Genomic DNA, 144179 nt, shown 5'->3' on the forward strand with positions numbered 1-144179 from the left:
CATAGTTTTGGTCGAGATGGGACTTCAGGCTTCCAACTTTATTTGTGTGTGTGTGTGTGTGTGTGTGTGTGTGTGTGTGTGTGCGTGATAATGAGAAACCTCTTATGAAATATGAAAGAGCATACATCATTCTAGAGGAATTCAAAGTTTATTAATGATGTAAATTGATTTTGAAATGGCTGAGATGTCCAGAAACAAGTTTCTTTTTGGATAGCTCAGCCATTTCAAAGCCGTTTTTCACCAAATTAACTTTGACTACGTCATAGAATATTGTATGCTCTGTAATATTTCATGAGTGGTGTCTAATTATCTCTCAAAATGTTCAAAACTGAATCCCGCTTCTCAACCAAAGCTTAAAGGCCTACCATCTCTTGAACAAAATCATATGAAATAGGCCTACAGTGAAAACTGCTTTCCTCTTCGGTGGTAAGTATGTGAAAAGTTTGATGGCAAAATCATATCTGTTAACCCTACACTCATTAAGTCAACATAAACTGCTCAAAAACCTAAAGAAAATAACAAAAACAAACATGGGATTTCTTCTATCCATAACATCAAGAATATTAATTATGATATTACAAGTGTATCACTAAAAAGGTTTTATTGTGCTCTGTCTGATAATGAACTTACTTTAAAATGTTTAAAAATGGCGCTTAGCCCACTCTTTGGGCTCGAACTCTTCTAGTGACTCTAAATTTTCTGTTTTACTTCTTCATTTTTGCTACCAACCACATCGACCTCGCTGTATGCGTAGAGGTAGTTTATGTTTTCGTTTTGAATATAACGCCGCCAAGTAGCTCTTCATAACTCAAGGTTGCAGTTGCTGTTTTCGCTATCTTTTCCTTTAAGAGCTGATGATGAGCCAATTTAATATACTATGTATACAGTAGTAGCAAGTTAGTTAATCTTGAAAACTAAATGATTCCTCAACGTGTGTCCTTGCCGGACATTTGGCAAGGTTTGGATTTGGATTTATTCATGGCAGATAGGTGCCTGCAACCTGCTTTTAGAATTATGTATGATAAATATACAGGCTACTTACCTATTTATCCTTTTATACAGCTGAAAAACACGCAAACACCAACACATTATCAGACACAGACACACAGACACACGCACATGCACACGCACACACACACACACACACACACACACACACACACACACAAACGTGATAACGATATATAAAAAGACACGTTATTAGCTCGTCGGGTAATATCATGATAATGCATAAATTAGAATACCAATTGCAAATTGGCCTCGTATGTGGGGGGAGGGGGAGTACTTGCATTCCTGTATAACGTGAAGATTTTGACAGGGTAATCTATAACGATTCTACTTTGCTTCTGCCATCTGAATTCATCATCATGCGTTTGTACAATGATGTCATTACCGACACCGAGTCAAACGCTTCAAGTAAAGCTATTTAGTTACTTTTTATTTTCCGGTGGTTTCCGCCTTGCGCGTTCCCCCCTCCCTAGTTTGTTAGTTTGTTTGCTTTTTAAATGCTACTCCTTGTCCTTCTTTGGATGTCTTTGGGTATGTACATGACCGTCATTTTTCTTTCTGTATCTGCTTATATAATGGTATAATAATTGCGTGATGATTTTATTTAAGCCTCTTTGAATTGTTTTACAAAGTTTGTTTTTCTTTACGTGGATCTGATGCATTGGTATTTTTGAATTCTGACCTAGAATGATTTGATAGTGACCCGTGAGATCACACATCCTCAGAAATTCAACCGTGTAGGGTTTTTTTTTTCAGCCTTTCCTCTTTTGTTTGTCAGATGTAGTTGAAGATTAATTTTCATGAATTTCATTACGAAAATGCTGTTAAAATGAATAAAGAACAAATAAAGCCAACGATTCCCCTTCCTTGCTCAGGCAGTTCTTTATCTTCTGTGTTTGATTAAGAAGAAAAGAAAGGGGGCGCATTGACTCGATTTGTTTGAGAAGTTTTGTTGTGACGCTATCTCCCCATGCGCATCGGGTCAAAACTTAGCGAAGATACGCCAAAGAGATACCGATTAGAGAGCTCATAGGAACTGTCGGGTTATGGGTGCGCGCGCCTTTTCAAAGCCGGATATTTTGCTCCAAAGATCATCTATAAAGGCATTGATTTAATGGCGACAACATTTTAGACCAACTGTCATGTCGGGAAAATAGATATTTTTTCTTTCTTTCTCCCCCACCCTCCATTTTCGTCTCCTTCTATGTCTTTCCCCTCTTTCTCTTCAAGTTCATATTCCCACTATACTGGCGTATACACAGTCTGTCTTCTAGCCATGCGATTATGAATCAATGAAGTTGAATCACACCCGCCATTGATTTACCGGCAGTACACTGGATTTGGAAGGTGTGCCCCCCCCCCCCCCCCCCCCCCTGGTTTATACAGTCTTTGTTCATTTCATGAAATCTTCATGGTGCTTGTATTTCATAAGGGCAATTATCGGTGACCTGGCAAGGGCATCGTATAGAAATGACAAACGGTATGAGTCCATCCCGTGCATGTCTACCGACAGTACTCCTTTGTTTTGCGTCCCCAGGTTCACATGCATAATTTGACGATCCATTTGACGCTACAAGCTAAGCGGGAAACGTGTGATGTACATCGCTGCTATTGAAGAGAACAGGAACATAATAAAATTTTAAAGTTTCCTCAAGTATTTCCAATACAATCAGATCTGCTGCAAACGCATTACACAAACTGAAAAAGATAATGATCACATGGTTTCACTCGGCTTACACACTAGACAATGAGAAATCATGTTTGTCTACTTTTACAAAAGGAATATTGAGTGGGATTACACTTAACTGACGGTTCCAGACCTTTTTGTTTAGTCTGTGCTAGGGAAGTCAGTTTGAAGTCAATATGATGTCAATTTGTCGGTCTGCCTTCTTTGAAAGAGCTGACGCGGATTTGTCTCCCGTAATTTGCCAAACGTTTACTAAATCACCTCTGTAGATGTGGTCAGAGGAATGGCTATCGTTTTCGTTGATGGAATTTGACAGATATCCGGGTCATTTGCATTATTGCGGGGAAATGATGGGTGAATGATGATGATAGTAATAAAAGAAGATAGTCCCAGGGTTGGCTGCAAACCCGACGTCAGTTGGTAGTGAACCCAAGCCTATCAAGGACAGGACTCTCGGCCTGTGACTAGAGGAACGGGTCACGTGACACTAATATGATACACGCCCACTCTGGTTTCCCGTGTGTGTACTATGGAGAACCCTAACTTTGATAGGCTCCACCTCATTCCATATACCCACACACAGACAGACACGGATGTGGACACTCACAAAATACATAAAAGCAATAGAAATATAATATTGTATATACGTACATCATGACACGCACACACACAAAACCACACACCCATCATTTCCCTAAAGCGCTGGATCACAACCCCTTTCTCAAGCCACAAGCAAGTACATTAATTTCATTGAATTTTGTACTTCGAGGGTACATGGTGCCGACGCTTGCTTGCTCTTCAACACACGGGGAACCGCTGGCGTGGATATGAAAGGAATGCCTTCTTGGTCACCGTGATGCAAACCCGAGTCGGACCAGGGAGGCGTCTCACCCCCCTGATCGGACCCAATCTGATGAGGTACTAGGCGAGCTCGCCTATTAGAATAACTGCTTGGTCGGCTGTGGGATACCTCCTTGGTAGGACCAGCCCCTTCCACCATCGAGCGGAGATGCTTCCGAATTCCATTGTTTTTATTATTATCATTATTATTATCATTCTTCTTCTTCTTCTTCTTCTTCTTCTTCTTATTATTATTATTATTATTATTATTTTCACTATTATTATTATTATTATTATTATTATTATTACTATTATCATCATCATCATCATCATCACCATCATTATTATCGTTATCGCTATTATTATTATTTTGCTCACGTAGTTTCAAAGTTTTATGCAGATTTCATTGATTGTTGCCTTATTTGCTCGATCTTTCATTTCCTCTTTCTTTGCTGTCTGTTTCCCTCTATGCATCATTTATCTCCTTTTATAATTTCATAGCTACAAGACGTATAAACTCCGACCTAAATCTGCATGAAACACAATCTCTTGACAAGCTGCCTAAGATCCGTGACAAGGAATAATATTCGATTTTAACTTTTAATTGATCGTCGGCTTTCACTTTATTCATTTATTCATTCAGTTTTATTTCAACAGGGTAGCCTCATCAGCAGGCAAGTGCTGTTATTCGGGGGGGGGGGAGGGCTGTACATACAATCATAACAGTTAACAAAACAATGCCATTTACACAAAGTACAGCACACGTTGACAGGTACAGTTCTTCCACTGAGCCTGACTACATACAACCTCACAATAATTATATAATGACACATATAGACATATTTATCGAACAAACGGTAATACCATGGTGGGCCTACGTTTCTAACTAAAAACATTAAAGAATGGTAACTTTTGAACAAATAACATTTTGTAAATCTTGGCGGGATAATCAGGGTGTCTTTTTTACCTTCTATTTAGAACTAACATCATTCCTGGCAACTGCTTTACTAATGAAGATGTACACGGTGTTCAGACCTTGCGGACCTTAGAAAAGTTAATCGAAATGCAATCGATGATTTTGTAAATGTGCCTCACGGAAATCCGCCACCAATACATATAATTATCATGCCTTATCTCTAGGCCTTGCTTACTGCATACTATGTCTAGGGCAAATGATTTAACTATTAAAGTATGTAATTAAACACTAATTGAATATGTGTATAATTGGACCTCTAATGGAATGAACCTGTTATAGATTCCCATAAAGGCGCATTAGAATGCGGAAATGGTTGGGGAGTGGGGATGAAGTCTGCAAAACCGCTGCAAAGTATAGACTGTGGTTGACTATATACGGACACTTTACTACGAATGTAAGTTTAGACTTGTATTGCATGACAGGTTTGCTTTTTTTCCGTTTAAACTGTTACCTCCTGATGTATGACTTTCTTAATAAATTTGTTTATCGAATGATAAATAATCATTTTGTCACGAGGGTAAAGATATGTTCGTAATCACCTAATATCATTCATGATAGGTGTACTGAAGAAAAGCTATTATGTCAAATCCTTGCCTAATCAACAAGGATAGCAATGATGATAACATCGATTGATGATAACTGTGACGAGAATGTGCATTTCAAACACTGTATACTTGTCTTTGATTTGAAATAATTATCAATTACGTTCACACAGAATTAAAATAATCTGAGAGAGGACATAGTCGAGACACTCTTTTGCAGCTATAGTCATTAAAATCCTAGATCGCAAATCAAAGCAAATACTAGGTCTTAGACGTCAACGCCATGATTACTTTAGGATGACAAATTTGGACAGAAAGGCTGGCTGTATTTTAGAATATATGGGCGCAGAATGAATTCATTATATTTTGAATTCAAAATATGAGGCGCCACCCACTATAGTTTGAATAAGACATACTCGAGTACATGATGTGAATGACTCAAGATTTTGATCTCGTGTCGATACGGATGGAATGAGGTCGCAGTTTCCTTATTAAAGGTAATCAACTTTTCTCTGCTGGTGTTACAGACTTGCGAAAATTGTGTCAAACGAGTAAAGACTAAGTTAAAAAACTTTAAGCAATAACATCCATAGACATGTCGGAAAATATTCAGTATTCATCTGGTCAGTAAATTGTACTTTTTTTTTCTGAGAGCTGTATAAGTCAATATTCTAAGTTAATTTGTTAAATGCCCGAGGGTATTATATGACATACTAGTTCTGTCGGCTCATATATTGTCTGATAGTGTCTTTTTATTGGTTTGCTCCGTTATCTATTCTGCCTTGCTAAATCTAGCCCCCTTTAAGTCGTCCACAAACACTCTGGACAGCTCAAACAATCTAAGAGAAGATTGGTAATGAACCTAACCTAATTCTGCTTGATCTGACCTTCTTTAAACAGAATACAGAGGAAACTTATAAATAAATTAACCCAAAGTAAACGATGGTGGAAAACTGCAGGCCGAATTGATGTATTCACATGGACGGGCCAACACCACGGTGTATAAAGACGTATATTTTTTTCTTGTTTTTTTTTTAAAGATAGTTTTGAAGTATGGTTGTCATCTTTCTCGCCAGTCTCTTAACATACACTGTAAAAAACATCGGTGTTAGATTTAACACCATGGGTGTTAAATCCAACACCGATCAAGTTTCAATAGAGGACCACACCTACAGGTGTAGAAAATGTATTGTGATGGTGTTAAAAAGTGTTCACCTTGCACTTCATGGTGTTAATTTGACACTGTGGCTGGTGATATTTTTGACACTGCGCTAGAGTTAATTCAATAATGACACCGCATGGTGTTGATTTAATATTGGTGGTCTTAATTTCAATGGTATAACACCCGTCCAGCTTCAATAGGAGACCACACCAACTGGCGTTACTGTGGTGTAAATGTGTTTCCACATTTTTTCAAAAATCAAGTACTTTATTAGAAAATTCTTTATCGTCTTGTTGAAGTTCAAAATTAACAAGAAGTGCACTAACTAAGAAACTATTCAAAAAACAATTTTATATTTTGAAATGACACCCGGAGGTGTTAATCTAACACCATGAATGAGCACCGGAAATATAACACCAGCTCGGTGTTTCATATTTAACACCGGACTTTTTGCAGTGTAGACTCTTCGTTTGTCCATTTTGTTGTTGTTGTTGCAGATTTACATTGCATAACTATGATATAGTAGATTTAAACCAAATAACAAATTGCAGTATATCGACATGAATAAACACCAATTATTCAGTGTTTGAGTAAAGAAACAGGGTCACTTGCGATGAAAACAACTGGATGTACGACGCCAAAATTTAAATGCTTGAATAACCCTTGATTAACTTTGACAATCAATCTTATTTAAGGTAATCGAAATAATTGTTTTCACCCAGTGGGAAATCAGAAAATAATGATATCAATGTCAACATCGATAATAATCACAACAATAATGGGGATGACGACGATGATGATGATAATGAGAATGATATTAGCCAATTCTAATTTAATACATGTCGCAATGGCAGGAATAGAACACTCAACAAAGTAATTATTGAATACTCTTAGATGATAAGACCACTCTGCCGACCAAAATGAATGTAAATAGATGAACACTATATAGACTATTGAATAAAAGGCTTTAGATAAACCAAAGAAGATCCGACAAACTCCTAACATCTTAAACTTTTATGGAGATGTTGACCATCAAGCAGAGAGTAAAGTTTGGCGGTTTTTGTTGGCCCCTCCTCCATTACATCCCATAGGCAGCATATAGGGGAGGTTCGAGAGTAGATGTTACCCAACACTACCAGACTAGGAAAGATACACATTCGTCCTGCTGCAATTCCTTAATTCGATATATTCCTCTCTATCTCCCTCCCTTCCCCCTCTCTCTAATATATATATATATATATATATATATATATATATATATATATATATCACATCGTTTCCAAATGCCATCCAAAGAAACGGTCAGTAGACAGCCAATCAATTTTGACAAAATAGTCTTGGAAATTCAAATCAGAGCACCCTGATGCTTACTGAGCGAGCTTACGGTTTCGAATATAAGAACCAGTCTTAGACTATGGCGTTAGTTAAAGCCATAAACTTTCGAGTTTTGAAGGAGTATCGCATTTCATATATTCCAGACAAATCCCCTCCGTTTTGCACTTTTTAGGGTTTAGACGTCTGAGACTTTATCATCAGAATAAAACACTATTTAAAACGACTGTCGAAACACAACAACACCGAGACAGCATAGTGAAAAAAAGGCGACAGTTACGATAACATAACCTTCTTAACCATCGTCATAAAAGAAATCATGAAAAAGTATTTGATAGAATTAAAAGAAGTACTATACTTGTTTTGATTTGCAAAGAAAGTTTTGATAAGCAGAAGTAATCAAAAGACAATGAGATCAAATGTAGATCCTAATAGATTTTGGAGAAAAAAAAAAATGCCGAGAGACTTGAACATGTAGAGGGGAAGAACGCCAAGCGATGGTTAGAATTGGCAGGATCACAAACAAAATGGGAGATAATCCAAAACAAATTCTGGGACAAAACGAAGAAGAAGAAGAAGAAGAAGAAGAAGAAGAAGCAGAAAACCAGTCACCTTGTTTTTAAATGCTTATCATTGGAATCGCAGTCAGCAAAGTTCATGCCAAAATGCTACCTTGAAGAAAGGTAGAAAAAAAAACACGTTTAAAATGTGGCAGGACGCCCACTCACTTTACTACCACTTTACGCTTAGCATCCGCATGAACAGTAGAACTCCAAGGTTATGCGGCCTAACGTGGTAGGTCTGGTGTATGTTTATTTTGTGCCCCTGGTATTTTTTTTTTCTTCAATTTGTTGATGCTCTTAATTCGTGTATTTGCTTTTATCAGAGCTTTGTGACCCTCTGGTCGAATTATTACAAAGTCTGTGTATCATATTCTAACAGGATAAAGGCACTTGAATTGAAAGGATGTTGTCGTACATTGTTTTGGAGATATTCGTTTCTTTTGGAGGTATTATTTCTTTCTCTTTCCCCAAGTTCATTTGTTCTTTTCTTTGAGTGCATACGTCCTGTGTTTACAAGCTGGCGCGAACCACAGACCGTATTGTGAAGTTGCCAATTTGTGAAGTTGGCACTGATTACGTTGTTTTATATACCACCATTACGACTTACTCGTTTGTCCCTGGAATGTTTCTTTTCCGCGTTGATCTTTAGGCCTTGATGAAGTGTCTGTTTAGAACAAACACGGATCTTCCTTCTTTCGATTAATTATCCCATAAAAGATTATGTGTTTATAAAGTTTATCTGATTTTCTATCCCTTTCCACTCACCGACACATGGCACACAAACAGACCATCACACACCGATTTTCTTTCTATAGTATTATCATTCATTTCCATTCAAAAAAATAATTCAAGGACAGTAATCTACACCAGTGTTAATGTAGGCCTACAATCGCATAATTTGGACACAATTGAAATAAAAAAGGATACATTCTTGTGTTTTGTTTTTCCCCACATAATAGAATTGGAATTGTTCTCTCTTTCAACTTTCTTCCAGTATTTGTCATGAAATCTTCAACATTGGATCCCAGACAGTCAGTTCACAGATTGTTTGTGTTATTACTTTGTTGTGTTATTGTGTGTATTCATCATTCTATTATCACTATCGTTGATAGTTGTTGGAAATGAAATAAACGAAATGAATGAATGAATTGAACGTTGATAGTAAAAAACAAGCAAACAAACAAACACCTATAGGCAGCATTTCATTTGTTTGATTGATAACGACTGAAAAAAAAGTACGCACACAACGCACACACACAAGGACACACACCCCCTCTCTCCCCCTTCATCTCTCTTACTTTTACTCTTTCCTCCTCATTTGTTTTTAAAGTGAACATTGAGAAACAAAATTGAATGATAGCTATCTCACCTGTCTCTTCGAAACCCAAGCTATTCAACCCAAATCAAAATAAGATGAAACGCGAAAATATTAACTGAGGATATCAACTCCATTTCAGAAAAAAAAAAGAACTATAACATAACAATTTTCATGCTTCAGGGCATTACGAAGCGCTGACATAATTAAAGCAGAAGTAAAAAATGAAACGTGTGATCCGTATGACTTCGAAGTAGAAATAATATTTATTCAAGGAAGCTGACGTCTCTTCTTGCACTTTCTTCAGACCACATTTCTAATAAATGTTCATCCTACAGTTGCAATACATATGGGAATGTGCGTGGAAAAACTGCAGCTACCGATGCTGTTTGATCATCGTTGGTAGGAAGTTCTGTGCTGCCAAACACCAGGCTTTCATCGTTCGTTATGCGACTCTTTCACGCTGTTTTGAGCGATTCTTCCCGCGGAAGCTAGAAAAAGACCTTTAAGGTCATACGCCATGTATGCCATTTTCCGGAGGAATATGATCCAGCTGTTTATTATATATGGATGTATGATTATTGCCATTTTCAATATGTTACCCTTTCCTTTTCTCACTCTTTACTTCTTCTCTCTCATCTATTTCCCATTTTTTTTGGTTTTATTCTGAAGCAGTATGCTATTAGTTTAGAATGTTTAACTAACACTATTTTCTTTAATGAGTACTTTTGTTTAATCAGATTTGAATAAATACAATATGTATAAGTTCGCAATATAATATCATACTATATCTATAAATGTTCATAAATCAATACATATACACCCCATGCCATTTTTTTTATGTTTCATTAGCTCAAGTTCGGTAAAGATGACATAGAATTGCATAATTTGATTTATTGTGCGATTGAAGTTTTTATAGTTTAGTATAGCGCGAGATGGAACGTATTATTCATACTAGTAATATTGGTCCCCCATGCACGGAATTATCTTGCACGACAGCACATCAACAATAACAACAATTTTGACGTTGTGCTTACCCAACTATGAAACCGATTTAGATATGTTATGGATATTATATACCACAAAAAGAGTCTAAGACACACACACACAAACAAACATGGTATGCAAGTTACTTGCATGCGAAATATTGTAATGTAAACGTTAAAAATATACATATCATGTTCACGATTATCTTGTCCTGTGCCAAGTTAGCGTCAGCACCTTCATTAAAATGCATGGGCACACTCACATTCATGCAATGTGCAAAACTTGTTGAACCGTTCGGTCAGTCACATTTTACAAACAATAATGTTCCTCAAGTTCACACTATGTAACTGGTTATTCGTTCCGAGGTCTAGCACCGCAAGCTGGCGCTATTTCGAAATATATTGTTACAGCGCAACGAACAAGTTGCTTGAGTATCGCAAATACAATTTTTCATGGTGATACACTCTGTGTATAACCCTCTCTGTGCCACCGACTTCTAACACTGTGTACAATGCTATAGGATTTTTCTGTCCCAATCAGCACTCCAAGCATGCAAAAACAATTAACGGCCATTCCTTCTCTTTTGTTTTCCTGTTTGAGAAAATGCTTCACTGATTTTATTTCCAATTCTGTCTCACTGACAGTTTACCTTGTAGGCCTACCTACAATATTGTCCAGTCGTGCATGTCTAACACATACATCTATGGTAATGATTCCCGCAGCAGTATTGATACTTTCCCTTTGTACATTTTCATTAATGCTTAGTGTGCTTTAATCTTTGCTCCAGATTTATAACAATTGCTATTAACTGGTGAGGAAAAGTAATTTCAGTGAGAAAATGAGAACATTATTGTGACAAGTGAAGAGTTTGTTTGCAAAAACCTATAAGTCCATATTTGCCAAATGGAGATATTTGCGATTAAATATCAAGAAAAACAAAGAGAATAATAAGAAAATTTTCGCTTCTTTTGACCATAACTTCAAAACTGTACCTTTATATGTAGTGACCAGTATATCATTTATAAGGTAATCATTTTGTTCTTTATGATAGAGATCATACTTCAAAATCTTCAAAAATGGACTTATCGGTTTTTGCAAACAAAGTCTTCAAGTATTGTTATTGTAACACAGAAAAGCGAATGGTCATTCAGAAGAACATTCAATGTACAGTCTAGAATGACTACCACAAAAGAAAACATGCTGTTGGTGGCCTTTCTAGAAACAAAGGAAAAGGAAGGAGAAACATTTTTTTTTTCTTGACGCAATGTTTGTTTGTCTTTCTTTTCCTCTTTTCTTTTTTCCGCACGAGATACATTTTATGCTATCAACGGTGATGGCGCTATCATGGCATCTTTTACGAATCGATGTCTTAATTGTTTTGCAATCTAGAGTCATTTTATTGGCGCTATTTTCTTTCGTATATTGTGCCTTTAACACTGTTGAAATTTTAACCAATGAACTTGAATAATGTAAAAGAATAACTTTTAACGGGCAAATACATTGAAAACTTATTATCGACAAAATATCCATGTGATTTTAAACAAAACATATATGTTTTCCTATTTGACTTGGAGGAAGAGGGAGGCCAATGTATAACGAGCTGCATAGATAAAAGGAAAGGATTCGTTGAACTTATTTTTCTTAAAAGTGCATTTCCACGATATATGACCATATTTCTTCCATACAATAATATTGCGATGTTAGAATCTTTTTAATGTAATGCAGACACGAGGTTTTCCGATTTATATCTTGGTATTATTTATTTCCATATGTTTCCGGAACATATAGGTCATGAAAAGAACTTCCCCTGTTAAATACCCTGTTAAAGGTCCTGTTTACCTTTTAGAGCAGTGATTTAAAAAAAAAAATGTTCAAGACATCACATTTGATGCAAACTGTGTAGGTTTGTTGCATCACAAAACATCCTACCATATAAAATTTTTCCAATAAAGCCTAAAATATAAGGGGATATCAGTATTGTTCTCATTAAACCGTAACTGTAGACGGTTTAGTCAGGAAACACTTTAAAAAAATATATAACTATTGTTCACATTCTGTGCATCTAACAATACTTAACATCGATCATATGGATTCAATTTTTACAGTGGTTGCGTCTATCCCTAACTCCCATTTTAGAACTATATTAAAGCACTAATGCTGGGTTTTTGTTTCATCTGCAAATGGTACATATGCCTTTAAGGTTTCGGACCAGGTTGCTAGGTAACACATCAAGCAACAGGTCTGTCATTTGATTCTAAACCTCAAACTTCGTGTATGCGGAAGTTATGATCGTTTGGTTTCCGGCGTGTTACCATGACTACCATAAGTACAATTTCTCGGTACCAGACAGTAAGGTTTCCCTACCGCCTATACAGCACTCGTATTATTCTGGTTTTAACGGATTCATTATTTTGACAAGGGAAACAGAAGAAGAGCAAGAAGGAAACAAATTGTAATACTTTTTTTCCCAACCAGATCTGGTTTGTATAACTCGTCATACACTGTCATACAAGAATGAACTCCTAAGAGACAAAAACAAAGCCCCACAAAACAAACAACCAGATAAACTTAAAAACTTTCGTAAGCAACAGTCACGAAGATTAGCTCGTTGGAAGATGTGTATACTCTTTTGTTTAAATAAATGCAATAACAAGTAAATATTCACTCTTTAACTGCTTGTGAAAAAGTCCCCTGCATGGTCTTACAATAGACTGAGCGAACAGTTTATAATATAGTGCTGTCCACTGAAATATGGTGCTATTAGACAATTAGAAGAAAACTGAATTTGAAATTAATAAGAGTTGGTAGGTTTGTTTACAATAGGGAGTAGTGTAAGACTAATCCATTGATTAAACGATAGATTGTACTCAGCATAGTGATCTAGAAGGTGATAAATATCTTGATGTTGACGTCGTATCTTAAAAAAAACAAACATTTAATAAATGAGGTGAACATCGTTTACAGCTCTCTTTTAGCAAAGTTTTACATGATCGCTCTCAATCAGGCCACAAAACATCTGAACTGTTTGAACTCAATCCAACTGTCATCAAAGACAGATGTTTTTGTTGTTGTTTTTTCCTACACAGTTCAGCCACGTCAGTATCGGGTACTCATCGCTTTTCAGAGGATAATCTTCGGTCAGTCACTTGTCAGTGGAATCCGGCTTTTGTCAGAGTTATGACTTTCTCCAACATTTTATGTCCGAGAGCTGCGTTCTCGGGGACTCAATTATCGCACGTGGCCGGTAGAGGTCGATCTTTCGACTACACGTCATAGTATGTCTCAAACAGGTCAGGAAAGAAAAGGTGAATGAAGAATATGAAATTATCATATAATGTAATGTTTTTCTTGCATGATAATCTTAAGGGCTTTTTACACTTGTGTTTCTTAACCCCGGACTTTCTCTGACCCAGGACTATCGTTAGTCCCGTACCAATTTTTTCAGCTTTTTACACTCACCAATTAGTCCCGTACTATCTCTTGTCCGGGGCTAAGGAGAAAATTGACCTTTTTACACTCGTATTTCTTAGCCCCGGACTTTCCAAACCACATGAATATTCATAATTACGCTGTGTACTGTACACGTACACGCACGCACCGGCAGCACTTGATCACCTCGTTTCTGATTGGTCAGTGAGGGTCGGACTTCGTCTCCGTCGCTTAGCCCAGGATTATTTTTTCGTTCTGTTTACACTCACTTGCTTGGCACCGCAATTGCGGTGCTAGCACCGCAATTGCGGTGCTAACCCCTGCTATTTTGCAGGGCCAGATAGTACCGTACTATCGGTGGGGCTAGCCCACTTTGGCAAAAACGAGTGTAAACAGAAAGTGGGCTAAGGATAGTCCCGTACCAACGGTGGGGCTAAGGCCCCCCCTTAGCCCCACCGTTGGTCCGGGGCTAAGCAAAATTTTACAAGTGTAAAAAGCCCTTAAGGTGTTTCTTCTATATTCTGAAATTCCACTCCTTTACCTCTTATTTCATTTTTTAAAATTAATTCAATTTCCCGTCAAAGGTCATTAAACACAGACCACTGCTTCATCACTCACAACTTTCACGTAATTCAAATTATGTAATTGGAAACGTAATGCCATTTTTCTCAATTTGAAGGGAAATATGTCTTGCCCAGGATGCAGGGAATATTTTTGACGCGGATTCAACTAACTCAATTTTAGTCTAGTTCTTTTCAACTTCGCGTATGTTAACTTATGGTTTATAGCAACCTATTGTCTTTGACTTTTCGTTATATTCAACGCGATAAAGTTACCGGGCCAGGGAAAGATTATTTTATTCAATTAAAGGTGTAGGACCTCAAGAGCTCTGTTTTGTTTCCCCTTCCAACTCCCCCAACAAAGCCCTCTGCAAACGCCTCCTCGCCGTCACATTCCGTCCAAGGGACGAATTGCTAGTTAGCTTCCTCATTTTCGCGATCGACGTCGTTATCGAAGTCCCCCTCGCTTTCCTCGTCAACCTTGTGTCTCTGCAGGACACGACGGCGGGCTTCCTCATCAGCCGTGTCCTCGTCGTCGCTTTCGTTTCTCATGACTACGTGATAGAATGATTCAGTCGCGGCTCCACTTTCCTCATCGTTCAAGCACCTCGACTCGCTACTACTCCCGCTGTTACTGTCTCTTCTGGTACATAGGTGCAGAGTGTCTTTATTAGGAGTAACTTTGTTACCGTGCTTGTCGTAATCGAACGGCTTGTAATGTTCATTATCGATCATTATGATACTATCGGTATCGCTATCGCGGTTATCGCAGTACGATTCAGGGCGACCCAGAGAAACATCGCATGACGTCAGCTGCTGTCTGGTGAGACGTGTGATCAGAGGAATACGATTCTTTACTTGATTTTCACGGACAGGATCTTGCGCATCGAAGGCAATCTCTTGGTACACGTTATCCTTGACCTGTGTATCATCGGAATTCGATGAGTTAATGGGGTTTGAGTGGTCGGGACTGCTTGGATTACCCATCATTTTGTGATCTGGTCGATCGGATCTGTTCTTCTTTCTTCATCGGAAAGACAGGGGATATGATTTTGACAATCAATTAAAGATAATAATTCAGTTATAAAAGATGTAAAGTGTGGTGTTCCACAGGGAAGTCTTTTAGGGCCGCTGTTATTTATAATATATATCAATGATTTTTCCTCTGTCTCAGAGGTACTTTCCTCTATACGCTATAATGCTGATGACACCAGTGTTTTTCTTGCCCATAACGATATCGATGTTCTTGTTCAACAAGTTAATACAGAATTGAAAAAAGTGACCAACTGGGTCAGAGCTAAAAGTTGTCATTGAATGTTCAAAAAACAAAATATATGCTTTTCAGCAATACTGTTGATTCTTTGAATTCAGAAATAGTTCTGGATGATTGTAATTTAGAAAGTGTGTCATATTTCAAATTTCTTGGTATTTTTGTTGATAATAAACTTTCTTGGAAAATACATATTGATCATATTTGCAAAATCATTTCTCGTAATATAAGTGTTATGAACAGACTAAAATCTTATATTCCTGAAAAGACATTACTTGTGTTATACTCCTCTTTGATACTCTCTTACCTTCATTATAGAATTTTAGCTTGGGGCAATACACATCAGACGCTGCTAAATAGAGTGTTATTGCTGCAAAAGAAAGCCCTCCTTATCATTTCCAATTCTCCAACTCGTTCACATACAAATGTATTGTTTAACTGTAATAAGCTACTAAAAATTAACGAATTATTTTTGTACAACTTAGGTCAATTTATTTATATGTATGATAACAGTTTACTGCCACCTATTTTTTGGTTCTATGTTCCAAAAAAAAAAAAAAAATCAATCATTCCATAATTACCCCACCCGACGCTCTAACGAGTTTCATTTACCACTTCTTCGAACGATTCTAGCAAAGAATACACTTATTTACACTGGACCTAATTATTGGAATTCCCTGAACCACGATATAAAATCTGCTCCTTCTATATACTCATTTAAAAGGAGATTGAAGTTTTTTTCTTTTGCAATCCTATAATGACGACCCCCTGAATCAGATTAGTTCATAGGCTTATTTTGTTACCCGTCCGCAAAATCTTTATTGCCGTTCTTTTTATCATTGTTACTTTTGCCTTAGCTTTGATTATGATAAGATCTTCTTTAACTTATACCTCGCAGTTGAAGGGTTTGTTGTATATTCTTCTTTTCCTCTTCTTCTCTTTCTTCCTGAAACCTCCGAGGATCGTTGTCTCTGTTGCATATTCCTGTCTATTTTGTTACCTCTTAGTCGCGCTAGTCTTGTTTCCTGTCGTGTCGTCAAGTCAGTTTTCTTCCCTATAAGCAGTCTTGTTGCTGTCCCAGTCTTGTATCATGCTCATCATTTTGTTTGTTTTTGTTTTGTGTGTAATTGTTTGTCCGTCTGTCTCTTAGTGGGCTGCTAAACTTTTTATGCCAAACTTTTCGTGCTGCTTTGTTGCTATATTCAGTCAAATTTTGCATCGAGTTTTTAATACAAGAGGGGCCCACACTCTACAAGCATTGTCTTTTTAGTGGGTCCCTCCGTTTTTTCACACATTGCATATTGACAATTCTTTCATTTTCGTTACCTCTGCAACAATTGCAATGTATTGATACTGTTAGTTTTTCCCATTATTGTTGTTTTCTATGTACGAATTTACATGCATTGTTTCTGTCACTCAAGAAAGTGAGATTTATGTTTATATTACTTTATTGTGGAAAAACGAATAAATTCGAACTTGAACTTGAACTTGAATCGCTTGAAGATGTTACTTGTCTGAGACATGTATCTTGTACTTAATATCAAATAACGTCATAATAATCTTTTAAGTTTATAAAATGATTCCTCACTAGTAGAGAGTTTAGGTGCCACGGGAAAAGATTTCCACATGAATTCGGACCTCAGTATCCCTAATGGTGTAATGTACCACCTTACAAGTGTATTGTTATGATAATAATGATAATGATAATAATAATGATAATAATAATTATTATTACTATTATCATTATTATTAGAATTAGTAGTAGAAGTAGTAGTAGTAGTAATAGTAGAAGTAGTTGTTAAAGTTGTAGTGGCAGTACACTGCAGGGCCGGTGTAGCGGCAGATAGCGTTCCGCGGCGTTTTTTGTTCTAAAACAGTATCCGCCGGCAGATCGTGTCCTAACACTGGCGGATACTGTTCTGAAGCGCAGGTATCGTTAATATCGTTGCTTCTCACTGTGGTTTCTTCTTTTCGCTGCTTCTGCCAATGCGCCCCTGCTTGTTCGCTGCTTCCATTTCGAGTTTCACGTACAATACCTCTATATTTGCTGCTTCCGCCCCTCGCTGCTGCTGTTTCGCTGCCTCCACTTACACTCCAGACCGGTATTCCGTGGTTGATGTGGAGCAGCTATGCGAGAAATTATCTTATAAATATTCATTACGCAAGCAGGAAAAGCCTCGATTTTCGTCGAATACGTCTAGTTCTGCGCCGTATCCCTGTGTGTATGTGTGTGTGTGTGTGTACGCGTGTACAAATCATTTGGCACTGTAGCTGTCTGCACCAACCGCGATCTGTTTTCTGGAAGTAAGAGTTCTCTTCCGCGGTTTGGGCAATGATGATTGTACCTCCATGGTAGAGCGATGGAGCTTCAATTCTCGACAGGTGTCAATGTCAACTTTGGATGGCCGTAACTTTCTTGTTATTTTAGCAATATCTACGAAATTTTCATATTTCATTACATACATATTTGGTATAATTTTGAAGAATGTTCAAACAAATTGAATTTGTTTTGGTATGATTTAGAGATAGATTAGTATTATGGTAAAAATGCATTTTTGCTAGAAAAATATGAAAAAAAAAATGAATTGTGGCCTCAGAATTAATATGAAGATTAGTATATCCCCCTACATAATTGGTATTATCATATAGATAATTTCCTTTTCTTTAATTTGAGACCAAAGCCATGATAATTGAACAATTTCATCAAAGGTTACATGTATTTTTATGAGATACTGACATTTTCACCATGCGTTGCCATGAAAACGGATTGTTGACCACTATGGGACACGCTTTGACCTGTTAACATAGCATTTTTGAAATCTACGCACAAAATTGGTCTAGATGAAGTAGATTTAAAAAGTATATGTATAGGGTGCATGGTAACCCCCCTTTCCGACTCAACTAAGTCCATTGGCCATTATCCCACATGATGACACGTCTTACAGATGAAAAGACTATAACTTCTTGCGAAATTAGAGTACACTTGCCACTGAATTGAAAATTGATGCTCTAAAAGGTTTCCTCCATTAATTACAATCTTGGTATGACAAACAATGTATATATAATGGACCTACTGTTGAAAAGATTATGAGTTCTAAATCATCTTTGACTTGCACAAATCTCAAATGAGTAGTGGATTTCAATTTATCATTGAATCTGTTTTTTTTTAATTGCCCATCTGCTTTTATTAAAGAAAAAAAGATGGCCCTGAAACATCAACCTTTTTCTATTTGTCTATTAAATGAAGATGAAATCGTTCAGTGTGTATGAGATTGCCAAATATTAATTTCGACATCAAAAGAGAAGTTTTAGAAAAAGAAAAGACAGATTCTAAATAAAAGGTGTGGATTGGACACTCATGGCTATCCCAGATTTTTATCTGCTCTTCTTACTGTTATCCTAACACAAAGTGGTCACAAAATGTTGATTTAGAAAGCCACTTGTAAAGTGAAGAATTCAAGTTTTACATATGGGGGAACTATATTCAGCAATTTAGATCAATATTTCTATGTATTAGCTAACTGAACATTTGCATAGATATAATAAAAGATAGGAAGCGGCCATGCATGAGAAAAGATCTCCTCGTTTGGAGATTTTTGGGCAGTGAAAATGTGAGGAGCAAACTCTAAGTCAAATACCAAGGAGAGTTTGTGCAAAGTCACATAAAGCTTCCAAATTTCTTCACATATTATTGAAAAATAGTAATTTGGGGGCTGTCCACAATTGTGCATTAGATATCTCGATTGATATAACTTTGGGACAATTTCACATGGCTGAAGAGCAAGTCTCAGATTCATTGAAACCTAAAGGGTGCCTTGTACAAAATTGTGATGAGATCTGTAGGGAGAGAGAAAAATACAAATGGGATAAGAACGCTTTTATGAACACAGGTGTATTTCTTTTATATAGCTTTATAACTGTAAAGATTACAAATGAAAAAATAAAGAGCAATCTTTAATTCTATTCCATAAGGAGGCAGAAATGCTGCTTTTGAATAGCATTATGATCCCTCCCCCTCCCTCCCCCCCCTCCCCTCGGCTCCCCCTCAAACGAGAAAATGAAAGGGAGACAGAATTCACTCCAGTGCACATGGTGCAGGTATCATGCCTCGGTGAAAGCAGCACTTTGCCTACTAAAATGTCCGCAGATTATAAAAATGTCAACAGATTATAAAAATGTCAACCGTGAGTCCCTGTAGCGTATTCAAAGAGAGGCATAAGTCCCTGTTGTGTATTCATAGGGAGGCAGAATTCACTCCATCTCGTGACGATTCATGCAGCATTTTGCTTACTAAAATGGCTGCCGTAAAGCTCGCGCAACTATTGGTAGCAATACAGTAGCCACTTGGAACCTAATCCGCGCAGCGCGGAACTCTTTTGACAGTCCCTGACGAAGATCACGTGCACGCGGCAGGTTAAGCAACGCTATTACAACGTAGTAGCCTGTACGTACAAAATCCGCCGCTGTACAGTATCTGCCGTAACTAATCGCGGCAGATTTCAGCCCATGTCGGAACGATAACTGCCGATTGAAACGATAACTGCCGGCGGATACTGTTTTAGAACAAAAAACGCCGCGGAACGCTATCTGCCGCTACACCGGCGCACTGTTTTCAAAAGTGTGGGGGCCCACTTCTGGGTTTCATGAGCTAACAAGCAAAATAAAATAAATAAAAAAAGTCCTCAGCTCATCTCTCCCCGTCCCCGTCCACTTCCGGTTTTCTTCAGCTGACAAGCAAAAAAAAAAAAAAAAAAAAAAAGTCGTCAGCTCATCTCTCCCCGTCCACTTCCGGGTTTCTCCAGCTTTTTAGTGCCTCTTACGTACTTCCGGGTTGAAAAAAAGTGTGGGGGCCCAAAGTGATGACACCTTATGTATTCCTTATATGGTGCACAAAAAGTGTGGGGGCCCGAGCCCCCACGGCCCCCACGGCTGAGCCGCCCCTGCACTGTACTAATATCATTACTACATTGTACTTTAAACACTGCGTGTATCTTACTACTCTTACAACTATAGTATTACAACTCTTATCATAATCGTCGCCGCCAACATTGTGTACAATAGTATTCTTGGTAGGAAGTAGCTGGGAAATGACAGGGAAATGTGTCTTACCTCAAACGATGAATGACACACAGGAGCACAATGATGATAAGACTCAGAAAGGCTACTGTGCCAATCGAGGTGGGGATGACGACACGACGAATGACTGGAAAGGAAATAGAGGGCGTACTTCAAATTGCTGAAACACCGTGAACAATCGTGCGCTATTAATTACTATGATCGCTATTAGAACGATGTGGTATTACAACAATCTATCCCAGCCAAGCATGACCCTTGACAAACATTCCTGATTCCTGATTTGTGGTGCTCCAGAGGTAGGCCCGGTTCGTGCTACGGATGATTAGTGATGGTAGATCGGCACGAGGTTTGGAGATTGCGGTCTGCACAAGACCCTATGCCATACCAAGGGGGCGTGGTAAGAGATCGCAATCAATTGCAAATCCTTAAAATCAATCGCAAGTCTTGCAATTAATTGCAATCTATGATTGATTCTGTTGCAGGAAAAAGTTGCGATTGATATCAATCGCAAATATCAACTTCAAAATTTGCAATCAGTATTCGTAATCGACTGAAACTCGACTTTCTTGTAACGTCCCCATTAAGAGTGCGATTTTGCGCAATGCCCATCGTTGCTAGAGTAAACAGAGTAAGATCGGACGGTAGGAATGGTAGAGCTTTCATCAAAATCTGACCTAAATCAAGAAAGCTACGAAATGTCAAATATTCGCAAGGTTTCGCCAGGCAATGATAGGGCTACAGAAGGAGCAGCCATGAAATGGCAACCAAGAATAGGTGATAGTGTATTCACCTTACAAGTGTCCCTCAGCTGCAAAGAAACTAAAAATATAAAATGTGATTATGGTTACAAAGGTCACAATAAGAGTTATTATTTTTTTTTTTACAATCGTCTTAAACAAAGTACAAAGAAATTGAACGTATATGAAAACAAAGCTTTAATAAAACAAAATTAAAACAACCAGAAAGAAAAAACAAACCCGAATGAAATGAAAAGAAAAGAACACCTGCAACCTAACCTTTTTCTGAACCACCCAAAATGGGACAATCTGTGCGTCGCAGTCTGTCTGTTGTGTCCTGAGCAGCTGGTGGCGCTGTGGTAAAACTCTGTGCGCTCGATCTTGTCTTGTGACCTGACGGAGAGGGCCAGTTTTATTTGTCAAAGCTCGAGGAGACATAATGTTAGCATGTATAGTACATTAAGACAGCTCATCCATTTTTTGTCCACTGTGGTTGTTAATGTCACTGTCTTGACTATCATACTATCGTCTAAGGGTCACGGTCTCATACCCTGTCAATCTTATTGTACAGATTTTCAGAGAAAAAACAACAGCAACGACTAAACATTACATTGTAGTCAAAGACCGTTGGTGAAATTTGAAATTGATTATCATGAATAAGCTCGAAATACGGACACGTTCACTTGAAAACACTGCAACAGTGCTTAATTTACAACAAATCTCTCTTAAAGGTACCGTTTACCATAATTGGGAGCAGTGATTTTAAAAATGTTCGAAATATCACATTTGATTCATATGTGTAGGTCAGTTGTATCACAAAACATCCTACCATATTTGCAATAAAGCCTAAAATAAAGGAGATATCACTATTTTCTCACTAAACCATAACTGTAGACGGTTTAGTCTGGAAACAATCATTTATTATAACTATTGTTCGCATTTTGTATACTTAATGATATTTAACATTGATTATAGTGATTATTATTAATATTTTTTTTTTACGCTGGTTTCTATCCCTAACTCACGTTTTAAAAGTATTTTAAAGCATTAAAACTGGGATTTTGTTTCATCTGCAAATGCCTTCAATACGTCATAATTTCCACCTGATGTTGAATGCCATATCATTGTCCAGTTGGCCAACAAAATGAATCAAAAAATAATTGGAATAGCAAAAAAGAAAAGAAAAAGAAAAATCATCATAGAAATATCAAAACTTAACATCCTGCGCATTCTAATTCAGTAAAACATGCCATTCTACTGGTGTGATTTTCCCTTGTTTGGCCGTTAGTCTAGAGTATCAAAACTTGAATACAATGAGAAATGGTACATTTTACCGAGGCTTCAATCGTAAGCATAGATGCTTCAAATAAAATGCCTCGACTAACCAAGCATTTCCATGGACACTAGTCTGATCCAGAATCCCCGATAATTCAATAACCCGTCACTGACGAACCGAATCCAAATAAATCGGCCAGTCGACACAGTGGATTCCGGAAGAGAGGTCCCCCCGAACTCGCCGAGTATTTCCGAAGAGATCGATGATGCCCGACCAGAGCCGATGGTAACGAAATCATACTGAAATCGCTCTAGCTCGAATATGCGGAAATCAATGGAAATGACGTGGTTCAATGGAGCAGAAACTTCCCAAATGACATCGGCGTTGTATGGGTAATCGGAGGGAAAGTTGGGGGAGAAAATGTCGATCCATCCCCGGGAATCCAGGGTGATATTTTTCTTTCCATTAGTATCTAAGCAAAAAAGAAAATACAACACAAAATATGTTTTAGCATCTCATTTCATATAAAGTAAAGGGTAAAGATCGGCTACAGAACAAATAGGTAAAAGTGTTGTAAAACTACTGATCAATGCAGGGTGATTAGTCAATACAAAGACAAATCGTGGCCAAGTCTCAACTTATGTATACAAGATTTAATCAAGAATCACTTTTGTTTTACTCATTTGTTTTCGTGGCCTAGCTTTCTGGTGATTACTGTATGTCAGGATGAATACGTTTTTGCTGAAAAAGCTCTAAAATAAATGAAACTAAATTTTGAAGGGGAAGACATTTTTAATCACAATGCAACTTGAAGAACATTGAATTTTCAACTCGTCGTAAACATGACTGCTGCCCTCTAGTGAAAACTAACTTCCAACTAAAGTTGATTTGTATCATTCTTAGTTAGGCTTTTCAAATTGTTGTTCAGACGACGTCATGCATTGGGCGCATGCAAGAAGTGCAGGGATGAGGATTAAAATTTTCCTGCTCAGAGCAATACGAAGTCATGACGTTGGTAGTTTCTTTGTGAGGCATTCTCAACTTGTCTACTGGATCGTTCATCTCACCATTCGACACAGGATAGATGGTGAGAGAGAAACCGACGTAATTCCAGAAACCGTCACGGTGGTCGCTGACGAAACGCAGCCACATTGTTGACGATAGGAAAAAGGCGCCATCAGGCGGTGAACTAATGCCACTGTATTCGACAATCCGACTGTTCTCGTTTGCGGGGTCAAGAGAATTGCCGAGTATCAATACGTCGTGGGTGTTCTCTAGTTCAAATTCTTCAAATAGTATCAATAACCGTGGTGCGTCATCACTAGTCAGTACCCATGTAATATCCGCGTTGGATGGATATTCGGATATCGGATAGTTCGGGGAATGAAAGGTGAAATTTTGTTCCCGGGAAAGTACATTGACGACTGAAGGTGCTGGAGAAGAAAGATAATGGGTTGGTAATGTGAAGAAATCAAGCACGATCAACAGTAGCATCAGCTACAACAGGGCAAAAAAAAAAAGCAGTTTGAAAACAACAATAACACCATCAAATTTATAAAGCAAAGACTGGAAAACTGCCTAAAAGGTAAACAGGTCAGATAAGATATTATGAAGTATAATGAAGATCAAAAACTCAAATTATACGGACATACATGTATATGACTGAACGCTAGAGAGACAATATTTGAATGGTATAATTGTATTCATCATCATAACGAATACATCCTCTGTTATGGTATTCTGCGAGCAGAGACAAAACGGAAGTGAAAGGGTTCATATCTTTATCACAAGAAGAAAAAAACCCCTTGATATCATCATTCATTTTACCTAATGTCGTCGATAGTACATGCAACCGAAACCCATTATGATTTATTCCTTCGTCCGTGGTCATTGATATCCAGATATCTCCAGTGGGTGTGACGACGACGTCGGGAAGGAATTCTCCCGAAAAACGGACCAGAACAGTTCCGAGAGCCGTCGGGTCCTGACCCGTTCCAATAGTGAGGAAGTCGGTTTTGTGCTCCAAATCAAAGTTCAAGAATTTGACTTTAACCCGTTGTCCCTCAGGCGGGGAGACGAACCACAGGTCCCGGTACTCGTTGGGGTAATCTGATGGATAATTCATTGAAGTGATTTCCACCTTTTCGTTGCCTACCGCGATGTGTACAGTCTCTGTAAACCGGCATTTAAAACAACAATAAGCATTTAGGAATATAGTAAGTCATTGAACGTTCCTCTATGTGATAGCAATCATGTCAAAGATAAAAAAGTTTTGGTACCTCAAAAGTTTCCCTGAATTTCCTTGTCTTAGTTTGTGTTTCAGGTTAAAGTACCTTTCATAATAAAACTAACACTGTGAGACTTACTCGCCCCAAAGTGCTCTCATGTCTTAGTAATCATGCAATTGACTGCGACCAGCAGCCCAATACGCAAAGCGACCAGCAGCCCCATACGCATAGCGTAATGGGGCTGCGCATTGTAGCATTCAGGATCACGACAGACGTAGTATCGCGGGTAAATATCAACTTAAAATCCAAAAATTTCTTCAATTTGAAGACTCACCATTTAAGTTGAAGTATTGAAAACAGGCTTCGGGCAACGTTTGGTTCTGCCAATAGTCCCTTTCTGTTCGAATTGATGACTGAATGTGACTCGGTCGAGAGGACCTTGGGAGAGCTACACTGAATCGACGGTCAGCGCAAATTTCAAATCCATGCTCATGGGGCTGCTGGTCGCAGTTAGCTATGCGTATGGGGCTGCTGGTCGCTGTTATCATGCATGCAGTAATGGTTTCGTACAATACGTGTACTGTATATTGATTCTCGCGGTACCGCGGTACCGCGACGGCTCTGGTACGAAACCATTATTGCATGATTACTAAGACATGAGCGCACTTTGGGGCGAGTAAGTCTCACAGTGTTAGTTATATGAAAGGCACTTTAACCTGAAACACAAACTAAGACAAGGAAATTCAGGGGAACTTTTGAGGTACCAAAACTTTATATTATCTTTAAAGAGTATCTTCAGAACGAATCTGGATTCGGAAGCCTGAAAAATGGAAACAAAGCCTCTCAAGTTAGTGTTTTACGCATCTCTGAGATATGTCTTACTCGGTATTTATGGTATGTTGCATAATGTTCTATAACACATGATTGGCAGAATTTTGACCTTCAAAATAACTGAAACATAAACTACACACAGAATAAGGAATATATTATTCTGTATGACTTTATTATGTCGATTCATGCAATGTCAGATTTACTACAGGGCTTTTGAATATCAAACAGAATTACGTAACACAGAACATGATCTATTTAAGTAATAACATAATGAAATCAATATTTAATAACAAGCACCTCCTTGCAGAAGTTTAAAATATAATTCGATTTCAATGAAATGGATCGGGAAAGTTTATTGTTGCATAATTTACAAACAATTATTTAAAGACGTACATTTTAGGATAGCTCATTTACCTTTAATTTGAATCCTGAAATGCTGTTGTGAACCAGACTCCCGAATTGAACCGGAAGTAAACCAGATCCAGACACGATTGCCCGGCGACACGAGAGAGGCATTGGGAAGATCGCTGCGAGTTAGATTCAGGAGTACAGTCGTTTCATTGATGACATCGCCAGAGCCAACCAGTATTGAATCCTGCCCTTCGCGCAGGTGTATCTCTGATACACGTAGAAAAATGTTTCGATCACAGCGCGCAGTTGTGATGATCCATACGATGTCTAAGTTTGCGGGATAAACATCCGGGTAACTCGGAGAGACAATCTCCCTTTCTTCCGTTGCGGCGAGAACTATAGTGTTCACCATTCCTATTATCATTTTGTTTTGAGAGAGATGAGGTTCATAGAGGGAGAAAGGGGAGAGAGAGGAAGAAAATGAAGCTTGTATTTACAATGTAGGCCCTATGCTGTATTTTTTTTTAAAAAAATGCTGCGCTCTGTAATGCACTGCTCTAGACGATCCTCATTACAGTCAGTTTGACGTCGAAGTGTAACTCCATTTCAAACTCACCTTGCAATGCTACAGCAGACAGTCTTATCCAAAACCCCTTATAAGTTCTCGAGCTGTCACTCATGAAGCGAATCCAAACAAGCGGGCTCAGCGGAAAAATAGCTTGCGGCTTCAAAGGCCCTCCGAACTCTCCGAGTACTGTCGAATTGCCGTCCGAATGATTCCGACCGGTTCCGACGGTTACGAAGTCGAACTGCACGTCCTCCAGTTCAAACGTCCGAAACTCGATGAGTATACCGTAGCCTGAGGGAGCAGTCACGGTCCACAGCTCGTTCGCCTCATTCGGATAATTATACGGATATCCGGGTGAAAAAATGTTTTGGCACAGTTCACCTGTATCCAGAACAATATCTCTGGCGCTCTCTGCACCTGCGTTTGAGAGAGAGAGGGAGAGAGAGAGAGAGAGAGAGAGGGAGAGAGAGAGAGGCATTTCTCCAGTGAAGTTGTTGTTTTGGCTACTGTAATGTTGTTGTCATATGATTGTGAAGTTGTTGCTTTATGTGTAATGTTGTTGCCTTTTTGGCAAAGTTGTTACTCCCATGGTGGGCGGGTTTTAGAAAGCAACAACTTCACACATTTTTTGGTGAAGTTGTTGCCTTTGCTAATAAATATTCATTAAAAGAGTTGTGAAGCTCACAATCTCATCATCACATGCACATACCGCCCCACGCCTGGCCCTTGACATGGATTGGATTTTGGAGATACTACCAAGACAGTCTGATTCAGTTCTAAAAAACGGTAATTATTGACTTCATTGTATTATGAATCAAGTAGATTGTATGGCATCGCCTTATAATGAGTTAAACTCACATAGAAAGATTCTATACAATAGTTGGCATGACCTGCATAAGTTGTAGCCAATTATCAGTGATACCATCAGTCCCACTGTCTGGATTAAGCGTTAGTACATTGCAAGCTGGTCACATCATAATCATACAGTGGGTAGGCCTATTAATTTCACGCATGTAGGCTGGTCATACCACTACAAACATAATCATACTTTTACAAGCTAAGTATTAATATTCTAATCTAAGACATGATATAGCTAAGCTAAGCTTTATTATCTAAACTAACTAGATTCTGTTCTAGCATAAACACAATAGTAAATTAGACCTACCCCCTAATTGACCTATTTATAATAGCATTAGTACTTTTCAGTAGTAGCAATACCAATAACCATGTTAGCAGGTAACGTACAAGTAACATTATTTCTAGTCTAGCACTCACTAGAATTACTAGCAGTCATAATCATTGGTTCATTCATCAGTAAACATCCTCTACTACTAGACCTAGGTGAAGCTCAGTAAAGTTTGCAATATAAAAGTAAATCCCTAAAGGAAATTGGAACTAGGTCTACTGAGACTGATTTGTGTCATTATCAATTTATCATCAATTTAAGGCTACTTTTGATCCCCTAAGCTGTCATAAATCCATGTGTGTGTGTAGGTGGGTTCGACACATAGTACGGTTGCTGTCTAATTCAATGCCATTACAATAATGAAACCTGCAATGAAACCTGCAAGGCAACCTGATTTCCAAAAATGTCATTCATAGATTTTAAAATAATGGGATGAAAGTTTTAACAAAATGAAAGCACAGTCATTCTTGTATAGGGTCTAGTAAAAAAAAAAATCCTTGTAATGTAATCTCTGTTTAGAATCATGGCCTTTTCTCTTGGAAACTATGCAACTGCAAATTTAACTACCACAATTTTTGCCATGAGTCATTCTGTAACGTTCTGAGTACAAATATGGGTTAACTCTGTTATTGAGGCTGCAAGCACAAGGGAATTCCTCCACTCGCATATAATTTACTGCAAGGAGTGGCTAGAAAATTTAGACTAGTATATTCAGAGTAGAAAGGTGTGTGTGTGTGTGTTGGGGGGGGGGGGGGGTCCTAAATCAGCATACTATTTTAGCTGCCAAAGGTATACCTATCACATTTCACAGGTGTCTTGGTCATGGTTACAATCTATTACAATTTTACTTTGCTGCAGACTCATTCTTCCAAATTCTCACAATTCCAAAATATTAATACATAGGCATATTAAATTCTCTAAATTACATTGTAGCAATGTGTTTGGTCAAGTTTTAGTGGGTTTATTCATGTTCATTAAATACTTCTTTGACATTGAAGGAGTATGTTTCCAGTATCTGACTTACTGATTTAACAGGGAACCAGTACATTTCAGTGGTGAAATTGTGATTTGTGTAGGCCCACACTGAAATTAATGAGTGGCCCATATTATGTTGTGCAACTAGTTTCTAGCCTACACTTTGCTTTGCCACAGTGCAAAGGGCTTGGAATATGTTAGGATGAAGACGGTTACTATCAGAAAGGGAGATTTTGCCGTTTGTCACTTTGAATGTTCAATGGTTCAATCTGGTACACCCTTGATAGGAATTTGGGGTGAAGAAATACACCAGTATTGAATTAGAACTTCTCAAAAGTACCCAAATGCTTAGAACTCTGAATACTTCTCTCATTTTGACATTAATTTATCTATAGTGCCTATCTATTTTGTATGCTCCCAATCGGGGCTGGATCAGGAGTGTATGGCTGGAGATGTACCCGTTGCCTGGTGGCAAGAGGTCTGGCAGCACCAGTGTTAAGGCAGAAAAAAAAAGTCCCCAAGAACACATGTTCACAGAGGCAAAGTCTTATGAATATATTATACTTGATACTTTACATAAAATGAAAGGAGGGATTATTATTACCTAATACATATGATGGATATTTATAAGGGGGACAGTCCGAATTTGGGAGAAGGAAAGTTCTGAAACCATATATGGTCACGCGACTTCATGAATGAACTTTCTGCTCTGCTGTGGTGGTTGTCAGCACAAAGGAATGTGCTGGTCAAGTGTTTAGCCAGTAGCCTAAAACAAAGGGGTACATAGTCCTAGGTTGAATTGGTCAGTGGGGACTGACCACTTTCCAAATAAACCAGTGCGTCATAATTCTAGGCACTGCAAGGGTGTGTAAGGAGGGAAGTGAGGAGTGGGGAAAAATGCACAATTTGGGGTCTGACACTACCGGAAAGCAGTCCAGTCATATTCTTGCTCCTGTTTCTTTATATTCTTAATACATCTGCATTTAGTCTACATATTCTCCTGCAATGGTAAGTTTATATTTCATCTAAACTGTCAACACTTGGTCTTATCGACTCTTGCAGATACTGTATATAAAAAATAATACAATCATTACAAGTGTACTAGCTAGAATTTCATAAACTGCAACTTATAAAGCTTACAACATACATTATTCACAGAACTTTGTATAATTGAAACTGTGATTACAGCGCGCTATCTCTTATTTTCTTATAATATTGTTTTCTAGATGCTAAAATGGCTGTTTGGTTATTGTTAACTATTTTAAGTACCGTAAATTACCTTGATTTAACCCTTGATTTTTTTATAGAATCATTTTGATTTGATCATTTTTCTTATTTCAAATGTGTTATTAACTCTTTATGTGCCATGGTGGAAACCCCCTGTGTGCCACGTTATTCTGAGACACGAAGGTATAGTCATGCTTTGAGAAAGAATTCTGTTTTTCCAATTTGTATAACTTCTACAAATTTCTATTAAGCTGGTCATTATAGTGAGCAAAGTTAAAGAGGAATGTTAAACTTTGCTTCCATATACAATGTATGACAAATTTTCTATTTCAATATTTCTTTTGCATTACCAGTTGCTATATTACTGTAAAGGCATGACTTTCGCACATAAAATAGTGACAGAAACTTAGAATGTACACGCAAATCTTGTTGGGAATACCACTTGATAGTCAATCACCAAATAGAATGCAAGCCGTATGTGAGAGGAACAAAAGGGTGAGAAACGCTTTGATTGTACCGCGGGATTAGCGATTTATCGATCGGTTTTGTCGACTTTGTTTGTTGAGCAGAATATGCGAAGTTGGCACTCCGTCGACTGAGTCGAACGTGCGAACGTGGCACATGAAGAGTTAACAATAAATGTAACTAATTGATTTCATAAACCTTGTGTTTATAGCCTAAAGGTTATCAGGATCATCCTTGTTTAAAATTGAAAAAGTACATTTCCACAAATTTAACTTGAATTTCTCCTCATGACACTATCAATGTGTAAAATGCTCATCTTATTGTGTTCTTGGTCAATCTGTTTTCCTTATGTCCCATAAATTCCCCATATATCCCATCCACATCCCATATGGAGAATACATTGTAGATGCTACATGTAGGCCCTACCTTCTGATTTCAGGGATCTATTTTGCAATTAGGGGGCTAAACTGCCCCTAGCCCCCATATAAACTACCATCTATAATTGAAAGAATATAGATATTCTCTAGTCTTCAGTATTCAAACGTAACAGATACTGCAGACATGCTTTGTGTGCAGATGTAAATCACATCTAGAAGTGGTAGGACTAAAAATGTGAATGATCATTAGAAATTGACTGGGATTATGTAGACCTAAAAATCAATATCACTGGTATCCAGTGAGATGGACTGTGTGAATAGTGTTATTTTTGACCTTGCGTCACAAAACAAACAGAAAGTCGCCAGACATGAAATTTTAGTTAAGAGCATATTCTGAAAGATCAGACTTTAAGCTTTAAAATGATAACTCAAATCATATGGACTCTCCTAACCTATCTAAAGTTTGGAAAGAAACTCAACTCTGTTAAAGTGTGAACTAAGAAAAGAGGCTCTGAAGTGCAGTGTCTATTCAAGTGCTTATCTTTACCAAGCCGTGCTGGCTGTGTGGTGAATGGGACAAAAAGCAGGATGTAGACCAGCGGAGTAACAACCATGAAGGGATTGTCAGATTAAACTGAAATTGAGCATGCCGTATTAACACATTCTGTCCATAATTAACGCCAACTTTCAAAGCAGTAGCATCTTCCTTTGCAAAAGTTACTAGATTGAAAGTGAAGAGTACGTACAAGGTTTTTAACTCTTTATGTGCTACGTTCGCACGTCCGACTCAGTCGACGGCATGCCAACTTCGCATATTCTGCTCAACAAACAAAGCCGCCAAGACCAATCGATAAACCGCTAATTACTGCTAATCCCGCGGCACAATGAAAGCGTTTCTCGTGCTTTTGTTCCTCTCATATACGGCTTGCATTCTATGTGGTGGTCGGCTATCAAGCGATGTTCCCAACTAGATTTGCTCATATATTTTTAGTTTCTGTCACGGTTTTATGTGCAAAAGACATGCCTTTACAGTAATAGCAACTGGTCATTCAAAAGAAAAATTGAACATAGATTCGTCATGAATTTGTATTATTATATTATATTATGAATTTATATCGAAACGAAGCTTGGCATTCCTCTTTAACTTTGCCTCCTATTATGACCACCTTAACAGAAATTTGTAGAAGTTATACAAATTGGAAAAACAGAATTCTTTCTCAAAGCATGACTACCTTCGTGTCTCAGAATAACGTGGCACACAGGGGGTTTCCACCATGGCACATAAAGAGTTAAGAAATGAAAAGGGGACTCTTAAGACATATCTATATCACAATATTCTACCAAAAACAATGTTCGAGATAAACTGCTTAAAACACACTTCCCTGCCCGTTTTATGGTAACAAATTTAGCATAATGTAGAAGACTTGCTCTTTCAGAAAATATGACAAAGTCAAGATCGGCTAGGTTGACCCATTTCACCTATTTTCAGTCCTCACACAAAATCAATGTGTGCGACTTTTTGTTTGTTTTGTGATGCACGGTCACATTTATTCATGTACCAATGATACAAAAGTAATGTTTGATTATGGGAAAGAAAACAATATTTCAATGAGTCACTTGATGTGGTAATTATTCTGTATTTGCTGAAATTACTTGGCCATGATACACATTCCTGAAAGTGTGATTTATACTGTTTTATTTCTAACAGGAGGGGCAGAGCCTGATACACCACCTCTTAGGCAAGGAGAAGTCAGTTTCAGGTATGTGCACTTGCAGCAATCTGTATAAAATGTCTTGAAACAATTTTCTAGCTTTCCTTTAATAGCTGCAATTAGCTCCAAAATCATGTGTAATGCAGGTAGTGTAAAAAAAATGACTGATATTACACCTTTTATCGACAATAGATTTATAAGAAGATTATTGCAATAGATCCATACATAAACTTGCACACATTCATACAGATCTTTACTAGTGCATGGCCACTGGTCTGCACATGTAGTACCAAACCTGTCTCACCAACAATCTACAATTGTATCTTGACAAAATTGCACATCAAATGTGGTGTTATAGAATGGAACTTATTTGTTGGGGTCACTTGTCTATAGTATAGTCCTGCTGTGAACGTAATCATGTTCCGTTAAGGTTTGAGTACACATGCAGTCAAACCTGTCATAGTGGCTACTATATGTTTTCATTTTCCCTTTTTCCTTGGATGCTTGATAGTGGTCAGTAAGGTAGTCCAAAATGACACATTCATAGTGCGTGCACAGTTGTAAACAATTCCTTGCACACGATTGTTCTTTCTGTTGTAAAAGCAAGGTATGAATTACACAATGATTAAAAAAAAGCAGAATGCCTTCATGTGTAATACAAATTATTCCGGTACTCAGTGTAGGTAATACCATACAAAAATATGGACTACTGTAGCAGTGATCCATTTTGAAAAAAACAACAACAACTTGTAGGCATTATTCATATTGAAGTTAAAGCTGGTAAATAGCTGAAGAGTATATTTTCTTAGGTGTTTTCAAGTTGCACAATTTACATTAATGTTCATGTAATCATCGTTAAAAAGTACATTGTAAAAAAAAAGGGGAAAAACCCAACAGTACAAAATCAGAAGTAATAGTCCCAATCTCACATTATATGCTGTCAGTGACTTGCACAATACATACAACCAATGCCTTCAAAGTGGATTTTTGTGCAATATGCAGTGTGTGTGATGCAATGATGAAAGTAGCTCATCAACACAGCAGAGCTCATTAATCTGAGGTGGCCCTACACCCTGTCAACACTTTCCTGTTACAGTATTTTTGAAATGTCTAGATATACAATAACCTGATAGTGCTTTCCAGCTGTATGCAGTAAAACAATATTTGGAGCACAATGATGCTATATAGCAGAGCTTCCTGTTGCAAGATACAGGTTTGGTTTTGTTAATCAATCATAGAGTTACATATCATTACATGCAACATCATTCATTTTTGAATGATTGTGCTACGTACATGTGTGCATGCGGTACAGGAAAACTCTTATACTGAATGCATTTCAAAAGCATACATTGTATAAATGAATTTCCCAAAACTTAGGACTTAATTTAAGCAAAAACACTTAAAGAATGAATGCAGGTATTTTACTGAGTCATTTGCCATTTTGTATTACTTTCGACCATGGTGGAGTTATGCATTATTACACATTTATATTCAGTTTTCGCTACATCCTCCTTACGTCAACTCTACATTACGTAAAACTTCATGACCTGCTTCCTCCAATATTACTGCACTGTACACGTTTCATGGCAAGTCCACTTTGCCTAATTTCGAGTTTCTGGCCTAAAACTATAGGCCTTGGCATTTCCAAAAGAACTATTCACTTCAGGGCTGCACCCCTCAGTGAATAGTTCCTTTGGATTCACCTCTGCCTGTAGTTTCACCTGAAGTTCGTAAGGCAAAGGCAAATTTGTATCCTATTACTCTGGTTTGATTCTCAAGTAATGACAACTTTAGAATATAAAGTAAAAATGATCAAAAAACCATAACACTTTCAAAGATCACTATGACAACAGTATCATGATTACAAAGTACTAAATAACCAGTAGCAATACTATCTTTGTTCTTGAAAATCAACATCCTAGACGTTTTTTGTGTACTGAATTTCAAGGACGTGGTGGGAACTTCCTCTCGTGAGAAGGGGGCATTAGACTGAGACCAAATTTGCTATTCTAAAATAAAGATGATATTTGACAGTTGTGGAGGACAGCAGCTTGGGCATGCCTTTTGTAAGATATTTTCAGAATGTGAATATCATCATTGTTGCTTTGTTCTATGTACTTTTCACAGAATGGGTAGCAAATCTGCAGGAATATCCTGAGGAGGAGTATGAAGAGGTTGAAGGCAAAGAGGAAAATGAAGAGGGAGATGACGAAGAAGATTCAGGTGATGAAAAAGATGCAAGTGATGATGGAGATATAGATGACAATGAAGGTGATGATGAAGATGATGAAGAAGATGATGATGAAGTTAATGATGAATATGACGATGAAGATGACGATGAAGATGATAAAGATTATGAAGATGAAGATGAAGATGATGGAGACAAGACTGAGGATGAGAAAGACCAGGATGATGGCAGTGAGGAGTCTCACAGGGAGGAGAAAGATCAGGGTCACATGACAGTCACAGAAGGAAATGTCAAAGCCAAGAAGAATCCAGTAAGAAATTATATGTTTAATAATATGTGATAAACTCAAATACTTTAGTTTGTATATAAATCTTGTCAGAATTAGAGAATGATGGTCAATATAGAGCCTACAGTTTGGATCCCAGCGGAATGTTCTTCAGAAGCTGGCTGATGGGGAAACATATGATATTATACACTAAATATCACAACAGGATAATAAATTGATATTTTTCTGTACATCGGAGAAAAATGAAGAGTTCTCTGAAATTCATTTGAAAATTGTACCATGTGCGGAATAACAGATAATGGATAATTGGAATTCCATTTAGTCCATTTTACTTGAATTAAATGTATTAAATCAAATTGCTATATGAGATGGTTTTCTAGATTTGTTTCTGTTTGGCCTAGATTTGTTATACCATACATGTTAGCCAGTAAAGTACTTTGCTCATTAGAGGTCATTGAATTATGCTCAGTGAAATGAAAAACTTATCCTGTGGAATGTTTTATGCCATTTTACCGTAAAATCTATACATTTCCTTTAACTTATTGAACTCAAACTGTACCAAGATTGAAATAAAATTTAAAGAAGACAATAACAAAGCTTAATCATACTTATAAGCAATTTATTTGGCACAAAATGTGAAAATGCATAATTTTCAACCAGTTAAGAATATTTTCTTGGGAACATGGACAGCATTGCATGCATCCCTGAACATGCCTCCCAAGATGGGGGGGGGGGGGGGGGGGGGGGGCCCAACCCTGATAAAGGTATGTACAGCTGTATTTATATGCATCATCGAATACAATGTTCTTATTTTTTCACTTTCAAATAGGGAGTCCGAGTATCAAGAGCCTGCCCCATATGTGGGAAGGATCAGCGTTACTTGTCCACTCATCTTACAAGGGTGCATCACCTGAAAGATTCGAGAGCTAGACACAAATTCCTACAACATGCACGCCAGAGGTAAGTATTCTATGCACCAAGATCACCATTTTTGATGCTCAGTTGTTCCCTGTACACATGTATGTGCATGGCCCTATAATGATTTCTTAATAGGACATGTTACTTTGAACTCTGCATTGTTGGATGACATCAGGGTTTTTTTGCCATTCTGTCATTTACAACAACACCAAAATGACCACCAAATATGTTATTTTAACTCTTTATGTGCCATGTTCGCACGTCCGACTCAAGCGACGGCGTGCCAGCTTCGCATATTCTGCTCAACAAACAAAGCCGCCAAAACGGATCGATAAATCGCTAATCCCGCGGTACAATCAAAGCGTTTCTCGCGCTTTTGTTCCTCTCACATACCGCTAGCATTCTATGTGGTGATTGACTATCAAGCGGGGTTCCCAACTAGATTTGCGTTTACATTCTAAGTTTCTGTCACTATTTTATGTGCAAAAGTCACGCCGTTACAGTAATGTAGCAACTGGTAATTCAAAAGAAAAACTGAAAATAGAATTGTTATATATTGAATATGGAAGCAAAATTTGACATTCCTCTCTAACTTTGCTCACTATTATGTCCAGCTTAACAGAAATTTGTAGAAGTTATACATATTGGAAAAACAGAACTCTTTCTCAAAGCATGACTACCTTCATGTCTCAGAATAATGTGGCACACAGGAGGTTTCCACCATGGCACATAAAGAGTTAAATAACAACTACAGGCTGCATCTAGTGATGCATTGCCATCATTTTAATGTCGGATTTTCACAGAAATCATACCTAAATGTTGTGGATCAAACTACTTTCTCAGTTTTCAAGAAATTCAGCCAAAATTTGGCACATGTGATCACTGTAATATGTAGTTGTGCATGACACCGTTTTCATGAGTGTCAAGAAAGCTGTAGCTACGGCAACAGCCGCTTTTATGAACAGAAATGTACAAAATTTTATTTATCAAATTGTTCCCTCCATTATTGAGCATTTGAGTTCAGATTTGGTTATTAAAGGTTGCTATAATGTACTATACAGCGTGTCCCAGAAAAAATGAAACCGGGTTTTCATGCATTTTTTTACTATCGAAATCATACATTTTCTTTATTAGATATACATCAATGGAAAGATAGACTTTTCTTCTTTCATTTGATGTACGACTTAATGTTCATTGTTTATGCATGACTGAGTTAGAACAATGAACAGTGGTGCTACCAAATTTTCATTTGCACGCGCAAATGGTGACTTCAAGTGAATTTTTCAGACTTTTCACGTTACGTTTTCGAAAAACAAAGTTCATAATAGCCAAATATTCATATTTTCTTCTTTCATATGAGAGGGGTGGGGGGGGGGGGGTGGTATTTACAGAGAATGCTGCATGAGACGGAAAGCCCTTTGTTGTCATTTATTTAGAATAAGCTATGAGACATACCGTAACCAAAATTATTGAAGACTGATATCATGAGTATGCTCAGGCTGCATGCAGTCCAATGGCTATGGGAAATCAACATTATTTTGATGATTTTGTACCTTAAACTTATTTCACTGTTTTCATTCCTCTCTACAATTCCCTCAAGCGTGGTTAGTCCTTCATCACTGACAGGGTTTTGACGTTTTTGAAGTTTTTGAAGGGGGAGGTGAAGTAGAAAGAGAGGGTACATCACTTTATTTAGCACTGAACTTGCGCTTCTAACATTTCAAAGGTGCAAGTGCAGGGCAGAAAATGGTCTTTTTTTTTAGGGGGGGGGAAGGGTTTTTTTTTTTCGGTCCGTTTCTCCCACCCCACCTTCCCAAACATTCCACTGATGAACGCCCTTTGCTCTGTAGTTAGCTGCCTGGTCAGGCAAGCTCATGATCATGTGCTAATTTACGACCCTATTCACAACCGAACTGTTAGTAACAATCTCTTTTACACCCTCCCTTCATGTCTGTTGTATTCATTGAAGCAAGAAGGCCATTGTTATCTGCCAAGTTGGGCATGTCGGGAAAGCTAACTGGCTCCTTATTTACTATCTATCTATCTGGGTAAAATGGAAGTATATTTTCAAATGAAGTTTTCTCGAGCAGGCGTCGATTATTTTTTATGCATGGGATATCATATTAAAGGAAAAAGAATATATATTTTGGCTGTGATTTTATTTTTTTGCAAAAGATTGCTGAAAAAATCTGAAAAACTCATTCAAAGCCAACGTTTGCTCATGCAAATGAAAATTTAGTAGCACTACTGTCTATTGTTCGAACTCAGTCATGCACAAATTTTGAACAATGAGTTGTGCATCAAATGAAAGAAGAGAAGTGTATCTTTCAATCCATGTACATCTCATAAAGCAAACATGTGATTATGATCGTAAAGAATTGTAATGAAACTCGGGTTTCATTTTTTCCGGGACACGTTTTACAAGATAGCTTTTTTGTAAGTGTCAAAATATGTGTTGCCAGGGCAAAAGCATTTTCTTACTACTCAATTTTTTTTTTGCATTTGACTTGAATTTGGCACATGACCGATTCAGAATGTAGATTTGTTAATGTCAGACAGTGTATGGCCAGGGTAAACAGCTTTTTAAAAGAAAATCATACAAAAATATAGAGGATTTTGTAAATGATTTTTGATCCTTTGATTTGAGATTTGGCACATTTGACCCATATGCTTTTTTGTTATGCAAAACACATTGTTAGTTACTCTTAAACAATACATTCCCATGGTAACAACATATTTTGTATCAAAAACATGCCAAAATAGTGTGGACTTTGCTAACTACATCAGTCTTTGCACTATTGACTTGATATTCAGTACATATGGCCACCATATGTATGTAGTACCGATGCGTACTAATGTGTTGGCTCAGTGAGTGGAGCGGCTGCCCTCACAATTGGGAGGTCGTGGGTTCAAACCCCGGCCGCGTCATACCAAAAGATGTTAAAAGATGGGAGTTGCTGCTACCTTGTTTTCCGTTCAACAGTTGAAAAGGTTATGGCAACGTCGATCTGGCGCTGCTCAGTGGCTGCCTGGCCCACGATCAATTGGGCAAAAAGAATTTCCATTCTCGGACAATAACATTTGGAGTTTATATCCAAAACAATTATTATTATTCTATTATATAAATTTGATTTTTACCTCTGCCAAGGGAGGAGGTTATGATTGTTTGTTTGTCCCTGTGCAAAATACAGGTGTAACTCAAAAAGTGATCAGTGAATTTGAATGAAACCTTCAGGAAAGGTTGAGAATGACACAAGTAACAGTTGATTAATTTGTGGTAGTGATTTGAGAAGTTTTGGGGAATTTATGAAGGATTTTTGATATTTTGGCAGGTAGGGTCAATGAACTTGGAAGTTAAAGCTGCGCATTTTTTAGGTTTTCATACATGCACTTAAAGTGCGTGCTCCACTTTCTGCTAGGACGAGGCGTGCTGTGCAGCTGAGGGTTTATGATGTAACAAAGGCTTTATATTGGGAAATCGGGCATGGGTGGAAATCACTGATCTCTATGAAAAGCTTTTTCCCCGATAGTGGAGAGGAGAAAAAAATATCTTTGGGAAGAGCAAGATCATCGGTGGAAAGTAGCTGCTTGGCGGAGGTCTGCGCTCTCAGAGTGCTTTTCTAGTTTGTAAATGTTGTTCAATGCATTGCCATGGCAGCAACATTTCATGAATGAAAATCAAACAAAGGTACAGTGGAATTTGCTAACTTCTTCAGTTTTTGAGCATTTGACTTGGGATTTGCCATAAAGCACTGGTGTGACATGAAATGTGCAAAACATATCTTAGTTACTGTTGCACATTTGATGCCATGGTAAGAGCATATTTCGTCGGCTGAGAATGATAAGGGCGTTAAGTTGCCACAAAAGCCATAGTGTCCAAGACCACTTAATGCCCTTCTCATTCTCAACAGACGATTTGTAATAAAATAAAATGTACAAAAATACTGTGGATTGAGATATTCCATCAGTCATTGAGCTTTTAACTTGACATTTGACACCTAGCTGTGACTGATATTGGTTTCAGATATATGCAAAAAAAACATTATTGTCAATGTTGAACAAAGCATTGTCATACTAACAATATTTTTCAAGAAAAGCCTGTCAAAATATTGTGGATAGAGCTAACTACCTCAGCGTTTTAGCATTTTACTTGATATTCAGCACAAAAGACCACTGTAATATGTGGGTGTGCAAAACTTCATCTTCTTTCAATGTCAAATAATGCATTGCCATGGTAACAGCATGTTTCAATGAACACCATTCAAAAATATTATGGATTTACATGTAACTAAATGCTTTAGCTTTTGAGCATTTGACTTGAAATTCAGTGCATGTGACTGGTATCATGTTTTAATGTGCAAAATACACTTTTTGTCAATGTTGAAGTATGCATTGCCATGGTAACAGCCTGCTTTTCATAAAAAAGCATACAAAAATATCATGGATTTAGCTATTCAGTTGTAAACTCCATTATTTCTGGAGCATTTGACCAGAAATCTTGCACTTATGACCATTGTAGAATGTAGATGGAAATGTTTCATCTTCATTGGTCAACATTGATCAATGTGTTGAAATGGAAATTGTAACTGCATTTTTTTTTCTATAAAGCTTGGGGAAACTATTGTAAATTGAGCAGTTCCTTCTGATCTTGAGCCTCAGACCTGTGATTAGGCACATGTGACCAACATACTACCTATATGAGCAAAGCACATCTTTCATCAATTTTGAAGTATGCTTGTCATGGTAGCATTTTTATTTTATGTAAAGGCATTATGGAATGTGGATTTAGATGAGGGCTTAAATCACATTTAGTGTTAGTTCTGGTTTAGCTTGTGTTCAGTGTTTAATAATCTTTATGAAATGTTGTATTAATGCAGGACCCCAATAACATGGAATAAGCCTGCTCAGCATCAGAGGAAAAGGCATGACTGCACACTATGCGGGGCTAAAAGTTTGGCCCGACTGGATACACATCTGAATGTGGTTCATGGGCAGGAGAGGGGTGACCAAATGTGTCAGCTGATACGTGAAATGAAAGGAGGATCAACCTCAAAAGGTAATTATAAGTGTGTGCTGTTTGTGATTTTTGACTACACTTTTTAACTGTCATGATGAAGCTTTTGAATGCACAAAGCATAGGTATGTTTTAAGTTTAATTACAAATGCCAGGTGTTGCTATATCTAGTCTCATGTAGTTGTCTCAGTTTTTGTGGGCATAGCAAAATGGACTGTATAAGTGTGTTCAGGAGGTGGTATCAAATGAATTTTTGCCTGGGTAGCTCCCAGAAGATTTTTTATTTGTACATTAGAAAGAGGTAGCAATGTCCCAACATTTTAGTGTTATATTCATATTTCTTATCTCATTTTTTTTTTGAGCGGGAGAGAGGAATAATGGTACAGGCCATCTACCACACCTACTTGATAACATAAAACAAGTATATACATATATATATATATATATATATATATATATTTTTTTTTTTTTTTTTTGGGAGGGGGGGGGGGGGGGGGGATGGGAGGGACATATCCTCCAACTGTGATCAATAGCTCTACTGTATACTATCGGATACCAGAGAAATTCTCGTCAAGCACTCTTTTCAATCCACTTTCATTGCAATAGTACTATCAAATGTGCATGAGGTGTGCTGAAGAACAATGTCAATGTGTAAAATGTAAAACACTGATTGCTGGAACAGGAAGCCTGTAATGGATAAAGGAGAAATCTGGATTCACTATTTTTCCATCATCTGAACAAGAGCATGACTTTAAGATTTTTGAGCTTTATTATACATTATGGATCAACATTTATTTCCAATCATGACATCAACTTGCCCGCATCTATGTGCCTACTTGTGAATTATGTACAGTGTCACTTGCTCACATGGGCAAGATGAAAACAGACTGATTCTTGTTTGCCATCTGGCAGTTTTCACTTGTCCTGGGCAAGTGAGTTTGTAGAGCCTTGTTGTAGATTTTTCTATTGATTTAATGTTTGTTCAGTGAGTTCATCTAAGTATCAAAGTGAAAATTGATTTTTATTTGGGATAGAAATACAGAGTAATAGAATAATGTTTTAACTGCAATGTGAAAAATAACAATCATAGCGCTAGTTAAACTAAACTACTACTCTATTTTATTTGACTATACACTGATTTAATCAAGTACTTTAAAGGGGATGGCTAGTAACTGATCAGTGGGAATCAGTGGGAATGCTGAGGGATGATTGTTCCAATCCTTGTGGGATTCATTTAAGAGTACATTATGTATCTATTCTTGTGTGAAAATTATTTGCTTCAGAATGGTCTCATATTCAAGTAATGTGCAGTTTAATGTTTCCAGGTAAGCGTCCCTGGTCAGTGACGGGGCATTAATCTGCACATTATTTGAATATGAGACCGTTCTGAAGCAAATAATTTTCACACAACAGTAGATATATAATGTACTCTTAAATGAATCCCACAAGGATTGGAACAATCATCCCTCAGCATTCCCACTGATTCCCACTGATCGGTTACTAGCCATCCCCTTTAAGATATACAAATGCTGCAAATTATATGATTTACATAGAACTTCAAAATGTTACTGATTTGATTACAGTAACTGAGTGGAATGTGCAGAATGATGATTTTAGAACCATGTAGGGAGAACAGGTTAAGTCTGAAGTATTTCTTTACAAATTGAACCATGTGGTGTTCAACATTGGCCTGTTAATGATAGCTCCTGCTGGGGCAGATTGACTGTGTTAACTTTCTTTTTGATTTTGATTGAACAGAATGAAATACAGTGTTTATTATTAAAAAAAGGTCTAGCAGGAAGAGTAGATGACAATACATCCTCTCAGAAGTTACACACCAATGGTAGCAAACACATTCACAGATAATAACATAAAATATTATTTCAAACTATTGTGCTAAACATTATTCATCACAAGCTCTTATTGATTTTACACTGTTCAAGTACATTTGCTTTTTGCAATGTGAACTAAAAACAGCAACAACCAAACATTGTTTGTTTTAATGCAGGACGTCCTGTGAGTGCCACAGAGGAGGAGATCTTCCGAGATTTTGAAGCCCATTTATCTTGCCTTGGAAAAGCAGAATCTACAGCGGCCCAATACAATGCACAGCTTCAAAAACTGTGTGATTGGGCTAATGGTCTGCAGGCATTATTCCAGTCAACCAAACCACTCACTTTGTAAGTTGGTTTAATCTTTTCTTCCTGTTTTCTTTACAACTTCTGTATACATGTTTGTTTTATCAAAAAGAATGTTTATCATTCATGTGCAAAATAGAGGTACCCTTTAATCCATGGTTGAGCAAGAACAAAATCAAACCAAACCTAATCAAAATCTGCCTAGTATCATTGCAGTTAATTTACTGCCTATTGAGGAATATCATGCAAGTGTTGTACCATTTCAGTGACAGAGACGTCAAATCATATTCAATGTATTAAAAGTCATGTGCCAATTCCAAACAACTTACAAGCATATGTACAAACTCTTGTGAAGTTCAAAATCGGGTTATGTCATTCATCCAAAAAGTTATGAATTTAGAAGTAGCTTGGTAAAATGACATTTGTGATGGGCTATGGAGTTATCAGATGTTGTTTGAGGGTTATTCACTTTTTTTGTGTTTGTCAAATGACAAAGGGTTGATGAAATGGGTATACTTGTATTCGTTTTCATATTCATGATTGATGTGTGTGTTTTTTCCTTTTTATGTGCAAAAATAATCAAGCAGAATGTAGAAACTTTGTGCTACCCCTACCCCCCAAAAAAATTGTTATTATAGTTAGATTGGAAAATTACAGTATGCTAAATTGTTGAATTCTGACCTGAGAATAAGAATACGTAATATCTGTAAGTTGTTTAATAAGTTGCTAGAGAAGGGGAAAGAACATGTTACCTCAAATATACTGTATGCTAATATTCTTTTTCTCCAGGGTGATAGAGCGGGCCCGTCAAGAATTTCAGCCCAAGACAACCCACAAGTATTTGACGACAGTCAAAAAATTCTGTGACTGGGCCTTGGTTGAGGACTATGTCCTCAAAGCTCTACAAACATCCCGCAAAACTGTCAAGCAGGTTGCAAAGAAGGCATCTTTGTATGCTGAATCTATGGGCCCACAGATTCAGGAGCGACAAGCTGAGATAGCTGATGCGATTGATGGTAAGAAAAAACATTAATTGTACTGCTATCATTTTGTCTAATTCATTCAAATGGTACCTAACTATTGTCTTGCATGCATTCCTTGATCTAATATAGATTATGATTCCAAACATTGCTAGGGTGGTCAAGTGGTCCAGCAAATCTTGCGTAGCAAACTTCTACAGTTTTGAAGCACTTTTAATGAAACTTGAAGTACATAATAACATTGAGGTGTAGATAAGCAAAACATGTTTTTTGTGTGTATGTTTCATGGAGAAAGCATTGCCATGGTTACCAAAATTTTCACGAAACGTGGAGTGAACTACTTCCTCAGTGTTTAAACAATTGATTTCAAATTTGGTATGTATAATGATGTATACAAATGTAGGTGTAATTATGGGAGACACACTATGTGTTTGTACCTGACAAGGCATTACCCTTGTAATAGCATACTTGAAAATCTTTGGAGTGAGATACTTTCACAATTTTGAAGCAATTGGACTCAAATCTCGTGTATATGATGGCATTGCAGCGTTACAGTGTGGATGTGCGAGACATGGTTTTTTTATGTTTGTCGGAGAAAGTGATGGTGGTTGCCATGATAACCACACTTTTTCCAAAACCTTGTGGAGTGAACAACTCCCAAAATAGTGAAGCAGTCAAAATTAGAAGGTACTCACATATGCCGTTTCACCTTGCATAATGAAAATAAATCAATTTACATGTATGAATATCTGCTGAATGATCAACACTACCGCAAGTCATATATGGACTATAATGCAGTTAGGTACCGGGTGTCTTAATAATTCCTGTGCATCTTAGCCACTGCTTTGATTTCAAGTTATGTAAAGACAATATTTTGTGGTCATAGCTATTTTCAAGGGACGTAATGACATTACCCAAATCCTCACAATCCAGTTGGAAATTTAGTGGTTCTCTCATACTCTATCATGTTCGTATTATCAAGGAAATCGTGGGACAGGCTTGGGTTTTTCAAATTTCCTTTCGTTTAACTCTTTATGTGCCATGGTGGAAACCCCCTGTGTGCCACGTTATTCTGAGACACGAAAGTAGTCATGCTTTGAGAAGGAATTCTGTGTTTCCAATTTGTATAACTTCTTCAAATTTCTGTTAAGCTGTACATAATAGTGAGCATAGTGTTAGAGGAATGCCAAACTTTGCTTCGATATACATTGTATGACAAATCTATTTTCAATATTTCTTTTAACTGACCAGTTGCTACATTACTGTAAAGGCATTACTTTTGCACATAAAACCATGACAGAAACTTAGAATGTAAAGGCAAATCTAGTTAGGAACACCGCTTGATAGTTAATCACCACATAGACTGCAAGTCGTATTAAAGTGAGAGGAACAAAAGCGCGAGAAACGCTTTCATTGTACCGGGGGATTAGCGATTTATCAATCGGTTTCGGCGGCTTTGTTTGTTGAGCAGAATATGCGAAGTTGGCACACCGTCGACTGAGTCGGACGTGCGAACGTGGCACACAAAGAGTTAAAGTATATTTACGATTGAAGAGTTCAGATGCTAGAAGATCCACCAGATTGCAAGAAAAACATGTAAACCCTACAAAGTGAGTGCTTTGAGTTTGTGAATATTACACTGCTTTTTTGCTCATTACTCAGCCATAAAACGTCCATTTGACTTGACATTTTCACACAATACCATCATGTGGACATCAAGTATTAGCAATATTCATCATATCAATCACATATTACTTTTTTTTTTTGCACATGACAACCATGTTTCATAGTTTCCATCTCTTTTATTCAGTGTGCACTGATCCCAGTACAGGACATCATCTTCAGCTGGCTCTGATATCCAAATTCAAGTCAAATACAGGCCAATGTGTAAATAAATGTCAAGAGACATTTGAATGTGGTCTTTATAAATTTAGGGTGGTCCTGATAAGATGAAACCCGTCAACTTTTTTTTTTTTTTTGGATTAAGTTGCATGTCTTCTTGTGTTTTGTTTTGTTTTGTTTTGTTTTTATTCACATTTATTTTTCACATTTATTTTCACAGAGGTGCTTCTAACAGAAGGGGAATGTGTGTTGATCTACAACTACATTGAAAAGGAGTCCAGAGAAGCACTGAGTAAGTTGCTATTGCTGAACTTTTAACAGAGCACATGTAGCATATTAAACATGGAATTGGATTCATGAGAGAAGTGTTGAAACTCTCTAACTCTTACCTTCCATGCTGAAAAACCTAATAAACAGTGTTTTTGTATTGTTTTACAAACACAATAAAACATCTATCTATTAACACATTCAGAGTGATTACAATGAATGCTAATAATGTTTATTTAGATTTAACATTATTCTATAGGGTAATTATACAATTTGAAAATAAGAGGATTCAGTACAATACAGTACAAATGTATAATAAAAAGTCAGCTTATAGTATTTTGTGTGACAACATGTAGCTTAAAAACTGTATAATTCATGGAATAAGTAATTCAATTGCCTGGTGATAGTGAAAAATTATAACCTAAAACTTTCCTAATGTGTTGGAGGTCAAATGAAAATCATTAATTTGACATGTTTTACAATCCAGATGTCAGAAACCAAATTGTTTACCAACAATTTCCTCTGTTGGTTAGCTTTTGAATGTTATGTATCAATGCTGCATTGCTCCTATCACTCCCTTTGCCTGAAGACATTATCATCATCATTTTCTCCTTCCCCTTCATGTCCAACTCTCCAAACTTTCAACCATGGATATCACAGTTGACATACTAAGATACATCAAAATCATTCTCTTCAGGTTTGATGTGAAGGTCTGGCTTTCCTTTTTGGCCTCAGCGATTGTATGTGTCTGTGTATGAGTGTGGTTGGTTCAGATTGTGACATCACAATAAAAATGGTTCTGTCATTCTCCCTTTCTTATATTTTAGCAGATGATCAATGCAAGGGTGTTCAGATTTGCTCATTTTTATATTCCCATTCCAGAGTTAGGTTGGAAAGTTATATTCTTGTGATATCTAGATTATCAGTTTTATTATAATTTACCATATTTAGCATTTCTAAATGAAATTCCTCTTTGATATGCACTATAGAACCATCAATTTGATAAGTACAAATGTCCAATCTTGTGCATAGATTAGAATATTCTTCACTTGAACAACCATTTCAGCTTTTAGACAAAATATAGGCTTGAAGGAGTCCAGTGGGGACAAATGTGTGCCAACTAAGAAATGGAGTTGATGGAGGCTGACTGTAAATAAAGTTAATATTAAATACCCCAGCCAATAAAAGTTTGATGCCTTAAATGGAACATGTTTTCAAAATGACAGTTTGAATAACTGTCCTTAACTTAAAGGGAATGGCTAGTAGCTGATTAGTGGGAATCAGTGGGAATTCTGGGGGATGATTGTTCCAATCCTTGTGGGATTCATTTATGAGTACATTATATGTCTATTGTAGTGTGAAAATAATTTGCTTCAGAATGGTCTCATATTCAAGTAATGTGCAATTTAATGTTTCTAGGTTCATGCCTGTACAGTGACGGGGCATAAAACTGCACATTACTTGAATATGAGACCATTCTGAAGCAAAATGATGTTCGCACAACAATAGATATATAATGTACTCTTTATGAATGAATCCCACAAGGATTGGAACAATCATCCCCCTGCATTCCCGCTGATTCCCACTGATCAGTTACTAGCCATCCCCTTTAAGAACTAGCAAAACAACAAAACTATTTGATGATTAAAATTTAGTATTTTGGAAATTATAGCCATCTCACAATGCATTTTCATCATAATCTTGATTGCAGGGAAACTCGCCAAAGGCAAGAAAATCAAGACCACTCGCCTCACGAAAGTGAGGAACTTTCTCATGCTCCAGATTTTGATGATGAATGCCCATCGTCCTGCCCCAATTTATAATTTGACCATGAAAAGCTTTGAAGATGCGTTATCAAGCGGGCCAGACGAAGAGGGGTCATACACATTGAAGGTAATTGCATGATATATTCATACTTCAATTCTTCCAGAAAGAAAGTGGTTATTACACAAGCTGATTAGGAAGACATGATTACTCACCCAGGAGCTTTGGTTCGTAGTGAGTTGTGATCCTTTAAACTTCATATTCGATCATGATAATTGTTTTTATTTATGCCTTTGTTAATGAAATGGCTGGAAGCATTATATGTTTGTTTTTCTGTTTTTTGTTTTGTTTTGCTATCCCTCTGTCTGTTCTTGCATCCCATATTCATTCTTGCAATATCTCAGGAACTGTTTGACACTTTATTTTTAAATTTGGCTTGTGTTATCATCTTTGATGGCAAATATATCATTTAATTTGGGGTCAAGGGTTCAAATTCAAAAGACAATATATATATATATATATATATATATATATATATATATATGTATGTATATGTATACACATATGTAACCAATACATTTTGTATTCAGTAGGTCAAATGTCAAGCTCAAGGATGCAATTATTTGAGATCAAGTTGTTAACATAGTATTCATTTTTAAGCTTTTACTTGGTGCCAGTGAATTCTTAAGAATTGAGTTGAGTTGAAAGGTCAATGCCATGGCTCGATATGAATGCAGAAATAGCATATAATGATTGGTTTATCTTGACATCTGGTCTAGAGGTCACAATTTCTTTTATTTACATAATTAATTAAGGGCGTATTATTTGGGTTTGATACAAAAAAAAATCTAGTAATCACAAAGGCATCATTTTTCTGCATGCAGTCGAAGATCCATTAAGTTCGTAATGAATTGAAGATCAAAGAGCATAAAATTACATGAGGCAAAACATTAATTTGTGTACCTTTTAAGTAGTTCAGGACAGTTTGATTTTGCTACAGCATGCATTTCCCATAGACACTCTCCCGAGTATACTCGGGACTCATCCTCAATGCCTCTTTTCATTTTATTGACGTGTAACTGTTAGGTTTTCATGGTACATGATTGGAGTTTGAAAATTAAAATTAAGTTTGACCAATTCTCAATAACCTCTCAAGAATATGATCTACATTTCTTTTCCATCTTAGGTGAAAAATAAACAATTCAGGAAATCCTCAATTTGTTTGGCATTAAGATTGGTAGGTGTTATGCAAACTGGTTCAGAGTATGATAATTCTGGCACTGCTGGATAATTAATACTCCTTTGCAGTAATAAACATTTATATCTTTTTAGAACTAAATTTTTGTCAACTCTTTCAACATCTTTGAAATAGCCATGTTGCTATTTGCGTGCTGTTATCTAAATTTCTATACAACATGGTGATTTGCCTCATAAAAAAGGTAATGATTCATGTATTCTACATGTATATTGTCATTTCAGGTGCAGAAGCATAAAACCAAACGGAAGTTTGGTTATGCCTCCCTTGTCCTGACAAGGGAGCTGTGGGAGATGCTCTGCATCTACCGGAGGAGTGGCCGCCCCACGACTAGTGGATACAGGCGGTCAATCCACGAGGCCCCAAGCAGCCCCTTCTTCCTCACTCGAGGAGGAAGCGGGGTGCAGAAGGTGGGGCAAGAGATCCTTCGAAGCGCGGGAGGTCTAAGTCTGGGGAAGAAATGCTTACCGACTAATGTCCGGAAAACAGTAGTTACAAATGTAAGTAATTCAACCCACTGGAAAGCTCCATGAGCATTACAAAATGCAAAAATGCAAAATCTTATATCAATATTTCAATGTGGCCAAGTATATATCTGTTAAATTTTACCAAAAAATGTCAAATGTCCATTAAAACTGTTGGGTTTAGTCTGTGTGTAAGTTAAGTATGATACCTGAATGTAGTTGTCAATACAGTGCACTCCCGTTACAACGAACACGGTTACATCGAAATTTCGTTATAACGAAGTAAATCTTCTGGTCCCAAAATTATTACCATTAAAGTCTATGGTACAAAATTCGCTTATAACGAACACGGTTATAGCGAAATTTCCGTTATAACGAAGTCTTTTCAGAGCGCCACAGACAAAGAAAAACAAAAGAAATGTGCTCCATTATAACAAAATGCGAATTGCTTTCGAAAATACGTAGCGGAACATGCATTCATAGCGTCTCTGCATGGGTGAACGCTTCACACCACTGTGTGTTCGCTCCTTGTGTCACGCACAGTTTCTGAGGGGAACTTGCGTTTATTATTGTAATGCAGTTATCCCATCACATTTCACATAGCTTTCCAGTGTTTGATGAGTATTAAGCAAACATAATATGATATATATATGTGGTTCCTTGTTTTCGTTATATATTGTATTTGTTCGGTTATAACAAAATTTCGTTATAACGAAAGAAAACTGCCGGTCCCGAGCATTTCGTTATAACGGGAGTGCACTGTACAGTGCAAACATACGGTATAATAATGATAATATTCTTGATTAGTGTAGTGCCTATCACAATTGACAATCATCACTGAGCACTTTATCATTATATTGTTTCCCCATCATCTGATACATTTCGGAATCAATCCGGCACACCATGTATTTTTCCACTCTCTGGGAAGCATTCCAGCCATGCAAGCTTGTGAGTTTGTGAGCAAACACGCGAGGAAATTATGTTCCATCCTTCCCTGTACATATACACCTGGATAAAGATCAGCAAATGTATATATTTCGTAATGAAGGAAAAAATGTAATAGACATACTCATGGGTTCAAAGTTGTGGCCGCACATGCAGAAGGCATGTGTAAAATCAATCTGTATGATAGTACTGACCAACAACAAAGACAGCTATGGGATTGTAGTGTCAAATACAATATCCATTAAATGGATTCAAGGATCGACCTTAGCTACCATCGTGGTTGCAAATGTACCCATCAACTCAAGAAAATGCTATCAGACAAGTGTGCCCCATCATGCACGCTGATTAAAGGGTGTGTACAGTTCTGGTCAAGGTGAGGATTTAGCTTTTAACATTTTGCGAGATATTCAGAAACCACTCTATGAGATGTCAAAGAGCATGCAATTCTAAAGGGTATCAAAAGTTTATTTGATGAAAATCGGTTTTGAAATGGCTGAGATATCCAAAAATAATGCGAAACAAAGAAATCCTAATAAAGTTGTGGCATGTCGCCTTTTATTATTATCACTTTTTTGGATATCTTAGCCATTTCAAAACCGATTTTCATCAAATAAATGTTGAATCCTTCTTAAAATTACATGCTCTTTCATATTTCATAAGAGGTTTCTCATTATCTCACTTAGAAATGTTCAAAACATGAATCCCTTTCCTCAACCAGTACTTTACACTCCCTTTAAGCAAGGGCTTGTATTAATTTATATTGACAGTTGTAAGGCTACACTGTTGGTGGAGGGAGGAGATATGCTGGGATCATTATTTCAATTATATCAAATTATTTTAATACCCCCCCCCCCCTCCCCAGTCATCCAGCTTTTTTACACTGGTATGTGATATATTGAATATATTTGATTGATCATGGTGGAGAACTTGAGTATTTCTGTGAACGTATGTCCACTGATAGTGAAATGCTATGGGGCTGGGGAGCTGGAATGCTAATTTATATTTACTATTCACTTATGAATTATCTGTGAATTTGTTCTTATTATATTTTCCTTACAATACACGCAAACGACTTACAAAAAAATATCACTAACACTTTCCTTTTGATTTATACAAGGCCCATGAAAAACTCAATGAAGGTGAGAGATCAAGACTTGCTAGGTTCATGTGCCATTCGGAGGGAACCCAGAGGAAATATTATCTAGCAAAGCAGAAGGACTCAAATAATGCTGCTGCGGCAAGAGATATCGCAAGGATCATGGGAGCTTCAGTAAGTAATATATGTTTCATAATGGATGTGAAAGCGTCCACTCATTGCAAATACCACAGCAACAGCTGTAATGCGTAACTTTGCACAATGGTACATGTAGATTGGAATGTAATCTGCAAGGTTGTGTACATTAATGTATTTGGTTTTTCCCAAATAAATTGTCCTTTATTTCACTCATTTGTGGAAGAAATCAGTCTTTGTGCTGTAAATCAGTAAAATAAAAAGCTAGAAAAATGCTAACTTTTACTCCTTGTGGCTTTTTTAGCAATCATACTAAAAAATGGCAGGATCAAAATGGATGTCTTACTCATTTTATTCTTTTTGAATTTTACATGCACTTCTTTGGGTTTTTTCAGTGAAATTTGTGGTGGATACTTTTCAAAGCACTTGAGCACTAAAACAAATGAATTTTTAGCCATTTATTAAAAATAAAAACTAGCATATTTATGTGAACTTTGTGAAAGGGGTTTTGAACTTTTTGGGAAAAAAATCCCAATAAATTTGCATTGATTTTTTACACAAGAACTGTACCTCCAGGCATCACACATTGGTGTCCAAATGTGCAAGAAACTTAGAATAAAAAAGTCAAAGTGTTGCAGCAAGGGCTTTGGATGTTGCAGAGTAATCATGTGAAATGTCAAAGGGGAGGCTTTTAGGCACCTCCTCCCAGTCTTTTTTGCTAGGATTGAGGCAAGTATTTCAATCTTCTTGCCAAATAAGGCATTTAAAAAGACTTTTGTTATTTTTGTTTTGTTACAGTCAAACCTGTCTATAGGGACCACCCAAACGAGACAAAAGAGTGGCTGTTATAGACAGGTGGCCACTAAAGACAGGTTATCTGACTTATGAAATCACGATTGATTTTAAGAAAATTACAAAAGTAACCTCTTACACTAATGAATCACCTTAATAATGGAGAAGAATTGGGCAAAGAACATTGGTTGGCGTGTGAGTAATTCCACAAATAATAAGGGGGCCACATTGTGACATTTTTGTTGTTCTGTTTACATATGAAACTTACATTTTTTTAATGTCTCCCTGGTGACGATGCAATAGTGGAATGAGATTGTCGGCTAATCCAAGCATGATATATTGCATCTTCATGCTTAGTATTACTTTAAAATCTCTCTTCACTATTTGCATCTTCATCAGGACCTGTGAAAAGATGTGGGTTTCTATATCTAAACAGGACACAAAAAATGTCAAAAAGTGACCCCCTCCCCCCTAACCCCTCCCAGCATTAATGGAATTACCCATGTACATGAGTTATGAAGACCATAACTTATTTTTGTGCCTACTTAATTTTTGCATCTGCATGGGTCACACCATTCCTAGTCTAGAGATACGTACTCTGTTCATTTATGACAATTTTTCAACCCCAAACCATTCTGTTCTGATAAATCTGAGAATCAGTGCAAATATTTTTGATCACCTTGTACAGAAGTATTTGAGCAGTCAAAATGATTGGCAGGCATAACATTTTCCCCCCTGCTGATCATGCAATAGCACAGGCCGAGCAGTATAGCACAGGCCTGGCAGGTACATGCACAAATTTGTTTGGACATTCGTTTTTGTTTTTGTTTTTGTTTTCTTTTTGCAAACATTTTCAAAGCATGAAGGGTAATTGCACAGCATGACCACTGTCATCACCTTTGGCCGGCATGAAAACAAATGATAATCAGCGTATGTTAACAGAAGGATTTCTTGTGAAATGCCATTACAGCTGTGTACTAAATTTCATGTCTTTTTACTCTTTACACGAGAAAGGGGCCAGAGGATGTAGCCCAAGTCCTATTGTCTTTTGATGTAATCAATTTTCATCAGTCATAATGATTCAAATCATTTAAATAATATAAAATCTGATTCTAACTAAAATTCTATGAATGTGCACGTGCCCATCGGCCTAATACCTCACTTGATGTTTTATTTGATACACTATGATTATTTGACAATTAGATATCCGATCAACATAATATGATAAAAGAATCAACACTTTTCGTCTTTTAAGGCTAGTGGTACTGCAAACATTATGGCCGAGGAATCATCAAGTGGATCATCATGCATGATACCGGTAAGTATATTAAAACTTTTTACAAACTGACTTTTGCCTGTGTAGATCAGGTTGTTCATGTTCTACATTGGTAGGGGTTGTTATGGAACACTTCTAATATAAAGGAAAAATATCAAGAAAAGCTTACTTTGTCTTAGTTCTGCATGCATGTTAACCCGTAAGTTAAAGTGGTAGTATTACATTACTTTTAACAGTTTATCAACTCAATCTTATTGATTTTCTGAACAGAATAAGATATGAATGTTATATCCACTGGATATTGTCTACAGAAGACATGTCATTCCCAATAATGACAACACATTTTTACATTCTCTTTCATTCCAATTAAGGCCTAAGTTGCCCCACCCCCTGAAAAACTAACAAAACAAACAAAATAGGAGAATGGTGTACTTGTACTTGCCATATAATATGACATATGGCATATTACTAGGTTCATTGAATAGGGCATCTTATACAAAGAAAATAATACCAAGACCAAGTCTGTGCCCATACTGCCCATTATCACATTAAGCACAATAGATACGTGTGCCACTGTTGGTACCCCTTCACCGTGGCATGCCCATGAACAATTTTTGCATGCATTCACCTTTTTTCGATACTTTGACAGGCAGTGAGAGCAATTCATCAGGCACTGACTGTGTAAAAATTGACAAAAACCCTGCACCATAAAACAAACAAAAAGTCGCCAGACATGGATTTGTAGTTAAGAACATATTCTGAAAGAGCAGACTTTAAGCTTTAAAATATTGTATAACTCATATCAAATGGACTCTCCAATATCTAAATATTGGAAAGAAAGTGTGAACAGAAAAGTGTGAACTAAGAAAAGAGGCTCTAAAGCACAGGGTGTATTTAAGTTTTAAACCTTCACTAAGCCATGCTATCTGTGCAATGAGTGGGACAATACCATTTAACCACAATGAAGAGATTATCAAATTGATCTGAAATTGAGCATGACCTATGAACACATTCTGTTCATGATAAATGCCAACTTTCAAAGCAGTAGCATCATCCTACCTAAAGTTATTAGAGTTGAAAATGAAGAGTGTGTACAGGGTTTTTAAAGAAATGAGAGGGAGACTCTAAAGACACACCTAATTGCACCATTCTAAAAAAAAAAGTGTTCGTGATAAACTGCTAGAAAACATAGTTACCTGTTCATTTTATGATACCAAATTTTAGCACAATGTAGAAGAAGACTAATTGCTCTTTCAGAAAATATGAAAAATTCAAGATTGACCAAGTTCACCCTTTTCACCTATTTTCAGTCCTCACACAAAATCAAATGCGACTCTTTGTTTTGTGATGCATGGTGTGTATGTATATATGTGACCGTGCACCTCAAAACGAACATAAAGTCGCACACACTGATTTTGCATGAGGACTGAAAATAAGTGAAATGGGTCAGCCTAGCCGAACTTGACTTTCTCATATTTTCTGAAAGAGCGGGTCTTCTTTTACATTATGCTAAAATTTGGTATCATAAAACGGCAGGAAATTGTGTTTTTTTAGCAGTTTATCTCGAACATTTTTGGTAGAAAAGCGTGATTAGCTGTGTCTTTAGAATCCCTTTTTCATTTCTGACAAACCTTGTCCACACTCTTCACTTTCAACTCTAATAACTTTTGAAAAGATAGGGCTACTGCTTTGAAAGTTGGCATTGATTATGGACAGAATGTGTTAATGAGGCATGCTTAATTTCAGTTTAAGTTGATAATCCCTTCATTGTTGTTACTCTGGTGGTTTACTTCCGGTTTTTTGTCCCATTCATCGCACAGCCAGCACGGTTTAGTAAAGATTAAGCGCTTGAATAGACAATGTACTTCAGAGCCTCTTTTCTCAGTTCACACTTTTCCTGAGTTTGTTCTTTCTTTCCAATTTTTAGATAGGTTAGGAGAGTCCATTTGATTTGAGTTAAATACATCATTTTAAAGCTTAAAGTCTGCTCTTTCAGAATATGGTCTTCACTAAAAATTCATGTCTGGCGATTTTTTTTTTGTTTGTTTTGAGGTGCAGGGTCACATATATTATATATAATATTTATTTATTTACAAGACTCCTGGAGAAGGCGTAGGACACTAAAAATTCGAGTCGAATAAACTCATTCTTTATTGGCCAGAAATACATTACCAGCTTTGTTCGTTTTATATATATATATATATATATATTGTAGTTGTTTCGCGTATTGGCAGTACTAGAAATAGCAATAATAAAGTCACAACAGAGGAATGCAGGGAATGCATTAATAGCCAATCTTGATTTAATGAATAATCCATTATTCATTAAATCAAGATTGGCTATTAATGCATTCCCTGCATTCCTCTGTTGTGACTTTATTATTGTTATATATATACATATATATATATATATATATATATATATATATATATATATATATAATTTTCTTTGTAAAAGATGCCCTTTCCCTGACCTAATCATCATACTTATCTGATGTTGCAAAAATGTATTCCATGGGGAGGGGGCAACCCTGTGTAAGCTTTGGCACTCAACTTCAATAGAATAAATCTCATTTAGAGTTGGTTAGTCATATTATTTTGTGTAAAGACGATATGCAAGCTCAGTTATGAATAGTCAATATGTGCTGCAAGCTTTCTTTTATTCAATGTTTTTTTAATGAATGTGTTCCATCAACTTATTCTATTCTAGCCATCTGCTGGAGAGGACAAATCCCAAGATTCACCAATTGATGTAAGTTTCCCTAGTTGTCCATTGATTTGTTCACAGACAGGAACGAGGATTTCTCAATTCCAAACTAAAACTATCACTTAATATGATTAATACCCCACCTAACACCGAGGGAGTTAGTTCAATAAGTGATGATTACAACAAACTGTGCATGCTTTTCATTGAAAAAGAAAAAAAATTGCCACGACAATGTATTGTTCAACATTTAATAAATGTTTATTTTACTCACTGATTTTATAGTCACATGTGCTTTATCTCTACTTAGGTGCTCAAAACTTGAGTGAGTGAAGTAAATAAATCAGCAATTTCTATGATTTTCATTAGAAAATACTGTTACCATGGCAACACAATTTCTGACATTAAGAAAAAAAAATAAAGCTTGCACAACTACTCAGCTGTCACATGTGCCAAATTTTAAGGCAAATGCTCAAAATCTGAGAGAGTTAGGTGAATTCACAATATTATTGTATGATTTTTATTCAAAATATGCTGCTACCATGGCAACACATTTTCCAATGGTGGTAATATGTGCCAACTTTGAAGCCAAATACTAAAAAAAAAAAATGATTTAGCTGAATTCCAAATTATTATGATTTCCAATAAAAATATACTGTTACCATGGTAACGCAATGTTCAGCAGTGACGAAAGATGAAATTTGCACTTCTTTGTACTATAGCCATCAAATGTGCCAAATTTCAATCCAAATGCCAAAAGACTCAGGGAGTCTGCTAAATCCACAGTATTTTTGTATGGTTTTTCATTCAAGATATGCTGTTACCATGGCAACACATCCGCCAACAGTGACAAAAGATACATTTGGCATATCTTTGTATTATAGCAGTCACATGTGCAAAATTTCAAGCGAAATGCTCAAAGACTGAGGGAGCTATCTGAACCCACGATATTTTTCTAATGATTTATATTCAAAACATGCTGTTACCATGGCAATCCATTATTCAACAATGACAAAAGAATAAGTTTGCACATCTACATACCGTTGTCAAATTTCAAGCTAAATGCTCAAAGACTGAGGGAGTGACGTTAATCCACAATATTTTTGTATGCTTTTTAGTGAAAAATGCTGTTACCATGGCAATACATTGTACAGCAATGACGAAAGAATAGGTTTGCACATCAATGTGGCATAGTGGTCACATGCGCCAAAATTCAAGCTAGATACTCAAAAGACTCTGGGTGGGGTGCAAGCTTAGTCTACAATGTTTCTGCATGCTTTTTAGTTTAAACAATGTTGTTACCATGGCAACGCATTGTTCAACAATGACAAAAGATTAAGTTTGCACATCTACATATTATTGCAGTCGCATGTGCCAAATTTCAAGTCAAATGCTCAAGGACAGAGGGAGATATCTGAATCCATGATATTTTTGTATGATTTTCATTCAGAATATGCTGTTACCATGGCAGTGCGTTGTTGAAAGATTAAGTTTGCACATCTATGTACCATAGCAGTTGCATGTGCCAGATTTCAATCCATATGCTCAAAGATATGAGGGAGTTAGCTGAATCTACAATATTTTTGTTTTTGTATTCTGTTCTAATAGAGAAAAATTGTTGTTACCATGGCAGTGCATTGTTCAACACCAACGGAAGATGCGTTTTGCACATGTACATGCTGTAGTAGTCATACAGTACTTTACCCAAATCAGATCATCCTATACAGGTTAAATGACTTGTTTTTAATGGAGTATGTGCATCATTTGAAGTCTGGTTTATTTTTTAATACAAATGACCGGGTTAACCAGTGCAATATTTGTGTGATCTTTTGTTTAAAAAATAATTTCTGCTCCAAATCACTCAATCTTGTGATTTTCATGCATATTATGTTTTTCCTACCATTTATAAAACTTAAGATTCTTTTTCTACTTTCATTTGAATGACCACAATAAGTTGTTTAGTAGCCAAAATCTGGTGTCAAAGGTCAGTTATTAATTCCATCCAATAAACATCAAACAATACATATTTCCTTGTTCATTCTGAGAATCTGAAATCTCCATAGACTTTTGTACATAGCCCCCCTGGTTCCAATAAACAATGAGCTGAAAAAAAATATGTTTCGTAGAAATTTCCAAAACATAGCAAAACATATTGAAAGTTTAGGCCATTTATCTGCAATATTCATATTTGTATTTAAGTGGTAATTAATAATTCTAGGGTCATGAGACTGATGATATAATTAGTTAGTATCCCCCCCCCTGTATACTTGTGCAGTCTTGTTTGTTGTTGCATTTTCATTTTTTTTTTTTTTTGACTGGCGTACATGCATTGGATAAGATCTTACTAGGAGGCAGATTCCTCCATCCCCCCCCCACATAACAAAATGGTTATTCATCTCTGTAATTATACCCCCGCCAAACGAAGTTTGAAGGGGGTATATAGGAATCAGCGGACGGTCGGGCGGTCGGTCCGTTGCAAATCTTGCGTCGCGAACTACTTCCTCAGTTTTCAACCGATTCCCATAAAACTTGGCACAGATGTGTGCCTTTGGTTGTAGATGTGCAAGACGTATTTTTTGACAGTACCCAAAAGTATGTTGCCATGGTAACAGCATATTATGGGCATAAATGGGTACAAATCTTGCGTCGCGAACTCCTCCCACATTTTTTGATCAATTTTTATGAAATTAGGTACAGATGTTCATCTGAATATGTTAATGTGCAAGACACATATTTCCGCAGTGGCAAAAAGTGCGTTGCCTTGCATGGTAACGGCATGTTATTGGTAAAATATAGGGCAAAATGCTTCATGGCAAAACTGCTTCATCAGTGTTCTTCCAATTCTCATGGAATTCATATTGAATGTTTGTCTTAGGATATAGGTCAGCATGACACATTTCTTGACAGTGACAAAAAGTATGTTGCCATGGTAACAGCTCACATATTATGAGCCAAAATGATGGAAAATTTTGTGTTGCAAACTACTTCCTCAGTTTTTGCCCAATTTCCATGAAACTTGGTACAGATGTGTGCCTTTGGTTGTAGATGTGCAAGACGCATTTTTCGACAGTACCCGAAAGTATGTTGCCATGGTAACGGCATATTAATGGCAGAAGATCAAGGAAAGATCTTGCAGATTTAACTACTTCCTCAGTTTTTTGACCAAAGCTTATGAAATGTGGCACACACCTTGATCTTGGTGGGAAGATGTGGAAGACATATTTTTCGGACGTGTCGGAAGCTGCGTTGCCATGGTAACGGCATATAAATGGCAGAAGATCAAGGAAAGATCTTGCGGATTTAACTACTTCCTCTGTATTCGACTGAAGCTCATGAAATGTGGCACACACATTGGTCTTGGTGGGAATACTGTCTTCAATGCATGTTTTCACCAAGTGCTGTAATTTCCTTGGGTAAGACTGTCGTCACGGGGCGGGGGTATTAATTACCTTCAGTGATATTTCTAGTTTGTATGGTCTTGTAGTTGGTTACTAATTATTACACTTTGGTCCTTTTATCATTCAAGTTGAATTCTGCCTTTCTGCTCTCTACACTTAACTCATGGATCATTGTCTGTACAATGTAGTTCCTGAGGATCATGACTGGCATAATGACATAATTTGCCTGATTCATTTTTATTGTCAATTTCCCACGGAACCAATTTTATATATTTTGGATTACATTCCTCTGACAGCCAAACTTTGTTGATCCAGGGACTGAAAGTGCATCAGAAGAAAGCTATGAGTCTGCAAAGGTTCGTCTATTTAGTCTTTTTTGTTGTTGTTTGTTTTGTTTTTTTTACTTTGTTAGTGTACATGATAAGAAAACCTGGGAATTAATTCCTTCTATGTGAAAATGAGGAAAACTTTTTCTACTTTATATAAAATATGTCACAAGTTCAAGCTTTGAACTTTCTCTCATTTTTCTGTGTTCGTATGCATTACACGTGCACTGCTCTTTTGGGATTCATACATAAATTGCATATTTATTGTGAAAATCTATCAAATGAGGCTATGCAAATATTGATAAAATGAAAAAAAAATCAATAATTAGTGCAACACTCTTAACACAGGTAACACCTCTTTTCATGACATCAAATGCTGTTATTAAATTTCCTGGTTACATGGTAGTGTTGTCTTTTGTTCAGCAATTGCTACAATATGAGACAGCTAGTGGTCACCATGATCACAATGAAGCGACGTCACGCAAAGGAAGTCTAAATCAGCCTTTATATCATTTGTTGATTGGATGTAGAGGCACCATGTATACAGGAGGTGTACCTCAGGTATTGATGTACATGTATGAATTGATAACTTGGCACTTCCTGACATGCTCCCAATTGGGGCTGGAGTGGATGAGTAAAGATACCATCTGCGAGGTGGTAAGAGGTCTGGCAGAGCAAGAACCCAGAACACATCTTGACCGGGACATTTATACTTAACTTGTGAACATATGGTTCATGGTACTTTACGTAAGATAAAAGGGGAGGTGATTATTACCTAATACATAATGATGAATATCTTTAACGGGGATTGTCCAAATTTGGGAAGGGGAAGTTCTAAGGCCTTCAAAATATGGTATTATTTTAAACAAAATGTTTATGAATGACTGCTCTGCAATGTTCTGGTGGTTATCAGTAAATTGGAATGTGGTGGTCAAGTGTTTATCAGGTAGCCTAAAACAAAGGGGCACATAGAGGTAGGTGGTGCACTGTCAGTTGGGATTATCCACTTTCCAAATAAACCAGTGAGTCAGTAAGTGGTTCATAGGCAATAAATGAGGGATGTGGAAAATGAAGAAAAGTATATACATGTGCACAATTCATATCTTCCAGTATGGTACTTGAATCATGAACAATGTATGATTGAATTTCATATTACTGTTTGTGTACGTGTTTTTACATGATTTTTTTTTTTTATCAACAAAGTTTTGGGGTAGATTTCTTCATGATTGCATTATCTTTTATGAAAATAACATTGATTTGTTTAAAATCACACTTCTGAGAGAACCACTTGAAACTATTTGTAAATCTAGGACTTTTACTTTACAAATAAATATGTACAATATTTCAGGCAATCATTATTTCATTTCTCAAAGGAACCTTCCAAGAAGCAGAGGAGACTGATGAATGAGGATGATGAGGAAAGGATGAAGAGACTTGTGCAGGATCTTGTGGCTGACAATGCTCAGAGGAAGAAGAAAGTTTCATTCAGAGTGCTGGTGAGTGTTTCCGTCAGATACACATGTAAACTTCTTCTGGACTCCCTCCTTCCCCACCCCCACCCCCATCAACAAAATTAACACATGATTTGGTCTGATCAGGGAGGTGGGCATCTCCCTAGTCTCATGTTGTTTCAAATCTCCCTGTTTTTACATATTTTGCTATGACCCTGGGCCTGGCTTGGGCGGCAGGCGACCTAGCCCCAAGAGTGTAAAGATAACTGGCCACAAGGCTGGACCTAAGTACTTCCTCTTTAACCTAATTAGCTTAGGGCAAACTGAGGACACCAACTTACTGGAAGGGCAGATCAGGTCAAAGGAGTAAGCAAGAACAGGATTGCCAAAGCAAGAGCTGGGAAGACTGGAGGGCTTTGGAAGAGAGAGAGGGATCTGTGAGGGACAGAGTAAATAGAATAACAGATGGGGGGAAGGGATATAGCATGGAGCTAAGCTCCATGGATATAGCAAGATGACCCAGGCCTTTACCTTCCAAAGTATTACATAATCATGATGACAGACTCGTTGACCGAGATAGCCCAACTCACAAGACCTTAGTTATTTGTGAATACTTTCGTCAAACTCTAACAGTATTTAAATGGTAAAAAACAATGGGCTTTTAGGGAGTACCCTAGGAAAGGCTCTATTAGAATGCTATACCAGGCTTTTTACTCCATGTTTGTAATTGTTTTACCTCTCAGGCATGGTGGAGTTACAACTATCAGTTCGTAATGTAATCGCGCAGGTATCAGTTACTAAAATTCAGTGTGACCAAAACTGTACTGTCTTTATCAACACTATTCTTTTAACCCAAGCTTTTAAGATACATATTGTTTAACTGCTGTTTTGTAGTCATTGAAAGAATGAACAATATCATTTTATTCTTTTTCTTACAGACTAATCAGGCATTCAAGAGGATGAGCAGAGATTCCGTCATGACTATCGACAGCAAGCAGTTTTATGACAAAGCTCGTCATATGAAGCTGAACAAGCAACAGAAATGAAGCAAGATGTTTTTCCACTAAACTGCCAGTTTGCAAACAGCATGCAAACTGCAGCGTAGCCAGGTTTTGATCGAGGGGAGGGAGGGCCGCTAATATACATGGGAGCGAAGCGGCTGAGCCCAAGTGAGTGGAGCGAGCAAGGGGGAGGGGGGGGGGGGGTGGTGAGAACTTTTTGCTTTTTGATGTTGTAGGCCTAAATGGTGCAACTCGTTGCATGTTTTTGCGTGTTTTATTGACTTGAAACAGTCCCACTTGTTCGAGTAAGGTATCAGTATTTTGATGTAGATTATTATTTAATAATTTGCCTTTAAGATGGTATCAAACATCTTGTGTCAATTCTTACAATGAATATCATGAATGCCTTCTGTTAAGCCATTAAACAGAAAAAGCATGAACACAAGGGTGTAGGAGAGGGGTATTTCTCTTCCCACACAAGGGTGATTTTGCATTTTCTGACCTGAAATTCAGTGATCTGGTGCAAACTTTTGGAATAATAATAAAAATGATCTTTTCAGCAAAATAACATTAAAAAAATGGAAAAGAGTTATGCTTTTTTTTCTTCAGGAAAGTGTCATGGCTAAATCATGGAATGTAGCTCCTATTCAGCATGTGCATCATCACTGTGTATGTACAAGATTTAAATAGAATAGAGACGGAGGGTGCCGGAGATGCCTCCATGGAGCTTTTGCATTTTTCGAATTGAAATAAAGCGATCTAAACGCACTTTTCATCGAAAATTCGGACCAAGCAAAGAGAAGGTTGCAATTCGAGGAAGCCTTTTCATTTTTAGAACTGAAATTCAATGAACTGGTTAGCACTTTGCTTGAATATTTGGAAATTTGTCAATCAGAGAAGCGCAGCAAGTCTGTGGTAGGAGACAAAGCATGAGGATATTGAAGGGGATAAGCCCTATTTTCCCTCCTACACGGTGGAGATTCTGAATTATACGATTGCAATTAAACGTTTTGGTGCACACATTTTGTGGTATATTTGGAAACTGTTCATGCACAAAGTACAGCCATAGTCTAGTACACATGGGGGGGAGGGGGGAGGCGAGCATGGAGAAGGCTTGGGAGCATGCTATTCCCACCCTTCCAGTACAAGGGAGTTTTCGTCTTTTTAAAGTTGAAATTGATATATCTTGTATCCGCTTATGATGGAATATTTGGGAAAAAGTCTAAAACTGTACTTAATCTGATATGGGGGAACTGAGCCACAAGAAGGGGTTGCTTTAAAGGGAATCTACCCCTTGTAAATGAGGGAACTTTTTGAGTTTTCAGTATTTAAGTGGTAAGTCTTGGGCACCTAGAATTATTCAGAATTTTTTTTTTTTTGGGGGGGGGGGGTCAATCTGAATAGTGTATGAAGGTTAGGAAAAGGGGCATAGAGAGGGAGGGTTCGGAAGGGGTATCTCCCTCCCAAATAAAAGAGATTTTGCAATTTTAGAATTGAAATTGAACGATCTGGTGCACACTTTGAGTGAAATAGTGAAAAATTATGGTCTTACTTGAAAAAAAGGTTAAATGAGAAACCCACTTCCTGCACATGCTTACAGTACGCATACAATTTTTCATTTTTTCCACCTTCCAAATCATAGGAGGGGTGACTGCCCCCACTGTCCCCCCCCCCTTTGCTATGCCAGTGCATGCAAACCAGTACAAAGTTTATTCAAAAGACTAAACATTGTAATGTGATAGATGTTCAGTTCATAATATGTTCATCATTTTTTTGTAAAACAAATGCAATGTATGCAATTTTCTATGACGTAGACGAGGGCTGTTGACCTGTCATCCCAGGGAGGTACAAGTTGACTAGGCACACTTACTGCTGTTCCTTTTCGACTTGGCACAGCGTTGTGCGGTAAAGCAGGGAGGTCACCTCCCTGGGTAAAGTCTCTGGACAGTTAGGCATGCAGTGCTTGTGGAGCAATTTGCAGAGATAGTTTCATAATAAACATTTTACGATCTAATGTAGTCAAACCTGCCTATCGTACGGTCCACTAAATGGAAACAATGAAAGTGACCATATAAATAGATGACCTTAAAGGGGTATGAAATTTAGGCATTAGTATGCTCTTTAACTAGTGAGTGAAGAAGAACATGAAAGACTGAACAGTGAAAGTTTGAGCAGAATCGGACAGTCGTTCAAGAGTTAAGAGCTTTCAAATTATTTGTAAATCTTTGTCATGGCTATCTATGTGTTGGCAGCTTCGCCAGCATCTGTGATGTAAGCATTGAATATTCTACATTTTTAGATTTCATTTTTCAAGAATTTTCAAATTATGAATAAACATAATTCTTACAGAAATTTGTGTAGTTTTTATTCAGTCATATCATACTCAAAACAGAAAGTATAATTTCCATTTTTCATGAAAGTTGAAAAAAGTTAAATTCTATGTTCACAACCAATAGAAAGTTCTCCACACTAACATTACAAATGCTGGTGGAGTTGCTAATCTGAAGATCCCCATAATAACGATTAACTTAAACTTTGAAAATTCAAACTCTTGAGCTGCTTGTCCAATTTTGCTCAAACTTTCACTATTCACTAGGCCGTTGATCGCCATGAAAATTGACACATGCATTACCTGTTGCATAATCTATTAAAGAAACTATTCAAAAAGAAAAGGAAATTTTCATCAAAATAATTAATTATGCTAATATATGCATAACATCATACATTTTGCTCTAAATCAGAAAGCAAAGCCCCTAGAATCCTTATTTCTGGTGGTAACGTTCTTTGCAGCATCTTTGTAGCGGTCTGACAGGCATATATGAAAGGTCGGGCAGTGTCATAACGATATACGCAATTTTTCACAAAAATGGTGTCAATAGATGTGCGAGACTCAAAAGTAAAAAGTCAGCGAACAGCGTGGTCAAAAAATTTCGCGCGGCGGAGTAGTCGCAAAAAATGTCAAGGGGGTTGATTCAACCCCCCCCCCCCCCCCCGGCCTTTTTAGGGTTAAAGGTAGTGGCTCTCATTTGCAGCCTAAAATATAGACTGAATGAATAACAATGGTATGTTAAAGGAAAGGTGATTTAAGAGGTGCCCAAGAGGTTCCAACACAAAAAAAAAATCTCACAAATGAGATCCACTAACTGACTGGTTCTGTACAGTGTTATGAGGTCCATCTTCTGTATTGTTATCACTCGGTTAAAACAAAAATGGTTTCACTTCTGGTAATGAGTTGATGTGTACACTTTTACTTTATGACTATATTTTGCAATGTATAAGTAGTCCAGTGTCACAAAAATATTTGGATTTTTAGAGATACACATTGAAGTAAAGTTACAATTTGAAGCATGCCATACAATTTTGTCTTCTAACACATGACACATGTGAGCAAAATCATTGTAACAGTCTTGACAATGTTGTATTTGTTATAACCTCCACCACGGGAAGAGGTTATGTTTTCTTCAGCATTTGTTGGCTTGTCCGTGTGCAAAATAACTCTGGAGGATGTAAACAGGTTAACAGATTTGAATGAAACTTACAGGAAAGGTTTATAACGACACAAGTAACATATGATGAAATTTTTGATATTGATCTGGCCATTTTTCAGATTTTATGAAGGATTTTTTATACTTTGGCAGGTAGGGTCAATGAACTTGGGAGTTCAAGCTGCACATTTTTTAAGGTTTTCATACGTGCACTAAGTGCATGCTTTAGTTTCTGCTAGGGCGAGGTACTGCGCAGCTGAAAGTTGATGATGTGACAAAAGGCATATTTTATTGGGAGAATGGGCTATTGTCAGCATCCATGTATGAGTGGAAATCACTGATAACTGAGAACAAGATCAGTGGTAGAATATAAATAGGCTGGTTGATGGAGGTTTGCGCTGTCAGAGTGCTTTTCTAGTTTTGTTTATATTGTCAGATCTTGCCATACTATATTGTCAAATAATGTCCTGATTAGAAGTTACAAATTGTACCTGCAAAAGTCTGTAGTATAGAATCAAAGATATGTTCAATTAAATTGTGTAATCTCTGCAGTTCAATGATTCTGGGATCTTTGTAAACACTACAGAATTGCTCCTTCCCCTTTTTTAAGGGAGAAGAATTTGCCTGTAATTCGTAGAAGAGGCAACCAGTGTTTAGTATTGAGAAATTTGAGGATTTTGTCGAGAGCATGCTCAGAAATTAACACCTTTGAATGTAGTAAGGCAAAAGTGTAACAGTTCTTTTAAAAACCCGAAACAGGTAAACTAGATCCCTGCAGTCACTTTGTCTTTACCTGGACCCATTTATTCGTTTGCTTGTATTTGTGTGTATTGTTTCTTTTATAAGATCAAAGAAATAATACCAAAATGATGTCATGCAAAACTCCACAACACAAACATGTTCATCACAGCTCACATTCAAGTTTAGAATAAAAAACTTATTGAATGTATGAAAACATATCATGTGCTACAAATGCATTCATGCCCTATGTCTGTATGACCCTGTGGATCCTTAGTTATGATCTGTATATGTACATAGCAAGAAAAGTAATGTGAACCAGTGAATGTGATAGAAACACTTATCTACATAAAATGACTTTTACTAGCTAGTAAGTTTACTGCACAGGAAATCAAAATAGCTACACATTTCATAGAGCAATTTTGCCAAAATGTGGCAAGGTTTTAACAGCATGAATTTTGGACTAGAAGTATATTGTTCAAAATCACTTGTATACTGGTAAACTGCATGTATTGTCAGTTTTGACAGGTACACCGTATTGAACTGGTGTATTTTATGAACATCATTATATGTAAATACTTATATCAATGTTTTACAACACATCCATGAATATGAACTCAAAGTGTTTTATTCAACTTGTTTGACCTATATATATGTATGTATCCAAGTACAGAATGTATGTGTGTATGTATGCATGTATGCATGTAGGTATGTATGTTTATGTGCATGAGCTGTCTTGTGGCTCAGTAGAAGACTCTTAAGCCATGAGGTCCCCTGTTCACATCCTCTGGCAGCACTGCAGTTTGTGCCCTTAAGCAAGGCACTCATTGCCTAGTCCTTCGGAGGGGACTTGAATCTGATGGTACCCTGGTAACAGTACTTGCTATCAAGCACCTTGCTTGGCCACAAGTAAAAGAAATCAATCTAATCAAATCAATATGTGTGCATGTATATGTGGGGTGTGTATGTGTGTATGTGTGTGTATGTGTGTGTATGTATATGTGTGTATTATGATCATAAAAAGAAATATTGAATAGAAACAATTTGCAGATGTATATTTGATGTGAATGATTTTGTTTACAGTAGAAACTGGATATGAATAGACCTGATATAACAAAATGTCTCATAATAAACCTATTTCTCAACTCATAATATATAATTGTAATTACATTGTTTTCTAGTGTTCTTTAATGCTAATATTGAATGAAATGTGGCTGGAGAGGTACCAGTGTTTGTTTGTGTGTGTGCTATTTAATTAACACAATGGACCATACTGTGTAAAGGCTCTATTTGTGTTCACATTGTGACACACTGTTTTGTCCCCCCTCCCCCATAAGCTCAAGCTTAAGGGGGGGGGGGGGGGATATCAAAAAAGGAACCAGATCGCTGTCTGAGATGAGATAGGAAGGGGGTAGGATGGTGTATATCGTAGATTGCTAGACCCAAAAGTGAACCAAGATTCTGACAGGGGGGGGGGGGGGGGGTGCATACGCACTGAAACCCCTCGAAACACTCGAAACCCCCTAAGGGCATGTATTGTATAGTAATTATAAAAGGACATTAAGCATTGGTCCCCATCCAGTAGAAATTGAATAGGCCTATATACACACCATTTTCTATTTCTAGCAAAGGGGTAGCCCTGGAATGTAATTCCGTTAATCAAATTCAATCTAATAGGCCATCACATTGTTCAGATGAACATGTACACCCGTATATCAAAATCAAAAGATTCACAAAATTCTTCCCCTCCGTTATAGTCACTGTCACTGTTCTCAAACTTTCTCAATAAAACAATCATCTACCCAAAATGTGAAGTTGTTGTTTTTTTAACTTCTTCATGTCCATACACAGATAAATGTATATGTCCATGGGAGTCCACGAGTTAATTACACTATTTACTTTTCATATCCTGCCATAGAGGGAGACATATTATTTAGGTGTGACATTTCAAACTCGTGATTTTCAAACCGGAAATTTGACTTCTTTGTGTAAATAAATTGTGTTATGTTTCATACAGTTGGGAATGTATATATTGAAATACATAAATTAAGTCACATTTCTGGAAAATAAGTTCACAAAATATGTAAAAAGTCATTTACACTCGGGCAACAACTTAACCAAAACAGTGAATAAAGCAAAGAAACACATAAGAGATATGTTGAGATTTTAACAAGATTTCCTGTCAAATTATTATTTGAATTCCTCCCTTTCCTTCGGTATTCCATTATCAATAGCCAGATGTAGCCAAATATGGTGCAATATGCTTTGCCAACTATGTAAAAATTAGGAAACAAAGAAAACTGTCATCCATGAAAGCAACAACTTCGCCATTTTCTTCATGTTCTTAAACTCACAACATTGCTCCGAAAAACGAGTCTAAAAAATAAAATTTCACATGAATACCTCTGAAACATAGTGGAAATGACTGCCAGAATGTTACTGCTGATGATACAAAAGGATTGGTTACAATATATCAGATAAACAATAAATCACAAAGAAATTTTGCTTCTTGACTATGAATGCAGTTTTCAAGACCTGAACATAGGGTCAAACCATAATAGTCCCAGGAAGACACTTTCAGGGCATTTTTGCGTAGTGAACTAAAGTGAATCTTATATCTATTATTATTAATCTAAAGGAGTTAAGAAATCCGTTCTTGTGATATATTTCTCATTGTGACTTTTTAAAATATTTTTTGAGATATTTTATAAGAGAGAACTTTACATGTGTGAAGTTGTTGCTTTTTCTCTGCAAAAAGTCTATACAGAGATTATTGGCTGAAAAAGGCTGAAGTGGGTGGAGCCTAATGTGTGTAAAACAACAACTTCACTCGTGTAAGAGAGAGAGAGAGAGAGAGAGAGTATTAAAGAAAGAACAAGAAAGAAGGAAAGAAAAGGACTTCACCATATTGATCCGTTGATTAGATCGGCTTACTAATGTATCATTCATAGGTATTTTCCTCAGAGGATTTGATAACATGCCATTTATCAACCTTTACATTCTCACTGCACATTCAATCCTTAGAAACCACATCAGACTTGGACATTCAGCGTAAAACAAAAACAATAGTTACGTTCAGACGAAATGTCTGATTTCGTAACGAAATCAACCGTGCGATACTTGGCGCCTCATAGAACTTATCCTAGAAGTTAGCTTATCCTCAGGATCACTGTCTGAATGTAACTATTATGTCGTCTATGACAACGAAAGGCTCGCCCGAGGATTTCTTGACACAACAACAGTTTAATACGCTGTATAGGGGCTTACACATCATGCAATGAAAGCAATGCATGAAGAAGAAAACATCTCTTTTGGATTAAAACTTCTTATAACTGGGTTACAATTTCTCTGTGACATGAATGTACTCATACAAACATGTATGAAATGACACATAAACAAATACGCACCATTAATAAAGTAAAATAGACTAAAAAGGAAACTAAAATAGACATTGCAGCCTTCATTTATCATGACTATGGGAACTATTACCAAATTAACAACTTATTTACTGAAAACGCGTGACGCTTTGAAACTGCAGATTAGAATATTACCAGAAGAAACCGGATAGACGGTGAGTTCAAATCCAGCATTCGTTATACTGTAGTCAGAAACAAAACTTATCCACATGGTTGACGAGTGCGAAAAGTATTCTCCCGGGGAAGAGCTCCCAGAAAAGGCGACGGTTCTACTTGGATTATCATTCCTCTGGTGACCTTGCCCAATGGAGAGAATATCATGGTTGAACTGTGTCCGGAAATGTTCGAAGAGGACAAGTAATTCGCAGGAATCCAGGCAGGTGATTGGCCAGAAGATATCGACGTCATTTGGATACTCAGATCCCGGATGGCCTGGAGAACGCAGTGTCAATTTTTGGTGGAAGCCCAATGTATTTTGCACGGTTTCGTCTGTACAAGAAAGTAGCAGTAACATTAAAGGTACTGTTTACTGTTGGGAGCAATGATTTGATGCATATGTGTAGGTTAGTTGTATCACAAAACATCCTACCATGTAAAAAGTTTGCAATAAAGCCTAAAATATAAGGAGATATCACTATTTTCTCAATAAACCATAACTGTAGACGGTTTAGTCTAGAAACATTCTTTATTATAACTATTGTTCACATTTTGCATATTGAACTATACTTAACATTAATTGTACTGACTCAAATTTTCACATTGGTAGTTTCTATCCCTAGCTCATAGTCTTAGAACTATTTTGAAGCACTAAACTGGGTTTCGTCTGCAAATGGTAAATTATGCCTTTAATTCATTTTGTTGGTATCTATGACGAAACGACCCAAACTTATGCTATCTACTTTACAGTGACAGTCTCTCGGCGACATATCAACAATATTGGAGTATAATAATATGAACATTCTTTGTTTTCTAGGTTCCGTGGAGAAGAAGGTTAAACAGCATCAGATACTCAAAACACTAAGTTTCTCGTAAGACAGAATGATACTTTGAGGGATGGTATAGTATTGGTTGAGATGAGGATTCAGCTTTAACACTTTGCAAGATACTTAGAAACCATTTTATAAAATGTTACAGAGCATACAATTCTAATAGGAATTCAAAGTTTATTTGATAAATATCGGTTTTGAAATGGCTGAGGTATCCAAAAACAAAATAAAACAAAGCGACTCTGATAAAAGGTGGGTCCCACCATTTTTTAGGATCGCTTTGTTTGGGATACTAGTATCTCAGCTATTTCAAAACTGATTTTCATCAAATAAACTGTCAATTACTCTTAGAATTCAATGGTCTTTCATCATGTTCATATTTTATAAGAAGTTTCTTATTATCTAAAAAAAAAAAATCATCATAAAAAAGTTGGAAACCAAAAACCGTATGTCAACCGAAACTGTATATCATCCCTTTAAGATGTCTCATACGTGATGCATATTATAGAGCTGTATGGTTACATTAGCTGAACCCTTAATTTTCTGTACTTCATTCCATTTCTCATGCTTCCCACTATGGTTCTTCCCCGAGTAATCATTACCAGTGTTTGGCATTTTAATTACACTTGGATTTATTTCATGAGCCATGTCTTTTGAATGGAATGGGATCATTAATTCAGGTTGTAAAAATTCAAAGCAAAGCCAGATAGTTTACCTAGCGTCGTTACTTCCAATTCGAGATGAAAGCCAGCAGTCTCCTGATCGAGACTTGAGTCCATTGCCAGCCAGATTTTGTCTGTTGGCGTGACGATGTCATCGGGGAGGAAGTCCCCAGACAGCCGAACGAGTACCGTCTCGATATTGGTCGGGTCTCGACCGGTCCCGATGGTCAGAAAGTCCACCCCGTGCTCCAGAGAGAAAGCGGTGAAAGAGATTCGAATCCTACACCCACTTGAGGCCGATACCAGCCACAGCAGCTGCTCGTGATAATCACTGTGGTAGTTGGAAGGGTAGTTCTTGGACTGTAACGTGACGATTCCATTCGGTGGCAGAACGATCTCTATTGTGTCTGCTATAAAAGTCACAAACAGTTCATGGAAAACACATCTGCAACTTAGAATCATAAACAATATGTATTTACTTTCTGCTTACCATCATATTCTGCATAAATACATAAACAAAGTAAAGAGATCACTGCATTCATGACTGTTCCATGTTGTTTTCTGGTCTACCTTTCTAACTGGTCTTTAGAGATAGTCATTTGCACTTCATGGACTCACAACATAAAATTTGCTGTGTTTGAAAGGGACATTTTATTGTATTGCGTGTAATATAATTGTACATTTTGTATAAGTTACTGATGCAAAGACGATATCGAGGAGTAAATTTATGAGTACATGATGGGAGTATATTGATTATAAAACCATGAACGCACAATCGTTATTATGAAACGAATACTCAGGATATAATTTATCATCAGTGGATTAATTTGTTTTGAGAAGCAGATGTGTACATTTACAGACTACATTATGTCTTGTAATCTTTCTCCAGCGGAGACACGATAATTATACCTCCGAGACACGAGAAGAATAATGAGGAAGAAATGAAAAACAAAGAGATATTGGTATTATATTTAAAGAGATGTAAGACATATATTCTCATTCTCACGTTCGCTTGTCTGTGCTAAGCATCTCGATGAAGTGATGCCAAGGCTAATGGTCACAATAAGCCAAGTCACTGTTTTCATGCTGGTCATCGGGCATTGGTAGACCTAGGTCTCTACAAATATTTGCTTTTCCTAACTTTGGTCCTATAAAGAAGACAAATAAAACATCTAGTCATAATCGACACATTTACAATGTCAAAGCAATACTGTTTCGTCACAGCGAGGATTTCTCATCCACCAGTATTTTAGTGTATGATATACATATATATATATATATATACACACACACACACACACACACATATATATATATATATATATATATATATATATATATAATATACATACATAATATGCACATACATAAAAGGTGTTAATGTCCTTCCCCTTTGTCATTACTTCCGTTTTTTCTTCTTCTTATTTTGTCTTAAATATTCGTTTGTTTATTTTTTTTCATCAGAGAAGATGGATAATTAGCCCATATTTGGTATGGTATGGTATCTATTTCGGTATAAAAACAATAAAAAACGGGTGGATTGCCCATATTCAGCGTTGCCGACATGGCAACGCTGTTCTTCCATGGGGGCACATACAATGAATACAATATACAATTTAAAATGGACCCGTACAAAATGAAACCAACGTTTATACAAACATGCAGGTGGAAACACATACAGTAAATGAGAGAAAAAAAAAAACCAACGGATAATGGAAAGGTCTTGAAGGCAATTACTGTAAATATAACAATGAACAAATCAAAATATGTTTAAATATAAAAATGAAGTGTTTGGAATAAAATCCTCAATCATATTTATGCAGTGAAAGGAAAAACAGATTGTAGTAAAATAGTTACTTTGATCAATTTAGATAGAAATACGTAATAAACGAATGAAAAAGAAACTGGAGACTTGTACAAAATGCTTAGATGGATCTACGACAACTTAAGAAAACTAAAATTCGTGGCAAGTGATATGTCAAGGAGAACTAAAGGTGAGGCATATAATAATTGCATCGAAATCAAAGGATAATAATTCAATGGATAAGACAGGTAAAATTTGTAAACAGATTTTAAGAAATATTTTGAAATATGGAATGGGTGGAAAAACTGATTCGGAATTTCAAATGTCATGAGTTGTGAGAATAAAAGAATAGAATAGTATTAACTGGAACGGATTGCATAAATACTCGTTTACATAGGGTTAAAAACATAAGCAAATGACAGAAATTCAAGAGCAAATTCAAAGAATAAATACAACAATTGAAAATTAATACTAGGCATGCAATAACAATATTGAAATAGAAAAAAATAAGAAAAAACTGCTTCACCAAAACAGATTATACCACGATATATTTAACTTCAAGAAAAACAATTGAGGGAGATTTGAATAACAAGTACGAAATAAATCTAAAAACAGTAAAAACGCATTGAAAGAGCTTGATTCCAAAAGGCGTTAAATGCATCATTTTCAATGGATTTAGCGCCTTTTGGAAGCAAACTCTTCATTCAATTATCCTCACATGCTGGTCAGTTTCAGTTTAGTTTATTTTGCACCAAGCATTAAAAATATACACAGCATACAATAAGACATGAAAGTATAAAATGAGATACAAATTCAGAAAAATTCATAGGACATACAACATACAATTAGAAATAATGTGGCGGTATGACTACATACAAAGACAATGCCATTGGTGGGGGAAGCAGCAAGAAAGGAAAAAGCCCTTGTGAGTAGCTAACCCATTTTACTGTAACATACATACCTTTGACAGATTAAAAAAAAGTCAATTAAGTTCACAAAACAAAACAAGCCAAAACAATGCAATCATTACAAAACAAAACTACGGAGGTATGGACGATAACAACAGAGAAGACAGCAACAACAAAAACACCTTCGATTAACTGTGTGTATAATCTTCCAATAAAAATTGCTTGCATTTGATTTTGAAATTATTTATTGATTTTGATGCTTTAATTTCTCTAGGGATAGAATACCATGTATGAGGATCCTGATATAACTGAATATTTAAAAATGAGGTGCGCATGTGATGTAGATGACAAGTGACAGAATTTCTTGTTTCGTAATTATGGATAGTGCTGTTCAGCGAAAAATAATATAAAAGGGATTCTGGAAGTATCTTTTTATAACATAAGGACATTTAAATACCCAACTGTTAAAGATAAATATCATAAAATTGCAGCATTCTATACAAATAAAAAATTGGTTTTGAATGGGCAAGATATGAAGCATGGTGTACGATACGTATTGCACGTTTTTGTAAGACACAAACTCTGTTAAACTGGGTTTTTGATGCATTGCCCCAAACAATAATCCCGTATAACAAATGTGGTAAAACAATTGAGTTATAAATATTTTCAAAAACGCTTTAGACATTGACTTTAACTTATACATAACACCAATATTCTTAGCCAACACATTACAGTTGTTTACATGAACATTCCAGGCCACATTCTCATCAAGTATTAATCCTAAAAACTTCAAAGCTGACACACGTTTTACCTGAGAGGCACAGATATTGACAGAAAATTTTTCAATGTTGCATTTTTTCTTGGTCCTTCATGAAGTCAAGTAGGTGTCAGGAGGCGGCCACTTTACCGGTTTGGCACCTTTCTCTTTGTGATGGATGAATGAATGAATGAATGAAACGGGATCTTTTACGTGAGTTGACTCTCACTGACACACGGGGTGATCTATCACTTGGTCTACTCGCACTTCGTCTAGTAGTTAGTCTCAACCCTCAACCCACATGGTCTCATCCTATCATCGTCTCATCGTCTGCAATCATCTCGTCTGATGACCATTTAGTGCAATTGCCACTTAGCCTCATTACCAATTAGCCTACTTCCAGAATGGCTAGACCCACTTCGTCTAATACCCACAGTGTATTAGACAAAATGGGGGAAAAAGGCGAAGGAGACAAAACTGCAATTAGACCATCTGGTCATTAGACTAAACAATAAGTAACCAAACTGGGCATTAGACCAAGTGAGAAGAAGACCAAAGGGCACTAGACGAAATTGATAGTAGACCAATTAAATGAGTTTAGCCGTAGTGGTGTTGGACGAACTGGGAAAAAGACCATCTAAATAAAATGGAATATCCCTGACCGCTTCACAAAATCGTACCAAAGATACTAAACTAAATGAATAAAATGAAAAAAAAATTAAAATTCAGATATGCAGTTTGGCAATAAACTGGATAGCTGCAGATATTGAATAGGAATTAATTCCTCTACAAACTGCATTTTAGTTGGAAGATAAAAAGCTTTTCTCATGGAATATGAAGGGACATTATGTCATTAGGTGCATGTAAAGAAAATACACTTTAGGTGATTTTTTTTTCAGTAAAAAGAACTCGTAATCTGGTTTTGCTAACCCTTCGCCAGAGTTTAAGCTGAAGAACCCACATTGCAAATTGGATGGATGAAAGGGTTTATGTCTGAATTCTACGTTAATGTGTCTTTGCCTACTCGCTGTACTATCCCCGAACCCGGAATTGTTAGTGCTTCATTTACGTCCACATATTATTTCAATCTTTTGAAATTTCGCCAATTTACTATGCCTTTATTGTGTTTATACGACTGTCTGCTGCTCTGCTGAAGTCGTTAGCGGCTATACTTGTATCATCTCACATTTCCATTACGTAATCACCCTTTCGGTCATCCTTAATTCTGCGGTCTCTTTGTTCCGATTTCCGACATTCCTTTCTCTCCATCTCTCCATCCAAACTCTGGAAAAGTCATTACCGGTCATCCCATTTCCTCTACCACCTACCCCGCTCATCTCATACCAACAACGTTGATGTAATGATTGTACAACGTATATAAAGAATTCCGAGACGTGAAAATAAACACTTGCCATCCGGACATCAAGCGTGCAAGTCGTGTCAAAGCTGACTGTCATGTGTATGTAGTGTATGTACAGAACTACATAAAAGCCTTCACATATTTTATGTTCTGCGTTATGGCTAATCGACTCAACGCAACATTTGACTCACTTAATGACGATGAACTTTGATTTGTTTAGACGCTCCCCTACGAATTAAGTCGGATCAATTCACACTCTTCTGCACTTTTTGAAAAATAGGAGTATTATCAAGCATTTTGATGAATTACAGATATTGTTAGATAATCAATATAAGCAACAAATGTTTTATTTGATAGTTTTAACAGAAACATGATTATCATTTGATATTAATTTACCGTATGCTTTGAATGGTTATGATTTGATTGTAAATAATACATGTAGAGTGAATAGGACCGGTGGTGGGGTTGCGATTTATTTATCTAATTAACTTGTGATGTGATGTGATGATTTTTTGTGATGATTTAAATATAATGAATCATACTGTAGAGTTTTTGTTTGTTTAAATTTCCATCCCTCAAAGTAAAAATATTATAGTTGGTGTTGTTTATAGACCCCCAAATTCCAGTTCTAAATATTTTTCAGACAGTATCACAAATTCATTGCAAAGCCCTCTGTTTGTTAATAAATATGTTTATATAATTGGTGACTTTAATATTGATTTTATTAAGAGTGATGATAATACGTCACAAGAATGTCTTGAATTATTTTTGTCAACGTCTTTTTTTCCATTAATTTCCAAACCTACACGTGCTACAAATCATTCCGCCACCCTCCTTGATAATATTTTTACTATTTCTTTGCAAGTTTTGAATTCTTCTATAATTTTATCCGATATGACCGTTCACTTTCCAGTTATATCATGTTGTTATCTCAAGCATCCGGTTAATAAGTCTTATTTTCCTTCAATTAAACGTAGAGCCACACCGGAAAATTAAGCTAGTCTTGGCGCTAGCTTTAATAGATAGGGTTGATTGGTCAAGTATTTGTGATAATGATGATGTTAATGCATTGTTTAATAATTTTATGGAGATAATTAATAAACATTTAGATGATTGTATTCCCAAATTAAAAGATAGGTCAGTTAATTATAAAACATCCCCTAAACTTCCATGGATTTCGAAATCTCTCCTCCGTTCAATTAATAGGAAGACTAGGTTATATTATAAATTCAAATTGAAAAAAAAAACTGAGGAGTCAAAGAATAAATATCTATCATATAAGAATATTATGACTAAGGTTATACGATCGGAAAAGCGGAAATATTATATGATTCAGATATGAAAATATAAACATGATGAGAATAATACATGGAAGATGTTAAAGCAGGAAATGAATATATCAAAAAAGAAATAGAATATTACAAAAATAAGATTTAATAATAAAATTTTTGAAGATTCCGGTGATACAGCGAATATCTTTAATTCCTATTTTACAATGATTGGAGAGAATCTGGCAAAAGAAGTATCACAGTCTGATACGCATTTTGCAAAATTTTTAGGTCAATCCAATCCCAGTTCTATTTTCTTTGCTCCAATTACGAAATATGAAATAATAGACATTGTTACTGCAATGAATAATAAACGAAGTGCCGGTTATGATGATATAAGTAATTCTATTATATTAAAAGGCAATTATATTTTCTATTGTTGATCCACTTTCTCATATTCCTAATAAATCCATATTACATGGTGTTTTTCCTGATTGTATGAAAATTGCTAAGGTTGTTCCTTTATTTAGAAAAGGAGACAGTTTTGATATAAGTAATTATAGACCTACTTCTTTACTTTCATCCCTATCTAAAGTTTTGGAAAAATTGATATTTACAAGAACGATTAAATTTCTTATATTATCATAATGTTTTTACGAATTCCCAGTTTGGGTTTCGTAAGAAACACAGCACTATTCATGCTCTTTTGAAGTTTATTGATAACGCCGCACACACTATTGATAACCATTCTCATCTTCTTGGTATCTTCCTGGACTTCTCCAAGGCCTTCGATACCATTAATCACGAAATTTTACTTCATAAATTGTCTCATTATGGTATACGAGGGAGGGCCTCGGAGTGGTTCAGGAGTTTCCTGCAGTACCGAAAACAATATGTATCTTTGAACGAGCACAGCTCTAGTCTTGAAGCCATTAAATGTGGCGTCCCTCAGGGTAGTTTATTCGGAGGGGGTATCCCACGAGACCGACACCCACGAGTCATACGGTCCACGAGACCGACATCAATAATAGGTCCATGAGTCATACAGCCCACGAGTTATACGGCTCAGGAGTCATACAGCCCATGAGTTCGACACTACGCATAAAAGGCTCATGAGACCGACACTAAGCAAACATAGCCCACGAGACTGACACTAAGCAATAAAGGCTCATGAGACCGACACTAAGCAAAGAAAGCCCACGAGACCGACAGTAGGCAAAAAAGGCCCACGAGACCGACAATAAGCTAAAAAGGCTCACGAGACCGACACTAAGCAAAGAAAGCCCACGAGACCGACAGTAGGCAAAGAAGGCCCACGAGACCGACAGGATAAACAGCGCCATCTACATGTCAATCACCTGCACAGGGTGTTCCATGAACGGAAAAATAACATACTGGCGGGTGTAATTTCGTAACGAAATCAATTGAAAGATGGTGACCATCTACATAATTATGAACGTCATCAAATATGTACTTCTACATACTTCTGGGGAGGGGGGGGGGGGCAAGTGTGTCAGGGAGCGACATTATAATCAAGTAGAAAAAATTGAATTGTATTCTTCATGCCCCCGCCCCCCCCCCCAAAAAAAAAAAAAAAAATAGAAGAATTAGTATTCTTCATCCCCCCTCCAAAAAAGAGACAAAAAACACAAATGAATTTAACAGAGGACAATAACGATGTATGAATTAATTTTAGGGCATTGATAATTCCATCACCATCGTGCTATTTCTAATAGGCTTTCCCAGTTTTTAGCTAGAATATGGACAAGATATTAGTTTTACCTCTTCTCTTTCCCGATTCACTAGTTACTTATTCTATTTCAGATATTCTACCCTCCTGCTTTGACGTTTTGCAGTAAGATCTATTTGTAATTTTCTCTGTAACTATGATGTAATTCTACTGATTAAAACGCTTTATATCGCAGGGATTCACCTCAATTTTGTGGCTTGTGTTATTCTCCTCCGAACAGTACATTTTATCGTGAAATACAATTGCTGTTTTCATGGATGCATCTGGTTTTTTTCCGAATCCCTAACGCTCCCTTAATAGACGATTACGTTATTTTTTATTTTTTATTGATACTAAATTAACACCCTCGCAGGTTTATTGTAGAAAGATCTGTTACACACTTTTACTGTACTTTGTTCACTTTTTTTTTTTTCACAAACACACACCCATGCAAACACAATTAAAGATCCTGATCATTTCGGGGGGGGGGGGGGGGGGGCAACTGATGGGGTAACACCCTGCTGGAGATGGCAACTCTTCTTTTCCATCTCTCATATCTTCCTATGCTATTATCAGGACACCCTATACAATCTATTGGTCTATAGGTGGCGCTGTTCATCCTGTCGGTCTCGTGGGCTTTCTTTGCTTAGTGTCGGTCTCGTGAACCTCTTCTGCGTAATGTCGGTCTCGTGAGCCTTGTATGCGTAGCGTCGGTCTCGTGGACCTTTTAAGTGTAGTGTCGGTCTCGTGGGCTTTGTTTGCTTACTGTCGGTCTCATGAGCCTTTTGTGCGTAGTGTCGGTCTCGTGTGCCGTATAACTCCTGGGCTTATTTTACTTGATGTCGAATTCGTGGGCTTTATTTACTCAGTGTCGAACTCGTGGGCTGTATAACTGGTGGGCTGTATGACTTGTGAGCTGTATGACTCGTGGGCTGTATGACTTGTGAGCTGTATAACTTGTGGGCTGTATGACTCGTGGGTGTCGGTCTCGTGACGTGCACCCTATTAGGACCTTTACTTTTCATCATTTACATTAATGATTTTTGCAGATCATCCGACATACTTGTTTTTATACTTTTTGCCGATGATTCAAATATTTTTTTCTCCCACCAAAATCCATTTACCCATGTCCATACTGTCAATTCTAAATTAAAAGTGTGACTCAATAGTGTGAGCCAATAAATTATCACTAAATCTTCAGAAAACCAAGTATATGTTATTTAGTAAGTCTATAGAAGTTTTACGCACAGATATCATTTTTGATGACGTTCATTTAGAACGTGAATCTCACATAAAGTTTCTCGGTATTACAGTGGACGATAAACTTTCGTGGAAGCTTCATATTATTAATATTAGTAAAAATATTTTGCGTAATATTGGTATTAGCAATAGACTTAAATCTCATATCCCGTTGTCTTCTTTGTTGACTTTGTATTACTTATCTTAATTATGGAATTTTCGCATGGGGTAGTGCCCATCAAACTTTATTAGATAAACTATTGTTATTACAAAAAAGGGCACTTCGTATTATTTGTAGCGTTTCACCACGTTCCCATGCAGATCCATTATTCGTGAAGTATAAGATTTTAAAAATTAAAGATTTGTTTTTCTTTCAGCTGGGTCAGTTTATGTTTAATTGTAACACAAATGCACTTCCCAGCATCTTTAATTCAATGTTTCCAAGAAATCATTTTTTTTTTTTATTTAGAATTATCCCACTAGGCGATCTAATGAGTTTCATTTACCCCTTCTGAAAACCTTATTTTCGCAAAATCCATTTATTTACACTGGCCCTAGATTCTGGAATTCTTTAAGCTGTGATGTAAAAAACTCTTTATCTTTGAATTCGTTTAAGCGTAAGTTGAAACTTTTTTGTTGAATTCACGCTAAGATAATATACTATTCATTACTTAGCTGGTCTCTACGACCTAAGGGTTCATCGTCAATCATTTAATTCGTCAATCTTTTCATTCATCATCGTGTCACAAATGTACACACTAGTAGTTATGTACATAATATTATGTATGATGTACTGTATGCATGGCTGTTTTAATGTGTATGTACACAGGTTGACCAGATTCATGGAGAACATTCTATATGGTATAGATATAGTACATACAGGCTGACCAGATCAGAGGAGAATTTTCTAGGTGGTATACAATGTAGCTATACAGTACATGCATGTAACAGAAAATACATTATAGCTCACTCAATCTAGAATGATTTCACCCATTCCAGAATGTTCTGGGAAGTGCTTACATGTTTGGCTGAGGGAGGCACTGTCCCTGTAGCCCAATGTGATTGGTAGTTGATTTTGGCAATGTTATAATGCAATGAGTCATCCAGGATTCCTGGAACTTGGACTAGCTAGAATGTGTGGCCCCAGGTTGGAGAGAGTTACAGAATGTGCTAGAAGGGGGTGAATGGATAGTATATAAGCCAGAGAAATTCTGCAGTAGGCAGAGTACCTAACACCACTGCTCTGAGAGCTACGTCACTTTTGGCTCTGAAGCGATTTGTTATAGTCAGCCCTGTGTTACCTGCTGACCTGTTATGTTTGTCTAGATAAGGCCTGGGAGACATTTTGCCTGCAGATAATTAATTTGCCTACATTGGAGAGAGACTCCATTTTTATGTCAATGGACATTGCTACGGCAAAGCTGTGGTGGGCTGGATTCTTAGCTGAACATTATTAAGTGAATCATCATTCAACGCATCAACTGGACGTGGTCGTCACAACGTTAGGACTCTGCACGTTTCGCCGTGGACATTATATCGTGGATTTTACCCCGGATCTATACCGTGGACTATCGTAACCTGCGCCTCTGGAGTTACGTTGGTGGAATTATTCATCGGTGCGTCAAAGATCATTCGTCTGTGCATTGAACATCGTATCTGGACACTTTCAAAGGATTACTTAATACGTGTAAGTGATTCCACTACCGATTTATAACTGTTTCTATTGATCATTGTTGTACTGATGTGACGCCGATTACCAGTCTGTACCCACAATATCACTGTTAATAAACCGCCTGAACATCAGTTGATTGTTTCTTTTGTGCGATCATTCTCGGAGTGATTTTGGTCGTAACAATCGTGTATTTTTTACATTATCTTATTTGTACGGTACAAACTTTGCTCAGCTGCTCGAGCTCTGAAGCACCTCACTTCCCTCTTTCGATTCCGATGTTCAGCGTGTTGGCTTTCCTTTCATGTTTCTTTTTCTCTCTTTCCTTTTTTCCATTATTCTTTTGTGCTTTATAACTTTCAATGGTATACCCTTCTGTCAAGTCATGTAATGTCGTGTGTTTCTCCTTTCTTGTTCTGTCCTGTTTTGTTCTATCCTGTCTTTATGAACAAATATGTTCACATGAAGAATCCTTTGAGTGGTCTACAATTTACAAGCATGCTTTTCAGTGGACCTCTCAATTCTTTCTTTTTTTCCCCTCCAGACATAACTTTGTATCTTGCCGGTATCTATATATATAAAAGTCTCGAACTACTGCTGCTCGCACTTGCTCGGTGCACTCAGGCGGAACGCCAAGGGCATTCATAGGTCATTGAAAAACTGCCTGTGTCATTCCCACTAGGCAGGAGGGATGATGCGTATACACTCGTGCGAATGTGCACTTAGTTAACTCAGTAGTTTATGTCATAAATCCTCTTCATTTCAACCTATCTGTTATCACATCTTACCCACTTGCAAATCGACGTGTCCATAACGTCCTCGAGCTCCTCCCCCCCCCCCCCCCCCCCCCCCCCCCGAAAGCTCTGGAACATGGCAACAATTTAGAGGTGAGTTTTTGTGCGAGTGTTTGTTGAGTTTTTTGATTGAACATGATGTAGATTATCTACGTGTACGTGTGTGCGAGCAGGCGCGCCGGAAGCAGTTTTGGATTGGGGGGGCAAACATTGGAGGGGGCTCAAGATTAGACCATGCATATGTTACACAATATACACATACACACACACACACACACACGCACACACATCTATTATATATATATATATATATGTAAAGTGGCGTACGGTGGGTCGAAACATGGGGGGGGGGGACCATAAAGTAATTTTGACGGTCTGTATGCTTGTGCGTGTGTGCGTAAGCAATAATGGGACTACAATACATTACGGAATGTGATACATTCAACAACGCAGTCATTGAGGAACATTGTAAGTTTTCCTTACATGGATTATGGAATGACGGTGTGAAACGATCGACAAATTATATACTGTCAGCAACATAAGGTGAATGGCATAACAATAAAATGCGAGCGAGCGAGCTTGAAAATTTTGATATTCTACAGTTCCAAAACTGGAGTTTTAATTGTAGCTATATATTTCGCTTTGGAAATAAATGGGGGCGCATCCATATCGGGCGCAACTGCTGGCAATTATTGGCAGCAACATTAGGAGAATGGCATAACGATTCAATGCGAGCGAGCGAAGCGAGCAAGCTTGAAAATTTGACATTCTACAGTCCCAAAACTGGGGTTTGTAGCTATATCTTTCACTTTGGAAATTAATGGGGCGGCGTATCGGGCGCAACTGCTGGCAATTACTGGCAGCAACATTAGGAGAATGGCATAACGATTCAATGCGAGCGAGCAAAGCGAGCGAGCTTGATAATTTTGACATTTTACAGTCCCAAAACTCCCGTTTGTAGCTATATCTTTCGCTTTGGAAATTAAGGGGGGGGGGGCATCGGGTGCAACTGCTGGCAATTACTGGCAGCAACGTTAGGAGAGTGGCCTAACGACTCAATGCGAGCGAGCGAAGCGAGCGAGCTTGAAAATTTTGACATGTTACAGTCCCCAAACTCCCGTTTGTAACTATACCTTTCGCTTTGGAAATTAAGGGGGGGGGGGGGCATCGGGCGCAACTGCTGGCAATTACTGGCAGCAACATTAGGAGAGTGGCATAACGATTCAATGCGAGCGAGCGAAGCGAGCGAGCTTGAAAATTTTGACATTTTACAGTCCCAAAACTTCCGTTTGTAGCTATATTTATCTTTCGCTTTGGAAATTAAGGGGCGGGGGCATCGGGCGCAACTATTGGCAATTACTTTCAGCAACATTAGGAGAATGGCATAACGATTCAATGCGAGCGAGCTTGAAAATTTTGACATTCTAGAGTCCAACAACTGCCGTCGTAGCTATATTTTTCGCTTTAGAAATTAAGGGGTATAGGCGCACCGGGCTCAACTGCTGGATGCGAGCGAGCGAAGCGAGTGAGCTTGAAAATTTTGACATTTTACAGTCCAAAAGCTGCCGTTTGTAGCCATATTTTTTCCCTTTTATTCATATATATACATTTTATTTTCTTTGTTTATTCATTTATTTTTATTATTATTTTTTTTTGGGGGGGGGGCTTTTTGGGGGGGCAAAAATGCGTTTTGCCCCCCCACTTTTTGGATTGGGGGGGCGGCCGCCCCCCCTGCCCCCCCACTTCCGGCGCCTATGTGTGCGAGAACATCGTACTTTGTACCCACTATACGTATACCCACTCGTATGTTTCCGTGGAAGCATTTATACCGTAAAGTGTCTTCATCGTTCGTCTCCCAAGCATCGTGTTTCACCATAGTTTTCTTCATCGTAGTTTTTTACCTCGATTTTTTTTTTGCGGTGCAAGATGTTCTGTGTATTTTTTCTACGGTAGAATGCCATCGTTGATGATCTTCGTGTATTCATTACTAGTTTGCCACCTCCGTTTCATTTTTGTGTACGGCTAATGTCTAACGTAGCTAGCTAACTGTTAGGTCTGCAATGTCTGTATCGCTTGCTGATGTGTTTTGTGAGCTGAGAGTGACTATGAGAGTGACTTTCACACATTTTTAATAGATCTATATTATGTGGTGTTTTTCCTGATTTTATGAAAATAGCTAAGGTTTTCCCTTTATGCAAAAAAGGAGATGGTTCTGATATGACTAATTACAGGCCCATTTCTTTTCTTTCATCTTTATCTAAAATTTTGGAAAAATTGATATTTAAAAGAACGATTAATTTTTTCACTGTTCATAATGTTTTTACAAATTGTCAGTTTGGGTTTCGTCAGAAACGCAGTACCATTCATGCCCTTTTGAAGTTTATCGATCACGCAGCGCATACTATGGATAATCATTCTCATCTTATTGGTATATTCCTGGACTTCTCCAAGGCCTTTGATACAATAAATCATGAAATTTTACTTTACAAGTTGTCTTATTATGGAATAAGGGGGAAGGCCTTGGAGTGGTTCAGGAGCTACCTGCAAAACCGTAAACAATACGTATCTCTGTACGGGAACGTTTCAAGTCTCGAATTCATTAAGTGTGGCGACCCACAGATAGCTTATTAGGACCTTCACTTTTTATCATTTATATTAATGATTTTTGCAGATCATCCGACGTGTTGTCATTTATACTTTTTGCTGATGATTTAAGTATTTTCTTTTCACATCAAAATCCAGATAAACTCGTGCACATTGTTAATTCCGAACTGAAAAAAGTGACCCAGCGGATAAGAGCTAATAAATTATCTCTTAATCTTTTGAAAACTAAATATATATTATGTTATTCAGCAATTATATAGACGCCTTACGTAAAGAAATTATTTTTGATGAGACCCAATTAGAACGCGTATCTCATGTAAAATTCCTTGGGATTACAGTAGACGATAAATTATCATGGAGGCCACATATTATCAAAATTAGTACAATAATTTCACGTAATATTGGTGTCATTGATAGACTTAAGTTTCATATTCCATTGTATTCTTTGCTGACGTTGTATTTCTCTTTAATTTTACCTTATCTTAATTACGGTCTTTTAGCATGGGGTAGCGCTCATCAAACTTTATTAGATAGACTACTGTTATTACAAAAAGGGGCACTTCGTGTTATTTGTGGCGTCCCGCCACGTTCCCATACAGATCCATTATTCACTAAATATAAGATTTTATAAATAAAAGATTTGTATTTTTTCAACTTGGACAGTTTATGTTTAATTTCAATGCACTTCCCTGTATATTCAATTCAATGTTTACAAAAATCAGTTTTTCCGTAATTATCCCACCAGGCAATCTTCTGAGTTTCATTTACCCCTTCTGAGAACATTATTCGCTCAGAATACATTTATATACACAGGCCCTAGATTCTGGAATACATTAAGTTGCGAAATAAAAAATTCTCCTTCTTTGTATTCTTTTAAGCGGAAGTTGAAATCCTTTCTATCAAACCCTCTCTGATTTTTCGTTTTTATCAACCAAGTCCCAACAACCACAGGGTTCATCATCCAACCATCAATCAATTAATCTCTGAAATTATTATAATGAAATATCCATCATATTCCCTGCACAGCTGTATGCAGCCACCAGCTGTTTGAAGCACCTCTTCAATTCCCTCTTCAAATCCCTCTTTCGTTTCCCTCTTTCGTTTCCTTGATCAGCGTGTAGGCATTCTCTTTCTTCCTTCTTTCCTTCCTTCCATTTTTCCGTCTATTTTGTCGAGTCGTGTCCTGTTGCTGTGTGTCTCCTATTTTGATCCGTCTTGTCTTAAATTATACTTGTGCTAAGCATATGCAAATAAGTATTTCATTAGATTTTTCTTGAGGGGTTCACAATCTACAAGCTTTCTTTTTAGTGGACCTCTCAGTTCTTTTTTTTTTCCAACTGAAACATAACCTTGTATTTTTTTTTGCATATACATGCATATATATGTAACTTTATTATTGTATCATTTGATATCACTTGCAAGATGTTTATGTGTACGATTGTGATATGATTCCTAATTTATACTGTGTTATGTTCTGTTGGAAAGAGGAGAAGAATAACATGAAATGAAATGAAATGATGGGAGTGATATTCAGGGTTTAGCTGTGGTTGAGATGATAGTGATGATGATGATGATGATGATAATGAGGCTTCTGGTGATGTTGTACGAACCGTTATGATGAAGCAATTTATTTCATGTGACCATGACATGACGTTGATGATGGCGAGTATGACACGAGTGGTCTAGGCTAGCCTAGGCCAATGTCCCATGACGAGAGTGGCAATGAAACGGGAGCTGATGCTCGCTCGTGCACAGGAGTGGTCTAGATCTAGAGACCTGCATTTATCATTTTTTCCCCTTTTGCTTCTTCACTCGGGTTTAGTGCTACCAAAATGTGTGTCTCTGAAGAAACTCATCCAAAAGCTTGACAATAAAGTTTGCATCAGGTCTATTCTGTAGTAAATATTAGATCTAAATTGCGATGCTGATTTAGTTTTCATTTAGAACTCGATGAAATCCCACTTTCTTTGCTCATTTTTCAACTAATAAATTATTTAGAACTGTACTTAAATTCTGATGTACTGCATTCACCATTGTGTGAGATCAATAAAAAAAAAGAGCCTGCTGAGCAGGTGTTTCATTCTTCCCTTTTCATTTCCTCCATATCCTTTTGGTTTCCTTCCTAGCTGTCACTTTCTTCTTTGACCCTGGATGGAAAAAAAAATCCCATCTTGCCATGTAAAGACAGAACACATACCATCATGAAATATTATGACATTAAAATGATTTTAGAAAAACATGTAAGTGATCAAAATTCTTGTTTGTGAAAATAAATAATAAATGAAAGGTGATTTCTCATGAAGCAGTTCTTTCAAATGTCCAACACTGTAACAGCTTTGATAATGAAGCAAGTTACGTCCGATTTGTTTTTTACCACACAAATCAGATATCGTCACGCACCCTATGAGGAGATCGATGTCACGATAACACGCGTAAGAAATCACTGCAGTTGCTGGGGCAACAAAGATACATGCGCGCTGTAAACATGAATATTGATAAGTTTCTCAGCAGGCTCGAACCTCTGATAGGTGTTTCAGCCAATAAGAGACATTAAAAAATAGATTTCTTTGCATAAATTATTTTTTCAGAGTCCCAGTAAGGATCTCTGTGATTGGTTAAAATCATTTTACAGCTCCTGGCCAAGTCTGAGGTCGTAGAACGCCCTCTTTTGGTCATAGATAATGCAACCCACGCTGGTTGTTGGGTGTGACTAGGATGGGTTAAAGACTCCAAAATCTATATCTAATAATAAAAAATGTGTGATTTGTTATTCTCATGCAAAGTAGATATAGTATGAGATACAAAGGTATGAAATAATCATTTGAAAACACTTTTAATGTAGATCTGGAGGGGCTTTTTGTATAAACACACTTACAAAAGTAACTTCTTGACCTTTGCATTTTTACTATTGCTTATGAATGATATAAAATGATTTGTGGACTGAATATGTCTTTCATTTGAAAAAAAGCTTATCTTGCAATTAGTCCAACATAAAAAATGGAGATGATTGAAATGAAAAAAAAAATGTACAATGCATAGATGAATGAAGATAATTGAGTGTATTATAAGAATAAAAAATAACTGAAGTGTGTGGAATATTTCACATGAATCAAGAAAATATGTGAAGTGCGTGTAATATTTTACGTGAATCAAAGAACTGCCCTTTATTGTTAAAAAAATGAAAAAATGAAAAAATAAATCTACAGAAAAATCAACAGATGAAGAACTACATAAGGACTACGAAAAAATTATCCAAAATAATTCTATGCCAAAAAATAAAAACAAAAACCGCAAAAAATTACAGTTACAAACATAACTACATAAAACTACCAATGATAATTCTCAACTACACAAAATAATATGCAAAAAAAAGAAAAACATCTTTTAAAATCATTTGAAAAGAGACTAAATAAAGATTACTCAATACTACAAAAGATAAAAAATCCAATGCTACTGTATGCCAAAAAAGAGAAAAATTCTGCCATAGAAAATACATTAAAAAAACTATATAATAACTACTTATACAAAACAAAACAAGTTCTATGCAGAAATGACAATAAAAACAAATTTCTACCATAATATTTACAGTTATAAACAACTACTCAATACTCCCCAAACAATAATTCTACTTGCTCAAAACAATAACACAAATGTAAACTATACACCGTTAAACGACACTGTCATCAAAATACAAATCCCACAATTGCGCAAACTATAAAAAAAAATCTTCAGTATGCTTGGGTGACCCGCATCTCGTCATAGTTAATTTTTGTTCATATTCAAATCACATTTCGTCACTGAAATTCTATGAAATCCCCTTCACATACAGAAAAAATGCTGAAAATTCCAATGGAATCACACGTTCACTGATCGATATCGAAAATTTGCAGCTATCGTCGCCAAACGCGAACGATGCGGAATAGTTGTGCGCTAAGGAAGGGGCCCCTCAACTCGTCACCAGCGTTCCCATAGACTTAGCACGTAAAAGACGTGTGCGGGTGACCGTGATGTTCCCATATACATACACGTAAAAGATGCGTGCTGGGACAGTGGTGATAGCATTCTAACACGTATTCCGATTAAAATTTCAGATTTTCGCGAAAAACTGTTCGGTTTTCACCACAATTTGCTTGGTTGTGGTGGCCCTGCCAAGTTTCAAGCGTACTGAACACATTCCCGGTCATAAATTTTTGTTTAGTGTGCTTAAAACAATTTTAGGCGGGGTGACGGTATTCAGGCCCCTGACGAGGTGCGGGCACCTCACTATACTTGACAAGGGACGCCGAGGCGCGTAGCGCCGAGCCTAGCTGCCGAGGCGCGCGCGAGCGCGCGCCGAGGCAGCAGTAGCCCAGCTAGTGCATGTATGTTTTTGTATTTGTTAACTATTACAAATGTATCCACCATGTAAAGTCGAATACATGCCAATGTTATATCTTCTGATTCATTTCGTGTTATGTTTGCAGAAAAAAGAAAGAAGGAATGAAATAAATGAAATGAAATGAAAATCTGTCCTTTTCAGGTAAGTGAAGATGAAACACCTCATTTCTCCCAGATATTTCACTTTTTTATATTTAGAATTTTAACACACGTCTTATGGGGAAATATTTACCCGTGTGAGCCCAATAAACCACACACGGGACCTCCATTTTATGTTCTATTCGAAGGCAGAGTATTTTACCTCTTACTAGAGGGGACGACGGTATGTTTACACACAATATTGCTGAGTGGGATCCGGGAATCGAAACCTTGTCCTTGGGATCTAGGGGCAGCTGCGCTCCCGACTGAGGGAACTCAGGCCCTTCATTTATTTTGATCACCAGGAAATTTTCAGAGTACATCTATCACTGATATAATTCAATGCATGTTTTATACATTGCTCTTAATAAATGATTTGATCATTGTGCTCAACCTTCCGGAAATCCCAGTCATTTAGTTTCACTTTCATGTTTCAAGTATATTTTCATCAAGCAAGGACGGAAGGTGTTGCCTTTTAGTACTTGATTATCATTTTCCGCATATTTATGAAAATAAACAAAAAGAACAGCAGTGAGCAAATACCAGATAATGTAATGCAAACATGATTGCAAATGAAATCATAACATTATAATTTTTTTGTACTTCACATCGAATCATTCATTCATTATCATTCATCTATCCATTTATCTCTTAGTATTCAAGGGCCCGAATTCACGAAGGTGGTACAAATGAAACCATGGTTTAAACCATGGACAAAAACCATGGAGCGCTAAGTGTCGCACGGAATATTCTGTTACGAAATTGGTCATTTCGTCCACAAAATGACCGTATCGTTAACGGAATTGTCATTTCGTGGACGAAATGTTCATTTAGTTACAAAGTGTTGTTATTTCGTTACAAAACAACCATTTCATCGACGAAATGACTGATTTCGTAACGAAATATTCCAATCGACACTTGGCGCTCCATGGTTTTTTGTCCATGGTTTAAACCATGGTTTCATTTGTACCACATTCGTGAATTCGGGCCAATGAGTCCTCTTTCTTTTCTCGGGTATTAGCTAAAATGCCAATAGTAATCTGAGCATGTTATAGAATTACATTGCACGCTACGTGTGGGAATTCAGTTGTTCCTTTTCTTCTCTATTACTTGCGCCTTCTTTTCTTCTTCATCAACATCTCATTCTTCTACCTTCTGCCTATAAAATGCATTTATTTGTAGATACTAAATGTATCTCCTCGTCAGTTTATCATTTTGTGTGTGTGTGTGTATTGGGGGGGGGGGGGGGGAGGGAGTAATGTTCATAATCATGACCATCGAACATGGTTGAATCGGGCTGGCAAAGTTTAGCAGCAACAGCAACAACACAAAACGACCGGGACAAGAGGAACAATTTCACCAGCTTATCAAAGAACACACAATAAGGGGAAATAATAGAAATAACAGAAAACCATTACACTGTGTGAACCAACTTCAATAATTTCGTGATAAACAACGACCAAGTGCACTAACAATTCTTGCTAAATTTACCCCCATGCGGTTTGTTCAGCGAGGTCTGTGACGACAATGCAATCTTCTGTTGAATGAACGATAGTGTAGCAGTAATCTTTTAAAGGTATTAGCCCACATTTGTAAACCTGCAGCAATTGGTTTTATAGTTAGCATGGAGTTTGGGTATGATTGCAGTAACACCTGTGCAAAATTTCGTTCCAATTATTCCATTACTTTCATAAAAATAAATGAAAATGCACCGTATGCATGCGTATAACGCTCGCTAGCTCCGGTCCACGTACGTACTACATGCATGCGATACATATGTAAGTTACATGTACGTAGCTAGCCCGCGCTCGTAATTCGATTATGGGTCGGGTTGACCCGGTTTGAAAATTGATTTTAAGACGATGATTTTCTCTCTTTTATCGAATGGTATAGACAAAGAGCAACAGGTGAGGTATGTTACTGTTATAACTTGTACTTGAAGTCATATTGGACCTGTTTTATGCAGTTTTGATTTTCGTGGGTTTGCAAATGTGGGCTAATACCTTTAAGACATTTGCTTATTTATGATATGCTGGTGGCCACATGAAGCATGAGGCTGTAGAGCTTTGCAAAGATAAATACAAACTTTAGATGGATTGCGTGTTCATGACTCATAATTTGCTCGAAGATGAAATGACGGCGAGGCGAGTGTTTGCGTGCATCGCCATGATTGCAGTAACGTTTTGAAATAGAAATCGATTCCTGGTATAGCATATCTGCTCACTGATGATCGGCAAAGCACACCTATAAGCAAAATTTTGTTAGCAAACTCAAAGAAGCAAAGACATATAGGAAGGGACATTTTCTCATAATCATTTCATTTCATTTCTATAGTCTACATCATACGAATCATAAAAGAGTGCAAATATGTTCATAATCGGTGGTGATAATAAATTGATGATATCTTGTGTATGCCCAAAAACAACTTGCTAGAAATTTTCATGCTTGAACATAAACATTATTCCGCTTATCCAAACATATCACTTTTCCGGATGCCCACGTGACCGTTCCTGTCCAATTAACTGAGTTGGATTATATTTCCACTAATATCCGTAAGGGTATCGGTAATTCAAACACAAGTTTCGGAAAGCACATTTTGTTCAATAATATTAGCTGTTGGATCAAATAGACAAGAGCTGTTGCTGATCGGAACCGATTCCTCAGAAAGCAAACAATTATACATGCGTCATAGATGCCTGGAATGTGTTCAGGCACAAGGAGGACATACACATTATTGAAAATTGATGTTTGTGACTGCTTTTTTTTTCGTCCTGTGACATTGATTTTAGCGTAAAACTTGTAAGGCTCATTTTGTTACATTTTGCGACTTTTGATTCAGTGACCAAGATGCTGTGCATGTCATTTTTTTCTTTGTAATAAAGATAATCACTGTCTTGCTATTGGGTATATATGATTACTAATTAATATTGCAGCACATTTGTGTACAAAAAATTGTTTATTTCTTGGGGCTCAAGTTTTGTGTGCGGCCTTTGACAGAAGTGGGTACTTTCTTTTGCTGTCCAGTGTACATATTTCACAACCAATTCATCATAACAAGAACATTCATGTACGGAAAGATAGGAGACAGAGAAAACAGTATAGATTGCGATGCACGAAGTACCGCTGGTGTCTTGAATAAAACCTAGGTTGTTTAGAGTCCAAAGGTAATCTATAACTCCGTACAATTTCATTACTACGGTTGACAAACAGCATTATGACACCGTAATTATGACATGACGATGTAAAAAAGAAAGCAAATTGCAAAATCAGAAAATATAAACCCGGAATTCAGTGGGGACCCCGACAAACGTGATGAAGATATACTTCGTTATTCATTCTATTCGAACCCTGTTTTAATTTGGTAGGAAAGTTTATCCTACTTTCATAAACGCATAATTATTAGGAGGAAGAACTTTATGAAAATGAATGGGACTCGAAATGAAAACAAAATCCAGGGCCCTGTCTTATAAAACTTGTGCTAGAAATCGATCAATCATAAATCTCTTGAAAGCTGCAATCCATCGCAACCTGTGATTGATTAATTGCAGTTCTCCGTCTTAATTTCAATCATAACTTTTTTTTTATAAGATGGATTTGCATTCTATCGCAAAGTTGTGATTGATTTGTATCAATCACAAGTCTTTATAGGACGGGGCCCAGGTGGTATAAACCAGAAGAAGTTAGAAGCAGGAATATTCATAAAACGTTGGGGCTTGGAAGAAACAAAGTATCTAAACATCACGGGAAAAAAGGTGCTCCTGATTACTTACCACACAGGGATCTTACTGCATGTCCACCCGTCTGAAGATAAGACTTGAATTATACTGAAACATCGTTGCTGACAAGGACACTGCCACACTACGATAGAAAACGGTCAACAGAGAACGTGTATGCCCACTTCCTCAACTGAAATTCCTCGTGTCTTTCAATTCTCCTGCATGCACGAATTCATCGCGCCAACAGTACGTGTGCACGCATGTCAGTCGGAGGTGTGCAGGTCTATGATATACAATATGTGTTTCTCCTCTATCTACGAATCTCTATGCATTCTTTCTTTTCATGTACTCATGTGTAATTTATGTGAACAAGTGGCATAAATGAATGATATATACTAACTGCTTTTTTGTGTGTAGGCGTATTCGATTCTTTGTGAATAATGATTTTAGTATTGTACAATGAAAATCGAATAAAGAATACAAAGTGTGTGTATTGTGTGTGCGTCTGTGTGGTATGTGTGATTTTTAATTTTTTTTTAAATTCTTTTTTTTTTCGCATTGAACATAATTCGAACATTAGTAATAATTATAAAAAAAAAGTACCGGTATGTGTGTGTGTGTGGAGAAGGATGCCCTAATAACAAACGCTCGATTAATAGCTTAGACGCACCTTCATGTTTTCTTGTAGAAGTCGTTTATTACATTGTGAAGAGATTGTGGGGCGCTGTGGTATAGTGGATAAGAACCCCGACTCCCGATCGGAGGACCCGAGTTCGAATCCCGTCCAGTGCTTTCGTCCTTGGACAAGATGTTTTTACCCACTGTGTCCCTCTCGAACCAGGTGTACTGGGTACCTAGGATAGGGTAATGATGATATAGGGCCCTCTGGTAGAACAGTGGCAACACAGAGGTTACCCTGGGTAAATAAGACATAATAATAATAATGATAATAATAATAATAATAATAATAATAACAATAATACTAATTATTGTTATTATTATTATTATTATCATTATTATTATCATTATTATTATTGTTATGATTATTATTAATATTATTATCATTATTATTATTATCATAAGAGAGAAAAAAACAAACAAAAAGAAGAGAGGGAGGGAGAGAGGAAGGGACAGAAACAAGGAAATTATTTGGAGGGGACTATGACCAGATGACGAGGGTATTTCCCGATTCCATTCTGCGCCCTTGCTCATCCGAATAATAATAGCGTGAACAGTTTCTCTCGATGGTACAAGCAAACGCATTTTGAATAACAATGAGAGACCCTATCCACAGGTGAGCGTTTCACGTCAGTAGAGCTATTTTATACAACACCTTTTAATAGAATGATGTCGAATTGTGATTGGCCAAGAACATGTCACATGACATTCGATAGAAAATACCTATCAAACTCATTGAGAGTGACAGCCGTGCAATAGGCCCCTGGCATGGGCCTATTGCACAGCTCGAAGGTACTAATGCACGGCCGCTCGACTTCACTAGCAAAGCGCCAGCAAACTACGTGCTGGCCGCGCCGGCTGTGAGCGCTGCCGGTAAGTTCATTCACAGGTCAGGCGCGGCGCGGCGGAGTACTGCAACGTTTTACGTGTACGCGCAGCTACTTTTACCTAGCTAGTTGCATGTATTGCGGCCTTACGTTATTACGCCTGTGTTTTTACTTTTGACTCTGATCTGCTACGTGGACCACAGTGATCTCAAAATCAAGACTTCATTTCAAGTTGAGAAACCGTAATTTGATTATTTTTCTGTGTTTTTATACAAAATCATTGTCGGAAATAGACAAAATCTAGACCTACTACTAGATCTACCGACATCTCAGATCGGCCTAACAGTTAGGCCTAACTCGATCTAAAGTTTGTGTAGAATGGGTATAGACCCTGCAGAGTTTGCGATTCCTGTGATTGTGTGGTTGAATCATGACGAGTGTTTGAAAGCAGAACACTGGGTGGTTTACAATTCTCGGCCTAATTGTTACATTTATTTTTGAGCCATCCCGAGTTGGCGGTCACTAATTTAGTACCGTGAATAGTGTGATAGTGGACAAGGTGTTGTATAAAACGAATAATTTATGATTTTGTTCGTGCATTGGGGCACGTAATATCGCACTCGGCGCGAGATTCGCCACTGGTCTATTCAACGCGGCGCTACGCGCCTCGTTGAATAGACCAGTGGCTAATCTCGCGCTTCATGCGATATTCGTGCCCTAATCCACTCACAACTCATAAATTATTCGTATAATATACAATGTAGGTTTTTATAAAATGGGTTCAAGAATGTAGCCAATAGGAAGCGCTGAAATGAGACACACCTCCTTCCTTTACTTCAGTACAATTGCACTGCCTGTAATCCTATGGTAAATTGCCGATCGTCTGTGGGCGCGGCTCCTTTGAATTGCAGTGCCTGCAATGCTAAATATGCGAAGTCCTGAGGTTAGATATCGCGATATCGATAGCCCAGCGAAACGAACGAAAAATGGCTGCCTCCAGCTCGGATCCGTTGCAGGCGCAATTTGAACTGTTAAATGACGAGGAATTGGATGAATTAATCAATGGAACTGATTCGGTGAGCACGAAGCGGTCTCTGAAATTCGGATGGCAAAGATTTGAGGCCTTTGTGAAATTTACCAAGACTTCATTGACTGATATTTCCCGTGAAAATTTGGATCAGCTACTGTCAAAATTTTACGCTGGCACATCGTACAGCAAACGTAGTATTCAGTCAATCAGGTATGCAGTACAGCGTCACTATCTAGACGAACAAGATTTTGACATTTGTGACAAAAGCACATTTCCGAAAAGCAATAGAGTGTACAAGGCAGTTCTTGTAAAGCTGAAATAGAGTGTACAAGGCAGTTCTTGTAAAGCACAGTCCAAGAAGAGCGTAGAACTTCAAAGACATGATCTTTCTGATGCCAGTGTTACTACTGTTAGATCTACTACTGTTGCTGGTGAAGAACATAATCGTCATGATCATGGAACAGAGTCAGAGGAAACGTCAATTTCTATTCAGAGTTCTCAGACGCAGAGTCAGGTTCAGGAGTATCGGTATCGAAGTGTCTCCATTTTACAAAACTCACCTGAAGTTCGCACTTCTAGTGCACCTCACTTCCATTTCCAGAACTGCGAGGTGCACTTCCACCATAAGTAAGGCAATTGGAACTTGTACATGAGTTGATGTTTGTATTAGTCTTCATTTCACTGTTCATCTTCAATTTGGTTGACGTTCACTTCACTTCGACGTTCACTTCACTTCGACGTTCACTTCACTTCGACGTCTTCACTTCACTACTTCTTCATCTTGAATTTGGTTGACGTTTAATTCACTTCGACGTTTATAGGTAAGTAAATAACTTATAGACCCATTTTATAAAACAAATGATGCACAGGATTATTTCGTGGCGTAAGTGAAGGTGCGCCTCGTGCATGTTGCACCATTGTCAATACTCTCGAGTGCGCCGCACCTTCACTAACGCACTCTTTCCTGTGCATCATTAGTATACTAATCTCTCTTTCTATCTTTCCGTCTCTTTTTCCCCCTCTGTGATTACGTAACTAAGTCTTTGAGAGTAATGTAAGTCGTACCTGTTTAAAGGACACCCAAACCCAAGAAAAATTGGGATTGAATGAAATTTTAGAACATTAGTAGAACAGTGAAAGTTCGAGGAAAATCGGACAAGCGATGTGGGTACATAGAAGTTATGAATTTTTAAAGTTTTGGAGTTGGAACAGCTGGATGAGGCTTAGACTACTAGGGGTTATGACGTCATGGGTGGACAGCGATATAAAGAAAATATAAAGGGAATTCCACACAAATTCATTTTTCATGAAAATTACACATTACATCAACTTGACACTGACATATTATTTTATTATGTTAAGGATAGCAATTATTCTCCCCGATTTCTGAAAGTGGTTAGTCAAGTGCTCTTTCATTATGCTAGAAAAGTGAATTTTTCTGAAATGTTCGTCCTTGTAAAACTGCACTTTCCTAACATCAATAGTCCTCGTGTAATTTTTCTGTAAATATCTCTCTGTCTTGCTGAAGGCAGCAACCTTCGCACAGCATGAATGAATCAGATGTAATGAGAATGATAAGGTTTCTATAGTGTTTTTTATTTATAAGGAACTCGAATATCAAATGACAGTTACAACAAGAAAGCTACGATAAACAATATCGGTATACTGTTGTCATGGGGTGGGGGTGAGGGACTTCTTACACGAATTTCCTTTGCCATATCCCATCCATCTTTTGTGCAACAATCCTTCCTAACTATAATGATTGTGTATGTGCATTGCATGTTATTCGTTTGCAAATCAATTTCGTGGTGACTCTATAGCTGTTAACCAGGCGTATGAACCACTTTCAATACTCCGAATCTCAACAATCAACCACACACAAATGATTCTCGAAACAAAAGTTTAGAATCAACATCAGTTTGCAGATCTGTATGATACTTTCATAAATCGCACAAACGACAGACAAACATTCAGAAATACACTCACACACACGCATGTATTCAACTCAAGCAAAACTCCATGTAAACATTTACCTGATGAATAAAATATGTCAAAGCGTGTGTTTTGTCTTATACTGCCCTTGCGGTATATACTGGATTCATCTGATACTATTGTCACAGTTTCAGAAACACACATCTCGAAGTACAGTCATGTATAATTACAACTTCTTGGATATCTCGTCTTGATCTATAAGAATATTCCACGATATCTTGACATTAGGCCCTACATCTTCATAGTTATAACGCAAGCGGCGGGATTAACCGAGAGAATTCTAGAATAACGAAAAAAAGTTAAACGGAATAACTATTCATAATTCAAAACTTCTTCACAGGTACGTGTTAATGTTATCAATGGTCGCTCAAATGGAAATCCTTGGTTAGTTGGCAGAGATAATTAATACTTCAACTGAATGCATTAAGTTTCATTCGACCTCATGAAGGGATCGTACAGTTCTGGTTGAGACCTAATTTCAGGTTTGTAATATTTTTTTGGTGATATAATTAGAAACCTCTTATGAAATATGAAAGAACGTGTAATTTTTTGAGGAATTCAATGTTTATTTGATGAAAATTGATTTTGAAATGGCTGAAAAGAGCGATTCTAATAAAGTGTGGGACCCACACTTTATTACAATCGCTTTGTTTTACTTTTTTATGTTTCAGTAATTCCAAACTTGATTTTCATCAAATTAACTTTGAATTCCTATTAAAATAGTATGCTCTGTACTGTATCATAAGTGTTTTCTTGGTATCTCGCAAAAAAGTTAAAAACCCGCTTATGTTAACTTACGTTTATAGCAACCTATATTGTCTTTGACTTTTTGTTATATTCAACGCGATAAAGTTATGGGTGGGGCTAGGGAAAGATTATTTTATTCAAAGGTGTAGGACCTCAAGAGCTCTGTTCTGCTTCCCCTTCCAACTCCACCAACAAAGTCCTCAGCAAACGCCTCCTCGCGGTCACATTCCGTCCAAGGGACGAATTGCTAGTTAGCTTCCTCATTTTCGCGATCGACGTCGTTATCGAAGTCCCCCTCGCTTTCCTCGTCAACCTTGTGTCTCTGCAGGACACGACGGCGGGCTTCCTCATCAGCCTTGTCCTCGTCGTCGCTTTCGTTTCTCATGACTACGTGATAGAATGATTCAGACGGGGATCCACTTTTCTCATGGTTCAAGCACAACTCGCTACAACTCCCGTTATTGCTGTGCAAGACACGACGGCGGGCTTCCTTATCAGCCGTGTCCTCGTCGTCGCTTTCGTTTCTCATGACTACGTGATAGAATGATTCAGACGGGGATCCACTTTTCTCATGGTTCAAGCACAACTCGCTACAACTCCCGTTATTGCTGTGCAAGACACGACGGCGGGCTTCCTTATCAGCCGTGTCCTCGTCGTCGCTTTCGTTTCTCATGACTACGTGATAGAATGATTCAGTCGTGGCTCCACTTTCCTCATCGTTCAAGCACCTCGACTCGCTACTACTCCCGCTGTTACTGTCTCTTCTGGTACATAGGTGCAGAGTGTCTTTATTAGGAGTAACTTTGTTACCGCGCTTGTCGTAATCGAATGGCTTGTAAAGCTCATTATCGATCATTATGATACTATCGGTATCGCTATCGCGGTTATCGCAGTACGATTCAGGGCGACCCAGCGAAACATCGCATGACGGCAGCTGCTGTCTGGTGAGACGTGTGATCAGAGGAATACGATTCTTTACTTGATTTTCACGGACAGGATCTTGCGCATCGAAGGCAATCTCTTGGTACATGTCATCATTTACCTGTGCATCATCGGAATTCGATGAGTTACTGGGGTATCCATGACGACGACTATCGGTATTGCGATCGGGATGCTGGATGTAGTGATACTCCCTACTGCCGACGCTGCCATCGCAGCCGCTATCGTGAGATCTCGCTTCATCTTTGCCGAAGGTATCGCCGATATCGGGCACAGTCGTGTACAGCCTTTCTACGTACGTGGAATATCGAGGCTCGTCTCCACCGGCTAAACCCGGCGTCTCGTTTGAGACGGCGCCTTGCCTGCGTGTCACCCCTGCTTCCAGGAATGAGAACGGACTGACGGAATCTTCGGCGCTGACGCCTGGGCTGATTTGGTCGGCGATGGTATCGAAGTCGTAGGTCGGGTTTGCGTGGTCGGGACTGCTTGGTTTACCCATCCTTTTATGATCCTGTCGATCGGGTCTGTTCTTCTTTCTTCATCGGGAAGACAGGGAATATAATTTTGACAATCGCTTGAAGATGTTACTTGTGTGAGACATGTACCTTGTACTTGAAATCAAATAACGTCATAATAATCTTATAAGTTTATAAAATGATTCCTCACTAGTTGAGATTTTAGGTGCCACGGAAAAAGATCTCCACATGAATTCGGACCTTAGTATCCCACATAAAATTTACCACCTTACAAGTGTAGTGTTGTAATTACAATAATGGTAATAATCATAATAATTATAATAATTAGTAGTATTAGTATTAGTGTAAGTATTAGTAATAGTATTAGTATTAGTTTTATCATTACTATTATCATCATTAGCAGTAGAAGTAGTAGTAGTAGTAGTAGTAGAAGTAGTTGTTAAAGTTGTAGTGGCAGTACACTGTATTATCGTTACTACATTCTACTCTAAACACTGTGTGTATCTTACTACTCTTACAACTATAGTATTACAACTCTTATCATAATCGTCGCCACCAACATTGTGTACAATAGTATTCTTGGCAGGAAGTAGCTGTGAAATGACAGGGAAATGTGACTTACCTCAAGCGGTGAATGACACACAGGAGCACAATGATGATAAGACTCAGAAAGGCTACTGTGCCAATCGAGCTTGGTATGACGACCTGACGAATGACTGGAAAGGAAATAGAGGGCGTACATCACATTGAGGGAACACTCGACTGTGAACAATCGTATGCTATCCTGATCGCTATTAGAACGGTCTGATAATCTACCCTAGCTAGGGATGACCCTTAATTAACAACCATTCCTGATTGAGTTGTCTTGATAGTGACATTTATTGTTCCTTGCGTAATAATAAAGTAAGATGGGACAGTAGGAATGATAGAGCTTTCATAAAAAATCGGACCTAAATAAAGACAGTAAACGGAATATCAAATTTCACACGTTTTGCAACGGGAGCAACCCTGCAAAAGCATCCAAGAATAGGTGATCATGTGATTATTTCAGAAGTTTTTCTCAACTGCTAGGAAACTGAAAACAGATAAGATATGATTATGTTTACAAGAGTCACAATAAGAGTTATCTTTTTTTTTGTAACGATCAAACACAAAAAGCTTTAATTGATAAAAACTAAAACCCGCGAAAGAAAAGAAAAAAATGAAAATAAAATAAAATAAAACCTGAAAGCTAACCTTTTTCTGAATCACCCAAAACGAGACGATCTGTCCGTCGAGGTCTGTCTGTTGTGTCCTGAGCAGCTGGTGGCGCTGTGGTAAAACTCTGTGCCCTCGATCTTGTCTTGTGACCTGACGGAGAGGGCGGTATTGTGGTTACTCGGTAGGACGTGATAGCAGGTGTAGCTGCTGCAGTTTCAGCTGTTCTTGTCGACAACGAGAACGACACCCGTGGGATAGTGGATATTGACGTTGTCCGCATCAGTGCGGTCGACGAGGACACGGTGGGGAATTGTGCCGTTGAGGGATTGTATGCCGAAGTTGGGTCGGTTTTAATTGTGCCAGATGGAGTTTTCAACTCTGCAGATTTGAAGAATCAAACAGCATAAAATTAATGTACGTGAAGGCAATGGACAGAGTATGTTTGAGAAGCCAATTTTATTTGTTTTTATTTCATTTATTTTTATAGAGGAGACATTATATTGGTATGTATAGTACATTAGGACAGATCATCAAGTTTTTGTCCACTGTGGTTGTAAATGTCACTGACTTGACTATCATACTATCGTCTCGGGGTCACGGTCTCATATCCTGTCAATCTTATTGTACACATTTTCCGAGAAAAAAACCAACCCTACACATTACTATGAAGTCAAAGTCCGTCGGTGAAATTTGAAATTAATCAACATGTATAAGCTCGAAAAATGGACACGTTCACGTAAAAACACTGCAACCCGTTTAACGGTGGACCCGACGGAATGTCAGATGAATTCTGAGAAACAGCTGACTGCTTAATTTACAACAAATCTATATCAAAACGTCATAATTTCTACTTGATGTTGAATGCCAGATCATTTTCTAGTTGGCCAACAAAAATGGAAAAAAAAGAAATTAGAAAAACAATCTGACAGAGAAATATTACAATTTAACATCCTTATGTACATTCTAATTCAGTAAAACATGACATTCTACTGGTGTGATTTCCCCTTGTTTGGCCGTTAGTCTAGAGTATCAAAACTTGAATACAGTCAATGAGAAATTGTACATTTTACCGAGGCTTCAATCGTAAGTATAGATGCTTCAAATTAAATGCCTTGACTTACCCAGCGTTTCCATGGAAACTAGTCTGATCCAAAATCCCCGATAATTCGATGACCCGTCACTGACGAATCGAATCCAAATATATCGGCCCGTCGACACAATGGACTCCGGAAGAGAGGTCCCGCCGAATTCCCCGAGTATTTCCGAAGATATCGATGTTGCGCGACCAGAGCCGATGGTAACCGAATCATACCGAGCTTGCTCGAGCTCGAATATGCGGAAATCAATGAATATAACGTGGTTCAAGGGGGCAGAAACTTCCCAAATGACATCGGCGTTGTGGGGGTAATCGGAGGGAAAGTTGGGGGAGAAAATGTCGATCCATCCCCGGGAATCCAGGGTGATATTTTTCTCTCCACTAGTATCTAAGCAGGAGAGAAAATGCAAAACAATATCAAAATATTCTGAGATTTAATTTTTGCTCATGGTGGCTAAAAAAGTAAGAATGCAAGGGAAACCGAACTCTAAACCGAATTCTATGTATTTTCCTTGTAATTACGGGTTTCATGTAAAGCCTTTCATTTCATATAACAAACGGTAAAGATCTGCTACTGAGCAAAGATGTAAAAGTGTTGTAAAATTGCTGATCATTGCAGGAGGGTGATTGTCATTTCAAAGACAAATCGTGGCCAAGTCTAAACTTATATATACAAGATTTGTTCAAGAATCACTTTTGTTTTAGTCGTTTGTTTTCGTGGCCAAGCTTTCTGGTGATTACTGTATGTCAGGACGAATACGTTTTTGCTTAAAATGCTCTAAAAAAAATGAAGCTAAATTTTGAAGTGGAAGACATTTTTAATCACAATGCAACTTGAAGGGCAATGAATTTTCAACTCGTCGTAAACATGACTGCTGCCCTCTAGTGATAACTAACTTCCAACTAAAGTTGATTTTTTTTTTTATCATTCTGAGTTAGGCTTTTTATATTGTTGTTCAGATGACGTCATGCATTGGGCGTATTTCAAGCAAGAAGTGCAGGGATGAGGATTCAAATTTTCCTGCTCAGAGCAATACGAAGTCATGACGTTGGTGGTTTCTTTGTGAGGCATTCTTAACTTGTCTACTGGATCGTTCATCTCACCATTCGACACAGGATAGATGGTGAGAGAGAAACCGGCGTAGCTCAAGGAACCGTCGCTGACGAAACGCAGCCACATTGTTGACGATAGGGAAAAGGCGCCATCAGGCGGCGAATAAGTGCCACTGAATTCGACAATCCGACTATTCACGTTTTCGGGGTCAAGAGAATCGCCGAGTATCAATACGTCGTAGCCGTTTTCCAGTTCAAATTCTTCAAATAGTACCAAGAACCGTGGTGCGTCATCACTAGTCAGTACCCATGTAATATCCGCGTTGGATGGATATTCGGACATCGGATAGTTCGGGGAATGAAAGGTGAAATTTTGTTCCCGGGAAAGTACATTGACGACTGAAGGTACTGGAGTAGAAAGATAATGGGTTGATAATGTGAAGAAATCATACACGATCAACAGAAGCAGCAACTACAACATAGCAAAAAGCAGTTTGGAAACATCAAGAGCATCATCGAATCCATAAAGCAAGGATCGGAATACTACCTAAAAGGAAAACAGCTCAGACGTGTCAGACAAAATGTAAAGTAAATACCAGATCAAAAGCACAAATGTGACCCTGCACCTCAAAACAAACAAAAAGTCGCCAGACATGAATTTTTAGTTAAGACCATATTCTAAAAGAGCAGACTTTAAGCTTTAAAATGATGTATAACTCGAATCAAGTGGACTCTCCTAACCTATCTAAATATTGGAAAGAAAGCACAAACTCAGGAAAAGCGTGAACTGAGAAAAGAGGCTCTGAAGTACAATGTCTATTCAAGCGCTTAATCTTTACCAAACCGTGCTGGCTGTGCGATGAATGGGACAAAAAACAGGAAGTAAACCACCAGAGTAACAACAATGAAGGGATTATCAGATTAAACTGAAATTGAGCATCCCTCATTAACACATTCTGTTCATAATTAATGCCAACTTTCAAAGCAGTAGCACTATCCTTTTAAAAGTTTCTAGAGTTGAAAGTGAAGAGTGTGGACAAGGTTTTTCAGAAATGAAAAAGGGATTCTAAAGACACACCTAATCACACTATTCTACCAACAATGTTCGAGATAAACTGCTAAAAAAACACACTTTCCTGCCCGTTTTATGATACCAAATTTAGCATAATGTAGAAGAAGACCCGCTCTTTCAAAAAGTCAAGTTCGGCTAAATTGACCCATTTCACTTATTTTCAGTCCTCACGCAAAATCAGTGTGTGCGATTTTATGTTCGTTTTAAGGTGCACGGTCACAAATTAACCTCACATAATATGACTGAACACTAGAGAGAGAATTTGAACGGTACTGTAAAGCTGTTTTCATGGTTGTATCTAGCATCTATGGGTGTGTTCTCCTAAAGCGAACCGTACCGTACCGTACCCGCGCCAGAGGAGCGCTCGAACTCTCCTAAAGTGCACCGTACCGTACTGAACCGAGCCAAAAGTGGACCACTTCCCGATGTGCTCCAAAAGCGTACCAAAAGTTCGCTGTAAAGCATGCGCGTATCATGCGCATACGTCACATTCATTGCAAAGACATCATTCTCTTTGTTCGGGACAGCTGCAGTTCAAGCGCCAGGTGAATGACATTAGCCATGTCTACACCTATCCAAAAACTTGTAGTTATACTAACTACGAGCGTAAAAATTCCTTCCCCTAACCACGACAAAACTTCGATACCTTTCACACCTACATGCAGTTAGCAAAACCTCAATTTAATGTTAACTACGATAGAAAATAAAGGGCGCCTAGTTCGCACAAAGGGTTGCGCGCTATTGTGGAAAAAAAATGAGCGTCGTGGTTAACAAAACTCCGTTCACATCTGTCATAGTTTAAGCGCGCTGTGGGGGGCATTCCTAAAACCACGACGAAACTACCACAAAACCCTAAGAAATCTTATGGTGTTGTCGAGGTGTCTTCACCTTAAGGTTTTGCCGTGGTTTTCAAAACTACATGCGTCTACATCTACGCTAACTTGGAATTTAGTGCCTCGCAGTTTACAAAACCTCGTAGTTTTGAAAACCTTAAGGTAAAGGGATCTAGGTGTGAACCTCACTATTCTTGCTACAAAAATGCGTGACCTTTTCTAAAAATAACTTATGAGGTACGCTTTCTCAACAGAGCTTTCGAACGCTTCAAATCTGGCACAGTTCGGTACGGTACGCTTTGGTTCAGTTCGCTTTGTTGGATCGCTTTAGATCGCTCGAACGCACCCTTTCTTACGGTATTCTGCGAGCAGGTACAAAACGCAGGTAAAAAAGTTCATGTCTTTACCTAAAAAAAAACCCCACACACAACAACTTGATAGGGCCTATAAGTATTTTACCTGATGTCGTGGATAGTACTTGCAACCGGAAACCATCATTATTTATTACGTCGTTCGTGGTCATCGATATCCAGATGTCTCCAGCGGGTGTGACGACGTCGTCGGGAAGGAAATTTCCCGAAAAACGGACCAGACCAGTTCCGAGATCTGTCGGGTCCTGTCCCGTTCCGATAGTGAGGAAGTCGGATTCGTGCTCCAAATTAAAGTCCAAGAATTTGAAGTTAACTCGTTGACCCTCAAGCGGGGAGACGAACCACAGGTCCCGGTACTCGTTGGGGTAATCTGATGGATAGTTCATCGAAGTGATTTCCACCTTTTCGTTGCCTACCGCGATGAGTACCGTCTCTGTAAACCAGTATTTAAAACAACAATAAACATTTAGGAATATAGTAAGTCATTGGACGTTCCTCTATGTGATAGCAATCATGTTAAAGAGTATGATCGGAACGGATCTGCATTCGGTATCCTGAAAAATGGAAACAAAGCCTTTGAAGTTAATAGTGTTATACGCATCTCTGAGATATAGCCTACTCGGTATCTATACTATGTTGCATTATGTTTTAAAACACATGATTGGCAGAGTTTTGATCTTCAAAATAACTGAAACATAAACTACACACAGAATAAGGAATACATTCTGTATGACTCTATTATGTCGATTCATGCAATGCCAGATTTAATATAGGGCTTTTGAATATCAAACAGAATTACGTAACACAGAACATAATGAATTTACGTAATAACACAATGAAATCAATATTCAATACCAAGCACATCCTTGCAGAAGTGTAGAATAAAGCTAGATTTGAATGATATGGATCCGGAAAGTCTGTTGTTGCTTAAATTATTTCCGAACCATTCAAAGGCGTACAATTTAGAAAAGCTCATTTACCTTTAATCTGAATTCTGAAGCGCCCTTGTGAACCAGCCGCCCCAAATGAACCGGAAGTAAACCAGATCCAGACACGATTGCCCGGCGACACGAGAGAGACATTGGGAAGATCGCTGTGAGTTAGATTCAGGAGTACAGTCGTTTCACTGATGGCATCGCCAGAGCCAACCAGTATTGAATCCTGCCCTTCGCGCAGTTTTATCTCTGATACACGTATGTAAATGTTCCGATCAGGGTGCGCAGCTGTGATTATCCATACGAGGTCTACGTTTGCGGGATTAACATCCGGGTAACTCGGGGAGACAATCTCCCTTTCTTCCGTTGTGGCGAGAACTATAGTGTTCACCATTCCTATTATCATTTTGTTTTGAAAGAGATGATGTTTAGAGAGGGAGAGAGGGAAGAGAGAGGGAGGGAACGTAGCCTGTATTTACATTGTATTTTGTATTTTCTATTAAAAAATACGCTTATGTGATGCATTGTTATAGACGATTATGGTCAACTCTAAACTATAGTAATCGGCTCTCGTGCAGGTCTAATATTCTCTTCGGCACTTTGGCTTTAACGAAATGAAATCCCACGAATACTAGTGATGATGACGTGAATGATAATAGTAGTAATGATTATAATAATAATAATCAGGTCTTAGAACGTGTTACAGCATAGGATAGTCTCCATGCGTGTAAACATGAAAATAAAATCATCCAAACATTTCACCTGAGGTCAGAATATGCGCTTTTCCTGCAAAAGGGTTAGTGGAATCGAAATCATGCATTGTCTATGATTATGACGTTCAAAATTATGAATAATAAATAATAAGAATGGTTGAAGATGAACAGTATTTACTCCCTATGGTGCTGTCAGTATAACCTGGGCGGAGAGAAGTTGTCTCCGCTGTGACAAGCGTGGTGGAATCGGCGGTTACTTCAGGACTTGTATGACGATTGGCCGTACGTGGCGTCTCATCTTTTTCGGTGGTGACACGCTCTGCTGGACCAAGAGAGAGCGAGGGCGGTGTTGTAGCAACAAAATATTCCGACGTGGTGTTCGAGGTCGAGGTCGAAAAGTTGCCGGACGTCGATGTCGGTTCCTGGGGGAAGGATGAAATACTGGTCTGGTTCTCTGGAGATGTGGAAGGCATATCTGTTGTGGGACCAACAGGTGTATGGTTGTTCACAGTAAGTCGATGGTGAATGAAAAAAAGAGACAACAAAAAACAAAAACAGTGACATCGTGATGCAGAAGATATTTTCATTAAATTTTGTTTTCCAACATCATCATCATCAATACCAAAAACAACAATAAAGAAAGTAAAGAAATACTGTGGTTGTTGCCCCTTGATTTTTTGCCTTTCATCTTTGTTTTTATTTATTTTGGTCCTACGTTGCATCCGTGCTCCTCATGTGCATCTTAAATTTTGTTCAGAATTAGGGACCTACGCTTAAAGGCTGCAGCCGATCGTCATCCCTTTAACGTATGGTACGTAAACTCCGAACGACCGAAGTTTGTGCATGCAATTGCGCAATGCCAGACTCGTTGCAGCTATATCTATAAACGTGTGGGACAATGCTGCCACTGAGACACGTGTGTGTGTGTGTGCGTGTGTGTGTACGCATTATACACAAACATTAGTGAGGTTCACACCTAGATCCCTTTACCTTAAGGTTTTCAAAACCTCGAGGTTTTGTAAACCATGAGGCACTAAACTCCAAGTTAGCGTAGATGTAGACGCATGTAGTTTTGAAAACCACGACAAAACCTTAAGGCGAAGACACCACGACAACACCACAAGATTTCTTAGGGTGTTGTCGTGGTTTAAGCGCGTAGTTTAAGCGCGCTGTGGCAGCGCGCTTAAACTATGACAGATGTGAACGGAGTTTTGTTAACCAGGACGCTCAGTTTTTTCCACAATAGTGCGCAACCATATGTGCAAACTAGGCACCCTTTATTTTCTATCGTAGTTAGCTTTACCTAGGGGTTTTGCTAACTGCATGTAGGTGTGAACGGCATCGAAGTTTTGTCGTGGTTAATGGAAGGAATTTTTGCGCTCGTAGTTAGTATAACTACAAGTTTTGGGATAGGTGTAGACATGGCTATTGTCGCCGCGAGCTGCGGTGATTGGAGGAGAGAGGCCAGAAGACGCGTGGCTCTTTTGGCCTCTCTTCATGCGCATGCGCACTGAGAATGTGCGTCCATTTGGAAGCTCTCGTGGCTCGCTCGGACAGCCATTTTGGGTTAGGAGATTTGTAGCACAGAGCTCTTGTAGTCTAGCGTGTTGTTCGATGACCCATTGAGCCAGCTCTATTCTCATTCGGGGGTCACTACATTTGATACAGAATGGGGGAGGCAGCGTGTTGCGTTCGTCTCCGTGCCACACAAACCACTCGCCACGATTGAGTGCCTTCAACAATCTCGCTTTTAAGTAGGTTCCATCATATTTCTTTAGCATTATACATAGAGCCATACGTACGATGATTGGCCGCTATGTTTTATATGTTTACATTAACTTACTGTGCATCCAAGCCGGATATTATGATTCACTATGTTTTTATTATATTTGATGTACATTCCTTCATTGAGAAATATGAAAATAAATTGAATTGAATTGAATTGAATTTAACAATAACTGGTACGAGACAACGTTGAGAATTTTCAGAATACCAGTAGTTTTCTTGTCTGATGTATCATTTCAATGAAACTTTCATCATTCGGTTATAGTCATTTTCATTTTTTTTTCCTGTGTTCATTACAGTCAGTTTTGCGACGAAGTGCCATCTTATTTCAATCTCACCTTGCAATGCTACTGCAGACAGTCTTATCCAAAACCCCTTATAAGTTAGCAAGCTGTCACTAATGAAGCGAATCCAAATAAGCGGGCTCAGCGAAAAAACAGCTTGCGGCTTCAAAGGCCCTCCGAACTCTCCGAGTACTGTCGAATTACCGTCCGAAGGATTCCGACCGGTTCCGACAGTTACTGAATCATACTGCACGTCCTCCAGTTCAAACGTCCGAAACTCGATAAGTATACGATAGCCAGAGGGAGCAACCACGGTCCAAAGCTCGTCTGCCCAATTCGGATAATTAGACGGATATCCGGGTGAAAATATGTCATGGCACAGTTCACCAGTATCCAGAATAATATCTCTGGCGCTCTCTGCACCTACGGTTAATAGAGAGAGAAATAAAAATAAAGGAAGAAAAAGAAAAAAGAAAGAAAGAAATAGACCTCACATAATGATTTGCGGATTAGGTCGGCTTACTAATCATGTATCATTGATAGGTAATTTCTTCAGAGGACCTGATAACGTGCCATTATATCCACCTCTGCATGCTCAGGGCCCATTCAATCCCAGGAATGCAAAACAAATTTGGACATTCAGCGTAAAACACAAAGAATAGTTACGTTCAGACGAATAATGACCAATCGTCGACAAAATGACTGATTTCGTAACAAATCGACCGTGCGACACTTGGCGCCCCATAGAAATTATACCTCGAAGTTAGCTTATCCTCGGGATCACTGTCTGAACGTATTCTGTTATGTAGTTCATGACAACAAAAAGTTCGCCGGACGGATTCCTGACATAACATCAGTTTAATACGCGGTATATATACAGAGACCTAGACATCATGCAACATAAAGCAATGCATGAAGAAAAAAAGAATCTCTGTTGCATTAAACTTTTCATAACTGACTTTCTATTTCTGTGTGATATCAGTACGTGAATGTATATTAATATACTCATACATACATTATGTATGAATAACACACACCCAAACACACACACACACACACACACACATACACACAAACACACAGCCAATAAGAGTTACACTATAAAGATAAAGAATGGTATTACCGAAACTAGAATGGACATTGCAGCCTTCATTTGTCATGGCTGTGAGAACTATTACTAAATTGACAACTTATTTACTGACAACACGTGACGCTTTGAAACTAAAGATCAGAATATTACCAGAAGAAACCGGATAGACGGTGAGTTCAAATCCAGCATACGTTAGACCGTGGTCAGAAACAAAGCTTATCCACATGGTTGACGAGTGCGAAAAGTATTCTCCTGGTGAAGAGCTCCCAGAAAAGTCAACGGTTCTACTTGGGTTATCACTCCTCTGGTGACCAGGCCCAATGGAGAGAATATCATGGTTGAACTCCGTTCGGAAGTGCTCGAAGAAGACAAGGAATTCGCAGGAATCCAGACAGGTGATTGGCCAGAAGATATCGACATCATTTGGATACTTGGATCCCGGATGGCCTGGAGAACGCAACGTCAAGTTCTGGTGGAAGTCCAGTGTATTTTGCAAAGTTTCGTCTGCAAGATAAAAGTAGTATTTGATCATGTTGTTTGTATCTATAACAAAACGACTTTAACTTGTCTTATATACGTTACATTAAGAGTCTCTCAGCGACATATCCACGACACTTCAGCATAATGATATGAACATTCTTTGTTTTCTAGATCCCGTGGAGGGACAAGTCAAACAGATGAAGATATTCAAAAGATTGAGTTTATCGTTTTAGAAGGAAGATGATAATGATACTTGAAAAGGTTCATAGGTGATGCACATTAGAAAGATGTAGGTCCCTATTGTTCAATTATCTGAACATTCAATTTTCTTCTTCACTTCATCTCTCTCGCTCTCATTTTCCCCATAACGATTCTTCCCCGAGTAACCCTTAGTACCTGTTTTCGGTGTGTTGCCTGTATTTGGAATTTATTTCATGAGCCAAGTCTTTTGAATGGAATGGGATCATCAATTTAGGTTGTAAAATTCAAAGGGAAGCTAGATAGCTTACCTAGCATCGTTTCTTCCAATTTGAGATGAAAGCCAGGCGCCTCCTGATCGAGACTTGAGTCCATTGCCAGCCAGATTTTGTCTGTTGGCGTGACGATATCATCGGGGAGAAACTCTCCAGACAGCCGAACGAGAACCGACTCGATACTGCTCGGGTCTCGACCGGTCCCGATGGTCAGAAAGTCCACCCCGTGCTCCAGCGAGAAGGCTGTGAAGGAAATTCGAACCCTAGACCCACTCGAGGCTGATACCAGCCACAGCTCGTGATAATCGCTGGGGTAGTTGGAAGGGTAGCCCCGGGACTGTAGCGTAACGATTCCACTCGGTGGCAGAACAATCTCTGTCATGTCTGTTGTGTGTGCTGAAATGCCACACACAATTCATGGAAAATAAACATTGAAAATGTGCAATTAGAACTCATAAACTATACGTACTTACGTTCTGCTCGTCAGCATACTCTGCATGGGTACATACACAAAGTAAAGAGATCAATATAGTCAAGACTTCGCTGAAAGTTAATGCTATTTCCGTGTTGTTTTGTGATCTTTTACCTATGTAACTGCACGGTCTTTAAAGATAGTCATTTGCACTTTATGAACATCAAATTTTCTGTGCTTGAAAGGACAATTTTATTGTATTGCATGTGATACAGTCATACATTTTGTATAAGCTAGTGATGCAAAGACGACACCGAGGAGTACATGATTTGAAAGAAATGATTACAAAACCATGAATGTACAATCGTCTTTATGAAACGAATAATCAGAACAAAATTTATCATCAATAGATTAATTCGTTTCGAAAAGCAGACATGTAGCTTTACAGACTACATTATGCCTTTTAATCTTTCTCCAGCGGAGACACGTTATACCTCCGAGACACGAAAAGAATAGTGAGGAAGAAGAAGAAAAACAAAGAGATATTGGTATTATTTTTAAGAGATGTAAATCATAATTATTATCATTCTCACGTTCGATTGTCTGTGCTAAGCATCTCAGTGAACTGATGCCAAGGCCGATGGTCACAATAAGCCAAGTCACTGTTTCCATGCTGGTCATCGGACATTGGTAGGCCTAAGTCTCTACAAATAATTGCTTTTTCTAACTTTGGTCCTATAAAGAAGACAAATAAAACATCGAGACATCATCGACACATTTAAAATGTCAAAGCAATAATCATGAGGTCAGAATTAAGCACATTAGTTTCGTCACAGCGAGGATCTTATCCACTAGTATTTTAGGGTATATGTATATGTATGTGTACATGTTTATATATATAAATATATATATAAATATATATATATATATATATATATGTATATATATGTTTATATTGATAAACATGTATATATGTTTATTTATTTATTTATTATCATCCATACATACTACTCATACATGTAAGGTGTTAATGTCCTGCTTTGCCATTACTTCCGCTTTTTTCTTCTTCTTGTTTTGTCTTATTCGTTTAATTATTATTATCATTTCCATCTGAGAAGATGGATACTTAGCCCATATTTGAGGAGCTCGCTTCCAAAAGGCGCTTAATCCACCATTTTCAATAGATTTAGCGCTTTTTGGAAGCAAGCTCTTCATTTATCTGCACTAGATGGTCCTTCATATATGAGGTCCAGTTGGGTGTCAGGTGGGGGCCACTTCACCGGTTTAGCACCCTGCTCTTTGCGATGAATGAATGAAGCGGGATCTTTCAGGGCTCACACGGGTAAATGTTTCCCTATTTAGAGACTATGTGTTAAAATTCAAAATGCAAAAAAATTCTGTAAAACAGCTAAGGAGAAATGAGATGTTCCATCTTCGGTAACCAAAATTTAATCTTCTGTAGATACACCCAGTCAAATAAAGTCCCTTCAAATTCCATTAGAATTACTTTCATCTTCCAGTCGAAATGTAGTTTGTAGAGGAATTCACATTCAATATCTGCAGCTATTTAGTTTTTGGCAAAACTGCATTTCTGATTTTTAATTAATTTTTTCCTCTTTATTTTAGTACCCTTCTTACGATTTTGTGATGCGACTAAGTTGTGACTCACACTGACACACGTGACCGCCCTTTCATGTCCTATCCGAGGGACAGAGTACTTTGCATCTTTACCAGAGGGGACCCGGTATGATTACGGACAATATTGACCTGACTCGGGAATCTAAACCTGGTCCTTCGAATCTAGAGGCAGATGCGCTACCGACTGAGCGAACTCAAGGTCCTCCATTGATTTTGATCATTAGGAAACTTTCAGGGTACATCTATCACCAATAGATCACTGTGCTTAACCTTCCGGAAATCCCAGTCATTTTACCAATTGATTCAAATGAAGTTTCATTTTCATGTTTCAAGTATAATTCATTGAGCAAGGACGAGAGGGTATACCCTTTCAGTACTTGATTATCATTTTCAGCCTTTTCATGAAAATTGTCAAAAAAAAAAAAACAGCAGTGAGCAAATACCAGACAATGTAATGCAAACGGGATTGCAAAGGGAATCATAACATTATTTTTTTTTTGTACTACACATCGAATCATTCATTCATTCATTATCATTCATCTATCCATTTGTCTCTTTGTATTCAAGGAGACCTGTTTTTTTTTTTCCTCTGGTATTAATTAAAATGTCATTGGTAATCTGAGCATGTTATGGAATTACATGGCACTCTACGTGTGAAAAATCAATTGTTCTTTTTCTTCTCCATCACTTCCGCCTTCTTCTGTTTCTTCTGTCTCATCAACAGCTAATTCTTCTGACTTCTACCTAAATGCAATTACTTTTACAATAAAAAAAAAAATGTGTCTCTTTCGTCAGTGTATCATTTATGTTTGTGTGTGTGTGTGGGGGGGGGGAATAATGTTCTATAACTATACTCTCTAAAAAAAAATCGAGTGAAAACATTAATTCTTAAAGGAGTGAATACAAAAAAAGAGTGAATTTAGAGTAAAATTGGAATGAATTTTAAGTGAAAATGTTCATTTTCACTCATTTTGGAGTGACCTCAGGGATCACTTCAAAATCTTCGAGTGATCCCCGAGGTCACTCCAAAATGAGTGAAAATGAACATTTTCACTTAAAATTCACTCCAATTTTACTCTAAATTCACTCTTTTTTGTATTCACTCCTTTCAGAGTGAATATTTTCACTCGATTTTTTTTTTTATAGAGAGTAACATGCTTGAATTGAGCGGGCAAAGTTTAGCAGCAGCAACAACAGCACGAAATAACAGAGGCAAGATGAACAATTTCACCAGCTTATCAAAGGACACACAATAAGGGGAAATAATAGAAATAACCGAAAACCATACACTGTGTGAACCAACTTCAATAGTTTCGTGATAAACAACGACCAAGTGCACTAACAATTCTTGCTAAATTTAACCCCTTGCGGCTTGTTCAGCGAGGTCTGTGACGACAAAGCAATCTTCAGTTGAATGAACAGTAGTGTAGCAGTAATCTTTAAGACATTTGCTTATATAATATGCTGGTGGCCACATGAAGCATAGTGCTGTCCTTTGTAAACACAATTTATACCAACTTTGAATTACATGTAAATGGCTTATCTTTATTTGCTCAGAGATGAAATTACGGCGAGGTCCCTGTTTTAGTGCATGTATTGCCGTGATTGCAGTAACGCTTTGAAATAAAAATCGATTCGTTGGAGCATTCTTGTTCACCTTTTCATTGTCTAAGCAAACTGAAAGAAACAAAGACACATAAGAAGGAACATTTTCTCATAATCATTTCATTTCGTTTCTATAGTCTACATCATATTATGAATCATAAAAGAGTGCAAATATGTTCATATCTGGTGGTGACAATACAACTTGCTAGAAATTGTCATGCTTGAACATATTCCGCTTATCCGAACAAATCACTTTTCCGGATGTCCACCGTTCCTGTCCAAATAACTGGGTAGGATTGTATTTCCACTAATATCCGTAAGGGTATGCGGTATGTTAAACACAAGCTTCGGAAAGCACATTTTGTACAATAGCATTAGTTTTTGGATCAAACAGACACTTGTAAAGTGTTGGCTCATCGGAACAGATTCCTCAGAAAGCAAACAGTTATAGTTTACAATCAATATTCATCACGATAAGAACATTTATGTACGGAAACATAGGAGACAGAGAAAACAGTATAGATTGCAATGCACGAAGTACCGCTGGTGTCTTGAATAAAACCTCGGTCGTTTAGAGTCCAAAGGTAATCTACAATTCGGCGCAATTTCATCACCACCTTCAGATTTACACACAGCATATAACACTTATGACATGACAATGTAAAAAAAAAAAGATCTGCAAAATTCGAAAATAAACGAAATTCACTGGAGACCACCAGAAACGGAATCACTGGTAATGAAGATAATACTTCGTTATTGATTCTATTCGAACCCTGTGTTAATTTGGTAAGAAGGTTCATCCTACTTTCATAATCACACATTACGAGGAGGAACTTTATGAAAATTAGTGGGACTCGAAATAAAAACAAAAGCTACGTGGTATAAACCAGAAGAAGTTAGAAGGAGGAATATTCATAGAAACGGTGGGGCTTGAAGATGCAAAGTATCTAAACATCACAGAGGGGGGAAAAAGTGTTCCAGATTACTTACCACTTAGGGATCTTGCTGCTTGTCCAACCGTCTGAAGATAAGACTTGAATTACTGAAACATCGATCATTGTCAACAAGGACACCGCCGTACCTGCTACTATAGAAAACGGTCAACAGAAAACATGTATGCCCACTTCCTCAACTGAAATTCCTCATGCCTTTCAATTCTACTGCATGCACGAGTTCATCGCGCCAACAGTACGTGTGCACGCATGCCAAGCGAAGGTGTGCAGGCCTATGAATACACTGTGTGTTTTCCTCTACTTTCTTTCTTTTCATGTACTCATGTGTAATTTATGTGAACAAGTGGCATAAATGAATGATATACTAGCTGCTTTTTTGTGTATTCGCTTCTTTGTGAATAATGATTTTAATATCGTACAATGAAAATCGAATAAAGAATACAAAGTGTGTGTATTGTGTGTGCGTCTGTGTGATGTGTGTGATTTTTTTATTTTTTATTTTATTTCTATTTTTTTGCATTGAACAGAATTCGAACATTAGTAATAATTATTTGGAAAAAAGTACCGATATGTGTGTGTGTGAAGAAGGATACCCTAATAACAAACGCTCGATTAATAGCTTAGATGCACCTTCATGTTATCTTGTAGAAGTCGTTTATTACATTGTGAAGAGATTGTGGGGCGCTGTGGCATAGTGGATAAGACCCCCGACTCCCGATCGGAGGACCCGAGTTCGAATCATGCCCAGTGCTTATATACGTCCTTGGACAAGATGGTTTTACCCACTGTGTCCCTCTCGACCCAGGTGTAAATGGGTACCTAGCAACGCGAGGGTAATGATAATAGCAGGGCCCTCTGGTAGAACAGTGGCAACACTGAAGAGGCTACACTGGGTAAATAAGACATTATTATTATTATTATCATTATTATTATTATTATTATTATTATCATTATTATTATTATTATTATCATTGTTATCATTATTATCATTATTATCATTATTATCATTATTATAAGAGAGAGAGAAAAAAAAAAGAAGAGAGGGAGGGAGAGAGGAAGGGACAGAAACAAGGAAATTATTTGGAGGGGACTATGACCAGATGACGAGGGTATTTCCCGATTCCATTCTGCCCCCTGCTCATCCGAATAATAATAGGGTTAACAGTTTCTCTCGATGGTACAAATCAAACACATTTTGAATAACAATGCGAGACCCTATCCACAGGTGAGCGTTTCACGTCAGTAGAGCTGTATATAGGTTTATAATCTCTCTTTCTCTCATTCTGTCTCCTTTTCCCCCTGTGATTACGTAACTAAGTCGTTGAGAATACCGTAAGTCGTAGCTGTTTGAAAGGAAACCTAAACCCAAAGAGAAATGTGGATTGAGTGAAAGCAGCAACATTAGCAGAACACATCGGTGACAGTTTGAGGAAAATCGGACAATCGATATGCAAATGGATTTTCACAGTTTTGGTGTTGGAACCGCTGGATGAGGAGACTACTAGAAGTTATGGCGTGTGGACAACAAAAAAAGAAAGTATGAAGGGAATTCCACAAAAATTCATTTTTCATGGAAATTACACATTCCATCAACTTGTTACTGACATATGTTAAGGATAGCAATTATTCCCCCGGCTTTCTGAAAGCGGTTAGTCAAGTGCTCTTTCGTTATGCTAGAAAAGTGATTTGTTTTGTTTTGTTTTGTTTTGTTTTTTTTTGTGGAATTTTCTTCCTTGTAACACTGCACTTTCGTAACAGCACTGATCCTCGTGTAATTTCTCTGTAAGCATCTCTCTATCTTGCAGAAGGCAGTAACCTTCACACAGCATGAAGGATGTTATGAGAATAATAAGGGTGCTATAGTGTTTGTATTTATAAGGAGCTCGAATATCAAATGACAGTTACAACAAGAACGCTATGCGATAAACAATATCCGTACTGTTGTCATGGGGTGGGGGTGGGGGACTTCTTACACCAATCTCTTTCGCCATATTCCCCCCCCCCCCCCCTGTCCATCCATCTTTTGTGAAACATCCTGTCTAACTGTAATGATTGTGTGTGTGCATTGCATATTATTATTCGTTTGCAAATCAAATTCGTAGTGACTCTATAGCTGTTGTACGTCCCGTTAACCAGGCGTATGAACCACTTTCCACAGATGCGTGCAGTCACCAACTGTCCGAAATACTTCCTCGATCCCCTCTTCCGTTTCTCTTGTTCAGCGTGTAGGCATTCTCTCTCTTTCTTTCTTTCCTTTCTTCCTTTAATTTTGTTTTTGCCCTATTCCTTTCAATCGTTCCCCCCTCAGTTTAATCACGTCATGTTGTTGTGTCTCTGTTGTTTGATTCATATTGTGCTATTTTTGTATTATGTACTTGTAATAAATATAATAAGTATTTTTGAAGACATTTTAGAGTGGTCCGTAATCTACAAGCAATGCTTTTTCGTGGAAATCTCAGTTCTCATATTTACCCTTCAAACATAACTTTGTAATTCCAGTATGTGTGCAAATCTTTATTACTTTGTTGATTACCGCTGATTGTCATACTTTGTAATATATCATGCTTATGATTGAATTTTTGATTTATTTTGTGTTATGTTTTGTTGAAAAAAAAAACTGAGAATGAAATAACATGAAATGAAACTTTCAATGCTCGAATCTCAACAATCAACCAGAAACAAATGACTCTAGAGACAAAAGTTTCCAATTATTATCAGTTTGCAGTTTATAGACGATCAGATCTGTATAATACATTCATAAATTACACGAACGACATACAAAACATTCAAAAATACACTCACACACGCACGCACTCAACTCAAGCAAAACCCCATGCAAACATTTGATTATGATGGATAAGTGTCAATTAAAGTGGGTGTTTTCTCTTATACTGCCTTTGTGATATGTATTGTATTCATCTGATACTATTGATACAGTTTCAGGATCACCCATATTGACGCAAAGTCATGTATACTTGCAACTTCTTGGATATCTCATCTTGTTTATAAGAATGTGCCACGATATTTTGACAATAGGCCCTACATCTTCATAGTTATAAAGCATGCGGCGGGATTAACTGAGAGAATTGATAATATATAGAATAACGAAAAAAGTTAAACGGAATTATTCATAATTCAAAACTGCTTCACAGGTACATTTTAATGTTATCAATAGCCGCTCAAATGGAAATCCATGTTTAGTTGGCAGAGATAATTAATACTTCAACTGGATGCATTAGGTTTCATTCGACCTCTTAAAGTACCTCTTACATTTCTACTGTATGGATATACGATATAATTGCAATCCTTTTCGCTTATTCGTCTACATAGAGTTACATGACCAAACCTAACATTGCTATGTTGAAGACAAAATGCCAATTCAGAAAAAAAGCGCCATGCCGTGACGTCATTTTCATGCTATAGAGTACTATGCCATGAAAATGACGTCATTGTCATGGCATAGTGCACTATGCCATTAAAATGACGTCATATTTAAGGCGCATCCCTACTGGATAGAACACAGTGTCCGACATGGTGTTCACAATGTGTTCACATGGTCGACTATGAGAAAAAGCTCGAATTCAACAGTTAGAGGATGATTTCACACTGTGATGTGGTCTTTCACAGAGTTTAGATAGTAACGTTCTATTTCACACTGTGGATAGCGTGTTCACAATGTTGTAATTCTGGAATTTAACAATGTGAAGAGATTTCACACTGTGTTCACAGTTGTGTTTACACTGGGTTTCACACTTTGGGACACTGTGCTCTTTTCCAGCAGGAATACGTCGATATAGTGTGTAAAGTGCTGTCGGTATCGGCCTCATAGACTACTGTTTTCGCCTCACCTCCCTGGTATATATACTGCTCGCGCGGTACACTGCATGATAGTCCGTGCTACAATATCTAAATAAACAACGAAACTAGAGAAACTTTTATTGCGAGTGCGATCGTTTTGCATTCTTTTAAAGATTTGTTTGAGCATATGAAACAAATAAATATCATGCATTGATAGCATCTTGTGGAATATGGATTATTAGTTTGGACAGATATTGTTCTATTTTTCTGAGGAGCTGGGCCCCTCATAGAATAATGCTATTCTTGTCACCTCTGAATCTATGATTTTAACTAGAGGCTCTCAATGCACGCTAATATTCACTGCCTATAAAATTTATAATGATAATAATGCCACACGCAGTGAGAAGGGAAAACGAACAAAGTGCCTGGAACAAACAAAATAGAAATCTTTGTTATAACAACATAACACATATCATGGCTTTGGTAAATAGACAGAACAGATCCGCAAAATACAAAGAAAGAAGAAAAAAGAAAAGAAAATGGCAGACACCCAGCATCCTGACAGAGCGTCTCATCAAGAAAGTTGTCCAATATTATCCAAGTTGCTTATGGCTGTCTTTGGCTTTATTCAGCTGCTGTAAGTGCTATTGACAAATGCCATTTGTTTACGTGACTGTTTCCCAGGTTTCGGTTTTGGAACTGGTTTTAAAGCTGTCCGAGAACTCTGAGCACCACTCATATTTGCCACGTTGTGTCCACGTGAATGTTGCTGTTGTCCCCGTCGCTGATTCTTCGGGGAGAAATCCGGTAGATCGAAACCGTTTTCGTAGATTGTGTTGTCTTCGGATCCACTCTCATTCCCAACAGACATTGGCACGTAATACACATCGCTCGGATCTCCGACCGACTGTAATTCTTGTGCAGTAAGAGGGCGCTTTGCTAGCATGCGCTGAGCCAGTGCTTTTGCGAGAGAGCTCTCTAAGTTATTATTTTGTAACGTTTCCTCGACCTGGCCGGGTAAGTTTGCATACTTTCCAGTTTTACCCAGATTATCCGATGGAATTTCATAATCTCCGCTGTCACATGCAATGTAATTATAGGACTCCTCCCCTACACACTGTACAGGCGCACCAGACATAGGGGCGTATTCATGGTATGCGTTATCGGAAACTGCGCTTTTTTTACCGATCGAGGTCATGTACATATGCTTCATACCGGCCGCTCCAGGTTCGTCATCATATCGATCGAACACATCACTATCGCAACAACCGACGCTTATCGACGAAGCATATTCATGTCTAATCCCCTCGTCTTTGGTATCGCATGCACTCCTCGGTATATCGTCGAGAACGGTTATGTATCCGTTGTCCGAAGAAGGGTTGACTCCGGCAGGTGTCTGCGATTGGTCAATGGTGAGATAACCAGTGTTAGACCTCGCTGGGGCGGGAACGGTGTATGTGTCTGTCATGGTGTATTCATTCTCACTGATGACCCTTCGTCGCTGCTTTCTATAAAAAAAAACCAATCAAACACATCGATATTTTTCGTTATGAATTCATAAAATAATCATACAACAGAACGTTTTATTCTTTGGAATCTTGCGTATCCCAAAATATGAAAGTTTTCGATTACGATCGTGCGATATCTGTCGTAATTAGAAGACAAATCTGTATCTAGCTCCTCTTAGAGGGGAAGTTCAGTCCAAAAATAAGTTAACTCAATAAAAAAGAGTAATATCTTCCGAGTTTAATGATTAAAATTTGACTAAAATCGGATGAAAAATAAGGAAGTTATGAAATTTTGAAGTTTTGCTAATTTCAGTTCTTGTACAGTATATACAAATACACAAATGAGTGAGCTGACCATTGTATTTTCATAACCTCACAATTTCCATTGATCGTGTACAAAAAAATAACGAAAATTCAATGTTTCTGTCACTAATGTCTGAAGCATGATTTTATTCCTGGTTGAATAACTTTAGAACAGTGTTGAACCTCGCACATAATTGCGTTTGAATGAAAAAGTGGAAATTTCACATTCTTATGCTCACTTTGCCATTTGCTTGTTCATAAGATTATTGATCGTTCAAGAGCTGTTTCCTCCAAAATTAGCGAAACTTCAAAATGTCATGCGATCCATATTTTTCATCCCATTCCGATCAAAATTTTACCGTTTAACTCGTAACATTTTACCCTTTTCTTATCAAACTAACTGAAAATTGGACTCGATTTCCCCTTTAATAACTCGCATCAAGCACCATGCATGAAGTGATAGTGGTCCTTGTAAGACGAGTTTGTATAACATCATCTCAATCAGTGAGTAGCACATTGATTACACAAAATAATAACTTGTATTTGTGTTGTCAATACTTTTTCTCGCTTTTGTATGATGGTATTTCTTTCTCTTTTTTTTACGGTTACGTCATTAATGGCTCCCCACGAATCATCAATATCCTTGACTTGCTTGACAGTCCCTTCTTGTACATCAAAGTAAAGTTAGGAAATAAATTAAGGTATCGATATTGGATAAATGATTACATGTGGTGTAAAAAGTTGAAGTCCAATATTGTCCTGTGACACTGGTGATATTTTTTTTCATGTTTTTTTACAGAAAGAAAAGAGTTACAAAAGAACTAATCCAGCAGTGAATGAAAACTGTAGGCCCGAATTCACGAAGGTGGTACAGTCATTGTCCATGATTTAATTAAACCATGGACAAAGGTTGTAGTTTTGTATGGGGCGCCAAGTGTCGCATGGTCTATTTTGTTACGAAATAGTCCATTTGACAGTTGGTGCCCCATACGTTTGTCCATGGTTTAACCATGGACAAAGATTGTAGTTTGGTATGGGGAGCCAAGTGCCACATAGTCTATTTTGTTACGAAATTGTCCATGCGACGCTTGGCGCCGGGCCCATACGTTTGTCCATGGTTTCAACCATGGACAAAGATTGTAGTTTTGTATGGGGCGCCAAGTGTCGCATGGCCTATTTCGTTACGAAATAGGCCATGCGACACTTGGCGCCCCATACGTTTGTCCATGGTTTAAAACCATGGACAAAGATTGTACCCCCATCGTGAATTCGGGCCTAAGAGTGTAGAGTAAATTACCTCTTCACGTAGTATATTGCAGCCACGGAGAATGATACCAAGAGTAGGAGTATTGAAGCAACAACCGCGCATGTTAAAGGGATGAAAACACGTCCTGTTGAAGAAATGACCGAAACGGAACAAAGACTCAAACAGAGATCAAAATCACCATTATCTATAACCATCACAGTGACAATAGCAAAGCTTTAAGGACGTCAATGTCTGCTCAGTCACTGTCATGCCAACGGATGCAGCAGAGAGGCCAAAAGTGGGATGGTGTGGTTGGGAATAGAATGGAACGGTGGAATGATTTAGAGTGGGTGGGACGTCTTAATGAGATTATGGAAGGGGAAGGCGGGGTTGCAGAGGTGTTAAAGTAGGCTGTGGAGAGGCTGAGTGTGGTTAGGTGGAGGGGCTGTCAGAAGGGGTGGTGGGGAGTAATAGTAGGGTGGTGGATGGGGTTCAAGTGGCTTGGTGTAATGGTCAGATTGTTGTGTTTTTTTAACCCTTTCACGATGTCACTCGGGGCTCACCCGGCAGTCAGGCACAGGCGCAGAAAACTGCGCCTGTCGAAAAGAGCCGAATTCTGCTATCATGAATATTATAATGACAATACCCATCATGCAACGGGATGCTCATAGTGCAAAAGGCATGGGGAAAATTTTGGTGATGAAGACACCAAATCGATACTAATTTTGTAGCAAAATTTGAACCCTGACACTTTTCTGATTTTTCATCTGTAGTAAGCCAAATACCTAATCTTGCATAGGAATCCTTTCTAGGGGAAAACAACCTTGACATCTGGAGTAATTCTGGTCGGAATACATAATTAGGTAAATGTTTTTTTAATGACCAACGGTTTGCTGTCTTATTAGGCTTGCGCAACAGGCAATTGAATAGTATAACAGAATTGTTATCTTAAACAGCTGGTAGGGGCACTCTTTCCCTTTCTCTCCCCCAGCACAGCCACCTCCCATGTCTTAACACATCATCTCTTTCCCCCTCTCTCTTCTGCCTGGTACTCTCTCCGGCAGGTTGGGTTGTTATCGGTGTTATGTAAACATAGGGCAGCAGTTTAAAACAAAGAACGTTTTGTGAAAGTGCGAGCCTCACATCTCTGTGGGGCCTATACCTCCCTGGTGTTGAACTGACCATGGGCAAAGAACAGAGGCAGGGGCTATGCGATGGGTATGAACTAGGCTGTTACACAGTTTTAGATGAGATTCCAGAGAGACAGAGTTATACCAGAGATCCCATAGTTTTACCAGAGTTATCAGAGTTATTTGCAGATGATTTTGCAATTAAAGGCAGCATAACAGCTTAACAGCAAGGTAATCACAATTACTCCTACTTTTCATTCTTACTAGCATGAATGAGCTAAGTATGGTCAATGTGGTGAGAGCTACATATTTTGTGCATGGCGTCTGTTTGTGAGAGCGTGTGGCTCTGTGATATGCGTTATGACGAATGCCGTATTTCGATAGATAGTGATACAGTGCAATATACATGGTATACTATCGTGTTTTTTATTTTAAGGACTTTCAAGACCTGTCACTTTGACTGTCTTGAATACAGTAGTGCACTGCACATCAGTGGAACAGGCTGGGAGGATGGGGGGGGGGGGGGGGAGGGGTGGGAGGGAGAGAGATGTAGGAATCAGTAACGAGCGCCTGGCACACAAACGGTATCAATGTAACCGATTGTTCGCAGAAACTACGAAAATCGATTGTAGCGGGCACACTTGCTCGGCGCTCGGGCGGATAACCCCAAATTTTCTGCGCCTGGTGGGAGGCGCAGTTTTCTGCGCCTGGGCCTGACTGCCCGGAAGATTCAAAGGGGAATCTAACGAGGACCTTTTGGAATGCAGCTGACCTTCGCTTTTCACCCGGGATTATACCTGAATTCTTGCTATATAGCGTCAACTGGTAGTTCGCGGGGGTACCCGGGAGTTCATCAGGGACGGTTCGAGGGTAGACTTCTGAAAAGTCACCGAGTGATTTACCCGGGAGTTTACCCGTTCCCGGGAGACCTCGAGTAAGATTTGTTATCATAAAAGCATAAAAGGGGTATAAGTCACAGAATGGTGTAGTCGTGGGACTTTTCGAGAAAGGTTGTTGGGGGCAGGAGTGAGATGGTGGAAAGGGCTGGAGTTGGCAATGGAAGGGGTTTAGGGAGGAATCGTGGATTGGGTTAGATACTTATGGTAGAGGGGATGAGAATGGGGTGGTGGACGTGGTTATAGGGGGTGATGAAGGGCGTTAGAATGGGGTGATGGAGGGCGCAGAGTGGAGTGGTGGAGGAGGTTACAGTGGGATTACGCAGGGGTGAGAGTGACATAGTGGGGAGGGTTATGGTTGATAGTGGAAGGGGTTAGAAAGTGTCAGTGGTGAAGGGGATGTAAAAGAAGAATTGTTTATGTTTATGTTCAAAAGTTGATCATGCGCACATCTTTCTAAAAGGTGGAATTTGACGAACGAAGGAACTATTGTGCCCTAATATACAGCTTTGTTACACCAATGAAGAATGGGTTAAGGGAGGCTAGCTTACAGTGAAATGGTGGACAGTCTTAGACATGTTAGAGTTAGAAGGTGGATGGGTATAGAGGGAGTAGTGATTGGGGTAAGTGTAGTATTATGGAGGACGATGCATTGGGGTGGTGGAAGGGTGTGGGTAGGATGGTGAATGAATTAAGAGTGCATGTGGTGGAGGAGGTTAAATGGAGTGATAGAGGAGGGGGTGGGGAACAAGACTGGGATTATGGGTTGTATAGTTAGGGTGGGATGGTTGAGGGGTTAGGTTTGGTTGATGAAGAATGATAGAGTGGGTTGGGCGGATGGGGTTAGGTTGAGATGTGGAGCCTGTAAAAGTACTGTTTGTCTTTTTGTTTTATTTCCGTACCAGAAATCAACATATTTCATACATAAAGGTCCGGAAAAGAAAAATACATACGGAGGGTATGAAAGTGAAAATTTCTATTAATGTCCAGCATTGGAGCAGACAGATATGTTTCTTGACGAAAATCTGCCCGAGGAAAACATTGTGCCTTGATCAATATTGATCAACAGCTCGGTTACACAAATACAGAGTGAAAGCATACATCTAAAACTGACATCGTGCATCTGATGTCTTTGGCAAGAACCACAAAAAAAAAAAAAAAAAAAAAAAAAATATATATATATATATATATATATATATATATATAGTAACGGTCAACAACCCAAATCTTGCGCGCTTGCAATGTATAATCAGCGTTAACGTCACCGTTATCAGGAAGTGACACCGGCATCTTACCTTTACCGTGGTCGACCTCCGCTGGGTCGACCGATCCAGAGTCACTGATACCTGACGGTCTGTCGGAGTCACCTGCAGCATATCATAACAAAATGACACACACACACACACAAAAATCGGATTTTAGACCAGAATTGCAAATTGTACACATCAGAAAATGGAAAATAATAGAGAGGTCAGTTAAAAAAGATAACCCCATTGTAACATTAACAACAGCAATGATAAAGTAAATCCATTAATGCAATATCAATAACCCAAGGAAAAAACCAAAACAAAACAAAAAAATACAATATCGCACTGCAATTGAATTGTGCATAGTACTGTATTTGCCTGTTAAAAACACAGCAATAGACATGTTTACTTCATAATGATCATAAATCTTTTCTTTATTCCACATGTTTCGATGTTTTGAAGGGCTTAGATTTGCCATACGTTTTGTTGACAAAACAACAACGACAAGCATCTCAAATAGAACTGTGAAATGTTACTTTCACTTTATCAAACCAAATTTTGACACTATTAAAGGCAAAGACACTACTTTCACATTGCGCAATACATTATGAACAACAGCTTTTAGTGACGTTAGAACAAAGTCAAAATTTCTTTTGCATCGGGTACGTATGGAATATACATCTTTTCATGTAATTGTTTACACGTTTCTTGCCAGAAGGGTGAGTATAATTATCTTTTAAAGGAAAAAAAAAAGAAGCCCCATTCCCTTTCCTTAAGCAAGATATTATTCTCTTGCTCTCAGTTAAACATGTCCACTTTATTTTTTTTTCCGGTTGCGCCTTCTGCGATATTACTCGTTTAACATGGCCGACGATTGGAACATGCATTATTGCATACATTTGAGGAGGTTATACTGTATTCCTTTCCTCCTTTGTGTATTTGCTGTTCTTACCAAGATGAGAATGCTGGAATGTGTAAGAGAAAAACAAATTATGAGTCATTGAAATAGTTTATCAACTTCATACACTTTAGTGGCACAGATAAAAAGAAAAAGAAATTTAGGATGGAACTGAGCTTCAGTACTCATGCGTTGTTATTCTTGTAGTTACATTGCAAGTGTACCTTGTACTATTTCTCGTTCTACGGATATTCTCAACCAAAATCCTTGGTATGACACGCTGAAGTCTGACAGGAATTGGATCCAGAGAGACTCGTTCACTGCGAATAGTTGACTGTATCCCCGTGGTGTTGACGTGCCGGTTAACCGAAGGGAAGAATTTCCGTTGACCTGCCGCCCAGTTCCTATCCGGACGGAATCATGACGCGGTTCGAGGTGACAGGAAATGACGTCAACACGCAACAGGTGGCCGGTCGGTGGGTCAAAGTACCATGTGGTATTCTCTCCGTCTGGGTAAGGCGATGGGTAGTTTGGTGAAACCAGGTTGATTTCATCACCAATGTCAAGCTTTTTGGTTTGGTCAGAACTTTCTTCGTAGAAGTCTGTCAAATGTGACAACAGAAATATATATTGCATGTGTGCAATGAGAGGGGAAAATCAAATACCTTCATGTTACGCAAAACAAGACTATATTGTACAATATATCACGTGGGGTTAGAATATCTTTTTCATACGAAATATTCAAGTTACCAATAGGCTTGCATTCTGTACTGAATTAAGACGGATTTAGATTATGTATTCAAGCCTGATAAATGCACGTTTAAAACAAAATCCGCTTTCATGATATGTATCAAATGTAAAGATATGATTTATTCGTTATCTATGTGAAGCTTTGAAAACATAGTGGCGCAAAAGCAACTTTTTCTTTCTTTTGCAAATCATTGACATCGTGCATTCTGTCGCTTTCAGAAAAAAAAATAGCTTTGAGAATTAAGGGTTTCTGGGACGAACACTGTACTAGGGCTTTTTATAACTCAATCGGTATAGAGCACCGGGCTAGCATCCGGATGTCTCGGGTTCGAATCCCGATGGAATCCCATTTCTTTGCTCATTTGTCCACAAATTAAAAAAAGAAGAAAAAAATCACCTTGTTGCTGAAAATACTCTTGTACTTTTATCTTATTTTTTAATATCTGACAATAGATTGACCGAAGTCGTACCGAAATTATCCAGGCTCGGACGAGGGATGACAGATAATTGGAATCCTCCGTATGTCTTCGATCTATCCGACTTGAACTGAATCCAGATGTACCGTTCGGCTAGAACCACATCCGTCGGCAACTCGGTTCCGTTGAAGCTCCTCGAGATTCGGGTCAACCATGACGCCTCTTCCACTTCGACTCCGGTTCCTATAAGAATTTTGTCGTAGTAATATTCCACGTCGACGTCGATGAATCGAACCAGGGAGGAATTTCCGGCAGGAACTTTGATAGTCCATGAAAAGTCGGCATAATTCGGATATTCGAGAGGATAACCCGGCGAGGATATTTCAACTGGAGTGTTATCCGTCATTTCAATGTCTTGGTGGGGCTGCATAACTGAAGACAAAGAACATTATGGAATGCATTACTTCAACAAAGATTTTCTCAGACTCCTTCCTTCTCCCCCCCCCCAAATTGAAATGTTTCATAACGTTTTACACAACTGAGAAAAAGAAGTTGGTGAGATTCCTAGCTTAAAAATCTCCACAAGTGGGTACAAGGAGTTCGCTCAGAAATATATTAAGTGATTCAGGAGTGTAGCTTGGTTAAAAAAGAGAGAGAGAGAGAGAGAGAGAGAGCTAAATACACAATCAAACAAATATTAAATCCTGCTAATATTGGTTGTCTTTTGTTCTTTCGGATTTCCCTAGATCTTCATGAAGTTCTGTGTATGCAGTTTTGATGTTAGGTCGGAGATAATTTGGCAGAAGGGAAGTCTTACGTAAGGGCCAGGCATACTATCGCTTCCGCAATAACAGCGATAATGGGTCATTGTAATCGAACATGCGTACCTCGATATACTGATATTAATCTTGCCCATGACCCGTGATATACCACGATGAGTGTTAACCCTTTCTCATATTGGTATTCTTATCGCAAAGTACATTGTAAATGTTATTCATACCCGATGATGATATGAGACGAGTAACAATGCAATGGGTTACATCCGTCCAGCTAGAGATCACGCAGTTTTCTAATTTTTGCTTCTTTGGGAGTACACTGCTATTTAAAATAAGTGCAGTTTGAAAGCATCAAATCTTACCCCATTCGATAATCTTTCTACTGTTTAATTAGAAATTCCTCCCAGAGTTTGTGACCCTTGCCGAAGAGTTGCCCCACACTTTTACTTTAAAAATTACTTCCATAAGGGATTTTAAACAGAATATTCAAGAAAAACAAGTGACGGAGAATCTTTCCAAGGTTACTGCAGTTTTATTTAAATCACTGTGTGGGAACGACACTCAATGAAAGCTATTTCCCATGCAGTGTGACGTAATCATTCAAAATAATGATGACATAAACATCATGATATCCTGTGATATATCAACTCATCAACCCGAATTTCTGCACAAACTTGATTTCAGCTTGTCTTTCCTGTGTGCATCTATACAGTATTAAAAAAAAATACAGTGATGTCGGCCATTGAAATCCCTGACCAAATACGGAAAGAGTTATGTTGACCCTAGCAACAAGTTAAGAGGGATACGATACGACCAAAATAACATGTCAGAAAATATCAATTTTACAGCGCCCTCTAGTCTCGTCTACCTGTTAGTTCTAGGTAGATTCTGTTTTCTGGACTGCTAATCGCAGCTGAGTCAATCTGTAACCAGCCTATATCTGAAGGTAGGAGTACGCTGTGCCTCGGAAAGCGACCGAGTAAGCTAGTCAGTTCCGTCGAGGAGTCCCGAAAGTCCGAACCGGTGCCGATCGTGAGCGTATCGTTGACCGAACGCAGCATGAAATCCACCACCCGAATGAGGATGCGCGTACGTTCGGGTGCCGAAGCAATCCAGACCAAAGACCGGTCGCTTTCGGGCATATTATCGGGACCAGTCAGGTTGTAAACGCTGCCCTCATGAAGGAAAATTTTTACTTTTGCCGTGACAGAAACAGAAAAAGAAAAGAGAGTAGGGAGGTTTGTTAACGTTAAGCATAGAACTTGCTTCGTTAAGACATCATTCATGAGATCAGATGCTATATCTTTATTCTTGTACAATTTTGACTAGGCAATAATTCGTAACAGGCAACAATGAATTGTATTGAGGCCAAACATTGGGCACAATACAAAACAACAACAAAACCTATAACAACTTAACGCTACTGTCATCTATGAAATATCTTTCGTGCAGCTACAGGGAAGACCATTCTTCTCATCTTCTTTCACTGATCTGACATGTTGCAGGCTTACATCCAAAGGAATGGAGAGATTCAAATAAACAGAGAATGAATGATCGACCCCCGTATGATAATGTTATTCTTACTTTCCAAATGTATACTTTCTCAATCTCATTTATGTGCTGCATATTACAGTGAGTTTTTTCTTTTTGTGTGTGTATACAATTTTCCCTACACTGTGTGAGCTTTTGTATCACTGTAGGCCTATTGAAAATTGGATAGAGAAGTCAAGCTGGCCCGATCGTCATGGTTATCATTACAGCACACAGGGACTAAAAATGTCATGTATTATTGTGCATCCCCATTATCTCTCTAGTGTCATCAAAATGACAAACTCGAAACAAATTGATCTTCAATAAATTCTTCAAAGTTCATTCCGAGCCAAAAATGAAATCCATTCGTCGTTAAAAAGAACGTTATGACGCTGATTCTAAACGGAGACGGCATCTTTATTAAATTCTTCAACGTTCATTCCAAGCCCAAATATCCATTTGTCGTTGAAAAGACCGTTTGAAATATCGCTGATTTTAAACGGAGACGGTACAGACGGATTGGAGAATAAACAGTCACAAATAAGTCACCTTGTTTAGATGTAATATCAACCTAATTGCGCAGGTACCAACTGCGGTTTTGCGGTGTTGGTTGGAATACCTGATTTCCATACAGCCCTAATTGAACACTCTGTTCTGAAAGGGTTCATGAGTTCCTACCTTTATCTGCCGCCAGGACTGCGGGCAGCAGAACGAGACCAAACACGGCGAGAAGTACAGGTACAACAGTCTTCATTGTCGATACGTGTTCCATTCTCCTTAATACTGGTATTTGTGATGCAGCTGGTAGTCCAACAGTGAAAGTTCGACTCACATCCTCGAGACTTGCGTGCGCGTCAGTTATGACAGTGAGAGTGAGGTCCTGCGTGGTGTACGTTCTTGCGTGTTGACTCTGCAGATCGACTGGGTTCATCGATCGATAGATTGGTATCGACACCTGGCGACTCTGTGATACATGTATCTAGATTAACCTTGCACCCCAAGCGCTTCAGGAGAAGGTTGAAAATTACAGTTCACCTGGCGTTCAAACCACAACTGAAGTGTCAAACTCGTTTTGCCTATTTGGCAAGGGGATGTGATTTCAATAAACAAACTTGATCAATTCCTACTGACTATATTGAATTTACTCCCTCATCTGGCTTAACAGAAAACCACGGAATCAGTCACTGAGTAAAACAGACTTGAAAAAACAAAAAAGCTTACTTCATACCGAAACAAGTTGAACTGTTTGCTCCCATTGGTTACCGGAAGATTGGCCCATTGTGATATCTTCCCAATCCATTGTGGTGTATGTACCCCACATTTACAGCTTCCGCCGGCCCGACAAGCTTCCGGATATTATCTTCACGCAGATTTTTCCCAGTAAAGAATACAACTGCCTTCCTTTAAGGCAACTTTTATGTCTTTGTTATGTGTGTACATATTATGCATGTGATTTTTAATATGCATCTCCTAGTGCGGGTATGTGTGTGTGTGGGGGGGGGGGGGGGGGGGGGGGCATGGGCCGGGGGGGGGGGGGGGGAGGGAGGGGAGAGTATTTATGTGTGACAATTTTCATGAAAGATGTTGAATCTAAGAGTAGTTCCTTTACTTTTGGACCTCCCTGTCCACGTGCGACTCAAAGGAACACTCGCCAGGTGCAGGAAATTGATACTGTATGACGGGGAAATAATCCTGTGTGACATTTCATTACAAAAGCCTGTTAATTGTGAGCAAAGTTTTCTCTCTTTCCTGATTTCGGCATCATATAATATCCCAGACGTCAAACACAGACAGTAGGATTGATGGGTATAAGGAACATGCAATGCGCTGATGGTATACGAGGAGGAAGTACATCTTGGTTATGGCTACTCCTCCTTTCACTGTTTTCGTTCGGAGTGATTTATGGCGGTGATGGTTTTAAAGCAACTTTGTAGAATCAGAAAGAACATCAGGCTACTGGGGAGAAATGCGATTTTGTCAACGTCATAGTGGAAAAGACAACATTTATCTATTCTATGCGGCAATATTCAGGGGGCCTATTCACACTCTTACGATATGTGGTCTGATGCATTTTCCCTATTCCCTATTATATGGCGTCGTTTATCATCATCGTTGATAATTGATTTGTACGTTTTGTTTGCACTGTATTTTCTTTCGTTCGCATTGTTGAAAAATATTTTTGATGATGTTATTTTGTTTTCAAAATGTTGAAAAAATATTCGTGATGTTACTTTAAATCGAAATGATGAAAATGCAGAAATAAAACCAACCAAACAAAAAAAAAAAATTTCCCAGTAAAGGATATGCATATGAAAATAATTTCCTGCGTTCCTCTTATTTTCTTACAACTTTGTTTTTATTGTTCATTTTCTTTCAGTTTGCATTCAATATGAAATTACTTGATGTATGTTGATTGTTTTACATGAATATTATACATAATTATAGATTTTGCATGATTATAATCACGTCGACAATTTATTACATTAGGGAATGCACAAATAAAACTGAAATGAGCTTAGAATCATCGAATAAACTAATAGGACTCTTCTTAACTTTCCCTCACTATAAAAGAAAAGAAAAAGAAGCAAACACCATGGAGCTACATTGTAGCTCCATGCAAACACACAACAATAGCGAGTGATAGCAGCAAGGGTGGAACACGGGGTTTAGATATTCGGTGTTTTTTGATGGCCACTTTCACGACCTGGACCTCATTTTGCAAGCAAGGTTACAGAGCGTGTGATATAACCATCATTGATAAAAATCAACCTTTCTGTCGACAAGTGCTTTAGCGTTAAAAAAGAATGGTCTGTTAATCTGATTGACAAATGCGTTCTGTGGTTCCAATGCAATTGATGGATGAATATTACACATAACACACACATAAACAAGCTTATGTATACGTATATCGTAGTAACACATCAGTCACAAAGTGCTATCGTCTACATCGGGTAGCTAGTATATAGCGCACGCCCAAATTTATGTTATCCTTCCTATTTCTTTCAATATTGTTTCTTCTTCTAAGATCCAACGCTAGCTTATAGTCCGCACTATCATACTTATCTGGGGAACGTTCAGTCAATGATTTAGGGTAAAAAGAAATAATATCGACCTTAAGTGCATGTCTTGTTTTGTGTATCACCGCATCACACGTTATGTTGTTACCAACTTAATAGCAAAACTTTAAAAGTGCGTGTACCAACAAGTTTGGCATTCCAAAACCCTGTAACCTTTCGAAGCACGCCTAATGTCTGTTGACCAATTTTGACGTCCTCGGATTCATCCTGTAGTTATTGTTCTGTTTTTCTCCACTGACCGCTCAAATCATATAACAGTACCTTGTGGCACTTCATTCGTATTAAAAGATCTCATCGCTAAAATATAACCTGTTGTTGTTGTTGTCGTTGTTGTTGTTGTTGATGTCATAAACTCCAAGATTTGTCTGTATAGTGATAGTCTATAATATTCCAAGTACTTAGCATGACATTCCGTATATCATCGGTTTGTCACTTCAAAGCTATATTCAGATTCAGATTCAAGTTTATTTCGTTTCTCGACAGTAAAAAAATAACATAACATACATCACTCTTTCTTCAGTGATAAGAATCGTACCAACAAAAAACAAACAAACAAACAAACAATCAAAGTGAGTTTAACAGAGTAAAACAGTACTTGTATGCTTGCAGTAAAGATACATTTCAATGCCTGAAGTAAATCAAAGTAAAGTAAAGTTGAATATCAACGTACACAAGGCGAAAAACGGAGGGACCCACTGAAAAGACGAAGCTTGTAGAGTGTGGGCCCCTCAGGAGAGAAAGAATCATTGAAATTATTGGTAATAATTATCGGCATCAGGACAGCAACGAAAATATCTGAAGCAACAACAGCGAAAATAGTTGTAACAGCAGAGAAAAAAAAGAGGAAAAAATGTTTAAAAACATTGACAAAATAGAATTAGAAATGGAAGCCCATAAAGAGTCAGACAGAAAAGGAAGAAAAACACAAAATGACAACATTAACATATAAACGAACATAAAACGACACTGGGACATCGACGAGGCTAAAAAACCCGCAAAAGACAGACTACGACAGGAAGTAAGACTAGCACAACGGAGATAACGATACACGAGGGCTGGACGATGGAAAACAAAAACAAGACAGAGACAAGACCGGACGGAAAAAAAAATAACAATCCCTCATTGTATAAGCGTATAGAGTGCAGATCCCGAAGAAAAATCCATCAACTGCATGACTAACTTAACCCAAAACTTTATTCACGAACTTGGCGGTGGTCAGCTAGTACGAGCGACAATGTGTAAGCAATTATGCGGATTTTATGAAAGGGGTATCAAAATGAATAACGTGTAAAACTAATCCGATTCATGACAAATGTTATTGTAAAATCGCAAAAGATAGGCTTTTAATTTTCTTTGAAATGAATACAGAGAGGGAGCTGTTTTTATATCGTGGTTCAGAGAATTCCAATAGTTTGGACCAGTGTAGATAAATGAATTTTTCCCTAAAATTGTTCGGAAAAAAGGTAAATGAAATTCATTTGAACGTCGGGTGGGATAGGAGTGAAATGATTGGTTTTTAAGGAACATTGAATCAAAAATAGATGGAAGTGAACTGTTATTAAACATGTACATAAATTGACCTAAGTTCAATAAAAACAACTCATTTATTTTTAGTAGCTTATTAGACGCAAACAGTAAATTTGTATGTGAACGTGTAGGAGAATGACAAATAATACGGAGGGCTTTTTTCTGCAGTAACAACACTCTATTCAAGAGGGTCTGATGAGTATTACCCCAAGCCAAAATTCCATAATTCAAATAAGGCAGTATCAAAGTGGAGTATAACATGAGTAATGACTTTTGAGGAATATAAAATTTCAATCTGTTCAAAACACCTATATTACGTGAAATAATTTTACATATATGATCAATATGTGTTTTCCAAGACAATTTATTGTCAACAATTATACCAAGAAATTTAAAATCTAATACACTTTCTAAATTAATATCATCTAAAACTATGTTAGAATTTAGTGCTTCGACAGTATTACTGAAAAGCATATATTTTGTTTTTTGAACATTCAATGATAATTTATTAGCCCTGACCCAATTAGTAACTTTTAACAGTTCTGTGTTAACTTTTTGGACTAAAATATCAACATCGTTGTGAGCAAAAATAACAGTGGTATCATCTGCAAAATGAATAAAAGAAAGTATTTCAGAAACAGAAGAAAAGTCATTGATATATACTATGAATAGCAACGGTCCTAATAAACTTCCCTGAGGAACACCACACTTAACATCTCTTATAACTGAATTATTATCTTTAATAGTAACAAACTGTTTTCTATTACCTAAGTAACTCTTAAGCCACTCCAAGGCCTTCCCACGTATTCCATAATGCGATAACTTATAAAGTAAAATGTTATGATTGATTGTATCGAAGGCCTTGGAGAAGTCCAAAAAAATACTAATTAAATGAGCATGGTTGTCAATTGCGTTAACCACGTTATCAACGAAATGAAGAATTGCATGAATAGTGCTATGTTTTTCTCGAAATCCAAACTGAGACTTTGTAAAAATTTTATGCAAATTAAGAAATTTAATAATTCTAATATAAATTATTTTTTCTAATACTTTAGACAATGAAGATAATAAAGAAATTGGGCGATAATTACTGATATCTAGTTTGTCACCCTTCTTATATATTGGTATTACTTTCGCCAATTTCATTTTATCAGGAAATATACCATGAGAAATTGATAAATTAAAGATATGAGTCAAAGGGTCTGCAATTGCAGATATGACTCCTTTAAGAATGCAATTATCAATACCATCATAACCGGAACTGCGCTTATTTTTAACAGAAGAAACTATATCAATAATTTCATACCTATTCGTTGGAATAAAAAAAACAGAATTAGGGTTACGTTGACCTAAAAAGTCAGTAAAGTTTTGTTTAGTGGCCGGGATATCTTGAGCAAGCGATTCACCTATCTGAGAAAAATAAGAATTAAAAACATTGGCAATATCAACAGAATTGTTAATCAAATTATCATCCGATTTAATTTGATCAATCTCTACTTTTTTGCTCTGTATATTCATCGCTCGGTTTAAAACTTTCCAGGTATTTTTAATATCAAACTGAAATTTTGACAACTGTCGTGAGTAATAATTTTTCTTCTCAAAACGTAGAATTCTGATTAGTGTATTTTTATAAGATGTGTATTTCCTTTTCGATTGATCAGTATTTTCCATTTTGTATTTATAATATAAACGATTTTTTCTGTTAATTGAGCGAAGAATTGATTTAGTAATCCACGGTAACCTAGGAGTCTTCTTATAATCCATTCTTTTCTTGTGTTTAGGAATTATATCATCCAGAAAACAATTCAAAATATTCATAAAATTGTCAAAAGACAAATTAACATCGTCACTGTCGTATACTCGTGACCAATCTGCATTATCAAGAGCGGCATCAAGACTGGCCAACTTTTCAGGGGACACTCTACGTTTAAATAAAGAAAATGAAGATTTGGAGTCATTAACAAGCGTTCTCAAAGTAAAGGAAGTCATTATTGGAAAATGATCCGTTATATCTGAAAGAATTATAAAAGAGTCAGGGAGGGGTAAAACATTACAAAACATATTATCAATGAGAGTAGCCGAATGATCTGTAACCCGAGTTGGTTTGGAAATGAGGGGCAGAAAGGAAGAAGACAAAAGCGTTTCGAGAAACTCACTTGAAGAATGATCATTTCCTGATTTCAACAAATCAATGTTATAATCGCCAAGTAAGAAACAGTCCTTGTTTCGAATTGCTGGATTTTTTGCCAAATCTGAAATATAAGTTAAAAAATCTACAATATTTGAATTGGGAGGTCTATATATAATTCCAACTACCACATTCTTACATCCTGGAATACTAAGTTCAATGAAAAGAGATTCAACGGTACTATCCATTCTGGAGATATCGCTGTGAACAACACATTTAAACGAACTTGAGACATAAAATGCAACGCCACCTCCACTCCTGTCAGATCTATTATTAACATACATATTATATCCGTCGATAGCAAAAGAGTTTTCAGACGACGCGGTTAGCCAAGTTTCACTCAGACCAATGACAGAGCATGATTGAGTGTGATCAGATTCTAATAAAAACTGTAACTCATCAAAATGCTTATTTAAACTCCTTATGTTTAGATGCAGCAAAGAAAACGTGTCTTTAGAAAAACTATGATACATATCTTTACATTCATTAACAGTTATATAATTACATAGCGGGTTCTGAATTGAATCATCAAAATCATAAGTAAATTCAGGAGCTGATGAATTCAAATTATCGGCTGCGAAATTATCATAGGGAGTTGCATGTGTAACTGGTACTCCATCAACTAAATCAGATTCGGATGTTGTGTGTCTAAATAATTCAAAGAAATCATCATTCGACATAGAATGAAAGGGTGCATTTACGAAATCAGCCATAGTAAATAATGATATGGTCTGGAATAGAGTTCTGAGTTTCCAGCAAAAGTGTGAAGAGGAAGCGTGCGATAGAAAAGGAAAGCGGCCAGCAGGCAACGTGTAACAAAGCACGTGAACAATTCGATACACGTAGGAATGTGCAATGCTGGCGTAGGAGTCTTGATGTAGGGATGATCGCTTCGAGGAAGGTGTAGTGGGAGTAAGAAAAAGCAGAATGGGTTGAACGAGAGAGACCAATAATGGCGAGGGAGACAAACACAGAACAAATAGAACAAGTAAACGAAGATACATGTACAACGAGTGTCTGGGTGGGCATCCAAACTGAAAGCAAAAGACATATATATAGAAAAAGTTGGGCTGAAAATAAAGAAAGAAAAGGAAGCAAATAACAAAACTCAACTGTTGGAGTGAAAGAACATATCCGCCTGGACATCTTTATCAGGTATAACATGTACAATACAATTACAGAGCCGAGCTAAACTGTTGCTGTCTTGTTCTTACAAGAGGAGTTGCTGTGAGCTCTCCCCTTCTCACTTTCATTAAATGGTTTCCATAAAATTAAAAAACTCTAATGATTGTGTGCAAAACATTATTCAAGCTTTCTTCTACATCCCTGTGTTTATGGTACATGGTATCGTTACTATGACTTAAAGCAGAGAAGGTGGCTGCCTAGCCTCGACTACGGGTATTTCTTTCATGGCACATTACACAAGGGCCTAACATGGAATACCCTGTCTGCTGTATACATTAAAAAAAACATTGGCTGAAAATTCCACAGTTATACATCACCATGCAGTTTCTGGCAGCATTTGCTTTACAAATTTTGAACCTGGCTCTTTGCATCTTATTGACTCATGGCACGGCGTGCCCCACTCCATACTCATTGCGCATAATCTTAACAGTAGCCACGCCCCACACAGTGACTTATCAATTCCAAAATGCAAATTTTAAAACCCAGATTCAAAAACTACACTTAACACAAAAACGACCAAACAAGCAGTTCCTTCCGCGCCCCCAAACCGTTCATTCTATTGTGTAAGAGTCCCGGTGTGAGAAGATTCTATAACAATTGTGTCTTATTTTTAATGCGAGCCTGTGTTGCATGACTTAAAGTGTCTGACAGTACGTTATGCATGTATGTCATAAATCACAACAGTGTCGCGTGACCAAAAATTCTTAACCCACAATCAGGGCTGTACATTTGCATACTACATTTGTAACTAATGACGAGACATGACCCAACCTAGAGCAGTGCTAATGATGCACATTGCTCGCCACACCCCATGTAAGCGATTGGGCCACCTGACTTTGATCAAGTGACTTCTTAGTATTCAGACAGGTGGTTACAAAAATCTTTCATGATACCTTTCATTAATGACACCCCTCCCCCTCATCTTTGCTTATATATGTTTGAACCGTAATCGACATTATTGTGGCTACTGATGCTTAACAAAGAAATACTTTGCCTGTAGTGTACCACATCTTGCATCTACTGACATTTGCAGGACACGACCCACGACCGACTTTTTGACACAAAAGTATCTTACACGACACCTTACATCCATGACACGCCCCCTCGTCTTTGTTGACATGTACTTAAACCGTCATCTACATTTATATGGCTATTAATGCGTAACAAAGAAAAAAAAAGTGTACTCTGTCAGTAGTGTACCATATATCCTACATCTACTGACATTTGCAAAAACCCTGCCCACCTTTATTCATTGCGCATGCCATGAAACAGCAACACATATTAAACATTTTACTATATTTTGGTAGTTGCATGTAGTCACATTCATGTCTTTATACTGGGTTGCATGTATCGTTGGGTGCAATTATTTATATAGGACATTGATATTATCAAGGGGCTACTGCACATAGATAAATCATCACTGTGGTACTCTATACCAAATCGTAGGGATATTCAGCAAAAATGATAATGTTATTTTTTTTTTTCAATTAGTAAGGGAAGACTCCAAAACAGATGACTATATCTACCCACTTTTTTCATATAATCCCTAAGAAAAAAAGAAAAAAAAAAAAAAAAAAAATACTACTCCATCAATTACTACTCCATTAAAATTCCCTGTCTATTGCGTACATTAAGAAACAGTGACAGAAAATCCCAAAATTATACATTACCATGCAGTTCCTCGCAGCTCTTGCTATACAATTTTGTACCTGGCTCTTTCCCAAGTGACTCTTGGCAAGGCGTGACCGGTCCCCTGACCGGCACCGTATTCATTGCACATGATCTTAACAGAAGCCACGCCCCACAGAGTGACTTGTCGGTTGCAGCCTTGCAAGGTGCATTTTCCAAACACACACACACACACACACACACACACAAAAAAAAAAACCAAAAAGAGGGAGAAAAAAGACTAAACTCAAAAACAAGGGCAAAACAGCCAACCAATCATTTCTTGCATGCCTAAAAAAATCACTCTTTCTATTGTGTTAATGTCCTTGTTTCCGAGGATTCTATATCTATCATTTCATTTACTGCTAGAATGTGTTGCGTGACTTAGTGTCTGGCAATACATGTTGTATGCCTTAAATAACAACTGTCACGTGATAAAAAAAAAAATCTTATTACAATCCAGTGGTATACATTTGCATATATTTCTTTTATCTTACATTACTAATAACGAAACTTGGACCAACTTAAGCAGTGCGCTAATGATCCACATAGCCACACCCCATATTGGCGATTGGGCCACCTGACATTGACGCAGGTCTTCTTAATAAACAAACATTGGTTACAAAGTAACTTCCACGACATCTTTCATCAATAGACACACCCCCTCGTCTTTGCTTAAATGTGTTTTGGCCGTAATGTACATTACTATGGCTACTGATGCGTGACAACAAATACTCTGCCTGTGGTGTACCCCATCAAGACACGGCCCACGACCTGACTTTTGACACAAGTGTATCTTACACAGCACCTCACATTTATGTCACGCCCCCTCGTCTTTGCTCACGTGTGCTTGGACCAAATGTCCCCATGTCCTCCTCCATGACAGCATGCACGGAAGACACGCCCTCTGCCGTTTGTTACAAATATGTGTGAGCCATACTTTTCATTGAGTGGGCCATTGTTGCGTGACAGAAAAAATAAAAAATAAAAAATCCGCCAATCGTGTACAGACTGTGTGTCGCGCGGCAGAGAATTCAGATTCAACAAGACACTGTATATTTAAGACAGTGGTCACGTGACAAGAAATTCCGGTTTCACAAACAGCACTGTGTACATTTAAAAGGCGAGTGCGTCTTGAGGCATAAAATTCCAATTTCACAAAGCACTGAGTACGTCTAAAAGAAATGTGTCGCGTGGCACAAAATTCCTATTTCCACAAAGCACACCACTTGGATGCCATGAAAAAAAAAAAAACTTTATCTTGCAAAATGACAGGATGCGACCATATCTTTATTGCGCATGGTCCTTAGCACGAGCCACGCCCCATGTAGTGATTACGTTGACTTTGGGGACTTTGTAACATAAGTTGCATTTTCCTATATCCGCTTAAAGGTCGAAATATAAACTCAAAAAACACTACGAGCAATAATATAACAAAATGAATTTACAAAATGTCGTATATTCTACGCCCTTCATGACCGACCTTGATATGTGCGCGAGTAACCCAATCGAAACCCGTAATATACTGTTACCTATCAGGCACGTGTAAAGGCTCTTAACAAAGCAATACTGAGCTTCCATGACGGAAGGAAAAAAAAATCGATTATATAATTGGTTGTTTTTAAGGACAATACAATTTATCCCGTATACAACTATCCAATATACAACAAATTTGAAGGCACAGGAGAACATTGAGGAGTAGTGATAGAAAATAAATAAAAAAGTCTATTGCAGGGATTTATGCACCTTGTCATGTACATGTATGTATGAGTCTAAGACAACCCAGGTAGCCAACAAAAAGAGATAAAACCGGAGGGACATGGGCCATTCATATTTGATTAAGCCATGCGAAAGGATAAAAAAAAACAGTAACTGTTGATTAACCACGTGGCCTATAGCGCACTTGGTAAATCAATTCATCCGTGTATATATCATGCTTTATCGCATTACGTCGTGTCTTTAAACATTTCATCTGGTGAAGGATAGTGAGTGTTAGCCCTTCACCCTCGAATAAACACAACATACTGTATAGTCAAAAATTCGCGACCTTTCTTTCTTTTTTTTTAAGTAGAGCACCATAATTAATCTTTCCCCCTTAGTGAAAGGAGAACGACCTTCCCGTGCACCATAAGATATAACTTTCCCATGCATTGCTCTCAGAATTTTCATCCATGAATTTAAAGTCGTGCATCTCAAAATTCGATTTATTCCCCCCTTTTTTTTTTTTACAGCGATGTCATGAATTCCATTACTTCAATCAATTCTATAACATGTTAGCGCTCTTTGGTCACCTCCTCAGCGAAGACCAAAAACTAATTTTTGCCACTGTAACACATTAGAGTCATTCGCATATGAACAGCGTGGCAAAACTCAAAACTCACATCACTTAAACTTTATAATGTATAATTTTTAACATTCAAAAAAGATTTTATTTACCCTTCATAACCTTTGTGGAAAAAAAAAAAAAGGCTATTCCAATATTACCGTGAAATTTAAAATTCTACCCTTTTAACGACATAACGACATATCAGAATTTCAAATCCCATATCACTTATACTTTATAATACATTAAATTTTGAACATTAAAAAATTTTATTTACCCTGACTGTGTGCAATAAGGATAAACCTCGATTTGAAGCTTTTAAAACAAACGACTTTGAGCTTTATAGCATATCCTCGAAAAGGGGAATCATGCTATAATTTACATGAACATCAATTCCATGCCAATCTGAACTGTCATCTACTGTCTATATTGACTCGAAACTAATATTCGCTCATTTGACAT

General features: G+C 37.8%; 1 protein-coding gene across 1 annotated transcript; it reads right to left on the reverse strand.

Annotated features, from left to right (window-relative positions):
* Window positions 1-14815: 14815 nt before the first annotated feature.
* Window positions 14816-94712, reverse strand: LOC139729565 (cubilin-like). The gene is made up of 12 exons (XM_071640493.1): window positions 94624-94712; window positions 73213-73354; window positions 72260-72616; window positions 70694-71047; window positions 26787-27155; window positions 26234-26584; window positions 24588-24932; window positions 23828-24193; window positions 22870-23232; window positions 21764-21877; window positions 20781-20874; window positions 14816-15425 (listed from the first exon to the last, which is right to left on the reverse strand). The coding sequence occupies exons 2-12, from the start codon at window positions 73298-73300 to the stop codon at window positions 14816-14818; spliced, it is 3411 nt and encodes a 1136-aa protein (XP_071496594.1). The 5' UTR covers window positions 73301-73354; window positions 94624-94712.
* Between the last annotated feature and the right edge of the window lie 49467 nt (window positions 94713-144179).

The sequence above is a fragment of the Diadema antillarum genome, unplaced genomic scaffold (assembly GCF_040938485.1).
Source record: "Diadema antillarum isolate AM-2024a unplaced genomic scaffold, OU_Dant_1.0 scf00000020, whole genome shotgun sequence".
Classification (NCBI taxonomy): Eukaryota; Metazoa; Echinodermata; class Echinoidea; order Diadematoida; family Diadematidae; genus Diadema; species Diadema antillarum.

What these genes read in the sequence shown, in the direction of transcription:
- LOC139729565 (XM_071640493.1), bottom strand. Translation starts at nt 73,300, where the DNA reads ATGACCAGCATGAAAACAGTGACTTGGCTTATTGTGACCATTAGCCTT. An exon ending in CGTCTATCCGGTTTCTTCTG is followed by an intron (nt 27,156 to 70,693) that starts GTAATATTCTAA and finishes TCTCAAACGCAG; the next exon opens with GTGCAGAGAGCGCCAGAGAT. An exon ending in TTTGGGTGGTTCAGAAAAAG is followed by an intron (nt 20,875 to 21,763) that starts GTTAGGTTGCAG and finishes TTTCCTTTCCAG; the next exon opens with TCATTCGTCGTGTCGTCATC.